Raw genomic sequence first — 140,672 nt, forward strand, 5'->3', positions numbered from 1 at the left:
CTGTGACAGTACGGAGAGCACCGAGTGAGAATCTCTATTGTGGCTTTTGCAATGCCAATCAATAGGGAGGGGGAAATCTCTATGCTGCTTTCTTGATGCTTGTCTCCAGCGGTGCAAAGCACAATGCAGTGCCACAGTACCTGATGCTCGGTTGAGAATCCAGCTTGCCTTATGTTTTGGCGTATCAGAGGCTGGAGAAATACTGAAGCGCATCATGTGTATTGCAAACTCAAGAGGGCAACTGGACACTCCCTATCCCACTGCTACAGCAGCAGGTCTGACAAGGCCTTGTCTGAAACCAGCTCAAGTGCATTCTCATGAATTCCTGCCAGAGCACACAGTTCCCTTGTGAAATCTGGGTGTTGGTAGTAAACACGTAAGAGCTGACCTGCCTGGTGATGGAAAAATGAAGATTCTTGCCTGGCTACAAGATTAAACCTGAGGTTGGACAAATGAAAACCATACATAGGAACCTCCTCTGATCAGCTGGAGAAATAGTAGGTGCTCCCTGAAAAATGGCCCTTGAGTCTGGACTTAAGAGGCTAGAGAGTGCTGGCAAGGGGCACCAACCCAGAGCTTTGAATAGAGCTCCTGCTGGCATCCAGCCAGGGTTTTGTGTAGGTAGCTATGGCAGTGAGTCCAAAGAGGAGCAGACAAACAGAGCACGTCAGAGCACGGGGTCAGGAATGCTGCTTCGGTCCTTGGTAGGTACTCCATGGTCCTGACCACACGATGAGCTGCCAACTTCCTTTACACAGTACCGCAAGAAGGAAGGAGAATCAGGACCTATTGCTTTGAACCCTGAGGCAGAATCATTCGTGTTATGTTCACGGCATGCACACAGAGGCATTAGATGAAAACATCCATGCTCTTGCTGGAAGGTTGCTGCATAACACGACTTTATTTCTTAAACTCCAGACCTTAACACACAAAAACCCAGAACACAGAAAAACAAAGCAGATTGCTCCCAGAGAGACACACCTCACTCCACCCTGCTTGTGCCTGGCTCTTTGCAGACTGGGACTGACTGTTGCTAGGACCATATCACATGCTTCCCTACAGAGCCCGCTAGCCGGCCAGCAGGACCAGGAAGGCCCCTGAGAATTTAAAGTGACAGTTTATAATTAACTCAGTTTTCAATGCACCACAATTCACACCAGTTGCTATCCTGCCAATGCCACCAACAGAGTCAAATCTCTAGCTCTTTGCAGCTGTGGAGCAAAAAGTGCTTACAAAGGAGGTCCGTGTCGTCATCCCCATTTTAGAGATGGAGAAACTCAGGTCATCAGCAGAGCTAGGAATTGAACTTGGGTCACCTGAGCCCCAATCCAGTGCGCTGTAAGTCTAAGTCCAGTGCAAACATACCACTGGAGTCCTGGAGAAGTTCTGGCAATGCGCCTTCGAGAAGGCATCCTAAGCCCTCCACTCCCTTTAGCCTCAGAAAGGGACCCCACAGAATCACCATCAGCGGCTGAAGGGCCATCAATGAAGCCTGCCCTCCACTTGCCCTATAGACTGCAGCACCCGCAGTTCCCACTCTTAGTGGATGTGGCACAGTCATTCAGCCTGTCTAACTTGCAAGGCAGCTGCGGCAGTGAGCGAGGTGCTTGACTGTACAGGTTTGCAGAAGCAGAAGCGGTGGGCCTGCTCAGAGCAAATGGAGAAGTGTGCGCGTGTGCGGGGAGGGCATATAACGGAACGTGTTTAATTCTGTGATTTGCAGCTGCAGGGAGGACCTGGGCCCCAGGGCCGGAAGACTTCAGTGTAGAAGATGTCGGGATGGAGCCCGGGCTCTGAAACCCAGCAAGGAGGGAGGGTCTCCCACCCAAGCGCAAACAGCTACACTGCTTTTTTTTAGCACCCGAGCATGAGCCCCAGTCAGTTGCTCCAGGCTCTAAGGATCTTTTCTTTGCACTGTAGATGTACCCTTAGAGGGATGGAGGTTTCTGACCCTGCAGTAGGGTGGGCGAAGCATCCCCCAGCGGCAGAGATGGATGTGTGCACATGTCAAATCATCCATACACAAAATAGCAACTAAAGAGTTAATGGGCGGGGCTTAGGAATGCGGGGAGTGAAAAGACGGAGTGTTAAAGGTGGGGGCATGGAGCCCTGACACGGGGGGGGGGGGGAGAGAGAGGCAGGGAGCATCTGCTCTTGCTCAAGGTCACACAGGGAGTCTGTGGCAGGCACTTTGCATCGCTGTGCCTCAGTTTCCCCATCTGTGCAATCACGATAACAGCACTGCCCTGCTCACAGGGGGGTTGTAAGGCTAATACATTAAAAACTGAAGTGCTCAGATACTGGGATGGTAAGGGACAGGTGAGAACCTAAGATAGAGAGGCATGACAGAGGTCAAACAAACCCTTCCCCAGAGAGGAAGGATGGCCCTGTGGTTAGCCCACCAGCCTAGGACTTGGCCAACCTAGGTCCCTGCTCTACCTTGGGCAAATGACAGGGGCCCAGATCCTCACAGATATTTCAATGCATGCAGTGTTGTTATAGCTGGAGTTAGGCATTTGGATACCTATGAAGATCAGGGCCTTATAGTCTCAGTTCCCCCATCTATAAGTGGGGTTCATAATAGCATTTCCCTGTTGCACAGGGTGGATGTGAGGTGCTCAGATGCAATGGTTGTGGGAGGAGCCCTGTAAGTACCTTAAATATAGCTGTGCTGTTCCCTGCCCCTTAGGGCTCCTTTTTCCAGCAAGCCCCGCTTCCCACAGTACAAGGGCCCCGCTTTTCAGAAGAGCTCAGTGCATGAGAAGCAGGCTGGGTGCCAAGATCTCACCAAAAGTGACCCTGCGGGCAGGGGGGTCTCACTGCAGGATCAGTGCCTAGAGTCGTCAGTTGAGCCTGTCTGTCTGCCCGCCCAATGTTGGGCGCTGTACAGAGAATGCTAATAAATAATACCAAGATGCATAATTACCTTCCACCAAATCCAGAGTAGATTAAGGGTCTGTCTACACTGCAAAACACAAACAAAAAACTCACAGCAGGAAGTCTCAGAGCCCAGGTCAACTGAGTCTGGGGTAGGGGCTAAAAATAGCAATGTAGACGTTCCTGCTGGGTCCGGGCAAGGGGGGGTGGCTCTCAGAGACTGGGCTCCAGCCCAAGTGGGAACGCCTCTGCTGCTGCTTTTAGCGCTGCAGTGTGAGCCCCACAAGACGCAAGCTCTGAGACTCGCTGCTCTGGGGGGTTTTCGAGTTTTTTATTGCAGTGTAGACGTACTGTGGGAGGCCACCCAGTGCTGGGCAGATCCTGGATGCACAGCACCGGCTGGGGGCTGCCGTGCCTAGGAATGCAGATACCCACCTTGATGCAGCTTCAGCCGGTACGAAATGAGGAATCCTATCCGCCTAGCAACCCCAGTCATTGTAAACAGTCCAGCCTGGTGCTCTGTTGTCTGCACTGGCTCCCCAGGGAAGATGGGGTGAATTAAAGGTCCCTGTTGGGATTTTCATAACCATGGCTACCCACCACGGCCCCCAGCACAATGACATTGTCCAGACCCAGAACAGAAGAGTGTCTGACAGCCACCCTCTCAGCCAACACACCAGGACCAAACCAGGATCTCCACAGCTAAACGTAGACACTGCTGAAGTATGAGCTAGAGAGCCAAGCCTCCAGCATGCAGTGTTGTAACAGGCTTATATCCTCTGGCTCGGCTGAGAGGGGGACCCATTACACTCACAGCCCAGTGCATTACACACGTGCAGAGAAGCAGAACAATCAGTGTCCTCAACTCGCACCCGGGACACTAACCACAGGGGGCGTGATGGGAAGTAGTGGAAACACATTGCACATAATCCCATCCTGCCCTACCGGGAAAGGTTCCTCCCCCCCCCTCAGCCTGACTCATGGGGGCTTTCCAGCAGTGACACCTGTTCCAGCAGGAACAAATGATTTAATTCCTTCTCTGGGTAAGCAGAATCCTACTTGGTCACAGACGTCACAGTCCCCGCCTCACCATTCCACAGATGGGGAAACTGAGGCAGAGGGCAGGAATGAGACTTCCTAAGGTTGCACAGTCAGTGCTGGGAATAGAAGTACTAGAGCCTGCTTTCCCCCAGCAGTGGGAGTAGAACTGAGGTCTTCCAAGTCACATTTCTTTGCTCTAACCAATAGACACCACTCTCCTCCCAGAGCTGGGAAAGAGAACACAGAAGTCCTGACTCCCAGCCTCCTGCTATAACGACTAGACCCCACTCCACAAGCTGTGGATAGAACCCAGCAGTCCTGACTCCTGGCCCCCCCGCTCAAACCACTAGTCCTCACTCCTCTCCCAGAGATGGGGATAGAACCCAGGACTCCTGATGCCCAGATCCCTGCTCTAACCACTAGACCCTGCTTTCCTTTGCTGTCTCTCAAAGTGGCTATGCAAAGAGCCCGGGCCTGCCCAGCTTCCTCTCTCCCATTCCTGTCTGCATCGTTGGGGTAACCTCTTGCAGGGGTGGGGGACAGAGGGTGCCGGGGACGAGGGCAAGGGGGAGGACAAGCAGGGCTCAGAACCCCTGACCTCAAGGTGCTGTTGCAGCAAAACAGAAGCCTAGAATGCCAGGGCTTGTAGTCGCTGCCAGGCTGCTGAAATTTAGAGGACCCCCCACCCAAACTGCACCCCAGTGGCTCCTTTCTCCACGCCTGGGCACAAAGCCCCTGCAGTTGGCAAGTCAGACCCGAAGGAGACCCCCGCACTGGCTCTCCTGGGGTGGCAGGGAACGGATGGACCACGTTGCCAGGATCAGCGGGTGTGACTCAGCCGCAAGGAGCAGACATTGAGTAAGTGGGGCCAGGGTTTTGCACACTCACTGCTCTGGCCCGAATCACGTTCCACCAAGCATTTCCTCTTCAAGGCCTCTGCAGAAGTTGCGACATTCCCGCTCCCCTCACCCCTCCATGGCCCCGATCCGGCACTGAGCTCAGAGCAAGCGGAGCCTGCGCCCCGTCTGGCTGCAGTTCTGCTGTCGCTGAAGTCACTGGGCAAACCTCCCAGGGTGGTCAAGTGACAGCAGGCTCAGGTCATCCACTGAGTCTCCTGGCGCCTGGTTCAGGAAATCATCCCTATCCAGGCCAGCGCTCACAGGACTTAAACACATGCTGCAAGTTAGACACAGAGAATCAGAGAAATGTCTGGCTAGAAGAGACCTCGAGAGGTCGTCTAGTCCAGCCCTCTGCGCTGAGGCAGGGCCAAGTCAGCCTAGACCATCCCTAACAACTATTTGTCGAGCCTGTTCTTAAAAACCTCCTGTGTGTGACGGGGCTTCCACAACCTCCCTCAGTAGCCAGTTCCAGAGCTTAACCATCCTTATAGTTAGACCATTTTCCCTAATATCGAACCTAAATCTCCCTGGCTGCAGATAAAGCCCATTACTCCTTCTCCTTCCTTCAGTAAACATGGAGAACAATTGATCAGCATCCTCTGGATAACAGCTCTTAACATATTTGAGACTGTTATCAGGGCACCCCCAGCCTTCTCTTCTCTAGAATAAACATGCCCAGTTCTTTCAGCCTTTCCTTACATGCTGCCCCAGATAAGAACAGTGGTTAAAAATATTCCAGCGATTCTGGAGCTTCAGCCTCACAGAAAGTCAGTGGGATTTGGGCTCCTAAATTACTTAAGAACATTTGAAAGTTTGAATCCCTTCCCTGCATGTCTGCCCCAGAGCATCTGTCTGCAAACTCCTCCTGGCTCCCTTTGCAAAAAAAAAATAAAAATAAAAAATAAAAATGGTAACATCCATAAGCCAGTCGGAGAGCACTTCAATCTCCCAGGACATTCTGTAACTGACTTGAAAGTTGCCATACTTCAACAAAAAAACTTCAAAAACAGACTTCAGCATGAAACTGCAGAGCTGGAACTCATATGCAAACTTGACACAATCAGATTGGGTCTGAATAGGGACTTGGAATGGTTCTCTCCTTACAAGAAGTAATTGTCACTGGTCACACATTCTCATCAACGGTTGTGAATAGACCTCATCTACCCTAACTGAATGGACTTTGTTAGCACTTGCCCTCCCCATTGTTGTTTCTTACCCTTGGGGAGATTATATATATATATATATATATACACACACACACACACACACACACACACTTCCTATCTGTGATTGCTACTTCATGCATCGGACGACGTGGGTTACAGCCCATGAAAGCTTATGCCCACAGAAATTTGTTAGTCTTTAAAAGTGCTACAGGACTCTTGTTGTTTTTGAATAGCAAACAAATTTGTAACTGAGTGAAATCATGAAGAGGTTTCTGCTAGCTACTTGTAGTACAACAAGGAAGCAATTGCAATAAACAATTATCACACCATTAAGTAGGAGTAACAACTAATTAACAATCAGCATTAGCACATGCCTTGATAACATTTTATCCCCAAAAGCCCAGCAAGTACAACTGGTTTTAGTACATAGAAAAAAAACATTGCACCACTCAGACGGGTGTATATAGGATTTATAATAATTGTTACAGCACCACAGGAAGAAGGTATCATTAGCCACATTGTACAGATGGGGAAACTGAAGCACAGAGCAGGGAAGTGACTTGCCTTAGGTCACCACCAAGCCAGTGGCAGAGCTGGGAAGAGAAGAGAATGAAATTTATTTATTCATTTGACACCTGGACTTCCCTCTAAACTGAGCTCTTAGAAGTTGGTGCTGCTCTGGGTCCTGCCCATCTGAATCCAGGCCCCTGAGTCTTTTCCAAAACTCATCCCAGTTTGGCTCATCTCACCTGCAGCAAAGAGCACAAAAGCCAAGCCCTGCACGCCCAGAGTGGGTAGGGTTTTACAGTCTGAGCTTTTGGCTTTGTTGGCATTAGACCTCAAGGGCCCATATAAGACTTCATAGGGCCCTGAAAAAGCCCAGCTGGGGAGACTTGTAATTACCAGACCCACAGTGCTGCTGAGTCACTGCCTAGCAAATGTGTGTAATGCAAACATCTCTTTGTTTACTCTGCTGCCATCTGCTGCACCTTGGCAATATGAAGCAGAAAGGGGATCATCCTCATTATTATTATTGATAATAAGAATACTAATTTGGAGCAGTAGCAGGGATCTGTTTAGCATTCCTGGGGAAAATGACATACTCATAGAGAAGGATTATGTATTGAGTGCCTCACACAACACACCCTCTCCCCTGCACATCAGGCAGAGAAGTGCGGTTTGCTAATAGGTTGATTAAAAGCTAATGAATGCAGACGGCTTTGAAAGTGAAAAACAGTGCAAGTGCTGAGAAATTTTAGAGCTAAAGTAACGGGCATCATGGTCTGCTGGGAAATGGAGTTCTTATAAATAAGGATCCATTAAATAGTGTAATGGGCTGGAGAGTGTGTGAGAGAGAGATTGAAGGAGAGCAAGAGAGCTGCCCTCTACTGGATGGCATCAAAATGGCTCAGTTGTGTGTCATATGCCCTACAACACTAAACACTAATGGAGATTCTCCTTTAGCTCAAGTGGTAGGATCCTGGGCTCAGGTTTTGGGAGAAGGATCCCTATTCCCCCTCTCGCTATAAAGCTCCCTGGGGCTAGCCCAGCTACAGATCCTATGTAAACAGATTTTCTTATCATCATAACGATGATACTTTGCATTTCTCTCACACCACCCATTGGAAGATCTCAAAGCATTTCACAGGCACTAATGAATTAGACCCCTTGGCAGCTCTAAAGTTTGAGCGTGCAAGTATCTAGTCTCTGAACTCCAGGAGGGAGTGTGGCCTTGTATTGCACCAAGAAATTCAGTCCATAAAGTCAGGCCAGATAGGGAGTGCCCAGGGTGTGGTACAGCAGCTTCTCTGCCACCCCAGCTGGCTTTGCCAGGCAGTTAGTCCCTTGGCCCTCCCGTACCAGGAGCCCGACCACACCCACAGCCTGAGAGATCCTGCAGCAGCATCTGTCTCTAAAGCCGCTTAGCCTCTGTCCAGCCCACAGAATCTCTGCATCAGAGGCCATTTGACTAGCAAGAGGATCTGGCTCATTGGCCCGTGGAGTTTATTCCACCCTTGGGGATGGATCCTGCCCGCTGGAAGCTCCCACTGACTTTGATGGGAGATCTGGATCTGCGCAGAGCACAGGGTAAGGTCCTGGCAACCAGGTGCCCCCCCCCACCCCATTCCTGCATTACAGTGGGATGCAGTGACTGTTTCTTTCATGCAACCTGCTGTTAGTCTGCGGAACTCACTGCCACAGGATAGCATTGAGGCGAAGAGCTCAGATGGACTCCAAAGAGGATCGGACATGGATGTGGATAATGAAAACCTCCAGGGGGAGGAGTGAAAGGTTCTGGAAAGGCTGTGAACCCCCCACCCCTCCTTTGGGGCATAAACTAGCCTCTAACTCCTGGGGTCAGCAGGGGACTTGCACCTTGTTCGGAAGCATCGAGTATTGGCTCCTGTGGAAGACGGGATTCTAGGCTAGCCCAATCTAGACTGGAGAGTCCTGTGTTTCACAGTGATCCCCACACTGCCCACCTCCTCCGCTGCCGGGATCCCTCCCAACCTGTGCTGCCCCTATGCAACACTCCAGCAGTCTCTCTGCACCAGCCCAGCTGCAGCGTTGCTCCCCTCCCGGTTACCGGGGCCGCTAAGCCAGCAGCCAAGGCTTCCTGCCCCTTCATCATCCCCAGAGGGGGCAGGCAGGCTCACCTGGACCTGAGCAGCTGCAACTCAGCCCTTCTCCAGGAGGGGGCAGCATTTCTCAGGAGGCGGGGACAGGGCCTGTGGGGAAGGAGACAGGAGCAGAGGGGGGAGGAGATGCAGGGGTGGGAAAGGGCTGAGGTGGGGGGGATAAGTGAGGAGGCAGGCCAGGGAAGTGGGGGCGGTGGGGCTTTCTGTGGGGCTGCAGCAGGCAGGCTGGGAAGCAGGGTCTGTTCAGTGGTGGGGTGGGAGGCTGGGGAGGGAGAGCAGATGCCAGCGGAAGAGTTGAGGAGAGACTTGATAGCAACAAATACGGCCTGGAACAAAAGAGCTGGGGGGGCACTGTCGTCTCTGGGGGAGTCAGATGCCACGGGGATGGACGGCACATCCCGGCCGTAGCTAGACGGAATGGTGTGTCCAGGGATAGATCACGTTCCTCACCCCGATGCAGAGATGAACCCAAAGCCAGGATTTAGCCCCTCTAACTTTTGGGGGGCTTCCAAGTCCCCAACCCCTCCCTTCCCAGATCCCCCACCCCCCCAGACTTTGCTCTCTGCCCTACAGCAGCGACTGCCCCGCCGCGCTCTGGACATCAGCCAAAAGAATCGGGCGTCAGGCGCTGGCAGGTACGCAAGCCTTCGGCGCGTCATGCAAGAGTGGCTCTGGGCCAATCTGATCCGCCCTGGGCTGCCCTCGGTGTTTTTGTGACTTATTTCCCCTCTCTCCTCTGGGGCAGGAATTGTTTGATCTTGTTGAACAAGGAAGGAATTTCTGCTAGGAACGCAGCCGCCTGGCAGCGAGAAGCCCTGCTGAGTCACCCAGGACCTAAGAGCTCCTTCCTGGGAGGTCAGAAACAAGGCCCAGATTCCTTCCTGCTGCTTTGAGATTTCCTTCGCCCACAGGGGATGCCGCAGAGATGCCAAGAGTCTGGTTTGGTTGCCACACTCCCCAGCAGCAGCTGATCCGCTTTAAAAGGCAGCGGCTAGTCTGTTGGACTGTAGGCGGGGAATAATGAGAAGCGAATTCAGCCTGGCAGCTGGGGAAATGCCATCCCCGTGTGACAGGTGGGAAACTGAGGCGCAGGGTCGTCAAGGGCCTCACCCAGGGAGCCTGTGGCAGAACTGGGAATCAAAAACCCCTGTTCCCCCAGCCCCATCACAAGGCCAGCATCTCTTCCCATGTATTTGGTGCCTGCCTATTTCATGAGTGGGGTGGTGGGCGGGGCCCACTGGGCCAAAAGGCCCCACCCCCCCTCAGGTGAGGGACCCAGCTGGCAACAACTGAGCATGGGGGACAAAAAATAAAGAGAGGGAAGGAGGTGCAGGTAATAGGGTCAAACTGAGGGACCCAGGAGGGGCCACCGAGCAGAGAAGCCCAGGCAGTGGCTGCTGCCGTGAGAAGGAGTCTGTGGACGCCACCCAGAGGAGCTGTGCATGGACAAGTGCCCGGAAAAAGCCTCCCGGACACAGAGATCTCCCCCTCCCCGTCCAACTTTCTCCTGCTGGCTTCCTGGGCAGGGGAGGAGGCCACAGGAGACTGAAATCCCCTCCCGAGCCACAGAACAAGCCTGGGGATGGCCGGGGCAAGTTTTCCTCATCCCACCTGACCCATTGCATGCAGGCCACCCGACCGCTGCCTGCTGGGGTATTTGCAGTGGGCACCCGAGAGCCGAGCAGCTCTGTCTCTCACGCCCCGGAGTGGGAAGTGCTGGTCCTAGGACGCTCTGAGTCAGGCTGGCTGGCTGAATGCACCCCCAGATGCAGCTCCAGACAGCTGAGAGCCACCCCTGCGTTTCCGGCCCGGCACAGGCAGGTGTGTGCAACAACTGCACTGAGCTTTTTATCTGCTGGACACCTGGAGGGAGCCAGCCGACACCAGCTGTGGCTTGGGAAGAGGCAGCGGCAGCTGCTGCCCAAAAGGAGGAGGGAGGGCTGCAGGATCAGCGGGGGATGGAGGCACCGGGCTCTGAGTTTGTGGGGCTAAACTACCACGGTCCCATGGAGCCCTGAATTCCATGCTCAGTGCTGCCTCCTTCTGGCACCGTGCACTGCTGCAGCTGCCCCAGCTCTACCAGCCTCCAGTGGCAGGAGTACATCACTGGGGCACTGGCTGGGCTTAGCCCCGAGGACCGTACGATCCATGCTCCTCTGCCCAGCTTCCCACACTAACCTACCAGCCACCCCCTCACCCTGCCATGCACTGTGTATGCGGAGGGGGAGGTGGTTCTGCCTTTGTAACCTTCAAGGTACAGATGCCTTTTCCAGGATGGCAGGCTGGGAATTGCTGTATTAATCAGCTAGCCCCCCCCCCAAATTCCAGGCTCCACCCACAATCGTCGAACAGCTAGACAGTTTAGCCAAGAAGGCGTTAAGGGTGTCGACGCGGATGCTGCCATCATTAGACTCCAGAGTTAACGCCCTCTCATTGATGTGAATGTGGGTCGTTTGCACACGCATTATTGGGTTAAATGCAGTCTGGTGACAGGTGGCTGAAGTCAGCGTGGGTGGGACTCTGCTGGGCCACCCACAATCCACTTCCTCATTGCACTGGGGCGGAAACACCCACCACAGGGCGCTCAGCGTAGTGCAGAGAGTGTGGCATGCACGTGGGGCAGATGGGGGAGGGGAACGCCCATGATTGCCCCACTTTCCCCATGCCATACGGCTGCCTTTCAGCGCTCAGAGTGCCTTGCATGTCCTGTGTCTGTCTTGTTGTGCCGCCATGGTGCCCACTAGAGAACGGTTGTTCCTGGGCCATGGCACCTGCGCACATTCAAACGGGCTCTATTTCCTTTTAAAAAAAGGACCTGCAGACGGACAAGGCCTTCAGACAAATGCATTTGGATGTCCGTGTAGTCATCACTGCAGTATCTGAGGCCCTTCACAATCACAATCTTTAATACCGTTGGGTGCTGGCAAGGCCTCTGGTGAAGATCTCATTACGCTAGGGGCTGTACAGACAAAGACCAGGTTGCCCCACTCAGGGCCGTTATGAGGGTGGAGCAAGCAGGGCAGATGCCCAGGGTACAAAGCCGTGGGGGCAGAAAAATGGGGTGGCATGGGGGGGCCCATAGGATCACAGGCCCCTCCCTCCTTGATTTCTGCCTTCCATTTAGCACAGAGGTTGTCAGAGTGGCTCTGTTGCGGTGAGCGGCCAGCATCTCAGGGTGCACCCCACGGCAGCTGGGCTCCGCGGACAGGTGCCAGCCCCAGAGGGTGTCACCAGCCAGCACCAGGCTCCTTTTGGAGGAGAGGCAAGAGTGTGTCAGGGATGCAGTTTGGAGCTCTGCCACCTGCTCTGCCTGGGGAATGTCCGGCCACGCAGAGGCGCCCTGGTTCCCACAGTGTGGAGAACCAGAGACCCGAGCAGGGTGGCTCCCACCGGCTTCCGATCTGACACCTGGCAGGAGGCCCCAGTTTTCAAGGGTGGGGCGCGCCCTGGGTGCTAAAAGCTGGGAGCTTCTCCCAACGGCGTAGTTAGTGCATCTCACTCGTTGGCCACCTCCCCAGAGTTGGTAGCTGTGTCGGCAGGAGAAGCTAAGCAGAGAAACCACCCCCCGGCTCCGGAGCGACATACTGGACAAGTTTTTCTTCATTCTTCTCATCAGCAGCTGCATGGCCGGGGGGGGGGGGGGGGACGACACGGACGACACACGACACGACACACCGGCTGTCCCCGCGGGAACTGGCCATGGACGTCCCATCTGGCTGGGGACTGCTGCATACAATGCAGCCGGTGTCCCGAAGAATCCGGCTGCTGGGAGGATGGGCAGGCTGCATGCGGGGCTGTCATGGCTGTATCTGGGGGGGGGGTTAGAGGGCCGACCACATCACAGAGCTGTCTCTCGGGCCTTCTGCCCTGCAGGGGAAGCGCGAGCGGTACGCCGGGATCATTGGCTACGCCCTGATACAGCGATATGCCGCGGTGAGCCAGGGCAGGAGTGGGGATGGGCCTGGGTGGGGGAGGGTGGTTGAAATCCTATCGCTGGACTGATGGCCGGGTGGGGAGTTCCCTGCCTCTCATGGGATCCCCCTGGATCCTGCTCAGTTACCCAGCGAGATGCACTGGGGAAGGGTTGCTTTGAGACCCCCTTCACGCACCCCACCCTTCCATCCACTCCCAGCCCCTGGTGGTAGTAGGTCCATTGCAGCCTCCTGAGGCCAAGGAGCCCTCCAGTGGCAGCAGGCAGTACTGCACCTTGCTGTACACCGGCCCCATGCCCTGATTGGTGGCCAAAGGGTGGCTGCCCCGGCCCATTTCACGTTGCACCCGCTCGTCCCCGTGCTGCTAGACCATGTGCCCCGGGCGTGTCTCAGGGCCGAGCCTCATGCAGCTTTGCTCAGAGGGGCCTGGTTATGGCTCTGGAATAGATGCCCCCGCTCCCACCTTGCTGCCTCCCATCCCCCCAGCACACAGAGGGGTTCAGTCCAGGCTAATGGGGACGCCCCCCGTGGGAGCCCCTTCTCGCCACACCCGCAGCCCGTCCCCGCTCTCCTTGTCTTCCAGGCTCCCGCAGACTCTGGCCGCAGGAGCGAGGGGGCCGAGGAGAGGACGTGGATAAGCATCTTCACCCAGCGAAGCCCCGAGCGTCTCAGCAGAGGCACGGCCTGGCTCAGGCCCTGCTGCAGGGAGCCCCTGGCGTCGCTCACAGCTGGGGGACGTGGGGCACTTTGCTCTCGCTGTTTGTCCGTGCGGCCCAACCCACGGCTGCCCCGGAAAAAATGTCTGGAGGTGCCCCGGCCCCAGCATAGACACGGTCACTCCGGCAGCGCTGTTCCCCAGCGTCGCTGGTTTCTCTCGGCAGGCCCAGAATAAGCCCCACCGGTAAAAGCGCAGTCCTGCTGGGCTGTGCCGTGTCCGCCCCAGGAGCGCTTTGCTGGTAGGACGCATTGGGAGACACCCCCAAAACCATCGCACCGGCCAGAGCCCTAGGGAAAGAAACTTTTTATTTCCAAACGTCTAAGGCAGTGTTACAAAGAACAGAGAGTAGAAAAGAGACAGTAAAACTCACCGAGCCCTCCTCAGCCCAAGACCTACTGCTGGCCACGGCTAGCTAACACCTGGTAGCCACCCCTAGCCTATCCCTTTTGCTCCTTCAGACATTCTCTAGACATGCCCCTTCCCAGTACCCAAGGGTGAGGAGGGGCATGTTTAGAGGAAGCAGGATTGGGCGTAACCAGCAAAGGGCAGGAAAAAGTGAGGCTCCTTGTGGGACATCAGGGATGTCCAGCAGAACCCCTGGCAGATGGGGCGCCTCCAGCGCAGGCAGCCACCCAGCACTGCAGGACTCGAACCTGAGACCCGACGGGGTGCAGACAAGGGATTTGCTGCAGGGAATGTCTCAGGGATCTGCAAGGGGGGGTAGGGGTTCTGTTCTGATGGGGGGCAGGGACTGGAGGCCCTAGGGTCTCTGACAAGAGAAGGCACCCCCTCCCCCCATCCTGGGATCCTCCCGCATCCACCGGACCTAAGGCGGGAGCTGCGGCAGCAAGCCTCCCACTCAAGTATCCACTTCCCCTGCAGGTGCTGGGCTCGCTGCCTCCCCTGGGGGCAGGTCTGGAAACGTCCCCCCGCCCCCGGCAGGCACCCAGGAGCCGGGTAACCGCGCTCCCCCCTTCTGGAGCCACAAGTCCTGCTGGCTGTTACTATCTCAGCAGTCCCGCGGCGTTCAGTGTCGTGCAAGGAAGAGAAGGGCTCCACGGATGGGCCCGTGCAATAACCTGCCTGTTTTCCAGGGGGCCTGGTTTAAACCGCGCTGCCGGGGCAAGGGCCCTGCCAGGGGGAGAGAGCTAAGGGAAAGCTTCAGCACAGCAGGGAACTTACACCCAGACCGTCCCCCTCTTCCTCGGCTCTGGGCGCTTCGACAGACGAGGAGTTCAGGTGCAGCTATTTCAAGACCCCCTGCAGATGTGCCTCCCGCAGCCTGGAGCACAGCCCGGGGCTGGGCAGAGAGTTCTGACCCCCCTGCCCCGGCTCCACTCGTCCCCCATCCACCGCTGGCTCTGCCTCTGTGTTAATTAGGGCCGACCGCCTTGCCCGCTGAACTTCCAGTGGCCCCGTGGAGTGCAGGGTCAGGCCCGCCCGAGGGGCGACTAAATGGGATTGGCTCCCACCCCTGCCACTCGGGGGCAGCATTGGGGGGGAAGAGGAGAAGGTGCCTGGCTCGGCCCGATTCTGTGCTCGCCCTGCGATGAGAATCAAAACAAGGAGGCAGCAGCTCATTGACGAGCACCCAGGGGACCTTCTGCATCGGCCCAGCTGTGTTGAGGCCTTCCAAGGCATTCCTCGCAGCTCACGCGGGACAGGGATACCTGGGGCTCTGACTAACCCCCCCAGCTTTGTAAGTGCCCTTCCCCAAAGGGTCCTGCTTTCCAGGTCTCCTCCCCAGCACTGGCTGCATCTCCTTAATTGCACTGGATTCACCGGGCATCTGCCTGGCCCGCTTGGCAGGTTACCTACGCCTGAGGGAGGCTGGCAGCTGCTATTTCGTGCCTGTTAAATAACAACCCTCTGTTTGCACGGCCTCTTCCCTCTGCGGATCCCCAGGCAGCTGAGGAAGGAGTGGGTGAGCCTGTACAGTCACCCCCTCCCCACCACGCCGATTTATCAGATGGAGAAATGGAGGCAGAGCAAGTCAGTGTCAGAGCTGGGAATGGAACCCAGGAGTCCTGGCTCCCAGCCCCCACCGGCTCCAAGCACTAGACCCCACTCCCCTCCCGGAGCTGGGAATGGAACCCAGGAGTCCTGGCTCTGATCACTGACCTCTCTGCCTCCAACACAGAGATTTTTGAAGGGAGGAAGCTCAGAGGGTGCCCGGCCTCTACCCCAGCGTGGGCGAGATCAGCCGTGAGCTGGGCTCCAGCGTGAGCCGGGCTCCGGAGAACACTCAGCATGCTGGGTGAGAGCTCAGAGGCATGAGGTACAGCTGAGGGCGTCAGGGGCGAGCAGGAACCTGCAGCCAACGCCCAGCCCCGCTAGACCCCGTCCCTGAAGGCCCGGCCCAGCCCCCATGCGCTGCAATGCACGGATCAGGAACCCGGGTAACGCCAGCAGCATGGCATGAAGTTTCACCCCCGCAGCGCGGGAGCCAGGATGGAGTTCGTCTGCGAAGTGGGTCCCGTGCTGGGGCGGGGGGCGGGAAACGGAGGCAAGACGAGGTCCAGAGGGGCAACGTGCTTCAGCCCCGCGAGAGGCTGTCGTCTGGGAGTCTTAACAGTGATGCGGAAGGACCGTGGTGGGGCGAGGGGGTCCCAAAGCAGCAGGCAGGGGGCGAGCGGCTCTAGAGAAGGGTGCAGTCTGACTCCTGCTTCTGTCTCTGCCTGCGTTCCCCGGCTGGGCGCCCGGCCGGCTGAGCTCTCCCCTGAAACCAAAGAGAAGAAATAGCCGCCTCCTTCAGCCCAGGATCTCAGGGCGCTTTTCAGGCCAGCCTCCTTCCCCGCCCCCCCCCTCTCCCCCCCAATATCCTCCCACAAGAGGGGGGCGATGGAAGCAAAGAGGAGGGAAGCGACGTGACACATGGCCTTGGACAAGTCAGTGGCGCAGCCAGGGATGGAACCCAGGCGTCCTGGCGCCAGCCCCCTGCTCTAATCATTGGGCGACGCTCCTCCCAGGGCGAGGGATCCGAGTCAATGGGTCCCAGTTCCCAGGCCTGCTCTCCCGCCCCCTCCATCGGCTCGGGAACAGAACCCAGGCGCCCGGCCTCGCTTCCACGCTCAAGCCGTTGTCCTGAGAGATGCGGCTGCGGAGAATACAGACGCTCTGCAGTGAGACTCCCCCCCTCCCCGAGGTCCCCGATCCACCCCGCGGGAGGCCACAGGAGGATGAGCCTCCCCAGGGCAACCGTGTCCGATCGGTGCCTTATGCCAACGCACAGGGAAGACAGGCCTGACCAGCAAGGGGGACGGTCGGGCTGAGCTGGGCGTCTCCTGGGTGGGAGGGTGAAGGGCGGTGGGGGCTGGAATGGACCCGCCCCGCCCCGGTTCAAGTCTCTCTCACCCTTGGAGGGTACCGTGCCACAGCACCCCCTGCTGGCTGGGCTAGCAGCAACGCTGATGGGTTCCCCAGGATCCCTGACCGCAGGAAGAAAGGTCCTTCCAGCAGAGGGGGATGGGGGGGAAGCCAGGGCCCATTACCTGCGTGGGAGGGGCTGCTGGCTGCTGCTGCTGGTATTCCTCCTGCTGCAGCTGGCGCGCGAGCTCCAGGTCACTCAGGGCAGAGGGGCCCTGCTGCTGCTGCTGCAAAGACAGGGCTATCATGTAGTCCTGGGGGCGAAGGAGGAGACGTGGTCAGTGCTGGGGCTCCCCGGGAGTGAGAGGGAGGGAAGAGGAGGAGATCCAAAGCCCTACACAAATGGTGCACATACAGGATCACTCGCCCAGCACTGGCAGGCAGCCACCTCTGGAGAGCAATGCAGCAGCTGCGCAAAGAGGGCTCACTCGCCCAGCACTAGCAGGCAGCCACCTCTGGGGAGAAACACGGCAGCCATTTAGCAACAGGGCTACAAAACACTTGAGGGCAGGAACTAGGGACAAGTCGCTGAAGAGGTAGGTAGGTCGGTCTCAATTCACTGAGCAGGGATTATCAGGGTGGGGAGAGGGCTGGGTCACCTGTCCGCAATGACCCTCCCCCCCGTGGCGGTTCCATCACCCTCGCTCTATGGGGAGGAAATGGAAGCGCAGAGGGGTTAAGATCCACTCAGAGGATGCTGAGCTCCTACCCGCCGCATTGACCAACAGACCTACACCCTCCCCAGAGCCAAGGACAGCTCCCAGGAGCCCCGGCTCCCAGCCTCACCCTGCTTTAACCAGAGATAACATCGTCCTAAAGAGAAGGATCCTGCTACAGCAGACACCGGTTCCGAGAGGTGACACATTTCAGCCAGAAGAGCAGGGGCGCTACAATTTCCTTTCTCTAGGCCACACATCCTGCCTGGAGCTGGGAAGAGAACCCAGGAATCCCCTCTGCTGTAACCACTAGACCCCACTCCCCTCCAATAGCTGGAATGGAACCCCGGAGTCCTGGACCCCACACCCCACCCAGAGGCAGGAGCAGGAGCAGAACCCAAGAGTCAGTGGCGTGTCTAACCCCTCAGACACACGCCTGTAACCCAACCCCTCCCCACGCAGTCGGGCCTCCACCAGCTGTTGGTTTCCTACCTGGTCCACCTGCCTCTGCTCCTGGGGTGAGCTGCCGGCGGCCTCCTTCCCCAGGGTGGGGCTCAGGTGGAACTCTGCATCACAGAAACAGCTGTCCCCGTCCACGTTGTGCAGGCTCTCCCAGGTCACCTTCTCCTCCTGCAGGAAGCCCTGGTCCGTGACCAGCAGGTACAGGTGACCCTGTGGAGAGAGGATGAGTAAGAGCCAGTGTCCCCTTAAGAAGCCCCGGAGGGTGGGCGAAGCGGCAGCCTGTCATCCACTAGGGCAGAGAGATCACAGCCCTGGGAGGACACAATCCAGGGGTCATGATCACGGCACATCAAGCGGGACACACAAGCCTCCACGAAAGGCAAGAAAGGGTTAATGGGCGAGTGAAAGCCCAAACTGAAACACTGGGGAAACTGAGGCATAGCTCCTGCAAACGCCACACCTGGCCATAAAGGGGAGGGGGGAAAAAAAAAAAAAAAAAAAAAAAAAAAAAACACAACTCGTCACCCCAAAAGTTTCGCCCAGCTCTGCTTGTGAGCTCAGCGTCTCCACATCCAGAGGTGGATTCTGGGATCCCCCCGGAGGAATGCTGGGATCTTTCCAACGGCGAAGAGGAGGCACTGTGGCAGTTACGGCAGGTTGATTTCTCCTGCCGCAGCCCCCGCAGGTACCTGGGAGGTCTCCCAGAAGGCTGCATGAAACTCACGGCCGGGAATTCCTACCCAGCAGGCAGCGCTGCCGACGCAATCGGGGCGGAGATCGGGGCAGGTTTACTGGACGGGTGGATGCACTCATGCGTATTAGCAAAGCAGAGTCCTGCCAGGCAAGCCTCCTTCCTGCCAGCCCCAACCCACGCTGCCTCACTTTCCCTTTGCCTCCCCCCACAGGCTCTCTCCCCCAAGCCCGGGGAACCTTCCTCAGCCACCGAGCCCCCCGTGCAGCTGCGTGCGGCACAGGTGCGGGTGGAAGGGGGCGGGCGGGCCTGACCTGGTGCTTGATCATGGTGCTGAAGTGGTTGTTTCTGAAGAAGACGCTCAGCTCCTCCTCTTTGACAGCAGCTGTCAGCTCGCACAGGCCGTGGTAGGTCAGCTGGGAGGCCGTGGACTCCAGGAACTGCTCCGCGATCAGGCCTGGTACAGAGAAACGAGGCGTCAGCCAGGAGGGGGGCGGTGTTACGCTGGTGCCCAGCATGGATGCCCCGGTAATGGGTGCGAAATCGGTTCAGCTTGCGCCTGTGAATTTACCGGTAGGGGCTAAACCAATTGGCCAAACCAGGTTCAAGTCGAAGGAAGCGCGTCCCCCTGAGGGTTTGCACGGTGGCGGGGAAAGCGGTGCAGTTTGGTGAGCCGGTCCTTACTCTGAAGGACTCGCAGTTTAAACACTTCAGAGAGACACAGAGTGGGAGGAAAGTGACTTGCTGAACATCAGAGCAGGGAACAGAACCCAGGTCTCCCGGGTCCCAATCCGGCGCTCTACCCACTTGACCACGCTGCCTAGAGAGAGCAAACTGCAGCTTCCCCGAGCAGCAGTAGAAAAGTGCCTGGGAGTTGGGAGGGAATATCTAAGAAGTGGGGGGCGCAGGCGCTTTGCTGAGCAGGGGATTAGCTGTCTCTGCGCCCGTGGGGGAGCCAGTGTGGGCCTAAAGCCACCAGGAAACAGCTCTGATGCCTTGTCCCGGTGAAACCCCCTGGGCGCAGCCCGTTTGTCGGGCACTGGGAAGGGCAAACGTAGGCACCAAGCGGTAAAGACTTCAGGGTGGCTTCTCCTGAGCTTCTCCCTCCTGACGACACTGAGGGGGGCTGATGGAAACAGAGGGGGGGCCGTTAACTGCAGCACCCCCATGCTCAGCACAACCAGGCCCCTTAAAGGGCCGGACGCACATCCTCGGATTGCTTGGGGAACCCCAGCTTTCCACTGCCCGACACCTGCGAACAAGCCTGTGCCCTGGCTAATCCGCACCCTGGCGCTGACGCATGTAGGGGTCCCCTGAGGACTGCCCTAACCTGTGCCAGGGGCAGCACAGGCTCCCGTAGCCCCGGATTGGGGGGGGGGGGGAATTGTACCTCCCACCATCTCTGCACCAATACAGGGGTGAATCTGGCCCGGAGGTCTCAGATCTGCAGGGGGATAAATTAGGCACCTAACGAGGGGCGAGTGCCCTCCGGTCATCAGCAGGCGGTGCTCAGCGCCTTGCAGGATGGGGAGGGGGCCTATCTGAAAGGCAAGTTAGCTCGTTGGTTCCTCCTCCGTGGACAATTTTAGATGCCAGGGGAGCTGGAGGCACCCGGGAGGTCCCCGCTCTGCAGAGACTGGGGGCGCGGAGTGGAGCTCTCTGGGGGACGGGGCGTTACCTTCGGTAACCAGGTTGGGGTCGCTGGAGTGCTTGCAGGTGATGATCTTCTCCACCAGCTGGTTGTAGCTCAGTTTGCCCGTGGCCTGGGCCACTTCCGGGCTCTGGAGGAGAAAGGAGGGGGTGAGGGAACGGAGACGGCCCAAGGAGGGCTCCAGGGAGGTATTTTAAGCCGGGCCAGAAGGGAAAGTGTAGGCCTGACAGGTTGCTACCCTGTGGCCCCTTTGCACTGGCGAGGCTGGTGAACAGAGAGTTTAATGCGGGTGCGACGTGCCCCTCTGCCCCACAAGGGGACGCTCCCTTCAAGTGGAGGCGCCCCTACGCCAGCCTTGCCCTGACTCCAGGCACAGGGCGGGTTCTGGCGCAGTCCTGCCCTCTGGCTGGCCACCGCCTTGCAGAGCCCCACAGGGGGCCAAAGAAGCAGAGGTGCCAGTTAGGCCATAGGGGTGTCTGCTGCCCCTGCACAGGGGCGGGGCAGGCTGCCTGCGCTCTGTGAACCTGCCCTGGGGTCTGCATTGGTCTTTCAGCTGCACCTTTGGTTTTAAGTTGCAAATAAAAAGAGACAGGAGACTGGGGTCCCTGGTTATTCCCAGATCTGGCAGAGCGGACCACCAGCGGCTTGCCCCCACCAGTCCTGGAAAAAGTCACCCCGCCCCTCAGCAGAGTTTACAGCTGTCCTTGTCCCTGCTCATAGAATTATCATAACGCCATCTAGCTCTGTCCTACGGCTTTCATCAGCAGATCTCAAAGTGCTTTGCAATGGGGAAACTGAGGCACAGAGAGGGGAAGTGACTTGTTCAAGGTCATCCAGGGCAGTGGTAGAGCAGGGGATGGAACTCAGCCCTACAAGTACCAGTCAAGTGCTCTATCCACTAGGTCACACTGCCTCCCACTCCCTGCTCCAACCCCCTACGTTCACCAACACACCGACTCTAGCTTGTATCCAGTCTACGCACAGGGTGGAGTTTACAGCTCACAGGACTAGCAACATGGCTCACCTGGGGGTCCACCAGCCAGCCGTGGTAGAGCGGGATGTTCAGCAGGTCAAAGACAATGCACTCTGGGGTATACTCGAAGTCCGAGACGCCCGTGAACCGCACGTTCACGTCGAGCCCCGTGGACAGTTTGGGCAGGACCATCATAGCATCGTTGACGTTCTGGAGCCGGGAAAGAGAAAGCACAGCACCATGAGTAGACAGGAGACAGAGGAGTTGTGGCAAGGAAAGGGCTGGGAGGCCCATGAGATTATACCAGCTGTAACCAGGGCTGCATTTCCTCCTGGCCTAGGCGGAAGATCTTGAGGCTAAAATCCCGGCCTGACATCAACCATTCGGAAGTGGTAAGCTGGGATTTCTGCTTTCCTACTATCCCTGCCAGGTTGGTCTGTTTCCTCCTGTTGTCACATGGCTCATAAGCACTTCAGAGCAGGGACAGTCTCTTTGTTATTTGTCTGTGCAGCACCTGACACAATGGGGCTCTGATCTTTGGTTAGTGTTGCTAGACACCACCACAATAATGCCTGGGAGCCAGGACTCTTGGGTTCTCTTTCCGGCCCTGGCCACTTCACCAATTTGTGCCCTCCCAGCGCAGGGACTGTCTCTTGCTAGGCGTGCACAGCGCTCAGTACAACGGGGTCCCAATCCTGAATTGGGCACTGTTGTAGCAGAAATGCTTCCTAGTGTGGGAGCTGTGAGACTCAGTCTTGAGGACTCAGGACTTGTCTATACAGAGAAATTGACCGGAGGAGCCTTTCCAGAATCGCTGTGTGTGTGGGCAGAATAAGAATCACTCTACTCCAGCATAAATTAGAGCACTTCCAAAGCGGAGTCATTATTCTGGAATAAAGTCACTTTTATTCTGGAATTGAGTATTCACGGGGAGAGCTACTCCAGATCAGCCTATTCTGCACTAGTTATGCTGCTCAGTTTCCCTGTGTAGTCAAGGCATTAGCACTCACAAAGTGCTTTGAGAACACAGGAATTGCCAGCCTGGGTCAGACTTGAGCCCATCTAGCCAGTATCTCAGCTCCCACAACAGCCAGCTCTAGATGCCTTAGAGCAGGGGTGGGGAATGTCCGGTCCGGGGGCCGTATACGGCCCGCAAAATGATTTGGTCCGGCCCTCAAAATCATTTGGTCTGGACCTGGCAGAGGGGGGGAATTCGGCGGCGACGCGGTTTCACAGCGGTGGCGGGGTTCCGTGGGGGGGAGCAGTGCCTGCCGCCGAAATCCTGCCGCCGTTTGCCCCTTTTCGGCGGCGGGGGGACTTCGGCGGCAGGCACTGTCCCCCACCCCCCAAGGAACCCCGCCGCGAAACCGCGCCGCCGCCGAATTCTCCCCCGCCGCCAGGGCCACCATCAGGCCCTTGACATAAAAAAGGTTCCCCACCCCTGCCTTAGAGGAAGGTGCAAGGACTGAGCAGTAAGCAGTCTCCCAGGAACATTTAATCCGAACTCCTACCAGAGATGGATTTAAACCCTGAAACATGAAGTTCTGTCTCCTTTCCGGTGCCCCTTTAGTCAGATTGACTGTTCTAATTCTGGCTATTCTTATTATCCATATGGACACCCAGCCCCTCTCTGAGTCAGGCTATATTCTTGGCTTTACAGGCATCCAGCAGCATTGAGTTCCACAGGTTAATCACTCCTCTCTCCTTTTATCATCTTCGAGAATTTACCACCTTTCAATCTCATTGACTGTCCCCTTGTTCTTATATGATGAGAAAGAACAGAAACGCCTGCTCGACATTCTCGGTCCCATTCCTTATTGCATGTGCTTTTATCACATCTCCTCCTATTTGCCTCCTTTCTCCGGTAAAACAACCCCAATCTTTTCAATCTCTCTTCATCGGAGAGCCTTTTCAGGCCTCCAGTCATACCCGCTGTCCCTGTCTGAATCCCGCTCTAGTTCTGCCCCATCCTTTAGTCCACAGGGTAACCAATGCCGCACACAGTAACCGGAGTAACCCGGCGGTAGTAACCAGAGGAGGCTGCACCATTGATCGAAATCAAGACAAGATGCTCATGTGGAACTTAGGACAGGGTCTGAAAGGGGCCTTCTGGGTTGTTAAGTCGAGTCCATGCTCACACAGACAACCCTGCCGCATCAGCCCGTTCAGAAATTGATTAAGCTCCATCTTCAGACTCGTGAGGCCGTTTTCCCCTCTGCTGCTACTACCGGGTCCAGAACCTCCCTCCTCTGATGGCTAGAAACTTGCTTTTAAATTTCCAGCCTCAACTGACTCCTGGCTAGTTTAACCCCCATTTTTTCTTGGGCCAATGCTGTCCATTAGTTTCAACGGGTCCTCTCCAGCCCTAGTAGAAAGTTCTGGAGAGGCAGATGTCATCCTGTGGACACAGGGCGAGGGAAGACAGAGCAGCACGCTGCTCTGAAATTGCAGTCTGTTGTCTGTTCGCTAAACTAGTTTGCTACTTACTTAAGCATATAGGCACTTATCTGGCCTTCATCAGCAACAAATCTGAGCGTGACATTTTTTTTTATCTCTACAACCCACATGGGACGTATTAGCCAAGTAATTTTGATTTTATTTTATATAGACACACATGTTGGGGTTTTTGTTTGTTTTAAATAGATGGAGAAATGGAGGTCCCGGATAGATTAAGTGACTTGCCCAAGGCCATTAAGCTGGGCAATGGCAGAACAAGTCCCTGTCCAATGCTCTATCCACTAGGCCACTCTTGCTACCTATACTGCTCCCAGATTTGCAGGTTCCTTTCGCAGCATGCGAGGTCTCTCTCCCTCGCAATGGGGCTGCGTCAGAGAGAAGCGATCCATTTCAGGACGACAGGAGGGGCCTTTTAAAACATGGTGCAGTGTGGTGCCCTGCCAACCCGGACCTCCTTCAACACTCCGCAGAATGGGGGGGCGGATCCGGACAGTCTCACCTGCTGGAAGTTGAGCTGCAGCCCTTCTGACTTCTCTTGGGGTTTGATGGATAAGATGCAGTCGCCTTTGAGACAAGAAAACACCCAGTCACTATTACTGATTGATGGTGCTTATCTAGTCCCCCAACACCGTAATATCAGGGACTTCAAATATTTTTATCCTCACAGTCCTCCAACCCCTGGTGAGTCAGGGCAGGGCTATTATCCCCATTGTACATATGGGGAAACTGAGGCACAGAGCGGCTAAGTGACTTGACCAAGGTCACACAGGAAATCTGTGGCACAGCCAGGAACTGAACATGGGTTTCCTAACACCCAGCCCACTGCCCTCAACACTGAACTATCCTTTCTGCCTCTAGGACCGAGGCAGGGGCTTGGCCTGTCCCTGGGGGTGGGCTGGAACTAGATTATGGTCAAGATGGCAAGACGACTCCTGTGCAGGCCCAGTGGAAAAGCCCCTTTGGTGGCTCCCAGTCTAGCCCTGCAGCATGGTCCTGATGGGATCTGAGGATGAAGACTGGGATGCGGGGGAACGAGACGGAAGAGAGAAGCACTAAATGCAGCCCATTTCCCCATCTGCGTTTGGGGCAGGGGAGAAAAGAACCCACACAAACAGGCAGGAGATTGCAGCAAGGGTCCAGTCCTGCCTTCGTCATGTACCTAGAATTCCTAGAGAAGCTGATGGGAATTTTGAGCGCACCAGAAACACAGGATAGACTCAGAGACTCTAAGGTCAGAAGGGACAATATGATCATCTAGTCTGACCTCCTGCACGACACAGGCCACAGAACCTCACCCGCCCAGTCCTGTGATAAACCTCTAACCTATGACTGAGTTATTGAAGTCCTCAAATCATGGCTTAAAGACTTTAAGGTACAGAGAATCCACCAGCAAGTGACCCCCAGAGCCTTTGCCCATTTGCCCTGGGGGAAAATTCCTTCCTGACCCCAAATATGGCGATTAGTGAAACCCTGAGCATGTGGGCAAGACTCACCAGCCAGACACCCGGAAAGAATTCCCTGTAATAACTCAGAACCCCCCATCTAACATCCCGTCACAGGCCATTGGCATATCTACCACCAGTAGTCAAAAATCAGTCAATTGCCAAACTAGGCTGTCCCATCACACCATCCCCTCCATAAATATATCAAGCTCAGGTTTGAAGCCAGCTAGGCATTTTGCCCCCACGGCTCCCTTGGAAGCTATTCCAGAACTTCACTCCGACGATTAGAAACCTGCGTCTAATTTCAAGTCTAAACTTCCTAATGGCCAGTTTATATCCATGAGTTCTTGTGCCCACATTGGCGCTGAACTTAAATAACTCCTCTCCCTCCCTGCTATTTATCCCTCTGACGTATTTATAGAGAGCAATCGTATCTTCCCTCAACCTTCTTTTGGTTGGGCTAAACAAGCCAAGCAATTTGAGTCTCATAAGGCAGGTTTTCCATTCCACGGATCATCCTAGTAGCTCTTCTCTGCACCTGTTCCAGTTTGAATTCATCTTTCTTAAATATGGGGAACCAGAACTGCACACAGTATTCCAGATGGGGTCTCACCAGCGCCTTGTATAACGGTACTGACACCTCCCTATCTCTGCTGGAAATACCTCATCTGATGCATCCTAGGACCGCATTAGCTTTTTTCACGGCCACATCACATTTGTGGCTCATAGTCATCCTGTGAGCAACTGATATGCCCAGGTCCTTCTCCTCCTCTGTCACAGAGGTGGGATAGGGGTTCCCAGAAGTAAGGTGCTCTCCTGAATTCACCACTTACCGAGATGCGCCATCAACTCGTCCGACGTGATCACTTCCTTCTGGGGGGACAGCTTCACCTGCAGGCAGAGGGGGTTTGGGGAAGTCAGTGAAGGACCCTCTCCCCCAGCACATTTTGACCCACAAGGCCTGAATCGGGGTATGGGGATAATCGATACCCTTAACATCCTTACGTGGTGGGTGCATGTCAGATTTACCATGCCACGTGAGATGGTCCATCTAACTCAGTAGCCCAGCTTCAGCCATACTGGGGTCAGACACTTGGTCCATCTAGTCAGCCTCCTGCCATACTGGTTCAGACCATTAGCCCTCTTAACCCAGTATCCCATGTAGGGTAACCCACACCACCACTCACCAATGCTTGGTGTTTCATAGGACAGCAATAAAACAACCACCCCACAATAAGATGGCACTTACAGGACTTTTCATCCATCAAGTACTAAACACTTTACTATACTGCATCAGTCTCATTATCCCCATTTTACAGATGGGGAAATTGAGGCACATAGCAGGGAAGTGACTTGCCCAAGGTCACTCGGCACATCAGTGGCAGGTTTGGGAATAGAACCCAGGTCTCCCGAGTCTCAGGCCCTGATCCATTGGGCCATTCTACCCCTCAATAACACACCTGGGAGGCAGAAAAATCCTTCCTGACCCCTACAGTAGCCAGCAGGTGCCTTGAAGCATGAGACTTGACTACACCTATTCTTACTGTCAGTCACATCCCAGGATACCCACCACCGGCTCCAAAGCCCACAGAAACCAATGGGAGTCTTTCCTGACCGAGGTGAGAAGAGCCCTGACAATGGGAGTTTAGAACGCAGCAACGCTTTGCAGGACAGTTCTGTGGCAAGAGCAACTCGATAATGTGGAGCCTGGCAAGCGTTTCCCAGCATGCACTGCGAGGGACCACGTCCTCCCAGGGTTCGCTGAAGGGAGTGGATAACAGCAGGTGTCTAGATCCACCCAGGAGGTCCCCAGTGTCTTAGACACTTAGCTGGTCCCCCTCCCATCATCACCATATCTGAGCACCTTACAGCCTGGAATGTATTTATCCTCAAGCACCCCTGTAGGGCCGGGCAGGCTAGTATCCCCATTGTACAGCTGGGGAAACTGAAACAGAGAGACGCTAAGTGACTGGCCCAAGGTCACACAGAGTCTGTGGCAGAGCAGGGACTTGAACCTGAGTCTCCCCAGTCCTAGGTTAGTGCCCTAACTACTGGGCCATCCAGCCTCTCAGTACAAGTAGCCTCTTCCATGCCACTAGATCATGGCCTCTTAGATGAACTACATGAGACCTCTAGGCCCTTACCGCCCCCTCCTCGCACCCGGCGCCCCTGCTCTGAATAGCAGCATTGGGACCCCCCGGCTCCGACCTACCTTCCACTGCAGGAACAGGATGTTCATGATGGCCAGAAGCGGGCAGGGCCCGTTCTCGCTCTGGGTGATGATGGGGGTCCTCTCCCCTTTCCAGCTGATCCACTTCACGCAGTAGAAGTCGGGCTCGGGCTCGCTAGCTGGGGGCTGGGCCTTGGCGGCATCAGATGCCTGCGCTGCGGCACCCGGTTGAGGGCTGGAGATGGGGGTGTCTGGCGGGGAGGCAACTCCTCCCGTTGGGATGCCCGCCCTCAGGGGAGGCTGCTTCTCTTTGGTATCCACCCCTCCTTCTGGCTCCCCGCGCTCCAGCCACTCTGCTTCATCACTGGGCCCTGCCCTCAGGGACAGATCCTTCCTTGGGGCGTCCTCGTGCTCCCGGCCTGCAGCCTGCTGGCAGCTGGGGCTGCCCGGCCCAGAAGAAACCTCCTCGCTTTGCGTTACCCCAATCCTCTCTGGCTCCTGCCCATTCAGGGTGCAGCCTTGCCCTGCCGCAGCCTGGATTCCACCCTCCCTGCCAACAGAGTCCGCCTCTACACCCCGAGGGGCCTGGCAGATTTCAGGCCTGGTGACTTCCGTGTTTACATCCTCCCCTTTCAGATCCGCAGGATCCACCTGCTTGGGCCGGGGCTCCATCTGGTCCAGGCAAAATCCCTTCCGCAGCACCCCTCGGAGTCCTCAGTCCATTCACCGGGGCCGGGAGCGGATTGCACAGGCTGGTCCCTCTCTGGCAATCCCGGTTCACTTTCTGCCGCCGTCGGACTCCGTCACGTATTTCGCTCCTGTCCTCGACTCTACAAATTCTCAGGGAAGCCAATTCCACTGAACGCAAGTGGAGGGGAGCGGGGTGGTGAGAACAACCACCACCTGCTTCTGGAAACAAAATCCCCACGTCACAAAAACACGTCGAGTCTGTCCAGTAATAATCACGGACTATGTTCCTTTCGAGAATATAAAACTAACGTGTTTTAAACAAAAACCCATCGTATTCATTTATCAGGCTCAGAACTCATTCCTTTTCCTGCCTATAAACTTACATCCCCCTCCCTGCCCATGATATTGGTTCAAGTTAAAAACAAATTCTAAAAAAAATAATAAATAGGTCCTTCTGAAATGATCTAATTCTTGTTCCAGAAGCTATTTAGTGCTTGGTCAGTCCTGGGTATTTAAATAAATCTTTGTGAGGCACTTTGAGGTTTCTAGGAAAGTTGGTTTTTATAAAGGTCTTCTCCCCACAAAAAAAAAACTGGTTCCAAAGTGATGCCTGGCCTGACATTTATCCATCAATTTCCTCCAGGCAAATTAATCCCAATCTGCCTCCCTTTCCTCTTTTAAATTAAAATCACTCAGCATTGATGAAATGCAATATTCCACCTGCCCTGTGTGTGTTTGGACGCTGACTAATTATAGTTCAAGAGCACCGGTACAAAAAGGAGTGTCTGTGTTATTAGCTTCTCAACCCTTTTCAGAGCGTAGAAAAGTAACAATAAACTAGAAACAAGGGGAGAGATTTAACTAAAACAAAACCAAACTGGAACAAACCTTGCAAAACAGGTCTGATGTAATTATAGAAAATGGACAGACCCCTCCCCGCAACCTATGGAACAAAGATTTTCCTATAAAGAGTATTTTAAAGTCATAAAATAAAAAAGCAAAGCCAGGGGGGTTGTTTGGCTAATTCTCTCCTTATCAGTGGTTTGGAATCTCTTTATTCCTCGCAAGTCTTTACCCAAAGTCCTTTTCTCTCCAGCCTTGAGGTTATGTCAACAGAGCAGAAGGTTGCAGTTTTCTTATCTTGTTTGGACCTGATCTGCGGATCTTTCCACCTATTTTGCTGACTTGTCTTTCCAGTTTTTCTTCTGTAGCTGCCCCTTTCGTGATTTAGCTGGGCTGGGGTATCGGCAGTATTGGAGTTGTCAGCTGGAGCTTGTCTGGTCTTTTCAGCAGTGAGACTCCCCCTGTTCACTGAATAACCACACAGAAGAGAAGAGAAATAATGAGCCAATAATTCCATTATGAGATGGCCAATAATTATTACAGTTCAGCTCATTTGCAACTGGGCATGCGCACAGCTAATGATATCCGCTTTGTCTGGCACAGAAATAGAGGCCAGGACTTCCCAGCAACTAACGTTTTTGGATGCCCAACCTCAGACGCCTTAAGGAGCCAGGTTTATCAGGCAGAGCTGAGAACCTGCTCCCTAGGTCCTTGAAAAAAAAAAAAGTGTCTAAAGTTGGCTCTCAAGAAACAAGGCAACCAGCATCGGTCCCCTTTTGAAAATCTTGGCTGTAGTTCCATTTCCAAGTCTTTTTCCCACGCTGATCCCTAGAGCACGGAGGCCCTTCCCCATCCCAAACCAACTGCTTCAATTCATTCAAATCCACCTGCCGTGGCATGTACAAATTCATCACAGGCAGAGTGGCATCATGGACAGAGCATGGCCTGAGACTTGGGAGTCCCAGGTTTTATTCCCGGCTCTGCCACTGGCCTGCTGGGTGACCTTAGGCAAGTCACTTCTGTGTTCCGTACCTCAGTTTCCCCATTTGCAAAATGAAGATAATGAGATTGATCTCCTTTGAGATCTGCTAATGAGAAGCACTAGGGATGATGATGATGGTGATGATTACATGCCTCATCTGAATAGCCAAGAGACCGTATTATCATAACCCTTATTCTTCTTTACCCACACCCCCCAAACTGTATAGCTCGCACTCTTCACATCAAGCCTGAAATCAAATGAACTGTAAACCCTCCAATGCAGGGTCAGTGGGTTGGATTCTGAAAGCCGCCTTGGGAAGGTAGATGCCCAATTCCTATTAATTTTGCATGGGAATTGGGTGTCTATACTGGGAGACCTTTCAAAATCCTACTCGGGGCCTTTCTGTTTGTTATTGAAGTTGCTTGGCTCACTTGAAACAGGGGGTAAAAAAAAACCAAAAAAAAAAAAAACCCAACCAACCAAACACCACTCCCATAGCAACAAAAAATACCCACCCAGCCAGAAAACACAGCGTTTAGTACAACTTGTGTGTGGGGACAGGCCCTATCTCATACCTGTACAGTTAAAGCGGTAAAACCCCTCTAGCGTGGATGCAGATCTATCAGTGGATGCAGTTCTAGCCATTCATTGATTCTAAGGCAAGTTGGGACCCACTGTGATCACCTGTAGTCTGTGTGGACACAGCTGTTTTGCTCAGGGTAGGGGCTGGAAAAGAGCAGTTTTGCCAGTATACGTAGGCCAGATCTACACTGCAAACTTACATCAGTATAGCTACATCACTCAGGGGTGTGAAAAATCCATACCTCTGCATGATGCTGTCATACTGACCTGACCTGCGGTGGAGAAAGTGTTGTGTCGGTGGGAGAGCTTCTCCCGTTGACACAGCTACCGCCTCTCACGGAAGTGGATTAACGACGCCGATGGGAGAAGCTCTCCCGTGAGTGAAGTAGCATCTTCACTGAATTGTTGGTGTCACAAATTTAAGTCCTTAACAATTCCTTCTCGGCTCTACCCACTACCTGATGGCATGCACAGCACTAAAGGCGTGGCAGTCAGCTGTTGATGGCTCGACCAGTGACTCATAAAGAACTACAACCAACACTCGGAACTGCAACAGGCCTGAAAACTTGCCTCTGTCAGTCTGGTATGCAGATCTGATTCACAGGAGCAGAGCAGAAAAAGCGACCGTGTAATATTTGCCCCTTTCCAACTACAACTTTCAAAAGACAGGCAAGTAATTTAGGCCCTGATCCAGGAAAGCACTTAATCATATGCTTAACTTTCAGCATGTCTGTAGTACCACTGAAGTCAATTGGAACTGTTCCGGTGCTTAAAAGTTAAGCACATGCTTAAGTGCCTTGCTGGATCCGGACCAGAGAAATTTAAAAGCACCCTTAAAAGCTGCCAGGATACATTCAAGCTTCCTCTGTTCACATGCTGGCTACATATGGGATTCCAGGGAGAAAGGAGATGGGCAAAGAGTTGCCAAGCACCTCAGCGCCAGTGTTTTGGAAGCCAGAGTACCCTGCCTGCATCAGTAAAAAATGCAACTGTGAATCAGTGCTGTCTTGCCATCAATTCACTGCCAGCTCCTTTAATGCCAAAGCACGAGCGGTGATGGAGTCTGTTGTGATAGATAACAGAGAGACAGGATCCAGGCCCCCAGCTTTCATGACAGAAGCATCCTGCTTCCACCTTATTCTCTGCAGTCTGATGTCTGAAAACAGGCTTCCAAAGCCACCTGCAGTTTAGGCACCATCTGACCCCTCCTTGGCAACCTCTCTGCTGAGATGAAGGATTGAATGGGTCACGGACATGAGCTTCCCCTTTGGCCACCCCCCACCCCCAATCAGGTTGAGGCACGCTGGCAGTGGGGCAAGGGGAGAGGAGGGGGACACATGCCTTGCCAGCGATAGTCTCTGATCTCAAGTCCCCTCTATCATGCCAGCAGGAAATGCTCTGGCTTTAAAAGTATATATTTGAAGCCTCTTCCCGAGGAAGTAAGATCAGAACATTTGGGGGGTTTTTTTTAAATACAGATTTGGGATTTTTTCTATTCACTTCCCGGCCTTTGAGAACGCTGCCTGTTATTGGTCTCATTCTTTCCTTTGTGCTCCCCTGTCTGACTGTAGCCTTCTGTTCTCACAATTACATTAGAAGCTCTTTGGGATGGGGACTCTCTTTTTGTTCTGTGTTTGCAGAGCACCGAACTCAGCGGGCTTCTAGTTTCTGACTATAATACAAGTAATAACTGAGCTTTTAAGTTTCATGTTTTCCATCTTTTCTCCACAATCACCAGGGCTAGAGACATTTAAAAAAAAAAAAAAAGTTGAGATTCTCACATCACCACTTGTCTCCAGGAGTCAGGGATTTAAGAAATACATCAAATACCACAAGACTTGCAACAACGACAACAAAAAAATCAGAAGAGTTGGCAATGTCTGTGTTGCAGAATGCCACATTCCTTCCCAGTGCCACTCCCCTTAGCTGTCGAAACAGCCATTGCATCACAGCCAACAAAAACAACTCATCAGTAGTGAAACCCTGAGAAAAACACTTTTCACCTGATTTCCTCCCCACCATTAGTTCACTAGATTGTGTCATTTGCTTCTTTCCATGCTCAGTCTTAAATGGCCATGCCTATGGAGTCTAGTGGGGAGAGCAGGACTTCTGGGTTCTATCCCCCTCTCTGCCATTAACTCGCCATAGCCCGCTGGGTAAACCATGCCCTGCTCTTTATGCCTCCGTTTCCCCATCTGTAAAATGGGGATAACAGCACATACACATGGGGTGGGGAGACAAGCTTGAATGAAAGACGCTTTAAATGCAAACCACATTCAGTTAGAAGCTTTGTGATGGGTAAAAAGCGTTGTTTACCCTGTACAGCCCAGCCAGCAATTTGCTCTGGAAGCCCTCAGACAAGGACACAGATCAGAATCAAAGCTGGTGAAACCATGGGGCTAGATGGAACCACGGCACTGCACAGAAATCAGAGTTGCACCCATTTGCACTGGCAGGAAATTTGGCCCCAGGAAAGAAAGGTTTAAGTTGGCTAGGCCTGGGTGGGAAGAGAAGTTTTTGTGCACACATGGGAACCTGGCTTCATCCATCTAGGCCTCAGTACCTACATGCCACGGGGATGGGTGCTCTACAAATAGCTACAAAAAGGAAGGGCTGACCTTTTTCCTGCTGTGTTGTGTAGGATCATCTTAGGGGACCGCGTCACGGGGACTGCAAAGCAACGAAGAGAGCTGGCTCGCCATTCTCCGTGAGAGATGGGGTTAGGAGAGCAGCTTTTAAACAGGCGCACTAGGGTGATTCCCGGTACCCACCCGCTTCCCAGAACACGATCAGCGTCTGACTGCAAATCACAGGTTTACGAGCTTAGCCGGGAGTGACCCAGTTTCTTAACTGGGGTCCTGTTGTCCAGGCTCTCGGCAGCCTCCACGCTTGTGTGGCTCTCCCGGGCACACCCAGCATAGACTCAAGGCCACGGGTTGCTCTCCCTGAGCCCTCCCCTTCTCCGGGATTGCACGCTCCAGCGCAGCAAAATAAAAGGAACATCTAGGAAGGAGATGGCCTGCGTCAGGCCAGAACCAGAGAGCAACCAGGGTCCCAGCAAACTTTCCACACTCAATTACTTGCCTTGTGAATTCAGGCAGCCACGGCCAGGAGGTTCGAAGCAGCCTGGGCAAAACTTTCCCTCTGCTTTGGATAACTCTTCCAAGCCAAGTCACAAGCCTCTGGATCCACCCCTCCTTGCGGCTTACCACATAGCAATCTTTGTGTCAAGGCTGGCAAAACCCTGGCACAAAGGGACGCTCCCAAACTTGTCCAATAATCATCAAAACACCAGACCCCAAGTGGCTGGCTGGGCATTTTTTCCATAATCATCCTGAGTTCCCTTTGCAAACAGCCAGCAAACCCCGGAGATGGGTTCCGAGCAGCAAAGCAAGCGGCAAGATGTGTCCCGGGACTCTCACATCCATATGGCTGCCCCCTGCAGACATCAAAAGCGAAGCTTTTTGCACCCTCCAGACCATGCAGACAGACACTGCTTGCTGTGGGGATTAGAGAAGCGGTCTGCAGCAGGTTTAGATCTCTACAGGAGATTATTGGCTCTTAAAAACAACCCCCACCACTCAACCCCAAAATGTCTTATAACGGTACACCAGCCAAACTCAAGCCACCCCTACCCCAAAGGCGGCCAGCAAATAAGCTGTCGCCTTGGACAGCCACCCCCCCCCCCTAATTTTTACCTGATTGGGAGAGGAGGGGGGAGGTTTCTCTGCAGATTTCTCTCCGAAGATTCAAGGCAAGGGGTCGACTTTTCTCACCCTCCTCTTGTTGTCAGCACGGCTCTGCTCTTCCTCCTCTGGGTGCTAATGTAAATGCAACTAATCCGGATTCTACTACTGGGCTGAAACCCTGTCTCTTTCCCCCACCCCCTCACTCACACACGCACATAGATGCATACAAACCCTTCTGCCTGCATGGGGGGGCCCAAAACACCCCCACGCCCCTGGAACTCCCTGGTGCTACTCTGCAGCCTTCTCTGGGAACTTTTGTATCTTTTATTTTTTTTTCTTCTCTGGGTGAATTGCTCAAAGACAGGACTCCAGGCAGCTCTGGGGAAAGAAAAACTGCTGGGTTTCTTTGCTTGGCTTTTATGTTTTCAGAAGAGACATCTGCTGGGGTGGAGGATTCACAGCAGCGAAGAAGGAACCTTTTCCCCTCTCCCTCTCAGCAATACACAGCAAGAGCTGGCTGGAGAAAGAAAGGCAGGGCAAACAGCACCAACGAAATTAGCCTTAATTGGTATGTGCAGGAGCTGTCTCGCTCATCATAGGATAAGAGTCTGTCAGGCCAGCCGGAGCAAAGCAGATTTAGCAAATCATGGTTGAAAATGTGACCTAGACAACAGATGGCAAATAAAAAGAACCTCGCTTTAAAAATCAAAACAAGCAAACAAAAAAGCCCACACAATATTTCAGCCCGTCTCAGCTGATGTTTTGCAGCCTGATTCATCTTCAGGGGAAACTCTCTCGTAATACAGGCAAACGGGCGTGCAATGCTTTTCAAATGTAGGATAGCAGCTATGGGGCTTATAGCAGAAATGATCAGCTAATAATTCCAGGAGTCCAGAGCTCCCTTCAACCCCACCGCACCCCCACAATCTGCCTAGCCCTGCAACGACACTGATTAGCAGGGTGCACACTCTGTAGTTTGCATAGGCTGAGCTCATTGCACACACCTCAGGGGTTTCTCGCATCCTCCTCCATTTCCCCCCTCCCCTCCAGCTCCCTGGGTACCACCCTCGTGACTCGTATGTACCCAGGGTGGCCCAGTGAAAATGCCAAGGGCAGGGCAGGCTGCATAAGGGGAGAGCAGATTCTCCCAAACTGGGAGCTAACACTGAAGTTCGATTCACCTGCCAGTCACAAACAGTGCTCCTGATACCCCACACTGATTATCAAGAAGCTACAACAATACACAGCCCCCTTGATTGTATTTCAGTCTTTGGCCCCCATTTAGCAACTAGGTCCAGTAAAGTGAGGAGTTATTGGAAAACCTCTATTCACTTTACCAAAATGTTCTCGTGATCCCCAAAATACCACGCTGACGGCCAATCCTTTAATAACCGAAACTGAAGGTTTATTACAAAGGAAAAGAAACAAACAAGATGAGAGACGTTACATGGTCAAATCAATCAGATACACACACACGACTTCAAAGTCCGTACATCTCAAGTTCTTAGCAGAATTGTGGAGTTTGCAGGCTTGTGCAGTTCCTCTGGAATACATCCAGTACCTGGACGGGTCTCAATCCTTTGTTTCACAGCTTCAGCTGATAGTTGATCCAGAGGTAGGAAGCAGGAATGAAGACAAAATGGAGATAGTGCAGCTGCCTTTTCTGTCCCTTTGCCATGTGGCTTGTCCCAAACACAACCACACAACACATGCCATGGAAAAGCCTCAGAGTCCCCTGTCCATAAGCATGTTCCTTCATGTCTTGATGACTTCAAAATGCCCCGGGTTTTTTCACTGGATTCCTTGCATCTGACGAAGTGGGTTTCTGCCCGCGAAAGCTTATGCCCAAATAAATTTGTTAGTCTTCAAGTTGCCACAGGACTCCCGCTGTTTTGCTAAAAACAGACTAACACGGCTACCCCTCTGGAACGTGTACCTCTGAGCTCCCTTGACGGGCCATTAAGCAGGCTTAGCGCTGCTGCCACCCTCTCTGGGTGTGTCACCCAGAAACACCACACAAGGTTGAAATACAAATATACTAGACATATTTGGAACCCATAATACAAAACTGATACACACATATAAATGTACTTATCGGTCTCAGTGAATCATGACTTTTCCCTCCATACCTTGCATGGCATATCCTATGTGATATTTATTGCAATTGTGTAATATTGGTATCGGTAATATTATGAATGGTCATTCATATTCCACACAGCGTCACACCCCTCTATTCCAGGGACTCCTGCAAATCACATCCCCCCATTCTTGGGGCTCTTCTGTGTCCCCCGTTCCCCTCTCCCCATGCCCTTGTCCCCTTCTCTCCCATCCCATGGTCCCCCATTGTCCTCCCCATCCCAGGGACTCTGTAAGTCACTCCTACATCCTCCCAGGTGAAATAAAAAGCCCTCTTGCCCATCTCCATAAGAAATGCTGCTAACTGGAAATTATAACTAGTACATCACAGCTCAGGGAGTTTATACCGGATGCTTCCCTCCAGCAGAGTCAATTCTACTCTCACCCAGGATAAATATCAACTGAAGACCTTTAAAAATCATCCTGACTGGCATAATGGACGGCACAGGGGTGTGCAGAGCCATTCATGTTTAGGTCACCGGTTCCAACCTAGCCCAGGTTATTAGTGGCCAAAAAACATCAGCTGTGTGAAATGAGCTGGCAGGGCCAAGCGTGTGCATTACACAACCCAGCATCACTCTTGTAACGCTCCCACCTCTCGAGACTTCATTGTGAGCCTCACAAGATCTGTGATATTTCCAGCTGCTGGAATCATGAGATTGCAAGAGATGTTTTAGCTTTCATTAAAAAGGAAACAAGAAGAGAAAAAGAAGAAGCAATTTTCTCATACAGATGGGTGAAGAGAAATGCTTAAAAACACTAAGTGACTGACCCCCAAAGTCTCAGGTCCCAGAAAGCAAATGAGAAGAACCCCGAAATGTGGCAGTGTTATAAAAAAAATCTCATCATTTTTAAGCCAATTGTGATTTAAAAAATATGAATTTTTACCCTTTAGACGTACTTTTTTCTCTTTAATCTGTTCTGCTGCACTTCTTTATGGAGAAGTAAAATGGGTTCACAGACGACACAGTCGGCCTAACCGCAATTTGTTGCAGGTTATTTTTGCCGTGTGATGACTTTTTTTTTTTAAATTAAAGTATTTATTGTAAAGGGAGTGTACGACGGAGACATGCACACATACCTCGGCTTCCCTATTTCTGAACTGCAGCTGTCAAAGAAATGCCATCTTCCACAAGCCAGCTGCTGCACTGGATCTGGGTGTCACATCTGAAGCTCAGCTAAAGGGAAGAGGAGTAATTCAGAAGATGCAACAAGAAGCCGGGATGCTGTGTCAACGTAGGAAAAAGAACCAGTCCAGAAATGAGTCCATCTTAAAGGTTATGTAAATAACACAACTTGGATGTTAGATAGCAGGGAATATTGTTTTCTGGCAGTGTTTTTCTGAGGTTTTGGGTCAAAGAAATGTAGCAGACAACAAATCAGGATTCAGGGCAAACAGAATTACACTTACAGGGTGTGCAAAGCTGTCGGGACGACGGGGACTAGTGTCCGACTGAGAAAAGCCGGACCCCCGTGGGTATTTCCCCAGAGCGGTCTGTGTCCCTGTCACTTGGCCTGAGTGATCTGCCTCACTCCTGTCAAACTGGACCAACACACACACTGACCACACGCAGACCACTACCCCCTTCCCTCTCCTACACACAGCCCCTGTACTCCAGCCCCTTCCTCGCAAATCCTACAACTACACACACTCACAACTGCTGCCCATCTGTATTTCCATACAGCCCTTCACCCCCCATATGCTTCCTCACACACACCTTCACCTACCTATACACACAGCACTTGAACACCCCTCCATACACAAACACAGCCTCACACGGCTGCCTGCAAACATTCTTGCTCCTACCTACAAACATACAACTACACACACACTCCCCAACACAATCCCCTACACTCACCCCAAACACTACACACTATCTACACACACTCTCCTGACACAATTCCCTATGTTCATAACTCTCCTACACACACTCCACCATCAGAACCCATACACACTCACTCCCAGCTACACATGCATCACAACCCCCTAAACTCACAGCTTTCCTACACACTAACTCACAACTACATACCTTCTCCTACATACAACCCTTCTACACACACTCCACCATCACAACCTTACACACAGACACGCTCGATCAGAGTTCCTGCACACTCATTTACAACTACACACACCCTCCCCTCCACACACACACAACCCCTGCAGTCACACCCTCTCTTTCTTTCTTTCTTTCTTTCTTTCTTTCTCTCTCTCTCTCTCTCTCTCTCACACACACAACCCCACAGTCACACCCTCCCACTCACTCTCTCTCTCTTTTTCCCCCCTACACACACACACACCACACCCACAGTCACACCCTCCCCACACACACACACACACACACACACACACACAACCCTGCAGTCACACCCTCCCCTACACACACACACACAAAACCCCACAGTCATACCCTCCCTCACACACACACACACACACACACACACAAAACCCCGCAGTCACACCCTCCCTCCCTCACACACACACACACACAAAACCCCGCAGTCACACCCTCCCTCCCTCACACACACACACACCCTCCCTCACACACACACACACACACACACACACACACACACACCCTCCCGTCCCCAGCTACCCACCCCGTGACACTCCCGCTCTCCTTCGCCGGGGCCGCCTCCATTTCCCGGCAGCCCCGTGCGCGGCTCGTACCGCGGCCGGGCCGGGCTCCCCAGCTCCCCCGGCGGGAGAACCGCGCGTCCGCCCGCCCGAGCCCGCAGCCGGGGGCCCGCCGCCGCCTCCTGCCCCCCGCCATGGAGAGCTTCGTGCGGAGCCGCCGGGCCGCCCTGCAGGTAGCGGGGTGCATGGGGGGAGATGGGGGCTGTAGGGGATGGGGGACTGGGGCTGGGGAGCAGATAGGGGCTATGGGGGGTTGGGGGGGAGAAAGGGGAAGCAGGAGGGGGACCCTGGGGGGCTGGAGGGAGAGGCAGTGGGGCTGGAGGGGTCCAGAGGGCATGGGGAGCTCCTGGGCTGAGGGGTGCATGGGGGGGGGGGGACCATAGAAAGAGCTTCATCGCTGGTTCCTACAAAGCTTCCCCTCCCCCAGCCTTGGTGCCCCCTGAACCTCTCCCTGCTGCTCCCCCCGAACCACACAGCCTGGTCCTGCCTCTCCTCCCCCACCCTGTGATGCTCCCCAGCCTGACATCCCGTCCGCAGCTCCCCCCACCCCATCCTTCCCACGGGCCCCTCTGCCTCCACAGTCCATCACTGCCCCCATGCTGCTCCTTTAGTTCATGGTCCCCTTTATCCCCCAGCCCCCATGCGCCCCACTCCTGCTCTCCCCTGGTTCCTCCCCCGTCCTTCCATGCCCGGTCCTCCTGCTTCCTCCATGCCCCTCCAATCCTTTACGCTCCCCCTCCACGCTGCCTCCGTGACCCTCCATCTCCCCTCATTCTGGCTGTGGGGCTTAGCCTGGGTCCTAGCTGAGGTGACGGGCAGCAACAGAAGAGCCTAGGTTGATGTAGCCCTTTTACACCTGCAGAATTAGGACAAAAGGCACCCGGGGATCGAAGTATTTTCCGTTTGGTGGCGGGGCTGAAGCCAGCACTTAGCCAAACGTATTGGTCCTGGAACTGACCTTAAACTGTGACCTTGGAAATCACAGCGCTCTGCTTACTCTCTTGCTTTTCCCTTGATCCTGTGGCTTTTGCAAAATGACTTTAGCAGCTGATCTCTCCTGATCCAGGAGAACTAGAGACTGAGGCTGGCATCTTCAAAGGATCCTTACAGGGAAGTTAGACTCCCAAATCCCATTGACTTTCAATGAACGGTCAGTGCCAAACTCCTTTCAGTTTCTATGAGAATCCCAGCCTAAGACTTTCTGCTACTTGGGGGCATGAAGTTCTAGCACCGTCTGCTGTTTTGAGGACCCATAGAACCAGTGACAGCTAAAAACATGGTTGAATTTAAGTAGAGAGCTAAATGTAAGCAAGATGTGCTTTTAAACTGACTTACCAGAGATAATAAGAAATATATATATTTCATGTGATGCTGGACTTAAATTCTACCATCAGGCTGGCATTTTGTTTTGGTGCTAGTTCAGAACTGGATATTGCATACCCTGGACCCATGTAATTTCCTTTACCTGTGCGACCTGTTGACGGACGAATATTATGAAAACAGGTTCAAGTTGTGGAAACAAAGGGGTTGGTGTTTAATGTTCGTGTGTGTAGGCAGGAGGAGTGTCAGAACTGGATGCACAAACTGACCTGGGTTTTTTTCTTTTAGGGAGAAGCTGTTGCTTTCATTTCTTTAGCGTTTTCAGTTCTTCTGTGATGGGCAGCTTTGCATAATGCTAAAGTGAATGTGTTACCGTGTAGAAATAAGAAGTGCAGGAGATAGATGGTAAAGACCTATTAGAATTTAGCATTATGAGCCTTGTCTGTATTTTAGACTTCTCTCCAGGAATGAAATAGACGTTGGCTGTAACATTTAAAAGCTACATTTTAGAAATGAAGGCAATCCACTAATTAGTAAAACTCTAGCGTGTTAGTTTACATGTGATCTCTGCCCAGGCTATAAACCCGTGATGAGGGTGAAGTTGTGTGTCAGATCTGAGACTTTACTGCACTATGAGTCTAGAGACAATTCTCTTTGCAGTGGGCTAGGGCACCCCCACTAGGGTGACCAGCTCCAAGTGTGAAAAATCAGGATGGAAGGTGGGGGGTCGTAGGCTCCTATATAAGACAAAGCCCTGAATATCAGGACTGTCCCTATAAAATCAGGACATCTGCTCACCCTAACTCACCCCAACTTGTAACTGTCCAACAGCAGTGAAAGGCTGACAGCTATGTATAATTTGGGGGCATTTTGACATGAACAAAGCAGCGAAAGAATGGATTTGTGGTTAAGACACGTGACTGTGAATCAGGAAACATGGGTTCTGTTTCTGCTGCAGATGTCTCATATGACCTTGGACAAGTCACTTAACTCCAGTTTCCCCATCTGTACAACACATCCCTATTGCACAGGGCTGTGGGAGTGGAACATCTGATGTCATATATCTTATCTGAGTGCACCCTCCTTTAGGGATTAGTTCTGGCCTCAGGGCCCAGTTTGTCTTTTTGAGGCCTATTTCTTTCTTGCTCTGTTTCTGTGGAATAAGTTAATAAGGCTTTGTTATGCCATAAAACAGACATCACTTGCCAAAGAAGGCCCTCTGAAGTATTTGAAATGATGATACACTTGAGAAGCTCCGGCATTCTTCGAAGGCAGAATTGATGCTGGGAATGCCGTGATCAGCATGCACCTGTTGGATAGAGCGTATTGCAGGTGGGGAAACACAAATAGAAGATTGCCCACCTCTGACAATAAAGTGTGCTTCTTCCCATCTCCCCAAGTGAGCCAAAATTCAAGTGAAGGCAGCAGTTCTATGCAGGCAGGTTTGTGTGGGGCAAACAGTTTATAATTGCTGAGTGTTTCATTGCAATGAGTTTTGACATCTCCATGTTGTTTGTGGCCATGACACGCATCTGTGTTTGGACTGTAATTCTCATGCCATGAGCTCCTCTGTCTCTCCGCGCCTGGAAAATGTCATTCATCTTATTTGGCCAAGGGATAAAAAAAATAATAGAAGCCCCAAAACCTAAATAACACGATACGACACGTTTTTCGGAGGCACCGATCATAAATTCAAATGGATGCAATGGAGAATTAGGTCACCCAGCTAGCTACAGGCTGTGGTAATATCAGTGTGCTGGAGGAACAATGGAAGATATGAAAGGCAAAAGAGGCTTGGCCATTTTGATCTTGTTTACTATGCAATTTAAGTTACATTTCTCCTATAATAGGCTTAGATTTTCTAGCCAGAGCCGAGCGCTGTCATGTTTCTCTATATTGATACCTTGTTATGGTAAGGAAATTATAGATGAGTATTTTTGTGCAAGCAGTTCTTTGAGAAGAGACATGAGGTAGTCAGCAGTTGGCTGTATCTTTAATCTCTCTCTGCACAGAGGTAAAAATGTCAGCTGAGTTTAAAAAAAAAAATTGACTTGACATTTCCACATACAGTGGAACCTCCCTATTTCTCAGCTAATCCCTAAATTTGATAATTCTTTCTCAAATCCTGGGGGCCTCTCCTCACTTCTTGGGGAAAAAATTAATAGCAAAGCTAATGCAATGATGCTGTTACTAACACTTACTGTTATTATTTGTAGTATGGTAGCATGCAGAAGCTCCAGCTGATATCAGGGCCACATTGTGTCAGGTGCTGCACAGACACAGTCACCGAGATCAGGGGCTTGTCCTGCTGACTGCTGCATGTGCACAGAGTAACCGGGATCAGGGCCCTGTCATGCCAACCTCTGCACACACACAGAGTAAGAGACAGTCCTTGTCCTGAAGACCTTACAATCTAAATAGACAAAAGGTGGAAAGTGAGGAAGAATATTGTCCCCACTTTGCAGATGAGGAAACTGAGGCGCAGAGCAATTTAAGTGACTTTCTAATCTGTTGACTGGAACCCAGATCTCCTGAGTCCCATTCTAGTGCCAAAGCTGCAAGACCAAACTTCCTCCCTGCAGTTACTGGGCACTATCAAGAATTATCGCCAGGGATCATAGTTTTATGTGGTTAAAAAAAATCAAAATTCTCTGATTAAAGAAACGTAAACATTTGCCTTTTTCTGCGATTAGAATGAAATGCTTAATTTTAGTTTCCTTAGCCACAATACGTATAGGTATCAGCTGAACACAGTGTTTTACTGATATACTTTAGCACCCAATTTATCTGAGCCTCCATTTGCTGGCTCTCCGTATTAACCGAACCGACAACTGGAGCCCTGGGCAGCTGAGGCTCCGGCTGTCAGCCCCACCTGGGGTTGACTGCCCAAGCCCCCCATCATCTTAAAATAAGGGACAGAAAGCTCTTTGCCATTCTCCTAATTATCCAAATGTTTGATTATCCGACCTGGCCCCAGTCCGAATTAGAGCAGATAATCGGGCTTCTACTGTATGTTTTTATTTTTTCACAAAATTTAAAAATGAAAGATTCTCTGTAAAAATGCAGGTGCCACGTTTTTCTGTGGAAAACGGAGTTCTAGGATTCTTGGTTCTGGCCGTTTTGCCTAGCGTTTCTCACACAGTGAAATGGCTAGGTTAGTGACGTGACGTCTCACCCATTCCAGGAGCAACTCGTTTTCCCCCAGGTGGAGTGTGTGTTTTGAATGCTGATGTCACCACTAGGCCACGGACAGCGTGCGTTGCACATGTCGTTGGCCTCCAAGGGCGTTGCCTTCAGCAGATGCACAAAGGGACTCTTGAATTAATGCTAGAACTGCCTCCGCACGATCTGTCTGTGCTTCCATCCCAGGAGGTGCTGCCTGGGGTGACCCCAAAGCCCTGGTGTCGTTTGTGGGAGACCAGGGCCCCATAAGGCCTGGGCCTCCATAAGGTCAGGTAGGCATTCCTGTCCCATGCAGGTTCTGCTGAAGGACAGTCTCCCGACCTTTCCCTGTTGCTAGAGTCTTGAAGGCAGGTGACCTTCTATAAGCCTACCTCCCAGAGCTGCAGTGAGGATGGTGGGGGAGGCTTGGGATCCGGACTCCCAAAGCGTGTAGGACTCCACTTTTCCTTTCTCTCCCCACCCCCCCACTGCCTGGCAGCATTGCCCATGTTGCTCACCAGTGGGCCTGCTCCTCTGCTCTAGGTAGCAGAGAGGATCTAGCGGTGGGACTAAGGCCTTATCTAACACAAGGGTTTTTAGCCACTCGTGTTCACCTGCCTCGGGCCGGATTCTCAGTTGCTAGCAGTATAGGTTTAGGTATCGGGCATTTATTTTTCAGGGCAGCTAAAATGCCAAGGGTGGTCAAAAAGGAATATTTTTCCCCAATGCACAATTGATTTAATATATTCTGGGGTTATTTTTGCCTTCCTCCGAAGCATCAGCGATGGGCTTCAGCTGGAGACGCAACCCTGGATGGGCGAGTGCTCGGGCCAGTGCTCCGAGAATCCTCTTTCTTAGATGCCTGGCTGGCAGGTCTTGCTCACATATTCGGAGTCCAATTAATCCCCATATTCAGAGTGAGAAAGGAATTTTCCCCTCTGGCACCTCTCACTTAATCAATTCCCTGCCCTTGGTGGTACTTTGGTCTCTCCTGTTCTCTGCCTGTGGTGCACAGTTTCATCTCCTGACAGCTGAAATGTTTTGATCTAAATAAAGTCTATGGGCTTAATATTGGAGTGTCTGGTGAAATGTAATGGCCTGTGTATGCAGGAGGCAAGACTAGATGATCAAATGCTCCCTTCTGGACTTAAACTCTTTTAAACAAGTGAAATTGCTTGTGCATTTCTCTGTGATGTTAAATAGCCAGCATCTGTCCTTGGTTCTAAGTGCTCCATGATGCACGGATCCCCCCAGGAGCCCTCCTTCGCCTCATTGTTAACGGAAATCATCACCCAGCTGCTAGAACCGTATTTCCCGTCTTTATGATCTCCACTGGAGCCGTCTCGCTTACCAAAAGCAAATGGACCTGGCAGTGTGTCCCTGCAGGACTGCTTCAGACCAGGGCGGAAGGGACAAGTTCGAAACCAAGAGGCCTTCACAGAGAAAGCTCTGCCGGTTGCCCCATCTGTCTGGTCGGAGTGGGGCGGGTGTGCCCTTCCTCTGACTACATCCGTGGCTGTAGCACCTGGGGAGAAGGATGTTTGTGGGTGAATAGGTTGCTGGCCATTTACCAAACATACCACGCTGCTGGGTCAGTGGGGTATAGTGGTTTATACAGACTGTACACTGGGGTGAATGAGGCCCATACCATACATGTGCTACATTAATGTAAATCTTAGTTTACATCTGCACTAGGGATTGACCTCAGCATAACTACGCTGGTGGCTGAAAGCCGCACCATAGACAAAGTTTCAGCCGTGGGGCAGAACCTAAATGCTGACTTGGTGAAGAGAGACACTTGTTCTAGAGATCACACCGAACACATAGAGGGGTGTGTGGGGAGCAGGGACAAAAAGCTGCTTTCTGCCGGCCTGCCAGACTCTGCGGGAAGGATGAATGCAGAGTGGGTGTTCTTCCATAATAACTGTTTTTGTTTGGAGTTTCAAATAAACAAGCCTCTGTGTAGGGCTCGCTCAGGGCGGCCTGTTTGTGCTGAGAGCCTCGGTGATGTCGCCCGGCAGCTGTTTGTGTGCGGCTTTGCCTGCCACAAAATTAAGTCGGCTGCATAGATGCTGTGGTTGGTTGAGACTCACGTGCAGTCGTGCTACTGGTGGGCCTGCAAATTAACGCTGCCTGCGGGCTGGATGTGAGACGATGCGTGTTACCTTCGCAAGGTTAAAAAAAAAAAAAACCCCAACAAGAAAAGGTGACACTACAACCCTGAGTGGCAGTGTGATCCAACGGGACAGCACGGTGAACTGGGCCTCAGTAGTTCTGGATTCTGGTCCTAGCTTTGCCACTGAGCTGCAGTGTGATTTTAGGCAAGTCACGTCCCTGCTGTGTGCCTCAGTTTCCCCTCCCACCCTTTCTGTTTTGTCTACTTCCGGCTGTAAGCTCTTTGCAGCAGGAACTGTCTCAGGGTACAGTGCCCGAGACAGTGGGGCTCCAGTCTCCTTGGAGACCTCTGGAGGCACTGCTGTAAATTGCTCTGAATACCAGCTTGGCTTGGGATGGTGGGTCTGTGACCTCCCTTCATCAGACCTCTTCAGAAGATTCCGACCCTCTCCAGTCCCCTGCTGGGTATGTGCCGGGTATGTATAGCAATGGTACTGTTTCTGGGAATTGCCCCTTTACATCTCTGAGGATACACTGCGGGCAGACAAGAGCAGTGATTTCTCTCTAGTTGGGTGCAGACTTCTCAAGTAGGTTCCCTCCCACGCTGTGCTCTCGCTAAGGGCATGCCGCCACTTCAGGTGGAGGTGTGATTGCAACTCGGCTAGTCTCCCCGCACTTGCTTTAAGCTAGCTAGCAGACACAGCAGCACGGACCCACCTGCGAGCTAGTAATGCGACCCAGGCTCCCTGGTGTGCTTGTTCCAGTCCACACTAAAGTCTGTGTTGCTGTGAGTCTTCACTGTTAGTTTTAGCTGCGCTAGCTAGATTAAAGCAAGTGCAGGGAAGGTTACCCAAACTGCAGGCACGCCTCTGATTGCAGTGTAGACATAGCCTCGGTCTTTCCCTTTGTTCTCCCAGTCCAAAGTCAGTCATTCAGCCTGATGCTCATTGTGAATGGAGAAACTCTGGTTTAGTTCTGCAGATTGTTGGTCAAGGCTCAGTGAGTCTCCTGGGGTGCTGGGTTAGGATCTCCTCTGCAGTCATTCCCCCTCCCAATTTATTTTTGCTGCTGTATCCCCAAAGTTGTGATGATGTTGCCCTTCCACATCGGCTTCCCTTTCCCCTAATGTTTTGAACCCAAATGACGAACGCAGCGCCTGAGATAACAAGCCTCGTGTTCTGTTAGAATGAATGAATCAGTTCCTCATCAGCTGTCTCTGTCATCATTACAGGACTGCACCGTTGGCATTTTCTATTTACAGTTGCAGAGGTAGCTCCAAAGTGAGCTTTTCGTCTTTTCTTACACCGTTAGAAAAACGGTAACCTTGTATGGTGCACATATTAGGAATTCAGGAATTTGCCAGACTGAGTCCGACCCCCATCCCCATAGCATCTGAGCACCTCCTAGTCTAATGTACTTATTCTCAAAGCCCCTCTTTGAGACAGGGAAGGGCTATTATCCCCATTGCACAGAGGGGAAACTGAGGCACAGAGCGGTGACAGGGGAAATTTGCAAAAACACTCAAGTGATTTATTCACCGTCGATGAGATTTGGACTCTTTAGCGCCTGGGTCAGTTTTGAAAATGGGAGTTAGGCTCCTAAGTGACTTAGATGCTTTTGAAAAGGTTCCACTAAATGATTTGTGCAAGGAAGCCTGAGGCAGAGTAGGGAATTGAACCTAGATTTCCTGAGTCCTAAGGTTGCACTTTAACTACTGCACCATCTCTCATTAGCCAGCTCAGTATCCTGTCTCCCAAGGAGGCCTGTACCAGCTGCTTCAGAGGATGGTACAAGCCCCCCTTACAGTGGGCAGTTATGGAATAACGTGCTTGTAGAGGAATTTTCTTCCTGACACCTTCACTTAGTGGTTAGTGTATGCCCTGAAGCAGGAAGGTTTATTTCCCTTCCAATCTTTTCTTTAGTCCCACCTACAGTAACTTTGGAGGCCCTCATTACCCATATAAAACTCCAGTCTTGGTGAATCTGACTGAGCTGCTTGCTGAAATCATGTGGCAGTGAGTTCCACAGGCCGGATGCTCACTGTATAAAATTTAAACCATTTCCTTTCCACAGTCTTTAATTGGCTGTTTTTTGCTGAATAATGTCTGCTTGTTCTTATTTTCTGGGAAGATAATTAGGACTGTCTAAATTCTCTTCTCTCCCTCATCTGTTATTTTACATCTTTTGACATGTTCCCTCTCATCCATCTCTTCTTGAAACTAATCAGTCTCAGCATTTTCAATCTGGACATTCTCATAAGTCCCTCTCTATTCTGGCCATCTCCTTTTGGAGATGGGGGTTCAGAGTTGAACCCAGTATCCCAGGAAGAGACATGCCGTTGCTATAGCTATTATTGTTTGGATTGCAGTCGCAGCTGTCTTGTCCCATGATCTCAAATCGAGACACAACTGGTGTTATATGAGTGAGTCAGTGTTGACTAGGGTAAAGCAACTCTCCTAGGGACGTGGTGGTGCAGTTGTTGTGTCAAGGCAGGATGTCTTTGTAAAAGATACATGCTTGCTCAACCAGAAGGTCTGGGTTCGATGCAGAAGTTACTGAGTGAGGTTCTGTGGCCATTAGGATGTAGTAGGTCAGGTTAGATGATCATAATAGTCCCATAAAATCTGGGACTCTATGAATATGCTTCTTGTATTAGTTAGATGGAATGACCATTGTAATTGCCTCTCCTCCCTTCCCTTCCCCCACCCCCCCCCCAAAATCCATTCTGATTCCAAAAGGTGCCAGTGTGTCTCTTAAAATACTAATGGATCATACCCCCAATGGCTGATTTAATGTGTTTGGAGGAATGACTGGGACATCGCTGCCATTCCCAGCTAGCGCTAAGGTAAATTGGCTTTGAAAAGGCTGTCCACATCCCTCTCTGAGGCCTTTGAGTGCAAATTGCTTGTGCATTTCTCTGTGATGTTGTTTTTTCCCCTCCCTGGGGCCATATGCTGTTGTTTTGCACATTTGCCCGGTAACACACAGCTCTTAACTCTGCTCCATAAATGCATTATCCCAGCCTTGCTTATCTAAAGTGCTTGGCCAGCCAGCACTCAGGGCTTCCAACTGGGCCTGTTCTCTTGACGGTAACTGGGAAACCGATGCTGCCTCTTAGCACCTGTGAAGAATGGCAGATAGCTTTTAGGAAGCTGGTGCAAATCTGCCTTGCTTGCTCTCTGACAAGGGGGGTTTCTTTGCTGCTGCTGCATCCACTTGCTTTTGCAGGGACCAAAAGCTTAACTCATAAGCGGCCATGGAGACTTTACTACCCACGTGTAATATTGTGGCTAACTTTTCCTTGGCAAGTTTTAGCACTGTAGAGAAAGGGCCAGCGTAAAGCTTGGAGTGGGGGAACCAGCCATAAGGATCTCAGCCAGCTCTTCACCCCATGCACACTGAACCTCAAACGTCTTGGGCCTGATTCTCCATTTGTCCTGCACTTTGTGCAGTCCCGTACACCGTCATAAAATGCTTCCCGTTCAACATAGGTGCGCGGTTGTAAATGACTTCAGGGCAAACAAAGAATCATGCCCCTCCTTTATCCCTCTCCATTTTCCTTGCATCTGAACTTTCAGCTGAAACCAGAAAAGCCCGATTATCTTCCCACTTGCACTGGTCTAAACTGGGAATAACTCCATTGGATTCAGTGGAGTTGCACAGGAGTACAAGTGGTGTGAAAGGAGAATCTGGCCCAGAGCTTGTTTTTGCAGCTTTCTTTGCATGTGCCTTTCCCCCTGGTGTTTCAGAACCAACCATAGCAGCTGAAGTTTTGATTGCATCTCTGACCAGCTGGTTGGCAGCTAATTCACTAATTCACTGCTGTGTTAGGAGCACTCAGTGCTTGAGATCCAGCAGCCTGTGTCTTGTTATAGGTTGCCAGAAGCGTTCCTTTTTGCTCAGCGAACCGCAGATGTTTATCTCCCTTTCAAAACACCCGGCTACGGCAGAGCTTCCCTTTAGCAGCATACCATCCTCCTGTAAGGACGGAGCAAACCAATCGCCAGTGGTACTGACAGTGCCTTCCTCCCAAGGACCTCAGAGCCGCTTACGCACATCAGGTCCCACACCCTCTGTGCCATTGGGCAGAATTATATTATTAACCATATTTTACAGGCACAAAGTTTCAGAGCTCAGTCCCCTGGTCCGAACCTAAGAGCATACTCCCTCCCAGAGCTGGGAGTACAACCCAGGAGTCCTGGCTCCCTGTCCCCTGCTCTAGCCATTGAACCACACTGCTGCCAGGTGAAAAATATTCACTCAACTCCTTCTTGCTACCCTGTTCCTGAAGGGATTAGATTTCTTGTCAGTTTCACGCTGGGTTGGGCTGTTAACCCGGGGTGGACAGCCCGGGCTGCATCTATAAACACTGCCAGCCTGATTCTCCTGGGTACATCTGGGGAAGTCAGTGGGTAGGAGGAGTGAGAGGAGAATCTCTGCTGGGGCCATCGCTGTGTCTGGTCACTGTTATTTCTGCAGCATCTTGGCAGCAGGGAGTCCCAAAGCAGGGTTTGGAGGAGCCCCGGCTGGGTGCTAACCTGGTCACGCCCGTCTGCTCTTAGCTTCTCAAAACCACGACTGGCCACTTCCTTCTCTCTGCTCACCCCACTGACTCCTCCCTCGTCCCAGCAGAGCAGATGTTGCGCTCGGCATCTTCAGTTAATGCAGGGAAGAGAGTGGAGCAGGCTCTGGCTGTGCACCTGGGTCGGGCAGGTGCTCCGGGGTCCCAGGGGAGATCAGGTTCAAGACTGGCGTTGGATGCTCAGCAGATGAACTTGGGAGCCTGAGGTCCTTTAAGCCAGCAAAGGGTCTAGCTGAGCAAGCCTTCATGGGTCAGACAGGGAGGAGCCGGGCGTGAAGAACCTGCTGCGTCAGATCCCCGGGGCAGCACCGCAGCTCACGGCTCAGCCTGCGCGTGTTTTTCTTCTGTGGCAGCACGTGGGAGTGAGCCTTTTCCACACACGAGTGGCATTGGGCCCTGCTCTCCTAGGATTCAAACCTGCCTGTCTCTTGGCAGGAGCACGTCCAGCGCAGCCGGGAGGTCCACGTGGTGCTGGGAAACGAGGCCTGCGATCTGGACTCCATGGTGTCGGCGCTTGCCCTGGCTTATTACTTGGCGAAGGTGAGTGCTGCCCTGATGCTTGGCCCCGCTTTGGAGCGCTGCTTCTGCTGGCTGGCATTCACGGGGAGGGGGAGAAGGGGGTTCTGTGTGCAATGGGGAACAGGGGGAACTTGGGGTAGCGATCACATAGCACTGAGACCAACGCAGCCGAGAGCTGCTGTGTGATGCCTGGACCCCCCGTGCTGTGCTCTCCCTGGCCAAGGCTGCTGCTAATTGTCCCTGTGCGTCATGGCATTCTCCTGCAGACCTCTCCGGAGTCCAAGGCAGCGTTCGTCCCCGTGCTGAACATCCCCCGCTCGGACTTCCCCCTGCGCACAGAGAGCACCTTCCTCTTGCAGGAACAGCAGATCCCAGACAGCTGCCTGATCTTCCGGGATGAGATCGACCTGCATGTGCTGCACCGGGCTGGCCTCCTGTCCCTGACGCTGGTTGACCACCACGTCCTTCCGAGGCAAGTGGAGAGGCAGTGCGGGATACTTAAGAGATCCGGGTTCTAATCCTGGCTCCGCCACCGACCTGCCGGGTGACCTTGGGCAAGTCACTTCCCCGCTCTGTGACTTAGTTTCCCCATCTGTAAAATGAAGCTAATGACATCGAACTACCTTTGTAAAGTGCTTCGAGATCTCTGGATGGAACGTGTAATATGACAGCTAGGTGGGGGAAAGGGCAGGCTCCAGGCAGGATGGAGTAGGGAGTAAATGGGGCGTGAATGAAGACGTTGTTATTTGTATTGTGGTAGAATCATGGCCCAGGACCTGTTGTGCTCAGCGCTGTACAGACACAGAACAGAAGGACGGCTTCTGCCCCAACGAACTTGCAAGCAAAGTAGATTAAATTGCTTAGTCTCATAAACAGAGGACTGTCTTGTCCAGGGAGTGGACGACATTGCTGGATTATGCAAGGCCATCCCGTAGATCTTGTGGCGGGTAGAGAGACTGGGTCGGGATTCATTGCTGCTGGGCCTGCTCCCACAATGGGGGATGTCAGTGAGTGGGGAGGACACTCAGCACCTTGCAGAATGAGGCCCCTTGTTTGTTACTTGTCCCACACTGGCTGTGTGCTCAGGAGCTGTGCAGGGAATGCATAGGGTCCTTTGCTCCCAGGAGCTAACAGTCTAGGTGAGTGGTGCCCACAGGTGCCTCCGTGCAAAAAAGGCACAGAGAGCTTGTGCAGGACAGGCTGTTACCCGCCAGAGCGGGTCTGACGTCTAACAAGTTCATGAAACCTTCAGCCGCCTTGGGATGAGCTGGGAGATCTCTCCTGGCCGAATGGGCCTATAGACACCAGCTGTGGCTTCTCCACAGCTGCTGAGCATGCCTGGGTGCTCCGGGAGGGTTTTGTTAAAGGGGATGAGGTGTAAAATCTCTGAAATGAGCAGGCATGTTTCCCTGCATCCCTGAGAACCTGAATGCTCCTCGCCCTTCTACATGCATGCCTACCGTCCTTTCCTGGGCCCACATTTCCACCCCCCCTCTCTCTCCCCACTGCTCCATCCCCTCGCCCACATTCCATGTGTTGTCTCCCCTCCCCACGGCGACACCAGCCTCACCCAACTCTCCTCCGTCTTGCCAGACCAGCCTGGCCCTGTTCATGGGCTGACGACCCTCTCTCCTCCTTGCCGCACCACCTTCACCCCAGCTCCTTGGCGTGTGTCTTTCCCTATATGGGCGGTTTTGAGGAAATAAGGCCCTCCCCATTGCCCTTTATTGCGGGGGCGGGGGAGGAAAAGAGCCTGGGGCTGGAGGAATTTTCCAGCCCATCCCAAGGGCAATGCTGTAAATGCACTATAATGCCCGCCACATGCACAGGAACACCCTTGGGCGCACTGGGGGGAGGGGGGAGGGGCTGTATCCAAAAGTGGGGGGAATCCATTCCTGGGGTGACTCCATTGACCCTAAGTGCCTCATTCTGGGGCCGGGGTGGAGGGAAATGGCAGAGAGAAACGCCTGGGGAGGAAACGCGGCTGTTTCCCAGCCTGCACCCGGCTCTCTGGAGGGGGCGCGCTCACGGCGCCGGTGCCGCTCACTCCCCCTGTCTCGCCCACCCAGCGGAGACGCGGCCCTGGAGGAGGCCGTGATGGAGGTGATCGACCATCGGCCCCTGGAGAGGGCGCGGGACCCTCGGTGCAGAGTCACCTCGGAGCTGGTGGGCTCCTGCGCCACGCTGGTGACGGAGAGGATCGCGCAGGGGCCAGCGGAGCTGTTGGACAGACAGACAGCCGCACTGCTGTATGGTGAGGGCAATGCTAGCCAGCCGTGACTTCCGGGGAGGGGTGTAGGGTCCTGGGGGCGGAGACCCACACCCACAAATATCAGGCCCGTGCCCCAGGCTATATCCTGCTGGCTGTAAGACTGACACCTAATCAGCGTCATGGCTGCATCTGCACCGACCTAGGGGGCAGCAAACCATAGGGCTCTGCCTCTTCCACGGCCAGGCTATTGCGGCAGGGCTTTGCCTATGGGAGATATTGCAAAGCAGCTGTCTAGACCCAGAGGACCTAACTCCAGAGCTCGTGTCTCTGCTAATGTAAGATCGCAGCCGTTACAACAGCTGTGTATGGGCCTCTGGGCTCTCACGGCTCGGCTCCCAGCACACGGTGTTTCTGTGCCAACTGCTGCTTTCTTTGCTGTAAAGGTCCGATAGTGCTGGATTGTGTCAACATGACGCCAGAAGCTGGCAAAGTGACTCCCAAGGACGCCCGGTACGTTGCCCTCTTGGAATCCAAGTTCCCAGACCTCCCGGCGAGGAGCGTTGTGTTTGAGGCACTGCAGAAAGCCAAGTTCGATGTTTCAGGTACCTGCTTGTGGCGGGTGGATTGGGGCGCAAATGGGAATTTCGTAACGTATCACAGACGGGGAGGGCGGGGACTGCATGGCGCTCACGTCATTGGAGGCGCTAAATTAAACGAGTCTCCTAATTCATCCGAAAACAATCCAAGAATCCACCTGGCTGAATGATTGGGGTGAGTGAGTGTGAGTGAGGGAGAGCGCCTCTCTCCAAATGGGCATGAAAGCGTGGTTCTGCTCGGTAAAATGACCCCTTCTCTTTGCCCCGTCTACTCCCTGCACATATCCGGAACTGGAGCTGCCGGCATTGGTCACCAAAGTCAGTTCTTAACTTCACTCTCTGGGAGGGAGCCAGGGGCTATCCCCGTTACCCGGGCGGGGCCCATCTCTCTGGCTGGGGGAAGCTGTGTTCTGCAAAGCTAAGGCCAGTTGCAGGCTGAAATGCTGCCCTCGGTGTGCAAGACCCACCGAGAATCTTTGCTACTGGCCGTGATGTGTGAGCCCCCAGGCGTGTCCGCACTGTGGCTGGGAGTGAGCTCAGACAAACTCGTGTTAGCAGGGCTTGAAATAAAGTGCTAAAAATAGCAGCGTGGGCATCACGGCTCCAGTGGAGACTTGGGCTCCAGCCACCTGAGTTCAGACCCAGGGGGTCAAGCGGGCTTGACAAAGTGGGCTGCCGCTCCAGTTTCAATGTCCACACTGCTATTTCTAGCTTTGTCTCCCTGGGCTGGGGAGGCTCATTCCCATCCGCAGTGTAGATGTGCCCAGAGAAGCCAGCCTGACTCGCTGGGAGTCTCTGGTGCTGGCATCCAGAGAAAGCATCTCTTTGCTGCAAGCGGCTCAGTGCTGCTCAGACAACGAACGGGAAGCCCTTTATTCAGATCCCAGCTGTGCTTTAATCTCGTGACAGAGCAAATCGCGTCTGCTATCGCAACGTTGCTGAGCTGCCCTTCCCCCCCCCCACCCTTTCCATCTTAGCAAATGCCATCTGAGTCTTTTGGTGTGTCAAAACCCCCAAAGGTTCCTGGAAGTGGTCTGAACTCCCCCTGGGAACGGAATGTCCCTCTTCACTCCCACTTGCCCTCTCTTGTTTTTACAGGGCTCACTACGGAACAGATGCTGCGAAAGGACCTTAAAGCGCTCTCGAGTGATGGGCTCGTTCTTGCCATCAGTGCTGTGTACATGAAGCTGGAGGTAAGGATCAATATGACATGGGGAAACTGAGGCACGGGAAAGTGAAGTGACTTGTCCGGGACCACAGAGGGAGTCGGTGGCAGAGCTGGGAATAGAGCCTAGGAGTGAAAGCAGCTTTCACCCACTGCGTCTTTTTGAGCATTTTCCCAGTTTTAATGCGTTTAGCCTCCCAACCCGCCTCTGAGGCAGGGCAGTGCTGTTATCTCCATTGTACAGGTGGGGAAACTGAGTCACAGAGAGGCTGTGGGCCAGATTTTTTTAAGGTATTTAGGTGCCTAAATCCCTCTGAAAATCTGGCCCTCACTGACTTAGGAGCCCGAGTGTCATTTTCAAAAGGAATTTAGGAGCTAAGTCACATTGATTTAGCCGGCTGCGTCACATAGACCTTGTCAAAATTCTGGGCCTAGCTGACTGACCCATGCAGCCTCGGAGAATCTGCGGCAGAGCTGGGGAAGAAACCAGCCTCCCCATTGTCCGAATGTGCTGAAAGGCTAAATGCATTACAGCTGGCAAAGCGCTTGGGAGATCTGTGGGTCAGAGGACACAGCGTTAGCAGCAATATGGGAAGCAAACTTCCAGTGTAGAGAAGGCTTGGGGGAATACCCCCGAAATGGGGTTTTAGTAAAATTCGGGAGGGAGAGAATGCCTTTGACAGGAGGAGATACAGGCACCGGGGGTAAGAGGGAGGGTTCAGTGTTGAGTTGAGTCGAAGGGAGGTGCACATGGAAAAGTGTAATGACCATGTGGATTGGGGTAGATTGTGAGATCCTTGGGGGAAGGAGATTTGTCTTTTTTTTTAACCCTGCACATGGTGCAAAGGGCCAAATAACCCAATATCACGGTGATCCTGACGAACGGGACCCTGCGTCAGAGCTGCTGCTGCTATTTAACGTGCATGTTGCAGTAGCAGCTAGTGACCTTAAGCCGGTCTTGGTGGCTGGTTGTTATTCAGTAGCTCCCAGCCGAGATCTGGGCCCATCATGCTGGGCAGTGCACAGAGACGCAGTGGAGGGCTAACGCCTGCCCTGAAGACCTCTCAGACTCAGAGTAGACAAGACAGACACAGGGTAGGAGGAGAAAGTGAGGTGCTGATCAGTGAGTCAGTGGAGGAGCTGGGAATGGAACCCAGGTCTCTTAATAATAATAATAATTAATAATAATAATAAATAAGTCTCTCTAGCTCTTATCTAGAGCTGTTCATCAGTAATTCAGGATCATTAGCCGTGTTTTACAGATGGGGAAACTGAGGTACAGTAGGGGGACTTGCCCAAGGTCACCCAGCAGGCCAGTGGCTGAGCTCGGAATAATCCCCAGGTCTCCTGTGTGCCAGTCTGTCGCTCTATCCACTAGGCCACACTGCTGCCAGATAACCATCCCTTCCCCAATGAGCCCATGATCTAAACAGTTTAGACACAACAGGTACATGAGGCAAGTGGGTGGTGCTGGGGGTAGGGGAGGAGGATGGGGGAGTTAGACGGGCGGGAGCTGACAGCATTGCTCGCCAGCCTGTCCCGTCCCGTGCGTGTGCGCCCCGGGGTCTGACGCCGATCGCTGTCCTTGCCTAGGCCTTCCTTCAGCGGCCCGGCTTGCAGCAGGACCTGTGCGCCTTCTGCCAGCAGCACGGCTACGGCGGGTTGGTAGCCATGACGATCGCCTTCAACGAGCGGAACGAGCCATTCCGGCAGCTGGCGGTGTACAGCCCGCACGCGGCGGTGCGGACGGCGGTGAGCACAGGCAGGGCACGACCCTGGGCAGGCAGGCTGGCCAACCCAGGTGTAAACCAAACTGAGGGCACTGGGATTCCAGCACTAAATCCCCCGCGTGCGCCCTGATCCCGCACAGCACTGGAACTTGTCTTAGTGTCGTCCCATGAAGTGCTTTGCTGGCTCAGCCCCTGTCTGACTTGCTGTCATGGGGATCCGTAGTTCTAGTCTGGCCATCGTTGGACCCCGGTGACCTCTTTCCCCCAAAGCTGCCCCCTCCCTGCCACCCCCACCTTGGGAGCATGGGGAGGAACTGGACCTAAATTTGTTGCTTCTGCAAAAAGACCAGAGCAGAAGCCTCTGCTGCCAATAGGGGCAGAAGGTTGAAGGGGGTTTGGGAACCAAAATCTTGGGATTCAAGGGTTTGGTTTGTCCAGCGGAATAAAACAAGGGAGCTGCCTGTAGGAAGAGGCCCCACTGGGTATCAGACTCGGGGGCCCCTGGACTTGTGAATTCCCCGATCACCCCTATTCTCCCTGTAATAAGGCATGGTGGGCTGTAGCTTCCCTTAAAGGGGCCAGCACACACTTCCCCCCCTCCAATAAAGTCTTGGTGACCCATTCAGCTCCTGCCCAGCTGAGATGCTTCTACATGGAGTTCAGATGCAGGACCGCTTTGGCTTTGTTCGCGGCTGGCACTATAGAAATCCCACAGAGCGGGCTGGTGTTTCCAGCACGCCGCGTTTCCCAGAGGTTCTTCCCTTGACTAGGCCAGCCCCTCGCTCCTGGCCACAGTGGCGGGTGCAAAAGGATTGACAGGGTGACGGTGTTTCTCTACTTTCCCCCATGGGTAACCCCCTGTCCCCCCACCCTCCTGCAACCTCGGCCCCCGGCTCAGCAGAGTGCTGGAGCCCCGGTGGAGTCAGCACATTACGAAATGCGTGCCCAAGGGCTTTGCTGAATTGGGGCCCAGGTGCATGCGCTGCTCCGGCACCTCGCCCGGCTGTCGTCCGCCCTGGAAACCTGCTTGTCCGCCTGACGTGCTGCGCTCCTGGCCCAGCCGCTCTGCACCCAGTCGGAAGCAAAACCGCCTCAGAGCCCTGTTCCTCTCTCCCCACCTCGTGGGTGTTTCTCGGTCCCTGCGAATCCCCCAACGCCTCGAAGCTCAGCACTCCTCTTCCCTTGTTCGTGCTGCGGTTGCTCCCATAGCTGGAGGGGCAGCTGCTGAGCTGTGCAACGTGCATTCTCTGTAAGCAGCAGCCCATGTGCCTGCAGAGTTTGCTTCAGTGCTTCCCAGAGACCAGCGAGGAGAACATGCCAGGGGGGAAAGGGGAGGGGGCATGTTTACTCCACTCCATCGCCAGCTGTGCAGCAACGCTTCCCCCCCTCAGATCCCCCCCTCGTCACTCATTAACCATGGTCAAAGGTTTAAAGCCGTGGGAGGGATCCCGGGCTAATGGCCCAGGTGGGTCAGAGATCACGGCAGCAGCAGAGGGACCTAGCGAAAACGGGGGAGCCTTGGAGATGGGAGGTAAGAGGCTGCTTTTTCCGTCCCCACAACCATTTCGGCTCCAAAGGAAAACACCCTCCGTGTGCTCCTCCCCAGGTGTGCAACCTTAGCGTCTCCCGCACCGGGCGCTTGGCCTGCTGAGTGGGAATCTCGAGGCTGGGTTGGGAGGAGACAAGCTGAAAGGCTGGGTTTTAAAGATCGACAGTCTCGCCTCTCCCCCATTTACCCTGCCAGACTGTCTCCACTGTCTTTACTTGTTCCTTAATGCTACGCGCTGAACTCGGCTGCCCTTATTGTGAATCTCACTTAACCCTGCAGGGATCAGGGTGTCTGAGCTCGCGTCGAACCTTCCTTCCTAGGCCGGGGAAGGACACTTACATTTTCTCGTTTGTCTGGCGTCTCGGGCACTGGAGACTTTGAGTCTGATGTCTAATAAGAGTAGCTCTAATAAGAGTAGCTGTATTGGAAGCAAGGAACCAGATCCCAGCCTGGTGTAAAGCAGTGTCGTTCTCTTGGGATCTGGCCTGCTGCCCGGCTGTCTGTGCAGACTGAGCAACCTCAGGACTGGATCCAAGCCTGAATCTTGAGGAGAGCACGACCCTGGGTTACGAAGGGCCTGGCTGGGCGTGCTGAGTGCAGAGACCCCAGCTCTGGCCTTTGCTCACACCTCCGTGCCCAAGGAATGACCCGGCATCGCAGACGTGCTGCAGCCGCAATTGGAAAGCTTAAATCAGTGGAGCTGCACCAGTTTACGCCAGCTGGGGATCTGGCCCTGAGTGTATTTGAATAACCTGGCTCCTAACCAGAGCCGGCTGCTCACCCCCTTGTGTTTCTGTCCCCACTAGGTGTGCGGCGCTCTGGAGCGCGCTAACGACCCCTCTCTGGATCTCTCCCCTCTGGGGAGCCTCTACCCCAACATCTGTGCCTACCACCAAGGCAACACGGTCGCGTCCCGGAAGAAAGTCCTCCCGATCCTTAAAAACTTCCTAAGGGAAGGGAGTGTAGCGGCTGGCGCCATGCATCCTGCGGACAAGGATCTCCACTGCACGATGAGACCGGAGATAAAAGACCTCGCCGCCGCTTGCAGCGAAAGCGACGAGAACTTGGAGGACTTGGAGGTGGCTGGAGAAGCAGGGGCCCCGGAGTACGAGCCAAGGTGCAGGAGAGACCCTGCCAGGTGCCAAAAACATGGGGATGCCCTGCTGGAGGATGACGCCCTGTTGCCTCCCACCCCTATGAACAGCCTGGTCGATGAATGCCCTCTGGACGGGGGGTTGCCCAAGCTGTCGGCGGAGATGATCTTCGAGAAGTTCAGCCACATCACGGTGGTCCGTCCGTCCGTCAGCGGCAGTCCCGAGAAGAAGTGACGCCGGGGCGCTGCCCGCTGGGGTTTCAGGGAAGCGATTGCAATCCTGGCGCTCTGAGATTAGACCCACGCCCTCTTTCCTGTGTGTGGATGAAACACTTCCACCTGGCTCGCCGGGATGTGTGGACCCTGTCGCTCTGCCGTAAAAGCCAGGTTCAGGCGCTTTTGTCAGGGACACTTAGAAACCCACGTCCAAGCGGCTCCTTCACCGACAGGGGATTCGATAGGAAAGCCAAACCAAAATGCCAGCAAGTGGGGCCCCCAGCGCAAAGTGCAACTGCACTTTAAAGGCACCCCCAGGTTTGATCCTGGCTAGACTGTGACAGCTCAGTTCCTGGGGGCTGCTGCCCGTAAGCACCGTCTCCATCTCTGTTACAGTGGTTTCTTTAAACCCTGCCCTGGCGCAGCTGCCTCTTGCACTGCCGTGCCGTCGGTCATGAGCTGCGGTGCTGTTATGTGGAAGAATGCCCATGTCCCAGCAGCCCCTGAGTCCCGTTGCACAAAGACAATGTGTCATGTCCCCTTTCTGTGTGCACAGGCTTACCCTGCCTGTCCCTGTCGATGGTCTGGCATCGTGGGAGGGGAGATCTCAGCCCCGCTCCTGGAACCCGGCGTGGATTTTGCAGCTGCGGTTCCATCCAGCCTGTCCCTCGGAGGAACAGCAATAAAGGAGAAGGATGCTCTCTCCCTTCTCCTCTCCCCCAGCCCTCGTGACCATCTAGTCGGCCTGTGAGCTGTTGGATCTGCCATGTACCAGCATGACTGAGCAGCACTGTGTTAAAGGAGAACTCTTCCTTCCTGCCTTCACTGTTATCTGTCGAATTGTCCAGTCCCTTTGAAACCCCTGGCCGGGTAGCTTTGGAAACTGACCCCCGAGGCAGTGAATTGCAGCTGGCTGCGGCTCCAGGGGTTGTGTGAAGAAGTTTCTATTGATTGGTTCTTAAAGCTCAGCCCTGAAAAGTCACCATGAAAGGGCGCTGGTCCCAGGACCAGGGTTGCTTAATTCAGTGACAAACTGCTTTGGGGTCCTGTTAGCCTGGTGGGGCCAATCTGGCTCTGTGGGGAGGGGGCCAGGGTCTATTCCTCCTTCTGCATCCTCTATGGAATGGTTACTGGTTTCCAGTTAGAGGTTTTATGGGGCTTTTTACATTTTTGGTCCCCCCTCTCCCCGGGGGTGGATGCACAAGAAGGAAGAACCCTGGCTTGGCTCTCGGAGTCTCCGCTGCGTTTGCAGGGCTCACAATGAGGAAAAATCTCATCGGCGCTCGTCAATTAGGCCCATTTGCTTCCGAGTCAGTGAGAGGGAACAATCGCGAAGTCCTGGATGCCGTCTTTACAGTCCTGCTGGAGAACAGAGCTACGCGTGTCTTGGCACGGTATGACCTGCGGGTGGGGAAACGAACGGTCCAACATGCTCCAATGTGTCTGTTCCTTCTCCCCACGGGACTGGCAGGCTGTCTTTATGTTCCACAGCTTGGATCGTTTTTACTGTCTTGTTTAATGCTCTTTTGATTGGTAAAGCCAGCTACGTTATAGCTACTGCTCACCTTTCTGGGGGCATATTCAGTCCCTAGACACGCACCTTGCATTGTGCACCTTGGAAAGTAGCCATTAATCTTGTGCGGATAGTTGAAGGTGATGAACTATATACTTTTCCGGTGGAGACTGTTCCTTAAACTATCGAAGGTGCCACGCTATCAGCTGGCCCTCAACTCGGCCTTTTTTGGTGCGGGCTTGATTCCGGGCGCAGTTTCGTGTCCACGATTCCGTGGGCTGGCAATTCGGATTGCTTGAGGTCTTGACTACATGGGAAACCTGCGCCAGCTTCAGTTAAATCAGTTTTTAAACGGACACCGTTGATCAGGGCCAACCTCTGTGTAGGCTCTGATTTCAGCTGGAGGAAGGACGTATTTCACTTTAATCTAAATTTGTTTCCAATTGACTTAAATTAAGCAGAATCAGCCGCTCAGAACTGCAGTCAGTTTCCACACAGGGCTTAGAGCCGTATATTGGTTTAGATCCACACCTTAGATTTATACCAGTGCGAATGTCCCGTGTAACCAAGGCCGTTAATGATTTATGCCTGGCACCCAGCAGCTTCCATTGTTCTCAGCTTCCCCATTGTCCTCAAGGAGGTGGGCGGGGAAGACGAGTTTTTTAATTAATCTGGTTGCAAAGGAACATAGGGCCCCATTTTATTTAGGCACCTACATAGGAACTGAGCCCTTCTCAAACCTGGGCCCGGGGCCCTGACTCTGTCTACAAATCGGGAGTTCAAGCAGCTTAAATGACCTCAGTTGCAGGTTGGTACAATTGGGCTTGCAAAAACCAGAAAATCTGGCCTCAATCTCTTCCAGGTTCTGTTCCTTGGAAAAGGCCCTTTTCCACCACCCACCCCAGGGGTCTTTTTGTTGTCAAGGAGGGACTGGGATCCTGGGGCGGTGGTTCTGGCGTTCTCCAGAATTGTCATTCTGGGCTCTCGCGTAATAACTGTGATGGCCTGTAACTCCTAGAAATGCTCAGGTACTGACACTGCAGGTTAGCGAGTAACCGCGTGTGTCCCCAAGCCAGGTCCACTCTGGAGCAATTGCATGAAAAGGAAAAACTCCCTGATCCCATAGTCTGACCCCTCTGTAACCCCATTATCTGTGGTGGCTGTGAATAAGCCTCCGGTGCTAAAACCCCAGACGTTCTTCGGTGCATCCTGAATCCCCCTCCTCCCTTTCTGCTTGTCAATCTACCTTCTAACCATGGTACGTCTCTGCCACCTCCACCCTAGAGAGACCCCCACTTGTGGTGGAACCCTGAGCCTCCTACACTACTGTCTGTCTGTATGTCCCACAGCCCGAGGCTCTGACAGGGTGGGTCTGGGAGCTGCACTGACCGATTATGTCAATACTGGGAAATGAATGCTGTATCTTAATCCCCCAGGATTTTATAGCCGTAATGCTGTCTGTCTGTCTGTCCGCTAGAGCAACATGCATTCTTATTTATGGAGAGGTTCAGGCTCAGAAGCTGTCAATCCTGCACCGTGCACCAGAAACCAGACAGAACCAGGTATGCATGGCGTGATCTCCCTCTTTATTTATGTGGGTTATGGTGGCATGTAGGAGACCCAGCCAAGGACCAAGACCCATGGTGCTAGGTGCTGTGCAAACACAGGACAGACAGTCTGTGCCCTAAAGGGCTGGGAGGATTTAACAAAAGCTTTAGTGTCTACCAGGTACAGTCAGATACTGGAGTTGGGGTGACATGACTTAGCTCTCTTTGCAACACCCCTTTGGGTGAGTTGTGGTCATTATACCTGCTGTTCAGCTGGGGGAACTGAGGCACAGCAGGGGACGTGTCCTGCCATCAGCGAGTTGGTGTCCACTGGGATATGATTCAGGGGCTCCCAGCTCAGGCTACCCCACACGATAATCAAAGGAACCAGGATGTGTTTGCGACCTTTAAGACAAACAAATTCTGATTTGGGGTGAAGGTGGAGGAAGGGAGATAGTGAACTTGTGGGAGCAGGGTAGGAAAACTGTCGGTTCTATCAGAGCTGGGGTGTGAAATTCACCCCTGCACAGGGCTAGGGGAGCAGCACAAAGCTTAATGCATCACTTAAGCCAGCAAAATTGTCCTTCATGCCCTGATTCAGGAAAGCATCCCTGTTCGGGAAGGGTGCTTACAGCTAAGTACATGCTTAAGTGCTTCCTGAATTGGGGTTGTATAGGTCTTGTGCTAGCTTGGGAGGAGGGCGTGTCAGTTTCCCCCTGGATGCAGGCTCCTGTGAAGCTGGGTATCAGTAGAAGCAATATACAGTATCTAATAAAGCCAAAATAAGATGAGAAGCAGCATTATTTAAATGGAGGGGACTGAGGTACCCGTTAATGACAGGCGCACTGAAGAGAATGCAGTTTGAGTTTTCTTGCACTGGAGCATTGTATAAATCCTCTTTTGGCAAGAGAACCAGTCAGAACCTCAGAGTCGTCACACTTGGTTCGTAAGCCTTTCTGTTCCAAGCCCGTCGGGCCGCTGTTCTCAGCTGGCACTGCTCTCCGATGGTAAAGTGTTTTCAGGCTTTTTGTTTCCTTCATGACTTGGGATGGTAATTTCCCTTCCAACACTTTTGGGGTGTTTGTATTTTTATCTAGGCTACAGGTCTGTTAAAGATAGGCTACCTTGATTAATTTCAGAATGGTATGAAACAAAGAGAAATATGACGTAACCAAAGTTTTTTGTGTTTTGTAATTCTGATGATCTTGCATTTTAAGGATTAAATTTGTGTGCTTTCCTGAGCTGTGGTGTCATCTTTGTGTGTGTCTACTTTAACACACACACACTCTCCCCCTACTCATGGTGGTGTATATTTTAAAACACACTCATCCACACCCTATTCATGGTAATTGTTGTGTAGATCGCAATCAAACACAAAAGATTGAATAACCCTTTTGTGACAAATTCTGCTCTTGCTTGGATCCAAATGGATTGACAACCTCCACGGGTGAATCGTTGGCAGAGATTGGACCAGGATTTCTGGATCTAAAAGCGTCAGCCTCTCCAGCTTGAGCTTGGCAATGGCAGATTCATCAGGCGCCGTGTTCTCTAGCCACTAGAGAGGGCTAACGAGCCACACTGCTATCCTCACAGCCCTTTCACATATTCCATGGGTATGTCTGAAGATCGGTCTACCTCAGTGATGAGACTGAAGGGCAGGGACAGAGGGTGTAATTCCTCCCCTCCCCCATGCAGATGAGGGGCGCGATTGGTGTATAGAGCAGCCCCCCAGTCTCTGCACAGCGGAGCAAATCCCTCAATGAGGCCTGATTCGCTATTGCCTTGGAACCCGTGCCACGTGGGGCGTGAAACACCACTGCGTCACTGTTGCGCTCACTTTGCACTGATGTAAAAGACAGCGCAGTTACAACCACGGCGTGAACACAAAGCTGTTGGATGAAAACATACATTCTCTGGCTGGAAGATCAGAATGACACAATTGTATTTCTTAGCATGCGGAACGATAATACATAAGAACCCCAAAACAGAGAGAGGCAAAACAGGCTGCTCCATAAAACAGAGGCATCGCTCACCCCACCTTGCTCTAGGCTGGCACTCTGTGGAGTCTGACCACTGCTGTTCCATCCAGTCTTCACAGGCTTCCCTACGGAGCCCCCCTACTTTGCAAGCAGAACCAGAATCCCCCACCCCCCCCCAAATTTAAAGTGACAGCGTACACTTTTAAACTGGTTCAAGACATCACAAGCACAAGGGGCAGGGCAGTGGCGAATGGAACCACCACGTTCATTCCCATAAACACGAAGGCTGCAGTTTTCACAGGGGCCTACACTGGTTAAACACCCCCATCCCTTTGAAATTTCAAAGGCTGCTTTGGAAATCTCAGCCTAACCACTCCATTCCTCCTGCCAGAGCCAGGTTAAAGGGCCCTTGTAAAGAGAAAAGTAAACTGGGTCACACCCATATGTTTGCTGCCTTGTTTTGTCTTAAGGTCTGAAAGGCTTTTAAAATCGGCCCTGCTTGGTCTTATACTTTTAGAAATATCAGGCGTGTCAAGTCCTCTTTCGGCTGGAGGGGCTTTGCAAACTAAATGCGGAGCAGTCTTCCAGAGGCTGGGAGGATCTTTAACAAAGAGAGCATTCTTCCCAACTGTTTGCCAAGCATTTGAGTTAAAGGAGTGGTTTGTTTTGGGTTTTTTTTTATAAAGGGTGCTTAAAGTTAAGCATCTGCTCAAGTGCTTGACTAAGACTCAAACAGACTGCATTTTTTTTCTTGTCATTTCACTGTTTAAGCATATTTATAAATCAGGCTTTGCCTTGACTTGCTTTTTTCAGTCCAATGTGTAACTGAAGCTCCTGTATTTACCTAATAGTTCCTGGCAGCGTCCCGTTGTAAGGAGGAAAATAAATGTTGGACTTTGCAGGTTGAATGGTAAAACACAATAGCTGAGAGGCTAAGCAGGGTTCTCTCTCCCATACCTTTACCGGTCACGCACTTTGATGGCTTATTTTTGAAAGGGTGTTGGGGGCGAGAACAGAAAAATCCTTATGGGCCTGTGCCAGAACTAGTGGGGAAATTGGAAAGATTGTGCCATGAGAAATAACGAAACTGGATTGAGATGGGGAGTGGCTTTTAGCCAGACTCTTTCAAACTTTCTTGTTGTTAATGCCAATTTAACTCAAAGGCGGGGGGGGGGGGGGGGAGGGATTGGGGGGGGAGCTTTCTTTGTTAAAGACACAACAATCTGCCACTGCCCTTAAAGGCTGAAAAACACTCTCAATCCACATCACTGCCCTCTGCAAAAGCAGGGATGGCCAGTTTTGAAAGTGTTACGGTTCTTTTTAAAAAAAAAAAAAAAATCTCTCTGCTTTGATGAATCAATTCACCTACAGGAGCCCGAGGGCTGAAGGTTCATAAGCGGAAAACCCCCGTCTTCTCAGCATTCCTCAGTGAGCATCAGTTCATTCCCCCGTGGCAGAGGGAAGCATGCCATCATCAGAACACGCTCTTGGTGGCTGTTCTGAGGGCAGACGCAGACATAGCTGATGTATGCGTGGGGCCAATCATCTCACACCTGGGCTGGAAAAGTCTCAAGTGTGCCTTATATGTAAACGGAAGAAGGCGTGTTCCTGTGCATGCATGTGTTCAGAGATCGTAAGGCCAGAGGGGCCCGTTATCTAACAGATCCAAAAGAGGCCGGAGAATTTCACCCTATTACCCTGTAAGAGTTTTGTTTATATGAAAGGTCTGCTGGGAGAGAGGAACTGCAGAATAATTGTGATGAATCTGGGGTAAATTCACCCCTGAATTCTGGAACCCCTCAGCTGTATGGTGGAAACAGCGTTCCTTATACTGATTTAGATTAGCTAGCGATGGAAGGCCCAAACCGAGAACAGGGCCCCACGGTGCTGGCTGTTTCACAGACACACACTGAGAGAGAGTCTCTGCCCCAAAGAGTTCCCACTTTAAAACAGCCAAAGACAGGCTTCCAGTTGTCATTTTACAGATGGGGAAACAGGCCCGGAGTGATGGTGTGATGTGGCAAAGGTCACACAGGGGAGTCGGTGGCAGAGCTGGGAACTGCTTGCAGAGTTCCTAATCCCATGGCTCAAGCTCATGGCAGTTCTACAGCTTCTCAGCTGGGCAGCCTGGGGAGCAGCACGGACGGACAAGGGGGTTCCTTGACTAGCCCAAAGGTGAGTTTGTTCTGCTTTCTCTTCCTTTCCCTTTTCAGTTTGGCATGGCCCCTTACGGACAGCCAGAGGCAGGGACGCTGTGCGATCCCTAGTCAGGGCGAAGACCTGACTTTCTCAGGAAAGCATGTGGCTGAGGCTGAGGCTGGCGCGGCTGTGGCAGGTCCTTGGAGCGGGGGAAGTCGGGTGGGCCGTGTCTCTGCACTAACCCACGTGCCGAGTGTGGATCCTGGCAGCTGCCCTCAGTGTTTTGCAGCGACTCAGGAGCCTCGGAGTCAGGGGAAAAGCTGAGCCAGGCCTGGAAGCCCTGGGAGAGTTTGTGGGAGTCATTCATGGCCCTCGTCGTTCTGCAAAGCACGCACACACAGGAAAGCGGGGGTGGGGAGTTTAATTCCAGCTGTCTGGGGCTCAAATTCCTGCTGGGGCCTCGCATTTCCCCATCCTTGGATTCCTGCCTCACAATTGCCCCTTCCCCAAGCCCTTCCAATGGGAGAGGCTGGGAGCCAGAGACTGCACAAGATCCTTGATTGCAGGAACAATTTTTTTGCTCTCTCTTTGTACAGCGCCTAGCACATCTAAACACAACTGCAATACAGAGGCTGCCTTTGACTTTGGATCCCTCAGTGCTGCCTTCTGAATTGGCTGGAGGGGGTGAATTGTGACTAATGCATGGCACCCCTTGTCCTTTTGCCCTTATCTTGCTTCCGCTCCCCCACAAAGGGCTGAATGAGCTGCAGCATGCTCAGAATTAGCCAGTCAGGGGAATGAGGCCACCAGGAATCTTGCTGGGATCAGAGGGTGGCCTTGTTCTCTGTTGGAGGAGGGAAACTGAGTCACAGAGACTTGCCTAAGGTCATTGAGTGAGTCAGCAGCAGAGCCAGGAATAGGACGCAGGAGTCCCTCTGTCTCAGATAACTAGCCCCTGCTGCCTGTCGGGGGTGGGGGGAGGGCTTCTTCTCAGGTCCCTAGGATAGGGCAGCTTGTCTGCTCCCGCTGCACCTGCAGTCCAGTGCCAGGACAGGGTATGCTGCTGCAGAGTTACCTACAGCTGCAGACCCCAGTCTGAATTTGGTGGGCCAGTTGGGATCCAGGGTTTTGCTTGAAGCTGACGCTTTCCTTGGAGGATGTTTCATTACGATGAAGCCCAGGGGGGCCATCTGCCTGGGCCTGCCTTCCTCGGCCCAGACACAGCAATAGACAAACTGGGGATAACAGGAAGCAATAACCCCCCCTCCCCCCCACATACACACACACACTTCTGCCACTCCAGGGCTTTGTCTACAGGGATGGATCAATGGGCGCTAGGACCCAGTGGATTTTCACCAGGTGGAGTCAGGTCTTAAGTGCAGACAAACCAGTTTGGGATGAGCACCTGGGCTGTACTGATGTTAAGAGATCTGCAGAAGGGGAAGGCCAGGGGGGAATCCACTGGAAATTTGGCTCCCAAAGAAAGGGGGAGAACCTAACTTCAGCGTTTTCTGAGGGCTGGAGCAATGGGCTCCTATGTGGACTATGATGAGAAACTCCAGCCTCAAAAGTGAGTACCTTTGATCAGGCCAGATTCTGACCTCAATTAATCCAGACCAGCGCTTCTCAACCAGGGGTACGCAGAGGTTTTCCAGGGGGGACGCCAACTCATCTAGATATTTGCCTAGTTTTACAACAGGCTACCTAAGAAGCACCAGCGAACTCAGTATAAACTAAAGTTTTGATATCGATAATGACTTGTTTATACGGCTCTATGTCCTATACACTGAAATGTAAGTACAATAGTTATAAAATAAATCAACTGGAATATAATTATCTGGGACAAATGAGAAAGGCAGCAATTTTTCAGTAATAGTGCGCTGTGACGCTTGAATTTTTATGTCTGATTTTGTGAGGAAGTAGTTTTTAAGAGAGGTGAAACTTGGGGTCTGCAAGACAAATCAGACTCCTGAAAAAGGCACAGTAGTCTGGAAAGGTTGAGAGCCACTGATCCAGAGCAGCTCCAGTGTAAACGAGATCAGGAGTTTGAATCTAGTTTAGGAGATTCAGGTTCTCAGTTCTGCATTGGCCGGGCTAATGAGATGGGCAACCTCAGGATTCTCTCCAGCTGGTGTGTGAATCCAGTAATTCCTATGGGTGTGGAGTCTAAACACTGTGAAATCAGCAAACACTGTTTGGGGTTGTTAGGGGAGGCAGCTGGAGCGTCACGCGTGTTGTCTTTGATTGACTGTATCATACCGTGCCTGGCGTTTCAGACAGGCCGATAAATCCAGCTCAAAAAGCGGATGGTTTCTGAAAGCAGGGCCTCATCTTGTAGATGCTGCCATGCAGAGGACCAGACTTTTAATTGCGTGGGCCCCACAATTGGCATCAGACTTTCTGAAGATCTCAGCACTAACTTATTTATGTGCCCGCATGGGAGTTGAGCTGACATTCGAGCCCACAGTGCAATGCAGGGCAATGCCACAGTCAGCTACTCCCCTAGTCTTTGCAGAATCAGGCTCAGAGACTGTTATGTAAACCCTTCAAGACAAGCTCTGCCTCAGTCTGTTCTTACAGTAGCAAGCAGGGATTCCCCATTGTGCTGGGTGCTGTACATACATCATTGGAAGACATGGTCTCTGCCCCAAGGTGCTTACAATCTAGCAGCATACAACGAGCCAAGGGAGAAGGATACACCGATTCACAATACACACATCACAGCCTAGATGTTCAAAAGCGACTAATGATTTTTGGCTGCCACGATTTTGGGGAACCCAAAATCACTAGTTGTTGAAAACTGAGACCCATGTGTCCTTGGTTTCAATTCGACCCTTACTTAGACAGTCTCTTTGTTAGCACAGCAGCTCGTGCAATGACATTCTGGTCCATGACCGAGGCTCCTAGGCATTACCACTCTATAAATAATAACAATAATTCCCTGACTTTTATTAGCTGGCTAATTATTCTAGACCTCACAGCAGAAGTGGGTCTTGAGGAAGGATTTGATGGTGGAGAGGGTAGGCAGGCCAGTTGGTAAGACTGGGATGGTGCTTTGTGATGGGGGAAGGCAGCATGGAAGATGGTATCAGGACTGCTAGAGAGTGAAATGGTGTTTTGAAACACTGTCAATTTCCAGTTTGGGTTCAGATCCTGAGCCGATGTCAAAGAGCATGGCACCAGTGAAAGGACAATGGTTTACACAGTTGTAAATAATATTATTTATTATTTGTGTTGCGCTCGTACTGATCGTAGGCCAAGAGCCCAGTGCGCTAGGCGCTGTACAAACAGTACAACCAGACAGTCCCTGCTCCAATGAGCTTTATAACACGTGTGGATTTTGCTGAACGCTTCTTATACACCCCACTCAAAGGTCACAAGCTCTGATCTTTGCTGCTTAAGGGTTTTTAACCCCATTAAATGTTTCCTTTGCCCTCCCGCTGGCTAGTTTGGCTTGTCAAGTTAGACTGGAAACTCTTCAGGGCAGGGACGGTTTCTCATTGTTTTGGGAAAGGTCTCTGACCTGCGCTATGCAAACGTCAGGTTAGATTATCACAGCGGTCCCTTCTGGGCTTAGAATCGATGGATTCAGATCAGCAGGGCATTCTGGAGTTGGAGAGGGCTCGGTGACGGCTCCCACGAATGGTGAAAATAGTTCAGAGCCCATGTTAACATTCAGAAGGGAGGTGGGACAAAATCACTGGAGAATTATCCAGAGACTCACTCCAGCCTGACAGGCTGCTGGGAGACTTGTTTGTTTTTCTTTGAAGGAGGGTGGGGCAGAAAAACAGCATTGCACACCAAACTCCTTGCTGTTGAAAAGAAGAGGGTGGATGTCTCATAGTTTCAGAGTCTCTTTTCTCTGAGGGCAGGGTGGGACTTTAAGCTCTGCTCACAATTCCACGTGCCACCCAAAATCCCATTCTTCCCCCTTAAAATGAGCAGCAATGAAATAGCAAATGTTTACGCCCATCATTAGGCTTCAGAGTCAACACACACTCAGCAGTTAAGCGCTTCACCGAGGCTATAATGTGCCCTGTTGGAACTGCAGCTTTGCCAAGTGGGAGGTGACTTCATGGTAACTGGATTTTAAGCTAGAATGTCGGAAATGGAGATACTTTCTCCTCTTAATCCCCACCCCCTGCTCCTGAAGCGGGCATGCAGTGACACCCAAACCCGGCTTTCTAAACTCCCCTGCTTGCTGGATGTGAGTTTCCTTAGAGACACAGACTGGCTGGTGCTGTGCCGGCTCTCTGGGCTTGTGTAAACAGGACCAGCCCTGCATTAGATTGCAGGGCTTGCTAGGGTGGCACTGGGTTGATTTTCCTTGGGCGTGCCAGTGAGTGCAGCCAGGTACACGGCTGATGTCAGACGGCTCCAGGAAGGGAAAGCTGCTGGCTCTGAGCAGCCGCTCCAATGCGCCTTGTTTTCCTTCCCTGCTACGGGCCGTGGGCATCCGGACGTGTCTGTCACTGAGCAGGGTTGCGAGGTAATTGCCGGCTGTCACAAGAGGCTGGGGGGCAGCTGCGGGATCCTGCACGCGCCAGCCACGGTGATTCTAGCCCGGCGCTAGCTGGAAATGGACGGTCCAAGCGGTGGAGCTGTGATCACCGAGTATGTTTCAACACAGGGCTTCTGCCTCGGGGCAGGCTCAGGGGAAGGGGACCTGGGTCGGGCACGGCCTGGACTCGGCCAGCCGGGCTGTCAGGGAAAGGGTGGGTGGGTGCCTCTTGCGGGCATCTTGGCTCCTCCCCAGCTGCAGTGGGAGTGTAAATGGGGCTGTGGGGTGGATGGGAGATGGGGACGGTGCAGGCCTGGTGGTCTGGCGTCCAGGAGAACTCGGCACCCTCTGGGGTTCGGGGAGTTGGGATCCGAATCCGAACCTGGGTCCCAGTCTCGGAGCTTGAGGCCATCTCCCAGGCAGTGGAAGAGCCGAGCCGAGCTCTGCGGGGGCACGCGCTGACGAGCTGGTGCCAACTCTGCCCCCCCGATTCCACCTTGCTGCTGGGACCTGCCCATGGTAGCGACAGGGGGAGGGGAGGGGGTTAGATGACGGGGAGTGGGGGGGCTGGGCCATGGGGAGTGGATGGGGAGGCAGGACCTGAGTGACAGGAAATAGGGGTCAGGCAGTGGGGTTCGGTGGGAGGTGGGGGCAGGTGAGGAAGGGAAAGGGGGGAGACGGAGACATGGGAAGGGAGGCCGGGTGGAGAGGTGGGGGTCAGGTGACAGGGTGTGGGGTGGGAGGTGGGGCCGGGGTGCCCAGGTGGGTGGATGGGGAGGGGGAGGTGGCTGCCGGACAATCTCTCTTGTGGCGAGGTCCCCGCTCTGGAAGAGTTGGAGGAACGGGGGGGGGGGGGGGACGACTCTCTTGGGGGGCACGGGATGGGACGACTGGCTGAGGGATCGTGTTGGCCTGCCCTGAGAGGGGGATCTGCGTCCAGTTGGGTGGGGGGCCTGGTGGCGCCGGGTTTGGTGCTGGTCCCTCTGGGCAGGAGGTTGCATGCGGGGCCAGCCCCAGGAATCCCAGGGCTCTGGGGAAAGACCCACAGCCTGGGGAAGGTCTCCCGGCACAGACCGAGCTGCGGGGACCTCAAGGGGTGACACAGGAGCCCCTTCCCTCCTGGGGCTCTGTGCCCAGGCTGCCAACAAGGGGGCCCCAGCGTTAGCGCCAGCTGGGGTGGAGACATCTGGGACACAGGTGTCAGGCTGAGGCTCATCAAACTCATTCCACGTGGGGGATGGTAATGACGCCTGGGTCCTAGGAGCCTGGCAGGGTCTGACCTAGGGACCCTCCCCCCTTAGGATAGAGCCGCCCTGGGGGTTCGTCCCTGTTAGATGCAAGGCGGGTCCTGCTGCCAGGCGAGACCCAGCACGCCTGGGATCTGAACGGAACAGAGCCCCAGTCTGGATTTCCCCCCGGGCTGTGACACGCCCCACACCCAGTGGGAGAGGCTGACACTCTCCTGGGAGAGACTGTAGCAATCATCATCTTAATCCCTGGGCTGATGTCAACTCAAGGGAGCCGGGCGAGGAGCTCTCTGGTGCGGGGGGGAGGGGATCTGCTGCTGTAAGGGGGGCTGTCCACCGAGCCCCGTATTTGTGCCCCGTACACACAGCTCAGGGTGTGCAGGGAGCAGATCTGGAGAAAGAGGGGCAGGATCCAGGAGGCAGCTTGTTCAATGATATTTTGGGGGGAGGGGGGGGCTAGAGGAGCAGAAATGCAAGCACTGTCCAGGCTTTTAGCTCCCCGGTCTGTCTGTCTGTCTGCATCCAGCTGCTGTCTCTTGTCTTACACTTGCCAGCTCTTTGAGGCAGGGCCTGTCTCTTTGTTCTGCGTTTGTACAGCACCTAGCGCAATGGGTTCCTGGCCTGCGACTGGGCTGCCAGGCATTACCGCAATGCACCTAATAACAATCTAGCGTTTCAGCCACGCACACTGACCCTCGGCGTGGAGCACTCGCCTAGCGGCAGGCTAGTAAAGCTCTTGGCCCTACAACTCTGCCTGTCTGTTGCATCGCTCATTGCCAAACGTGGCAGGATATGATTTTTATTTGATCATTTCGACCGCTCGTGTCGCTGTGTATTTGTCAGCCTTTAAAATGTTTCTTTAAAAAAATCAATTTAGATTTTTCTCAGTTGTGCCAAATGGTGGGTTTTAAAAATTGTTTTCTATTTGTATTGGTTTAAAATGGCATAGCTGTATGATGAGGGAACTCATACAGGAATGGGAAGCAGTCAGCCAGTAATTATTGAGTATCCATAGATGTTTGCGATTCAAAAAGCTAAAGCTTTATCACTGTTAAAACACAACATTGCACGTCAAAATATACCAAGGAAATATCCTTAAAACAAGCGCTAAGTTCTTCACGGGCATTCTCCTTACCTTGCCTAGCTGTAAATGTAGATGATTATCCATGGAAAGATATTTGCGTCGGTTTGTGTGTATGGTGAAATCGACATTTACCCACATTTACCAATAAAAATCGACACTTTTCAAGCCTGCTCATTGCTAATCAACGTGTCAGTGGGTTTCTTTTGCCCCTCACTCACATTTCTCACTGGTATTCCCTTGCAGAAGCATTGCCAGCCTGAAGCGTTCAAAAATCACAGGTCGGGCCCTCCAAAATCAGGAGCTTGGCTTATAAATCATGAGATTTAATTTAAAAAAAACCCCAATCAATGTCAGGTTCTTTGTCTTTGTGGTCTGATTTCTGCACCTCTAGAGTCGCACCTGGGTCGTGGTTTCAAGCTTTTGTCTGCAGTCACATGTGCTTGAAACCCGTGTCGTTTGTAAACGAAAGCTGAGCGTCTCCCCTCATCATGGGATTCCAGGAGCTGGGCTTTAATAATCCCCTGCGATATTGTGAGACTTGCAGTGAAGTCACGGGAGCTGGAGATGCTGCCGCAGGCTCTTTCAAACCTTGAGCTGGGGCCTTCGCAGAGGTGTGTGTGTGGAGGGAAAGGCTGCAGCTCCGTGCACGTAGCAATGGTGCAGGTCCCCGGAGGCTACACAGATCCCTTCGTGCAGGTGGTCTCAGTTGAAAGGTGTCACAAGTTGTTTGCCCTGGGAGAGCTGGTTTCCTTGTCTGCAGCCTCTCCTCCCCCTCCCCGGCCCCCATTTCACAGGGGTCCCAGGCTGCACAGGTCCTGGGAGCTGCTGGTTTCTCTGCTCCGCTCCCCCTTCATTGGATCCTGGAGACGGTTGAACTGGCTCCGGCGTCCCCTGCTTACGTGTCCTCGCCTCTCCACCACCCGATCGGATAATGCAGAACCCAGGCCGCTAGCGTGGGCAGACCGCAGGGGGTGCCAGCATCAGTGTCCCTGGAAAAGCCGAGCGCAATGGGCTTTTTAAACCCCAGCTTCCCCACGGCCCGTCAAAGGGAAGGTTGCAGGGGGAGTTGCAAAGGATCCAACAATTGACCTGGTCCAGCAGGACGCTGGCCATCCCTTGGCCAAAGAGGGCTGGAGGGGGCTTCCTCCGCCCCTACCCCAGCCTGGATACAGCCCTGCTTTATTGCGGGAGGCGGGTGGCCAGAGATGGTATGCAGGGATGGTGCTAGCAGTGGCCTCAACATTCAGGCCAAGGTCCGTGCTCTCCCGCTCACCTCCAGCTGGAGCAGCATGGACTAGCCCGAACCTGGAGCCCACGCTCTCCTCTGTTGCCATTGCAGGGACCAGAAGGATCTGGAGAAGCAGGACTTGGCCGAGAAGGGGGAAGGAGCAGCGTCCATCCAGGACATGGAGCTGAAGGAGGAGTGGCAGGACGAGGAGTTCCCAGGGTGAGAGATGCGGGGGGGGGGGGGGCGGACCGGTGGTTGTGCTGCAGAGCCGCGCCGGGAGCCTCACGGCATCTCCTGTTGCCCCATCCTGTTGGCTGGGAGCAATGGGAGATGACACAGATGGCTCCTGCCCCACTTACATCACTGCCCCTCCGGGACCAAGAGGGCTGGCGCCACCGCAGTGAATTTGAGCTGCACTGTCGGGGGGTGAGGGGATGTCCTTGGTGATCAGTGGGTCAGCTGGCGGGGGAGGGGGGAAGGGGTGTAGCTAATGGGCGAGAGCCCACCCCCTTCCAGTCCATGTCTTTCAAGAAGCAGCATGATGAGTAGAGGCAGCATGGACCAGCTGATCGCCCCCTTGCCTAGTGGTCTCAGGACTCCTGGGTTCTGTGGCTGGCTCAGGGCAAGCAGTGCACTAATCCAGTAGTTAGAATGCGGGACGTCTGTGCCCAGCTCTGCCAGTGACCTTGGGAAAGTTGCTTCCCGACTCTGTGCCTCAGTTTCCCCATCTGCAGAATGGAGTGAATGCCCCAGCCTCATCGATGAACGAAGAGAGCTGTGTGCGATTATTCCTCCCAGCCAGGCTGAGGGCTGGGGACAAAATAAGTAGCAAACAGTTGGCCATAAAGAGGAAGCAAAGTCTATTTTTAACACACACCCCCCCCCCCCTCCCGGCTGCCCCAGATGGAAAGCTCCCGGCACAGACACTTGGAGCAGAGCAGAGCCGAGCAGTGTCTGCTTCTGGATCCATCGTGCAAAACATCTGCCGCAGCACCGCTGCAGGAGCTGTATTCCCACTCCTTCCGATGGGCAGCTGTTGCCAGTGGGCGTGAGCAGAACCATGCACAGCTGTGCCCTCTGAGCTCTGCTGTTTATCCAGCGGGTAGGGTCAGGGGAGGAAGGAGGGAAGGGAGGAGAGGACAGAAAAGGATCTGCATTGTAAATGGCGAGAGGCGGGGTCTGAGAGCCAGGACGATCCCTTCTGGGGACCTGGGTTCAAGTCCTTGCGTGAAATGAGTTGGCTGGTCTCAGCCCAGGGGTTTGGGATTGGTCCATGCAACACGCAAACCTCTACGTTGTGCGGCTGGCTGTTCCGGTTCATCCTCGACCGCAGCACCGTAAGAGCCGTGTGTGTGAGGAGCCAAGGCCTGGGCTAGTGAGACGGGGGGGGCTGCGGGTTGGGATCAAGGTGCATCAGCAGAACTGGGCATGGGCAGCCGGGGTACAGCAGGGCAGGGCTGCAGCAGCAGAGCCTCCTGTGTGTGACGCTTGCCGAGCAGCGGACTGCATTGTAAGTCGCTCTGGAGCTAGGTACGGGCCATTATTCCCATTGAACAGGTGGGGAAACTGAGGCATGGTGAGATGAAGAAACGTGCGCTTGATCACACAGTCCCCACCCCGGCCCTAGCCCCTAGGTCCTACTCTTCTTCCAGAACCAGGAATGGAACCCATGAGCCTTGACTCCCAGCCTCCCCCCGCTCTAACCATTAGATCACTCTCCCTTCCCAGAGCGGGGGATAGAACCCAGGAACTCCTAGCCCCCCCTGACCCCTGCCCGCGAGCCACAGGCACATGCTGCCTCCTCAGTAGCGGTTCAGAGCTGGGAGGGACGCTCTAGCCGTCTCATCCTCCCCTGTCTTCCAGGCCTCTCCCGGAGGAGGTCTCTGAGGAGGACCTCGAAGACTCCGGCGGGGAGCCCACCCCAGGTAAAGCCGTGTCCGGGGGTGGGGGGCGCTCGGCCGGCTGGAGGGTTAGAGCCCAGCATCAAGAACACCCGCAGGGAAGGCTCTGAGTGTGAACGCGCTGGGGGCGGGGGCTGCAGAGCAGGGGCCTTAGTGGGGAGGCTACGTCCCCCCATCCCAATTCCCCCAAACACCCCCAGGGCACAGCTGGCTGGGTGGGAAGGTTTCTCTGGACCTTGCGTTTCCTTTCCCTGCCCTCGGTCTTTTCTGTTTCACTTTGCTCTCGTTTTGGCTTTATCCTCCCTTCTCCCCTTCCTTTCTTCCCCTCGCCCCCCTCCAGCGCTCGCCCCCAATACCCTGGAGCTGTGCGGGAAGCGGCACATGAAGAAGCGGCTGCCGGCGCCGGATTTCAGCCTGTCGTTGAACCGGGCCGAGGGCTCGGTGCTGTCGGGCGACTTCGCGGAGCGCACGCCGGACGGCAGCCTGGACATCAACGTGGACGAGCTGGAGACGCCATCCGAGAGTGAGCTGCTGGATGGGCCGGACGGCAGCCAGGACTTCGAGTGGGAAGGTGGGGCTGGAGAGAGGCCAGGCCGGGGCTGGGCTGAGCTTTGGGGCAGGGGTGGGTGGAAGCAGGCCTGGCTGGGGCTCGTAGTGGGGAGGGGGGCGTTGGTTGGGGTCTTAGACAAAGCTGAGGTGGTGCGTTGGGGTCAGCGAGGGGGCTGGAGGAGTGGGTCAGGACAAGCGAGTGGAAATGGGGGCAGGCTGGGGGGGGCTGGGACTGGCTGGAGATTTTGGGAAGGTTTCAGGGAAGTTGAAGTTCGAGCGGTGGGGCTCTTAGGTCAGGTGACCCTATGGCCCGTTTTAGCTGGGACGCTCCCTTTTTTAAGCCCAGTCCCGGCCGCCTTGACTTCTTTTGGCAAAAGTGGGCAAGTTTGATCGGTTGGCGAGAGCAAACGGGACAAATGGTGTGAGGGGTTGGTGGATGGGGTGAGGGGTTGGGTTGAGGGGTTGGTTGGGTGGGGTGAGGGGTTGGTGGATGGGGTGAAGGGCTGGGTTGAGAGGTGGTTGGGTGGGGTGAGGGGCTGGTGGGGTTGATTGGTTGTGTTTTGGGGTGGAGGAAGGCACGAAGGTTCCAGAGGAGCTGGGCGTGGGGGGAAGGTTTGGGAGGGGACTGGGGTCACTTGGGGCTAGTGATTCTCCATTCCCTGGCCCGTTTCTCCCCTCTCCTGGGTACCCCGGCTCCCCATGCACTGCAGAACACAAGGCAGGGCCCAGGCGCTCTCTGATTATTGGTAAAGCAACAAAAAGAGCCCAGGAGCCTTTCCTAATCCCCGCACCCCTGCCCTCCCCAGATGACCTGCCCAGGGCCCGGCGCGTGGACAGCAGCCTGCTGGAGGAGAAGCTCAGCGAGGGGCGCGTGGTGGACGTGGAGGACAAGGACGGACGGAAGTGGAGGATCTTCCTGACGGACGAGCGGGAGCAGAAAGTGGATCTGAGCGTTGTGGAGCCCTACAAGAGGGTCATCTCCCATGGGGGTAACAGCAGAGCTCGGCGCCCTGGGATCTAGCGCTTAGACTGGGAGGCAGCAGGTCTCCTGGGTTCTATTCCTGGCTCTTGGAGGGAGTCGTGTCTAGTGGGTGGGGCTGGGGGTCAGGACTCCCAGGTTCTATTCCCGGCTCTGGGCGGGGTGTGGGGTCCCTGAGTTATGATTTACATGGTGCCTGTCAGTACCCCAGGCACTTTACAGGGCGTAACAAGCGCACCCAATCGGAGGAGGAGCCTGTCCCAAGAAATCCACGACCACAGCCCTCTGGGACCCCGGCGTCCGAGCCTGCTGTATTAAACCCAGTTCTGCCCCGCCTGTGGCCCCCAGACGCCGTTCACAATGGCAGCCCGGTCCGGGCCAGGTCGGGGGTCAAGCGAAGCAGCCAAACCGACCTCACACCTGGGGCTCCCCCATGGAGGAGGATAGCTGTGTCGAGGTGTAAGGGGGAGAGGTAGGCTCTTGTGCCAGCTGTACCCACTCCCTCTGCTCTGCCACTCCAGGGTACTACGGGGAAGGCCTCAACGCCATCATCGTCTTTGCCTCCTGCTACCTACCCCACAGCAGCGTCCCTGAGTATCAGTATGTCATGGAGCACCTGTTCAGGTGAGCGCGCTGCCTCCTGCTGGCTAGAGAACGAGCTGCACGGGTAAGGGCCTGGGAGCCGGGGGTGGGCGGTACATCTGTGTCTGGTACATTCCCAGGCCGGGCTGCGTTCCCCCACCCGTCCCAATCCCTCTGAGGCTCAGCACAGCGCAGAAAGGCCGGGAGGCCAGGGTCAGATCGCATTACGCTCAGGCCGCCCTACCCACATAAAGGGCCTCAAAAGCGGGTGGAAACAGCTCCCGGAAAATCCCGTCTGAGCGCCCAGCTTCTGAACTGACTTTCATTCCCAGACCCTCAATTAGGACTGTCCATTGCGCTGGTCAGGACAGAGAAGCCACTGGCACAGGAAGGGTTAAATGCGACGGCACTGGGTGCTCTGTGAATGCCTAACATCGAATATGGGATAGTAGTTAGTGCCGGCTCCTGGGGTCTGTGGCCAGCTCTGGGCTGTGGTTAGTGGAGGTGACTGGGCTTCAGGACCCCTGGATTTTAGTCTCTGCTCTGGGAGGGAAGTGATGTCTAGTGGTTAGCAGAGGGAGGGTGGGAGTTAGGACTCCTGGGTTCTGAGCCCAGCTCTGGGTGGGGAGTGGGGTCCATTGGGCAGTGAAAGTGACAGGGGTCAGGACTCCTGGGTTTATTCCCGACTCATTGTGTCACCTTGGGCTAGTCACAGCCCTTCTCTGTGCCTCAGTTTCCCCATCTGTGCACTAGGGGTGGGGGATAAGGCAATTTACCTCACTGCCAGGGGGTGGGGTGATGTGAAGCTGAATCCATGACTTTGTGCCTAGAGGGGGGCTGGTTCCAGCCTGCCACGCTGGACCTTCTTTCTTCTCTCCCGGCAGGTATATCATCGGGACCCTGGAGCTGATGGTGGCGGAAAACTACATCCTGGTGTGTCTGAATGGTGCCACAGCCCGGAGCCAGGTCCCGTCCTTTGGCTGGATAAAGCAATGCTACCAGACCATCGACAGGCGGTTAGAGACAGCAGGAGTTCTAATTCCCAACCCTCCCAATCACTAGACCCCACTCCCCTCCCAGGGTGAGGAATAGAACCCAGGAGTCCTGCCCCCACCACAGCTGGGAACAGATCCCCCAACTCCTAAATACCTTCTCTCCCGGAGTGGGGAATAGAACCCAGGAGTCCTGACACCCAGTCACCTGCACTCACCAACAGACTCACTGTCCCACGCCCCTTCCGGGGCTGCTTGGTTACCCAGGAGGAGGACTTCAGGCTGGCTGGGTCCCTGTTCAGGTCAGCAGTGGCTCTGCCTGGCTGCAGTTCTAATCCCATCCCACCTCCCAATCCAAGCCAGAATCTGTGCTGTGAGGCCCCAGCAACAGGAAAACAGCTGCTTCCTACCTGGCTCGCATGGCGCGAAGGTGGGGGAAGCTGACACTCTGAGACAGGCTGAGCAATAAATAAACCCCCCAGCCTGGGTGAGGATGGAAACTGCAGCTTCCCTCGGAGGGGGTGGAATTAGGGACTGCGCTGGGCTGTGATAAGTATAACAGGGGGGAGGGTCTCTAACGAGGCTGCTGGACGGAAGCAGACCTTATGGCGCTCTGGTGCACCAGCTCCCAGCTTCTGGACTTTGGAAGCACAGGATTTATTCTAGAATAAAGTGATTTTTATTCCAGAATAGAGTGTCCATATGGGGAGCTACTTTGGTCAGTTTCCCCATGTAGACAAGCCCTTAGCAACCTTTAAAAGAAAAAGCTCCAGGACGTCAGAGGCCCTGCCTTGGACCTGTCTCCCATCCAGAAACCCCCTCCTGGCCCCCAATAGACAGAAGTTGGCTCTTGCCATGAAGCACGGTGGTTTACAGCTCTCCCAAACTGCTGGTTTTTTAAGGGTAGGATTGTCAAGGGCGCTCCCCTCCCATTTAACTATAGCAGGATTTGAACCCTGGACTCCCCCAAGCCTCCTTCAACACCGGCCTCTGCACCGAGGGCTGTAACAAGAGTCTCCTCAGACCAACATCCAACCCTATTTTCAATCCTGCTGAACTCTTGGCTTCAGTGAGATCTTGTGGCAGTGAGTTCCACCGGCTAATCTGTACCTCGTGTCCTGTGCATTGTTTCAGGCTCCGGAAGAACCTGAAGGCCATGATTATCGTCCACCCCACCTGGTATGTCAAGGCGCTGATGGCCGTTATCCGCCCCTTCCTCAGGTAGTGTGAGCTGGACTCTTCACTTGGCCTGTGGGAGGCGACCAAGTGCGTGCGTGCGTGCGTGTACGTTTGCGCGAGGGGGTGGACGGCCACCCAGCCTGCAGTATCACCCCCCCCTGCAGCTCACGCCCAGGAGCCCAGCGGGCTGCACGTTGTTAGCGTCAGACCATCCTGAGCCAGCCTCTACAAGTCTGACTGCTACCCTTAGGGGGCAGTGGGATCAGCCCCACCGCCTGGTGCGACCCCGTGCCCTGCAGGACCAGACAGCGTTAACCCCTTGCTGGCTGGAGAGGCTAGAACCCTCCTCCTCCTCCACAGTCTGTTCCATGCTGAGAGCTTTTCACACCTTCAGCAACATTTCCTCGCTGGGCCTGGGCCTCCTCGCGGCTGCTGGCCATGCAGGCCAGGCCTTTGCGTGCCAGAGAGATGAGCTGTTAGCTAGACGGGCGCGTGGGGCAAGGCAAAATGGAGCAAGATTCCAGCCCAGATTTTTCAGATGCACTCGGCCAGCATCTCGTATGCATCCAGACACCACGGTGACGGGCGCAGCGTAAGATTTTCGCCCAGGATTCTTTGGATGCCCTTCCCCAGCATTCCCTAGGTGCCCAGATACTGTGGCGACAGGAGCAGTGTAAAAGACCTGGATTTCGCCTGCCAGCTGCCGCTTGTCTGTAATTAGCCAAGACACCATCGTCTCCCTGTGCTTGTAAGGCACGACGACACCCGCTCCCCTTTACTCCAGGAACTCAGGCTTCTGCCTAGGAAGCAGCTAAGCTAAGCCCTTAAACCAGACTAGCCCCCCCAAGAGAAGGTGGGCCGGCTGCAGGCACAAGCCAGCCAGACGCCTGCTGTTCAGCAGAGGACGGCGTTGTTCACGTTACAGGTGCTAGTTTGTATTACACTCCATCCTGCTGTTCTCTGGCTGGACTGTATCTTGCATGCAGGGCTAACAGCTGGGAGTCAGTGACAGGCCCCTGACCAGCCGCTGGGGATGGATAAGTGCACCAACCTGCTGACACAGCTGCAGAACTTAGGCCAATGATTTAGTGATTCAGGGGCCCAATTTGAGACATCCAAAAGAAGCCTGATTTTTTTTCAGAAAGCGCCAAGCCCCAGCAGAGCTGCCATCTCTCGCCATCTGTGATGTTTATCTTAAAGCCCCAGCTCCCAGAGTCAGGGGATTATGGGAGACTCTTGGCTTGCATTTGAGAAAAGAAAGGTCTTCCCTGCCCTTGTGGCTGTAGAGAAAAGCTTGGAGTGTGACCCAGTGCATAGTAAAGGCTCAAAGACCAGACAACATATAAAAAAGAACTTTTTTTTTTTTTTCTTTTTAAATCTCATGACTTTTAAGCCAATCTCATGATTTCTCTGAGGCCTAACTTGTGACTATTGAGCACCTGGTGTTGGCAACACTAGCCCAACCCCCTGAAACTCAGGCCCCTTGCAGGTGTGTCAAGCTGGGGCCCCCGAAAACAGACACCTCAAATTACAAGTCAGTTTCAAAAGTCCTGACCTTCACCTAGTTGTGTGTGTGTGTGTTTGTGAATGTGTGCTATTTGCACCAAGTGTGGATGAAACACAAGAACCCATGTGCCTTCCTGCACAGAGCATTTTCAGTCAATGTAAAGCTAATTTGATTTGGTCTGGCATGGACTGCAGCTGGGTCTGGCTGTGATGGCTTTCAAAGGCGAGGCTAATTCACGGATCCACATGCCCTTCTCAAAGGTCCTTTCAGGCTTTTGCTGCTGTCTCCTCACTCCCTCCCTCTGGAAGCTTTACTGAATCCATTGTGGTAGCCGTGCTACAAGTGGGTATTTAATGCGCATTGTGGCATTTCCTCAGAAGCCCTAGCTATGACGCACCATTGCACAGAGGATCCTTCCCTTTTAGTGTGTGAAATGATGTCTGTGCCACACAAAAGTGCCGACTGGCTCCTGAGGGTTGGGGATGAGATAAGAAAGCCAGATTCTTGCCTGGTGTAAACTGGCAGAGCTCCATTTGCACCGCACCAGAGTGCCTTTTGCCGGCAGATTGCTGGCTCAAGTCCAGCCTGGGATCGACCGGCTGTTTGTTGGCCTGCACGCAATCACCTGTTAGGACTCAACGCTTGGACTATCCTAACTGGCACTAATGTGTCAACCATGGCAGCGGAGAGGCCAGAGATGCAACGGGCCATGGGGACTCCATAAAACAGCTGCAGTGTAGCTCCCCATAAACCGGCTGAGGTTTCCCCAGCATGCCTGGGGCTGTGCAAATGGGGAATCTCATGTTTCAGGGCTTCAGCTGGTGGCTGACAGGGGTCAGGAAGGAATTTTGGCCAGCAGTATTCTGGGCTTGGAGTGTTTTACCGCCTTCCTCTGAAGCAGCAGAGGTTGGCCGCAGCTGGAGATGCGACACTGGCTGGGTGCTGTGCATAGGTGGGTGGGATGTTAACCCCATGGTGCAATGTCAATCTGGCGCCCTGCGAGACGCCTGGATGGGAGAACAACCCCTCAACTAACCTGAATAACCTGCCCTCTTCTCTCTCCTCTCCCAGCTCCAAGTTCGGCAGGAAAGTGCAGTTCATGGACAGCCTGTGGGAGCTGTCGCAACAGATTCCTCTTGAGCAAGTGCACGTCCCTGACTGCATCCGCCAGTGAGTTGAGCTTCCTTCCCTTCTCGCATCGAGGGCTGGCACCTCTTGGCTGGGGCGGGGGTGCAGCAGGTTCGACTGGACTGGGATGGGGGTTCTGGAGTCACTCATCTCCACGGCACAGGGGGGTTTATTCCCAGGACAGGGAACTAACTGGAAGCCTTTGGAATTCTCCATCCCTTGACTCATCTTTTTTTATTCCTGCCCACCCAAATTTTTGCCTGCCGGGCAGGGGGAGCTATAGGTCAGTGTCATTGCCCCTTTATGCAGAGAAGGGAAGAGAATTAGGAATGGAACCCAGGCGTCCTGGCTCCCAGTGCTACACTGGGAGAGGGTTTGCACGGGTGTAACTGTACCAGCGACATAGCTGCCTCAGTTCAGACCACTCACATGGATGCACGCACCAGCGACTTGCACTTAGTGCACGGCACCCCAGTGCGAAACAACATTGGTGCAGATGAGGCCAGAGTTTGCAAAGCAAAATCTTCCCTGTTCCCTTTTTGAGCCAATCTCTCATCTCGGGTACGGGTCCGATTGCGTGTTGCATGCCCAAGGGACGTGACAAGGGGTGAGCAAAGGCAGCTTTACACCTCCATTGCCCCTGCTTTATTCTGCACCGGTGCAGGAGCCGGAACACCCCTGGGTATAACGTAGAGTGCCCTGGCCCATCCCAGCCGCCTATAGGTTGCATCGCCACCCCTGGCCCACGGGCTGGAGCTGGGGACAATCTCTGGGCCAGTGGATATATCAGTGCCTTTGGGTCCCCTCTTCTCCCCCATAGACTGGATCACAGCTGGAACGGCTCCAGAGACCCGAAGCGGTGATGTCAGCAGGAGGCTGCACAGCAGACACCAGCGCCAGTAGGAGGCGGTAGCGCGGCACCGTTCTGTAACTTTGTTACCTCTTCCCGCCAGCGTTCCTGCGCAGGAAAAACCAAAAAGACCGTGTTTGGGAAAGGCGCTTGCTGCCAGGGCTTTGTAAATAGGTCCAGCTTAAATGGATGCATTGGTTTAAACACTGGGGGTGGTGGTTAACGTCAGGCCAGCTTAAATGGAGAGGACTTTGCTTATACTGGATTTTATGTAAGGGCTGTTACAGTTAGAAACGTGACCGTATGAAAACATGAGTAGTTGGGCTCCGTACGGGGTTTATCTGGCCTGTTATGCAGGAGGTTAGAGTAGATGATCCAAGGGTCCCTTCAGACCTTGGAATCCCTCAGAGGCCGGGCTCCGGCCTGAACAAGTCCCACGAGCCTGAATCAGCTGACCTGGGTTTTCATCGCCGTGTAGACGTACCCTCTAGATCTAACACCAGAATGGCTGTTGGTCTCACTCAGACTGATCCCGGTTGGCTTTATTAATGGAAACAAGTCTTTCTGCCTGCACAGTTGATACAGCAACAGGAGAGGGAGCCAGAGTCCATTTCTCCTTAGCCCCCTGCTGGTCAAGGGAGCAGGCGTTGCTATTAGCTCCCCAGCGCTGGAAGAAGGAGCTGGATTCCTGTCTGCCTCCTGCATCGCTGGTGGAATTGGCACTTCGATTCCAGCTGCAGAATTTTGTTCCTGAGAGGCAGATAACGTCCAGGTCCTGGCAGTTGGAAAAGCGACACTCCGACTTGTACGCTGACCTGCTCCAGGTTAGCCGGGTAGGAAGAGGGGAGAACAGGGACCCGCCAGGGAAAGTAGCACAGCAGTGTTAACTTTGTTATAATTCCTGGCACCTTTCAAGGGAAGTGTGTCTCCATTTGTAAATGGTACCGAAGTGCCCAGGACACAGGGAGGGAGATGGGGGGGCTGGAAATACCTTTCCCAGGGTCAAAAGACTTCACTCTGCATCCTGCCACAGCTCCCCCTAGGCAGTGACAGGAAGCTGCAAGCTGAGGAGTGGGACAAGGACAAATGTATTTCATGGGGAGACTTTTTCTCCCAAGCATTTATTGTGAGGAGTCTGATGCAGGAAACTAGCCAGCTCACCCAACACCTAGCCCTTTTATAAACACATTTAGCTTTCCCAGGCTATGCTTCCTTGCTGTTTGTCGCTCTGTCCACTGCCCAGGTGTGCATCCTTAGTCCTTGATTAGTGCAGGATCTCTCAGGTGCGAGTCCTCAGCCCTGAAAATCACGCACAGCTGTGAGGAAGCTGCAGTTAACCCTGTGTTGTTAAGCAACAAATTTCCTGCCACATTACAAATAAAACCCCAGGCTGTTAAAGTTCCAGGAAGCTTTAAGAGCTAAGAGGGAGGTTTTCCAAGGCACAGCTGGCAATTAGCTCTCCAGGACCCACTGACTTTCAATGAGTGCCCGACAGCTCTGTGTGCCTTTGGCGTGTCTCTCCTAAAGTCACTTTTCACCCGTTGGCTGTTCCCTTTTTTCTGCCTTTCACTTCAGTTCAGGCAGAGAGTCTGTGCTGCGCAGTTTCACTTTTTGATTGATGCTGCTGTATTTGGGTTCCCCGTTCTGCAAGGGATCAAATTTTCGCAAGCACCTAAGGGACTTAGAAGCATTTTCAAACGCCTTAGGGCCACAGCCTCAAAGGTGCTTGGGTGCCTAACTCCCACGCATGTCTTTGGGAATTAGGAACCTAACTATGTCTGAGACTCTGGGCCTTAGGAGCCTGAACTCACTGAAAGTCAGTGGGACTTGGACTCCTGTCACTAAGATGTTTTTGAAAGTTTTACTCCAAGTCCCATTTTCAAAAGCGACTTAGTGCTACATGCCTAAAGCCAAGATTTTCAAAAGAGGCTAGTGATTTGGGGGGCCCGATTTGAGGGGCCTGACTTTTCAAGGGCAGGTGCTCAGCACTTATGACACCCAGGGGCTTTTAAAGTGTCCCAAGTTGTTGTCCCTCCTCCCTCCACCCCATGCAACACCCAAAATCACCAGTCACGTTTCAAAACCCCAGCCTAAGTCAAAGGTAAAGTCAATGAGATTGAGGCTCCTGAGTGCCTTACTCTCTTTTGAAAATGGGATTTGAGGGTCAGATTTTGAAAGGTTCTTAGGAGCAGAAAGAGGTGCTAAGGGAATGTTCAAAGGTGCCTAATTCCCATAGGTGTGGAGTTAAGACATCTAGGTGCTTTTGGACCTCCCACTAGGTGACTCTCTGCACATTTAGGCACCTAAATACTTTTCAAAATGTGACCCTAGGCTCCTAAATTATTTAGGGACTTTTGAAAATGTTACCTTTGATCTAAACCCCAGCTGCGTCCTTTGATGTTAGTATAGCAGCTGCTTGAACTATGACAGACTGGAAGTTCTTTGGGGCAGAGACTGTCTATTTGTTCTCTTTGTACAGCACCTAGCGCCACTGGGTCCTGGGCCACGACTGTGGCTGCCAGGCGCAACCACAATACACATCGTAACATTGGCATCAGGGCTGACATGAGGGGAGAAAAAGGGGGACAACTGTACCAGGGCTCCAAGTCCAGAGGGACCCCCAAAATGTCTGTAACTGAGGTGAAATGCAGGGGGATATAGCCAAAGTGAACATGGTGGGCTGCGGCCCCGAATATCTCTCAACGGGCCTGACTGGAACCACAAGGGGGTCTCAGAGCCCAGCCTCCAGTCCGGGCCTAAACATCTGCACTGCAGTTTCTAGCCCAGTCAGCTGGTCTGGGCCAGCTATGACCATACCTCGGGTCTTCTATTGCAATGCAGCCATACCGATTGTCTGGGATGAGCAGGAGGGGGTTTGCTGAGAGCAGCAGATGGCACTTCCTTACCCTGAGAGCATGGCTACCAATTCCCCCCAGGCCTGTCCTTCCCAGAGGATAGCAGAACAGCACAGTGCCTGTCACACTGCTGGGCAGCCCCCATCGCACCGCAATAACTATTTGAAAAGGCTGTTGCACAAGCTGATGCTTGCACTTTTTGCACATTCGCACGCTGATGTGTTTTAGCACTGACGCTACGAGCTCTGTATTTACTGTCCAAAGTTTGGATGTTTACAAAAATGCAATAAAGTGACTGAACACACGTCTGGCTCCTTGATCGGTAGCCAGGCGGTGTTTTAAAGTTCTGGGCCACGGGCAAAAATGATCAGCACGTGGAACCCCACCCCTGGGGATCAGTGTCTGGGAAGAAAGCAGCCGACGTATGAGCCTGGCCTGGCCACCGTCTACCTATTTTGAACTCTGTGGTTCTCAGACAACAGCTGTTTGCTAACTCCTTAAAAATCAAAACCGTGCAGCACCCAAGCGTCCGGCTCCCTTGCTCAGATCACACAGCGAGGCAGCGGCAGAACTGGATTGAAACCCAGACATCTTTGTGGCATCACTACAGCAACTGTTGACAACAGCACTTGTTGCAAGAGATGAACTGTGTTCATTAGCGTTTGCAGGACCCAGGCCTTAGACACCAGGCCTGCAATGAGTTCTGTGCAGAGGAGCAGTCAATGTGAATCTTTCCATGCAGAGGTCATTGCTGGACTGGTACCTTAGGCTTTGTATAGAAACAGAAGTTGCAGTGCTATAACCATCCCGGAAGAAGGCTTGTCTATGCTACACACGCTTTGCTGGCATAGCTCTGCCGGTATAGCTATGCTGGCCAAGCCCCTATGGAGGCTGCAGGATAAGCTGACAGACGGAGGGAGCTCTGCTGCCATCGCTTCCCAGCTACAACTGTCACCCAAAGCACGCTTCTATCAGCATCGTTGCGTCTACACAGGGGAATCTGCCAGCACAGTCACATCAGCTGCAGTAGATGTGTGAGTGTTCTTCACGCTGCCAGCCTACACAGCTATGCCAGCCAAACTTCGTAGTGTAGAAACGGACACTAGGGTGATGGAAGAATTCTCTTGCCCTCGCGCTGCCTGCACCGGGGGTTAGGTCGGCTTAATGAAACCACGCAGGGGTGTGGATTTTTCACACCCTGAGCGACATAGCTGGGGCAACTTAACTTGGAGTGTAGACTGGTCTCATTCCTGCATGGAAGAGGAATAAACTATCCCAGCATAAGGCAGCTCTTTACCAGCACAATTGTGTCCAGACTAGGGGAAATATTGGTGTGATATCAGTAAAAAATGACACCCCTAACTGACATAGTGACACCAGCATAAAAACCCTGGGTATGCCAGGTCTTAGATTGCAAGCTACTAGGGACAGAGACCTGCATCTTATTGCACTCTGTACATATTAAATTATACTAATTTCTCAGAGATAAGACAGCTTTCCCCTCCATTTTGGGATTTCACGGCCTGTCTATTTCTATTTGCTTCCTGCCTCCTCTCCCAGTCTGCCTCCTGCTCCCCCCGTACCCTGCTCTTCCTGCTTTGTCCTCAGGCTCTCTTTACAGGGTCACTGCTGTTCCTCATGCTGTTTTTTGAAAAAACCCACTAAGTCCTGGCTTCCACTTCAAAGTTTTCCCAGCATAGCTGTCAGGAGCGTGGAAAAAAACTCACCTGCCAACTGACATAGCACTGCCGGCAAAAAACCCTAGTGTAAACGCAGCTAGACCAAAGTCCTTTTCCCTGTAGGGTTTATGCCAGTCAAGAAACTGCTATAAAGCATACCAGCAAAAGTATAAGCTGCATCATCACTAGGAGGGTTTGTTGGACAGCGATACCCATAAACCCTTTCTAGCATTGGCAAAGCCTCAAAGAGAGTGTGGCTCTTTTAACACAGACAGAGTGCACTGGGTGCTTGACTTGTGCTGGTTTCTGTTTGACTGTACGGTGGCACGCACGGGGTTTTGTCCATCTTTGCAGAGCATCGCAAATGCTAAGCATACGTGGCAAGTTTGCTAGGTGAAAGCAGTCTGGATCTGAAATACTCCTGAGCCCAGTCCTCCTTTGTACAACAACATGGTGCTGCAAAATGGCTTAAGTTGGAGGTAGAAAAGAAGGGGGAGGTAGGGGTACGCACTCAGCAGTAAGGCACTGAGCATGGTCCTCTGGAGGCGGGTCTCCTGGAGCAGCAAAATGTGGACCCATGGGGAACTAGTTCCTGAGGGCTCGGCAGTGGCCATGGGCAAATGCTGCCTGTAGCTATGTGGCCTCAGCAGGAACTGAGCTCCACTTCTGTCACCTGCTAAGAGCACAGCTGCCTTTTGTGCTGTTTGGTTAGGAAGGGCTACATTAGTGCAAAAGGGAACAAAGCCAACACCCCCTTCTCCTCCAGGACACCTGGGACAGTGACTTCCCTGCCTCCACCAGGGCCCCCTGCAAATCTGAATCCTCTCCCCTGCACCCCCCTGAAAAAGCCACAACGCCCCTCCCCTCCCGGGCCCTCTGAAAATCCACAATTTTCCAGCCCACCCCCACCAACCTCCAGATGCTCTCCCCCGATCCCCGGTCCTGCGCCAGGCACCAAGCCAACCTTGCAGGCTGGAGCAATGCATGCATGCATGCATACCACCCCCACGCCACCTGAAGTGCTGCCCCCCACAAAAATGCAACCAGCCCCCCCCAGCCCCCGGGGCCGAGCAAAGCAGCACATGCCTCCTCCTCCACCGAGGTGCTGCTGGGCTTGGCAGGCACCATACAGCCCCCGCCCCCCCTCCAAAAGTCATGTAAACCCCCCCCCCCTCCACTTTGCACCTGAGGAGGTGGGGGGCGGGGTCTGTCGGCACAGGGTGTTGTGTGGGCGGCACGGGGACAGGCGCTTGCGATGCTGATGCACGCACGAGCCGGTGCAAAGTAGGCGCGTGCCTCCTCCCAGGGGCAGGCTCGCGCTCCTCCCCCCGCCCCCGGCCAACGACCCCCCCCCCACTCCACCCCTCCCCCCATTCGAACGACGCTCAGGACGGAGCGCCCCCCCCCAGCAACAGCTTGTGGGAGTCTCGGACCCCGCCCCTTCCCGCGAGCGACTTTGACCCCCCCCCCAGGGGTCTCCCTGCACCGCCCCCCAGCAACCAGAGCCCCCCAAGAGACTGCCCTCCCGGGGTCTGGGGGTCTCCCCAGCGTCCCCAGCAACCAGAGAGACTCTGCTCCCCCCAATCCCCTCAGTGGCCTGGGGGGTCTCCCCTGCTCCACCCTGCAACCTGAGCCCCCCCCAAGAGACTCTGCCCCCCTCCCCTGTATCCCCCAACAACCTGAGCCCCCCCCCCAGACTCTGGGGGCGTCTCCCCTGCACCCCCCACCGACCTGAACCCTCCTGACTGATATTCTGTCCCCGTAACCCCTCCCAGGGGTCTGGGGGGGTCCCCCAGCCTCCCCAGCTGCCTGAGCCCCCAGAGGGAGTCCCTGCCTCCTCCCTCCCCCCAACCCTCCTAGGAGCCTGGGGGTTGCCCCATCCCTGCTAGTTACTCCATTCCTCCGTGCGGCTTCTGCCCCCATAGGAGCCTGTGGAAAGGGGGGGTTCAGCCCCCCCATGATGATGGGGCCACTCCCTGGCACCCTGGCCCTGCTCCTGGCTCTGCAGGTGGCCCTGGCCCTGGATGTAGGCCCGGGGGGGCGCGACCAGCCCACCAACCAGCCCCAAGAAGCCACCGCCCACTCGTCCTCTGCCATGATCAATGCCATGGCAGCCCCTACCGCCCTGGCTACGCTCACTGCCGCCTTGGCTCGGGCCACCACGCCCGAGGCTGGTGGGCACATCCTGCAGGCCTCGAGCCAGCAAGTGGTCACCGCGGGCAACGACGGAGGGCAGGATGTCACCACAGGCAACGGTGTAGCGTATGAGGTCATCACAACTGGCAGCAATGGAGGGCAGGAGGTCACCGTGGGCACGGATATCCCGGGCAACACCACGGGCGCTGGAGGCGTGATCGCCGTGGGAGACGCCCGCTACCAGTGGCTGGCATGGAGCAAGTGGTATTGCAACTGTGAGACGGGCAGCATGTCCCGGGTGCGGGACGTCACCTACACGGAGCCCGGCCTGCAGCTGGACCCAGACGACTACAACACCCTGCGCTTCCAGCGCGTGGCCTGCAGCTACAACCACTGCAAATGCAGCCACCAGCACCGCGAGTGCAACCACACCAAGGTGACCTGCGATGCCCCCAACCACTACCTGTGCGCCATCAGGGACGTCCGACGGGCCCGCTACCTCCAGGCACGGCGCTTCTGGATACAGGTCCGTGTGGAGCTCAAGGGGCTGTGGAATAGTATCCGAAAGGCCGTCTACCAGGTCAAGGAGGTGAGGACAGGCTGGTGCTGCCACATGCCCATAGGATGGGTATGGAATGGAGGGCTGTGGATAAGGTGTCCTGGATGCATGGTCAAGCTAGCACAGGCAGGATATCCAGGCAGCATGTGGTGGGCATTTGGAACCATACAGCTTTTGAGTCCAGGGATGCATGGGCTGGGACTATGGGTATCAGGATATACATCTTACAAGGCATTTTATGGGCACTAAAGGAAGCATCTTTTAATCACGCTACCAAGATATTTTCAACCCTGGCTCTCCCCATCTGGTCTTCGCTGAATCTTTCAGATTTTAAGGTAAATGCAATTGGTTCCCAACCTCTATGGCTAACTCGTAGGCTGCTGTGCTCTAAATATCACCTTTTTTTTAAATATCATTTTTACAAACCTGAAGGGTCACCAGTCTATCAACCCATTAAAAAATGTATTGACATCTACACCATGAAGGACTACAAATCACTACATATTTAAAGTAACATTTTGCTGCTCCTGTGCTCATTTTTACATTCACTATTTTACATCTACAAATTATTCACAGTGTGTCACACACTCACAAAGCACTAGCATAGCTGAGTGACTGTCACTACACACTGAAGCACCATGGCCTGGCAGCTAAGTGGGTGGCCTGCTAAGTGCAGGCCAAACCGGACGGCACTGATTTTTAGAGTCCAGTCCCTCCCCAAGCATGGTGGGTCATTTCCCCCACCCACTGCAGCCAGTCGGAAGTTCAGCGAGGAGGCTGCCTCCTTGCTGAGCTCCCATCCCCCTGGCTGCAGCAGGGAAACCACCCGTGTCCTGTGCACACCCACTGGGAGCAGTGGCTCCCTTCTGCAGCCAGGGGGATGAAGAATCAGTGCTCCCCTCCCTCTGGCTCCAGCAGGGACCCCAGCACCTAGGGACCCAGGCAGAACACTTTGCTCTCTGCTGGAGAGTGATGCTCTCCCGTCCCCTTGGCTGTAGCAAGGAGCCTGCACTGGTCTTAGAGCCCCGTGGCAAAGTGCTCCGTCTGAGTCCTTGGGTGGCGGCCCCCTTCTGCAGCCAGTGGGAGGGGAGCGGCAGGCCACATTGAAAGACCCTGTGGGCCACTTTTGGTCCCCGGGCCACAGGTTGTGAACCACTGCTCTAGGGGCTGATCCGCTAAAGGGAGATCGACATGCTACTCTCCCCAGTGTGTTACCTAAGCACTTCGAGGCATGAGATGCCTGTGTACCGTGCAGCCATGAGTACATTGGTGAGCTGAACGAATGAGACATAATTACTGTGACGCATTTAAAATAAAGGGAAAAAGACAGTTGGCAACAAGCGTTTGTACCAGGTCCAATGGTGAATTCAACCAGAAGGATCACCAGGTATTAGCCTGCTTTGCTAATGACTGTCAGTGCGTTCTGTGCATGCAGTTGGTGGACTCAGTATTCTTTGACCTGTTAATAGTAATGGGCCTGATAGAAGGCGGTTAATTAGTTTTCACCTCAGTGGGTGTTTGCAGGAGTGAAGGCCCAGTAAAAGCAATCCAGCCTTATTGTTTCTATTTCACTACTTTTTGCACCTCTGATTGTTGAAGCTACTTATAATGGGCATGGTTGAATTTCTACAAGTGGCATTTCTGAGATGCTGCAGGCCTGACCCTGGAAACACTGTGCATTTGTTTAACAGGACCACCAGCATGAGTGTTTGCTGGATCAGGGCCTAAATATTTGTTTTTAAATTTACGAACATGGCCATTGCATTATCTCTGACCAATGTCTTTTTATTAAAACCCATCGAAATGGTTGATTCTGGTGGTCATGTAGTTCTGTGTTCCACCCCTGGACTGTTGCAGGCATGCAAACCTGAAGCTGTTTAAGGTGTTTAGACACTAATAAGTGTTACTGTGTAAAGTGAAAGAGGCACCACAGGGTGTGGATCTGAACACACAGTTGGAGCTTGATTTACCTTTATACTGCAGCCCTGCTGGCAGCGTAGAGGTCTTAACGATAGGGTGACCAGATGTCCCAATTTTATAGGGACAGTCCTGATATTCAAGGCTTTGTCTTATATTACCCCCCACCCTGTCCTGATTTTTCACACTTGCTATCTGGTCATCCTTCTTAAAGTGGTGGCATTTATAACCGCTTTAAAGGCATGTGCACTGCTAAAGGGGTTCACAGGGACCTTAATCGAATGATACTCAAGCATTTCTGTATTTTTTATATACACATGCATCTGTGGTGGGCAGAAATGATTTTTAGATGTGAATTAAATAGTGGTGTACCAGGGGATGTTGTGAAGGCCAAAGGTATAACTGGGTTCAAAAAAGAATGAGATAAGTTCATGGAGGATAAAGCAATGGCTATTAGCCAAGATGGTCAGGATGCAACCCCATGCTGCAGGTGTCTCTAAACATCCAACTGCCAGAAGCTGGCACCCAATGACAAGGGGGCGGATCACTTGAAATTGCCCTGGTATGTTCATTTCCTCTGAAGCATCTGGCACCAGCCACTGTCAAAAGACAGGAGGATACTGGGCTACATGGACCAGTGGTCTGATCCAGCATGGCCCTTCGTATGTTCTTATCTTCTTATGACAGTAAAACATACATAGTTTTGTGCATGAACAAACTAAGTTAATGCTGTTTAATTTATTTTCTTTAGGAGAACAAAGAGAACAGCTGAAGATGAACTATTCAAAGTGAAGCAGCTGCAGTCTCTGTTATCAGCAGTTGGCAGTAGCATCGACCACATTAGTGATGCCAATGAAGTTTATAGTAAATGCTCTTTACAAATCAGTATCTACTCTGGTGCTTTATTGGGAACGTCCATTGTTTCTAAAGGTGAGTGTCATTTCAGCCCGTTCTTTCTGAGGCATGCTTGAACCAGAGAAGCCATGATGGCCTGGAAGGACAGAGGTTGGCAGTGCTCTATAGCCACTATACCCCAGTTGCTTCACTCACCCACCACCAGAAAAGACAGATAGGGCAGTACGTACTATATTACTGGGAGCCGTAGCTATGCTAGAACAGAGGCAAAGGTGGGTCTTTCCCCTACCTTTGAAATAGGCCGTTGTTAAGGATCAAAAGTTTGCAGCAGGTAGATCTGAAAAAGGCCTTTTAGACCATCTAGTCTGTTTCCCTGTCTGAACGCAATCAAGTTTGCCTATAGTGAACAGAACAGCTATTAAATAGTCTGATCTCAGCTTTTATAGCTTTAAAAAGAAACGGGTTGTTACTTAAACACATTGAAGTTACTGCCAGTTGCACCAACACAACAAAAAACACCAATGGAAGTTTTATTGTAAGGTTGCTTGTGAGTTTTTGGTTTTGACTTGAAGTACAGGACACTAGGTCAAATTTTGGAGCCCCCACCCCCACCATGAACATTGTCACTTTAAGTTGCAAGCATGCCAGTCTCATGGCTGTTGGAAAAGCATTAACAGCCCAGACCTATTTTCCACAAAAGTAGTAAGAAAGCACAGTTGAGAACAGTGCAGGATTTAAATGTTTGTAATAGCACCTCTTAAAAGATCCAGGGCCTGATTCTGACCCCGCCTTGATTTTACTCCAGCTTTCAGCTGGTATAAGCAAGAGTTTAGGGGACTGCATGCAGTCAGGTGAGGAAAAGATCAGCCCCAGTAATTCAAAGCCAACAGTATTAGACTTTTCAAGGCATATTTATTTTTAAAAATTGCATGCAACTGTGGGCTGCTTGATAAATCAGATCTTTCAGAAATCCAGCAGCAGAAGTGGATGTGAGTATGATAAAGAGGGAAATGGCTATTGCCATGAAGAGAACAAAATGGTTTGAAGACCTAGATGTTATTTTATGGGCACTTATGAGGGTAGGTGCGGAATCAGATTAATAAATGTTTGATGCAACTGCTTTAGGTAGAAAGTCAAGGGAATCAGCAATGTGCTGCTCCATTTATCATCTAAAGAAACCCCATTCTGTATTAGAAATAAACTGCACATTTTTAACGATGTGGGTAATTCACCATTGGAACAACTCACCTAGGAATGGTTGGGTTGCTATTCAACAGCAGGGCATTGAGCCTTTTTGCTGATAGCAATTCTGGTTTTATATTGTTAGCGGGCTCCCCTACAAAACTAATCACATGAAATGAACATGGGGCAGGTCTTCAAGATCATTATATTTGCTCTGGTCTAGAGGGCAACCTTATCTTGCGGCCTTCCTTTTACAGCTGTTATTCCTGCTACAAAGCCTATGCTGGTAAAAAAAAGCATAGTCCTTGATTTAATTTAGATTTACCGGACAAAATTAGGTTTTGAGTCAATCTGTGTTGGGTCACAGGTAGGGGAAGCTGAGATGATGAATCGTTCCTGAATGAGAATGTCTCCTTTTTCCATACACCTGCATATCTTATGTTCTGTATAAATATTTCACAGTAGCAACTGAAGATTATGGAACAGAGTTAGAGTTTATTTGTAAAGGGAAAAAAAACAGAGGGACATTCCAACCTTCCACTTCACAAAACATGATAGTCTCTATTTCACATAAGCAGTCAGACAAAATCTTTGACTTTTATTTTTATTTTCAAACACACGCTTTGTAGGAAAAGCTAAGGTGTGTAAAAGAGGAAGAAGAATATTTCTGTACAACTGTTCCACAGACACACCCTCACCCCCATAAAACCGTTTCACACAGCAGAATATAATTGTAAATTCTCTACAACAGTCTCTCAGTACAGCAGAGATCGTGATAAATACATTTCAATGTATTTGTATTTAATTGTAAGAGGGATCCACCGAATAGCTAGCACTACGGCTTCCCTGTGCTAAATTTCTTTAGCACAGTGATACCATTTTATATGCAGTGCGATTCTTGCTTTAAAAATATATATTTCTAGGTACTAACCTCAGAATAGCCCAGCTATTCCATAAGAGTGATTATTTTCAACAGACCAGCTGTGAAATCCATAGTTTGTGCAGGAGCTAGAAATTTTACATCAACTTACTTATTTAAAAATCAAGTTATTGGAAAACTAAGCCAGATCCTTAAGATAAATCCTGTGGTTTTTTTCCCCCCTCTTTGCCAACAGTTGATATTTTCCAAATGTATGATGACTGAGTGAGTTCATTCAGCAAAGCGTTTGAGCAAATTCCCTCCTTCTTACCCATTCTGCCATTATTTTGTTTGTGGCTTTAAAAAAAAAAAAAAAAAAAAAAAAAAAAAAAGGCCCAGATCCTCCATTCCTTGCAAATCCCAAACTTCCACAGGAATTTGGGGCACCCAAGTGAGGGAGGACCCAGTTCTTCAAAAGTTAAGTGTGCATTCAGGAAGTAAAACTGAAATGGCCTTCACCAGAACTGTTCCAGCAAAGGAAGAATTTGGCAGAGCAGAGAAAGCCATCAGGCTGCTGCAGCATTGGTTGAGATTATTGGTTTTCAGGGTTATTTTATCCTTAGGGATTCTGGTCTCTGCCTAAGACTGTTCCAGATCTCTCTCTTGCATTTGATTTGCCCAATTGCTTCCGCTCAATGGGAGACTCTTGAAAATAAATAAATGCACACGCGTAAAGGAATCCTTGCTACGTCCTACTAATTTGTGAAGAAATATCCTCATCATTCTCTATCGTCCTGCATCCTGTGCAGTTATTTATGCCAGTGCAAAGCATGTAAGTTACTGTCATTCTGTTTGGCAACATTTGCAGTGGCGTAATTGAGCATGCAAGGTGCAGGACAACAGAGAATCAGGGCCCTCCTATGTATGCCTCTTGTGGCTTTAGGCTTTTAACACTAGAGCTTGTTCCCAGTGGCAAAACTCCCATTGACTTCAGATCAATGGGACCTAAGGATCAGGGCCTTAAAATGAACATCACATTTGGCCTTAGGGTCCTCCATTAAGCTGCGAGTGTTTTTCATCACTTGACACCAGTAAGAGCAGGGTGTTTGTTAACCTCAATGGGAAGTTGGACTCAATTAAGGGCTGCAGAATTTTGGTCCTTACTTTTGTTTCTCAGCGCAAACAGACATGCATAGCATGGTAAGAAAGGATCTTGCACTGATACCAGGGACAGGAGAGGGTGGTAGGGAGGGAATGATTTGCATTTAATGGTGACTTGTCAGGTCAAATTGGGATCCAAAACTTTATAAAACCTAACAACGATATCCATCTATAGCTGGAAAATAAAATAAAAAATGGAAACAATTAAAAACAAACACCACACAAACGTTATAGCCCCCTGCAGTATTGGGGTTGTAGAACATTGCAGGGTTGCAGTGATGGTGAACATAAAACTGAAACAGACTAGAAACCAAAGGGGGGAAATGGTCTATTTTCACTGTCAAAGTTGAGAGAAAATGTACAAAGTAATCAAAACTGCATAAATAGTGAAAAGTGAACTTGACCTTTAATTTCTTTTTCCAGTTACAATCATCTAATGAGTTAATAATACAGAAATTCATTTTGTGATGTTTTAAAATAGGCTATAAACCTGATGGTAACTTTTTAAAAAGCTACAGGGCCACATTTGAATTTGATCAGTGGGATAAACCTGGAGCAACTCTTCTGGCATCAGATGCCAGATTTGCACCTGTGTGATTGAGATCAGGTTGCAACGGGCAGTTAAAATCATCTTCTGAGAGCTTGCAAAAAAACAGATGTGCATTTTGCAGCAAACAGAATTGTGTGTTTCCTACACTGGTGGGTGAAATGTCACAAATTCAAAGCCAGGTTCTGCTCTCATTTAAACTAGTCCAGTGTTGCCATCAATGTTAGTCTGGATTTACACTGAGTTAGATGGAGGCACTCTGCATTTACACTAGTCTAAGAATGGAGAGCTTGTCCCCGTGACTGAAACCCAGCATTAATAATGCCCCTTCACTTTGTAGGAACGCTAGCAGGCAAATGAGATGCTTTTGCAACAGGCCTTCAGAGCCACAGCTAAACAATAGTTTTATGCAAATTTCTAGCTTTCCAATATACAAACAGGACTAAAAAAAAAAAAAAGAGAGAATGGCAGAATCTTAACTGTACATCAAACAGACTCCAATTCAGGGCACACCAAACCATTTAACTCCCAATCTCAATATGCGCTCATAGAAAGGCTGGCAGCGTCCCCATTTTGACAAACTGTTCCATGTCAACAAATGCATTTGGCAGTTCTAAAGATACACTCCCTCAGGCCAGCACACGTTTTAGTTTCAGGTTCTGGAAAAACCAAATCAGCATCTGCAGTTCATTTATAAAATGCCAAGGAAAGCAAAGCGCTACAGGAGCAAATTAGTGGAAAAGCACAGACTTGTTTTCTGCAGAAGAATTGATTTATCTCCATGGGTCAGCTTTCGTAGCTTCATCCAGAATATCTCTTGCTTGCAATGCAAATCAGGCCTAGGACCTTCCATAAGCTGGCAAAAAGAATCCAGCATATGAAGCAAAAACAGAACACAATACAGTTTCCTTCTCACCTTTGACCAGCGTGTGCATGTATATAACTAAGCAATGATACACAAAGGGGTGCGGTTGCAGTTTACTAACCCACAAGCACGTTGGGAAGATACAAAATGAAACATTAAGTGCCTCTGTCAGCGCCTACAGTTCCCGGCACAGATTATTTTTCCTAATTTTGGGGTGAATTTAATGCTGATAGAAAGGCATCATCTTGAGACCTTTGGAGGCCAACATCTTCTCTCCCGCTAGGGCAGCAGCAGGGCAAGTTTCCCACAACACAGAGCCCAGCTAGTGTCTTTCACTCTGCTCCAGAGGGGAATCCAGTTGCCGGAATGCATCCAAACCTTGGCCTTCCTTAGATACTGCCAGCAACCGTAATGGCCGCTTGTGGCACGGGGCAGAGACTCACCCAACAGCTGTCAGCTGGCTAACAATAGCTTTCCGTGGCTACTGATATGGGCTGAATTTGCCGGAGCAGCCTAGAATTTAAGAAGCTCCATATCCCACTACCAGGTCCCCCAAGCTGTCCCCGACCCTTTACAAAACAAAGCTGTGTAAAGGTGAGGCTAGCAAGCTCCTGGGTGCTTGGATATTCCTCAGTAATCATGCTCTCAATCCAAGCCACTTGGTAAACTGCATTTATGTTTATATTATGTACCCATTGCAGCAGCTCTTGTCCACTGTAGCCATTACTGACTGACACCCTCATTGCCTGGAATCCTGAAGCACAGCTGTCATGTCCATTAGCTGCACATCTGATCAGGCCCCAGTGATTCGTTTGCTCTTCCAAGATTTAACCCTTCACCTTATGGCAGCCGTCCTGCTTTGGATAGCTATGGACCAAATTCTCTACCGGCTTCCACCCTGGGCAGCTCCCAGGGGCCAGCTCCTGCTCTCACATGTACTGTCATAATTCAAGAGAGTCAGTGCACTGAGCTCAACGGGAGTTACTTCAGTGAAGAGGCGAATTAGGCCCATTACCTATAAGCCGAGGGTAATGGAAAGCAGCGCCCTCCCCCCCCGATTAAAAACAAATCAGCGACCTGCTCTTCTGGGGAATGTACCAGAGAACTGGTTTCAAAGGTGGATGTAGGTAAGAGATCCAGAGATGAACACTTTGAAGAGACATTGCATTCCCAGAGCATATTTCATTTAGAGCAAGTTGCAGTCAAAGCACCCTTATTCCCTAGGGCTGTGGATATGTTGGAATTGTCACAGCGTCTGCCTTATCCCTTACTCCCCGCACCTTTCATTGAAAGCTTTATGGTCACATATTAAAAGGCCTGATCCAAAGCTCCTTGAAGCCAATGGTATTCTTTCTATCAAGGGGCTTTGAGCTGGGCCCTAAGAGAACAACTATGACTGTATCCCCAGTGACTTTGGATGGAACCAGGTCCTGCTGGCAGGGCATCACTTCAGAGGAAACAAATTGCAGGAACAAATTCATGAAGACCAACATTCCCTCCTGGAGGATGCATCCACTAGAAAGAGGTAGTAACTGACACAAGATGCTTCAGATGTGTTTGTGGGGTGATGCTGAATCATCGCTTGGCGATTCATCTGTAGGAATTTGTCTCTGGAGCCATTGTCTATTTCCGCAGTAATAGGACAGTATTGCAGAGATATAGCTGAGGACTCTTCTAAATTAGCTTTTTATCTTTAAAAAAAACCCAAAAAACAAAACCCCCACACGTATGTTTTTGTGCCACACTGGCATCTCTAACAGAAACATGGAAGATGATCCCCTTTCAATCATGACTATGGTTTAGATGTACCACCTCTTACAGAACTGGTCTAGTCACAGAAAACTCTTTCACACACTGCACGAGATAGGTCTTAAAGCCGCAGGCCAAAGTTGTTCAAAAGTGACTTGGGATTTTGCAGACCCAATTTGAGACTTATGGGGGGCTGTTTTTCAGAGCTGTTCCCCGCTTTCTGAAAAATCAAGCCACGTTAAGCTGTCTTCAGCCTGAGGCACTGAAGATCACTCTTCAGTTCTGAAGATCTTGGCTATTAACATGCCCTTCTAAGTATGCTCAGGCAGCTGTTGACTGCTGTGTTGTGAATTTCGTTGTGCACCTGAAGAAGTATCGAGACCATGGGGTAAATCCATTCTTCCTAATAGACCTATTACATGGCACGAACAGCTCTTTGCAGACGCTTATCCTCACATCATCTGTGAGGAAGGCACAGAGTTATGAGCTGGGGAAACTGAGGCAGGGACGCCACCATTTTGAAAATAGTCTACTAATTTTGGGTGCCCAGCTTGCGACACCAAGAGCTTGATTTTCAGCAGGGCTGAGCACCCAAACTCCAGAAGCTAGGCACCTATGAAAAAAAAAACAAAACAAAAAAAACCAGACCCCCAGGTGCCTCAAATTGGGCACCCAAAATTAGTGGAGGCCTTTTAAAATGTAGGCTTAAGGCCTTGACTCATTAAAGCACTTAAAACCAATCTGCAAGAGGAATGTGTGTCAGAGACAGGACTAGCACTCAAGAGTTCCACTCTCTAACAACTAGACCCTACATCACCCATGAATCTTTCCATCTTAAAGCTCAGCCAACTAAGTTGCGTGGAGCTACAGACATGAATATTTTCTGGGGCTATTAAAGACCAGTTTAAGCCTAACACATCGGTGTTAAGGGAGTGTTTTGCTCTGACAGCGATCCAGATCATCAGCCCCTGGATTGGATCATATTCCAGGGAAGAAATCATATAGCTTGAAGACCAACGTACATTTTAATAACATCCTTTCCCCTCCCAGGGAAGGTGGGGTCAAGCGGTGCTCTGAGGGTTTCCTGGGCTGATCTTTCCATTCTTCACTGCAGCATTGAGCCTGACGAATAGACTGGCACTTGGCTGTTATTTTTGTGCTTATTGTCACAAATCGAGTTAGAGGGCTGTGAAAACAGCAGCAGCAGCAAAACACAAGCTGCTGGGATTCACATGGGGAGGGGAAGGAGCTATTAGGAGAGGAGGTTTCAGTATTAAAAAAAAAAAAAGAAAAAACTCAGATTGCACTTTCAGTGAAACTTATTAGATGCTGAGGAAACATGTAAAAAAAAATTCAAAGTTTGGGATCTGTTTGCATAAGTTATCGAGTGAATAAAGCGCTAGATATTTGTATTTCCACCTGTCTGGCAAACAGGTAATTCAAGTGTGGGCTGCTGACGTAGCCTGGAACCTGCAAAGTGAAACAGATTTAAGCGAGAGTTAAAACTTGCCCTGCATGGCAGAGAAGAAGAGTGAATTACCAGAAGTGGATGAATTTCATCCCCATGCAAAAAGGTCAGCACAAAGGCTTATGCACCCATTAAACCAATATTGCCCAGAGTCAGAGCTGCCCCTGGGAGTGGGTGAAGGCACAAAGGACTAGCCAAGGGCCTGGACTGACAGAGACTTATCAGTTACAGTGCCAGCTTTCATTTTTAAAGACGTACATGTGTAGCACTTATGCTTGAGAAGCAAACCTTCAAAATGTGACCAGAGCATCTGTCTGCCTGAGTCTGCAGAAAGCTGGAAGTGATCAGTCAGACCTGTGAGCTGCCTTATTTGTCTACATTGGTGCTAATTCAGATGCCAAGGATGATCCTCCAGATGGGAACATAGTTCACTATTTCACTGCTCAAAGCATATCAGAAAGGAGAGGGAGTGTGGGACATGCCAGAGACTAGACTGGGGGAGGGGAGGCACAGATATCTCCATTAAGATGTATCTGCCTTAAATGTCTCCTCAGGGTGGGGTGCAGCTGGGGAGGGGTGTATGATTGTTTCCAAAGGGGAGGGATTTCAGCTTCCAAAGGTTTGGGAATCACTGACTGGAACAGTGCCTGGGCCTTGTCCTGATTTTCAGCAGGGGGTCCCCTATGCAAAAGGAACTCAGGAGGTGGCAAATATTTTTTCTTCTTTCATTTTCCCCACAGCTTTATATTATGATCTAAGCTCTCTGTTCATCTGGAGATCGGATTGCTGGGGTAATCACACAAAATGATCAGGCGGGGATGGGGGAGGATTATATTTTTAAAGCCAAGATTTTCAGACGTGCCTCGCCCCACCTGAGACACGACGAAAGTGCCTGTTTTAATTTTTAGACAGGGAGAGGCTCCTACCCGCAGATTCTGAACAGCCACACCCCTTTCTGGGTAGGTCTGCACTGCATACTTAGATGAGGCTCTCACTCACGCTTGAGCCGAAGCTGCCCTCTGCCTCCGCCATCCACACACATCTTAGCACTCCACACACAAGCCATCCACACACAAGCACTCAGGACCCAGGTCCTAGGACCCTGCCAGGGAGGTGGATTAGAACCAGAGTCCCGTTGGGACTCGGGTACAAGCCCTGTCATTTTGCAGAGTCAGAAGGTCTGAGTAGCACAGCATGGACACGTTAGCATGGCTGCGAGACCTGGGTCCAGCAGTTGCAAGCCCAGGTTTATAGTGCAGTGTGGACGCTCAATCACGGGGGCTCAGAAGCGCTGAGTCCACAAGCCTGGGTCCCGCAGACCTGGGCTAACTGTGTGGTGTAGACAGAGCCTTAGAGTCCCTCTCAGCACTTCGGGAAGTCTCAACCTACAGGTTTCTAAGGCTGGGATTTCAGTGAGATTCAGGCCTCAAACCCCAGCCCTAATGTGAAACCTATCAGATCTCAGGTGTGTGATGCCTACTAGCCATAAACGAAGCAGGGGTCAGGCCAGCAGCTGACTGATTTTACTTCTGGACCTAAGCAGATTCATTGATTGAGACAGTACGTTCTGTGCAGTCAAACAGAAGGGGAAATTTCCTCTTCCGAAATTCACCAAGATAGCAAGGTACTTACACTCAATGTTGCCAGAGCTACAAAGCTCTAGAGCTACTCCATTGTCTCTCCCGTCCGCCTTTGGATCTCATCTCTTGAACAGCGCCTGTCTGCAGAGAAAGCATGCATAAAAACGGTCATTTAAAATGGTGCCTCTGGGGTATTTTTGTGCAAAGGGGCACAACACATGTGTTAGTGACGGCCTGGCTAAGAGCTGTTAACCAAGCTGTACTGTGCTGGCTCCAGTTAGAAAAACGGCACAGAACTCAACCAGCATCTACTGAGAATGTGCTTTCTGTCACCTGACAACGCGGCCATGGAGTGGTTTGAGCAGAGTTCTGCAAGTCAGAAGAGCTGAATTCCTCCCTCCCAGGCTGTAGCGTGGCACATGGGCTAGTTGGGAGGAAGGAGCTTAGCCTCAGACTTACAGCTCCTGGGTTTTGCACCCAGCTCTTTGAGGGAAGTGTTGTTCAGTGGTTAGAGTTCTAACCTCAGCTCTGCCACTGAGCTGCTGTGAGATCTCAACTAAGTGATTTTCCCCTGGCAGTAAGATGGGGGATAGATAGTGCCACCTTACCTGACAAGGTGGCAGATGGGCAGCACCAGAAAGCTTGCTTCTAAGCCCTTCGTGGTGCAGAGAAGCATACAGGGAAAAACCTGCATCCCTTCTCCCACTGGGAGTTCCCCTCTGGGCAAGCATGCAAAGGGCACAGAGGAGCCTTAGTCATGGAGATCGGGGATGGTGGGGTATCTTTAGCAGAGGCATGTGAGGCCATTGCTGGCTTTCTGCCAAGGGGTTCTCTGGCTCTGTGGGAACTCAGATAATTCCCTCTCCAGTTCCCATCCTTCCCTACATGCTAGACTGCTTCTCCGCTTGGCTGAGTTTGTCATTTCCCCTCCGTCACTGCATCAAACAGCCCCTGGATCCGGCAGCCACTCGAACGCATGGCTCACCACAAGCGCTGAGGCTGTCTGCTTGGTCAGAGGGAGGGTCTTTGCTACTGAGCTGTGGTGGAGAAGGGAACATGTGTTTCCTCCTCCTCCTCTCCCCTCAAAACTCAGGCAGCTGCTCTTGAAGCTGCCATTGATCACCTCCGCTCAGCTAGCTGAGATGCTGCTTAGGTTTTATGCCGCTGGATCTTAGAGAATTAAGTGCTGAAAAAGGAGATTCTGTTCAACTTCTTGAAGATATTATGAGTATCACAAGCTCTGCAATATCTGCCTGCTGGTTTTGTTTCTTCCACTGAAAGGGAGCCATCTAAGCACCATGGACCCTGGGGTCATGGTCATAGACCCCCAAAGAGATTTTTAGCAGGCTAACCAACTTTGTTGAGTATTAACATTTCTTCACATTTCAGGGTAATCAATGGCCACAGCAGACAAGACCAGGAGTCAGGCCCACCTGCTCGGACCACAAGATGTGGCTCCCTCCCAGCCATGGGAATGGAACCCATCTAGTGGTCAGAGCAGTTGGGCCTGGGAATGGAACCCAGGAGTCCTGACGCCCACCTCTACAAGTGTGCGCACTTGGCAAGTCACTTCCTCTCCATGGCCCATCTGTAAAGCAGGGAGAACAAGACAGACCTTCCCTCACAGCGGAGAGGAGGAGTTTGGAGGTGGTCATTCATTCCGGTTTGTAAAGCGCATTAAGATCCGCAAATAGGGCAGCACCACGTGAAGATAAATTACGAGCATCGATCGATGGCTTTGCACTGAAATTAGTTCCAGGACAAAAAAAGCCCAAACCCTGGTTCCTATAGAAGGAAGCACCAGTATGGAGAGAATTGTCACTTGCACGAGGCCCTAGGATCTTTACGGTGCCAGCTGCACCCCCGAGTTCACAGCCATCGTTTACCACCCTTTTTCAGCACGTTATGTGTCTGCATGCCTGGCCCTGGCAGGCTAGAACCCAAGGAGAATTACTCATGGACTTGTGCTTTCTCTGTCTATGCGTCCTGGCCCCACCCTCCAAGTTAAGCAGGTTTAATGAACTGGGCAGGAGCAACCCGGCAAAGTACAACTTGTCCTCAGGCTGACCTGACACTCACAAGTGGAAAAAGGAGTTACATAACAGCTGCTCCCACCCGGCCAGCTGCTGAGCCCCTTCCCGTCTCATGGGAGGCAAGGGCACTCCGAGCCGTAGGGGAGGTGCTGGGCACCTGGCAGGATCAGACCCCAGAAGAGCTCAAGCTAAGAGAATGTAAGGCAGCCAGACAGCTTTCTAAAAACCCGGGCAGAGCATGTGCCAATCTGCCAAGTTAACTTTGACCACATTTGTGTTTGCAGTACCTCTCCCCATCGCTGCAAAACAAGATTACGCTGGCTCCAGCTGAGACATGGTGGGTTAGTTGCCTCTGCACGGCCCCAGCATGGCTGTAATTGTGGCCTCTCTTGCTGGTGGACCCTAGTCGATCACTTTCTCCAAGTGAAGCCCTTTGATCATGAAACAAACATGCCACCTTAACCCGCAATCTTAGGGCTGGTTCATTACACTCAGGATCTCCAAACCACTTCCTACAACTCCAAAAAAGGGCCGCACACCTGAGAATAAAAATCAGGCCCTCTTATCTTCTGCCCGGTGCAGCTCCCTTTGCACAGCCCATACCAAAACACCTCCCAACCGTCGGCATCAGCCTTTCCAGCATCTTGCAGGAGCAGCCACTAACTGACTTGGACTTGTACCATTGCAGCCTGGGGTGAGAAGCCTCAAGTTCACTTCCCGTAGAACAGCAGCCAGCCCATCAGAGAAGACCAATAAGGGGCTGTATGAAATCAGAGGACACCTTCTTTAACATGGTCTTTCATGGACCCGCTCAGAGGAGGAAAGTCAGGAATGGAGATAGCCGAATAAGGGAGAGTTCCTGAAGAGGCTGCAGAAAGTGGCTAGATGTTTGGCCATAAAAATCTATGATGTGGCAAGGGAGAAATGGAATTAATTCAGGGCGGTCCTATAGCCTGCACCATGCGGCAGGTCGGACTAGATGATCACTGTGGTCCCTTCTGGCCTTGGAATCCAGGAATCTGTGAATGGTGCTGACGTCAGTCGCTGGTGGAAGGAGCCACTTGGGGACCTCTGTCATGGGCTTCCTTTCCTTGCTCAGGTAGGACTGGCAGGTTTGTTTTACACCTGTAAGTCAACAGAAGCTCAGTGATGAGCTGGAGTTGGCGCCTGGCAGTACCTCGTTAAAGTTCTCAGCAGATGGAAGGAAATTCCAGGACAATTTTCCTGCTCCCCCATTGAAGCATCTCTGCTAGCGTCTTCTGAAGAGCAAATGTTATGCCCGTGGAATGCACCAGCTTGCACCAAAGGGCAGAGATTTCCCCCCCCCCCCCTCTCATATTAGAGGAGGATCCCCTAGATTTCCTATAGGGTCTTCCCTTCACTGAGCCCAGCTTTGACCCCATTCCCATCTCAAACCACGCTGCACTCTGCTATCCATGTACTCAGCACGCTGATCAAGGGGAAAACCTAGGAGGTTTCCAGAGAAAAGCACTTCATACCGGTTTGTCGGCTCAGCCCTGGGGCTCTCTTCCTTGGCTGTGGTTCCCAGGAAGTGGTTTTGTTTAAGTGAGAAAACAAAAAGGAGAAGAGTCAGTGGCAGCGGCGCATAGAGAACCCAGGAGTCCAGAATTCCAGTCCACACCCTGAACGGACTCAAGAACATGGACCACTAGACTCAGAGCCGCAAAAGGAGTAGTCAGCCATTCAGAGAAAGTCGCTTGAGCCCATTTTGTGCTCCAAGTGCATTTAGAGGAGATTAAAAGAAAGGAAGAAAAACAACCAACCTACAGCTGACCCATCAGATTACCTCTGTTGTGAAACGCCGTAGCCCAGAGTCTGCCAAATTAAACACTGTGCTGCTGGGACTTGCATGTCACAGTCAAGAGCAATTGCACCAAGGCTGTGAGCAACTTCCTCTGTCAGCTGCAGGAAGGACGGCCAACCTGTCACAAGAAATACCTCCTGTGTCACTAACATCCTTTCAGAGTGTGACACTCTCCTCCTCCAGGCAACTTGGTGGCAAAATGTTTACAACTGGGGGGGAGGGGAAGAGATGCCCTCTCCTCCTCCTCCTCTATAAGTCATGGCTTGAAAATACACAGCCAGCAAAGTAACAGCCATGACAACTGATGGCAGGAATCAGCGCGGCATGGACAGCTGTCACAGGGAACCACTCCTCCACCCCTCCGGCAGACGGCGCCCAGTCTTAGGGAGCATCACACTGGCAGCCTGGATGCTGAAGCCTATTTGTCCACCAAACGAGGGACACGGCCTTGACGGCTCCCCCCTCCGCCACCTTGCCTCAGTCCTGACCTATGAGGTTCAGACTTTGGGGTCCATCCAGTCCTTGACCTATCCTACCATCCGCATTAGTGACGCCAGGTTTTGTGATATGGATGCTTGCACTCTAAGGCCTGACCTCAGAGCTATCAGCTCCATCCACACTGGAGCTACCAGTCAACCGCCTGCAGCCAGTCGCCATCATCCAGGACTGGCTTTGAACCAGTGACCCAGAAGGTACCCCTCATTTCCTTGAGCCACCCACTACAGAAGGGGGACACCTATGAAGTCACCCAGGTAAAGCTCTAGTGGCTGGTTCTTGTGTGTGAGAATCGGTCTTCCTGACTGACGCAAATTATACTTCATGCACCAGAGCGGCATCCAAGCTAAGTGCCGCTGCTTACGTATGTGCAAGCTTCTGCCCTAGCGAAGGTAGGGAGCAATGTTCCCTGATGCGGTGCTGTGGCGTTTGATAAATCCAGGCCTCGGGACGCAGCTGGATTGGAGTAAGCACTTTAGAAGAGAGCACTGGGCACTTGGGCCTTACAGCTGGGGCACGAGGAGTAAAGATCTCTCCTGCTGCAATAACGCAGACCAGAACACTGCAAGAGGCACGGCCACGCGGGCAGTGAGAATGCCAGACCAGGAGGAACAGACTCAAGAGATCAGCAAGGGTATTTAGTCTCATCAGTTTGGGAGTCGTCTAGCTGCCATTAAGAAGTTGCCTTGTTCCCAGTGTGATACTGCAGTGGCTGCAATCAGCTGGGGAGCTCCAGTTTAAATGGGATGGGGCTGGTAGAATGGTGCCCTCCGTAAAGGATCTTAGACCTTGGAACTTTCTCTCCCTTTTGGTCCAATGGAGGATCCTGCAGGCAGATGGAGAAGCCGTGCAGGGTGCCTTAGATATCAGGAGCGTCTTAGGCTTCCCCTGCCGGTAGCTGGGTAAATGAGGTGGGTTCAGGAGGAGGATATAAATGTGTGGCAGGTCAGGAGCCACCTAGAGGGTCCAGCTGGAGCTTTGTATCACATACAGCTCTACACGGGCACCCCCTGCCCCCAAACCCACCCACCTACACACACAAATAAATGGACTCATTAGATTGGACCAAGTGCAAAATCCTGATCGAATGGCAGAACTCCCCCCGATCCCAGTGGGACCAGGGCTTAGCCCTAAACCAGCAACTCAGAAGCTTGGGGGTAGATGTTTCCTAGTCTGAAAAGCAGCCCTACAGCCAGTGCTCTTCATCTGCAAATCTCCCTGGGTCCCACTTCTTCCTGCCGCTCGGCTCAGGCTGTTCAGTCTCCTGGCCCAAATTCCCTCAGTCACCCTCCAGTCCCTCACCCTCCCAGTAACATTTACTCGAGACCAGATCTGCCTGCAATCCCCAAGGCCCTCTCCCATGGAAACCTCAACCCCGCAGGCTTTAAGAAATCGGGGCTAGATCAGAGTCCCTCCCTATGAAAGTGCACAGTCTGTTGGGCTTGGAACAATCGCCCAGGCCTCCAAATGCAGCGGCTGAGTCAGACAGACTCTGGTAGGTGTGATGGATCTAGCGGAAGGCAGGCAGCAGCAAGTCTGCATGTGTTGGGTCACAAGGAGGCATTTCCATGCCCTTAACAGTGTCGTTAATGTTACATCTGTAACTAGGCCCGTAAAAAATCCATTTGGCGCAGTGTCTGTTTAATCAGTGGGTGTGTAGGCAGAGTTCATGAAGTGCGAAGTTCACACACAACCCTCTAGAGGGGACCAAGAGCAGCGTCTGGTGACAGAAAGCCTCCTAACAGCAGATACCAAGAGGTTTTAGGGCTTGTCTACATGGGGACATCCAAATTAGCTAAAGGTGCGAATTTGAAATGGATTACTTAAACCGCATTAAATACCCTCAGGACACTGTTATTCAGAACTAAAGTGGCCTTAATTCAATTTAGTGTAAATTCCCTTTGGAAGTGAATTTAGCTAAACCGAATTAAGGCCATTTTAATTCTCAATGACAATGTTCACACAGAATTAAAATGGCCTTAATTTGGTTTCTGAACAAAGGTGTTCACACAAGGGTTTAAATGTAGTTTAATTAATCCACTTCTAATTCACAGTTAATTCAGATTAATTTTCTTGCATGTCCCTGTGTAGACAAGTCCTCGGTTTCCTCCCTGCAGTTGCAGTCAAGTATTATCGTTCTACAGACTCTCCTCTGCCCCAAATTAAAAAGTAAATGATACGGTACCATGGGAAGGCCCTCGTTAGCTGCCATATCACCTGATCCGATGTGTGTCAAGTGTACAAAATTCATCGGCTCCCCTATCATAGTGCGGTCAATTCGCCTCCTCTTCTTTTTCTGCAGGGAGGACAAAAATAAAAACGGCTTAACAGACAGACACATTTAACACACACTTAACAGACACATTAGTTATCTGCTGGCAAGAAATATGCGACATTGACAGGAATTTACAACATGGACTGGGCCTACTGGGCTTCGTGGCAAGGGCAGATAGTGAGTTAAATAATACACGTTTTGCCCTTTTGCATGGTTTTTAGGTGCTCTCAAAGTGCTTTATACAGGAGGGAGCATTTCATCGTGCCCAAGTTACACACAGGGAAACTGAGGCACAGAAAGGAGCAGGGACTTGGCCAAGTTTGCAGAGGGAGTTGGTGGCAGCCCCAGGACTAGAACAAACCAGCACTGATTCTGTGCTGTGTCTCTTGAGAAGAAAAGGGGGCTCTGTGCTGCCTGAATTCTGACTGTCCTGGGTGCTGTCGGCCCCTGTGGTACGTTAGAGCTCTGCCCTGCACTGCCATAATCTTCCAGAGCACACCAGCACTACAGGGTCCTGCCACTCAGGTCAGGGGACAACGAAGATCCACGTACCCTGCCCTGTGCTGCTCCTGCTCTGGGGAAATTCTCCCCAGGCCCCTAGCCACCTCTTCAGTCCCTTTGCACTGCTGGAGTGGCATTCAGGGACCAAAGTGGAGCCCAGAATCAGTCACCTGTGGGTCAGATTCTGCTGTCAGGTTCACCGCTAAAGTCAGAATAACTCCACCGAAGTGCGTGGAGTGAGCGTGGAATCTAGCCCAGCGCCCATGAAGTGGAAGGAGATTGTTGGGGGGGGATGGAGGCGTCTGTGTGACAGATTCGTGTCAAGCGCCCTCCTGCCTCTGGAGCTTGAGTCATTAAGAGACCCAGAAAGCAGGAACTGAGCCAGCCCACATGAGATTGTCTGCCGAGCGTATGGGGAAGGAGTGCATCAGATGGGAAGGACCCCCAGTGACAGGGGATTCTCAGTAATCCCATGAAATCAATCGCCTGCCTGATCCTCATGGCTGAATCTTGCTCCATAGAAGATAATCCATTGCGGCCAAGGGCCCTGCTGATGTTCCCTGGCCAGAATGTTCCTTCCTGACCCCAGACCTGGTGCCGAGTAGAATGAGTGTAATGAGGCAGCAGATCCCAGAGATCCCACCCCTATGCCATCCCCAAGTTACAGCTTCACGCCCACCGGCCAGGTGCATTCCAAAGGGCTTTGCTCTTGGCTACTGCCAAAGACAGGCCAGCTAGACCATGGGTCTGATCTGGCTTGGGTACTTCCTACAGACTGTGGGCAAACACAAAGAGGGAGACACAGTCCATCCCAGCTGCAGAGGCAGAGGCAGAACCCCTCTGAGAAGAAATCGAAGGATTTTAAGTTCCCCTAGGGCAGTGTTTCTCAACAACCAGTCCATGGACCGGCACTGGTCCCTGAGATCTCCCTGACACAGTATAGGAAGCCTGAGATCTCCCTGCCACCATATCGGAAGCCGGTCCCTGGTATCAAAAAGGTTGAGAAACACTGCCCTAGGGCAGGAGCTAAGGCAGCAGCAGTGAACAAACCTTCCTGCCCTACCACTAGCACAACAGCGGTCACTGGAGCTGAACTTCTCAATCCACAACGGGGGGGGGAGGGTTTGAGATTACGTCTCTTGTGGAACAAAGGGCGTGCGTGTGGGGTGGTGATGGGGAATTACCCCCACCACTCAAATAAAGCAAGAAAACTTAACTGCCCTGGAGAGGGAGGGGGACTTCCAAGCACTAGACACCACAGCGATGGGTGAGAGACAGATCTAACCACGGCTTGTGAACATGACGTGGCCACATCTACACTAACAGCTAACTGCGTTCAGCTACCAACGGGGCCTGCGATCCCCGCGCTGGAGCGTCTGCGGCCTTCGCTTTTCTGCCTCTGTCAGGCAGCAAATGGTGGCTTCACCTCCCCCCAGCCCCGGGTAAGTTTCGACAGGATGTCTGGCCACAAACACCCGCTAGCTGCCGAGCCCGGCGCTTTGAAGCCGAGAAGTCAGGCTGTAACTGTGAGGAAATATTTCAAAATACACCCTCATTTCAACAGGAAGCAGGAGGATGGATGCAGAGCGCAGAAGGACTGCAACAGCACTGGGATACCCAGGTTGGAAGCAGCCTGTTCCCGATCTAGCCCTTTGGCCAGGCTCCACTAGGTCCAGCCCAGCGTATCCAAAGTGCCTAACATAGGGACAGATCCTGCACCAGGAAGGCAGGGGGGGGAGCACTGGGTCAGGCTGCCCTTATTAATCCACATTGCAGTAGCCCCTAGGCCAGGGTACGTCTACACTGCAGCCACGGGGGCTATTCCCAGCCCGGGTAGACAGACTCACGCTAGCTCAGACTAGCTGCCCAAACTCACACCCGGGGGGTCCAGAAGGTGTGGACGTCAGTGGCTCACCTGTGCCCAATGTCCACATTGCTATTTTTAAGCGCACTAGCCCAAGCCGAGCCAAGCGCATCTGCCCATCAGAGCTGGGAATCACCACCTCCTAGCTGCAGTGCAGATGCCCCAGGATTCCCAGTCATCGACCAGGACTCCATGGTGCTAGGTGCTGTACGAATGCAGAACAAAGACGGTCCCTGCCCAAATGAGCTTACAATCCAAGCAAAAGAAAGTCCCTTTGGGCCTGATCCAATACCCACCTGAGTTCAGGGGAGCCTTCCCACGAATTCCAACAGGCAGGCACTATTAACGGTTAGGAAAGCTGTAAGCAAAATCTAGGCCCACCAATCCACTGAGAGAGAAGAATCCTTTCTGTTTGGCCCTGGCTCCGACTGTAACCCTTCTGGGAGCACTGGGACAGGGGGACTGCATTATTTCTGTTGTACACAAGAGAGAGCGGCCTCTTCCATTCCTCATCCCCAGCTTTTGGTTTAGCTCTTCCCTGACTTGAAGTCAGGTGCCCAGACTCAGTTCAGGAGCGTTTTTTCTTTAAAAGCCAGTTTAGGGGGAAAAGGGAGATGTCAGTCTGCACAGCAGCTGGGAGAGCACATGCACACACAGTTGCTGTACTCTGCTGTACTGGAGCTAGCCTGCTAAAAATAGCAGCGTGGTCATAGCAACTTGAGCTTGCTGCCTATGTTCGTTCCCACAGGATCAGGCATGATTGCACTCAGTCAGCTAGCCTGAGCCATTGCATAGCCATGCTGTTATTTTTAGCACGCTAGCTCATGTCTGTCTACCGGTGCCGGGATGCACACTCCCAGCTGCTGTGTGTGTGCACGTGAGAGAGAGAGAGAGAGAGAGAGAGAGACACACACACACGCACGCACGCACGCACAGATGGCTCTGTGTTGCTGAGCTCTGCACAATGCTTTCTTTAAATGCAGCATTTCGATAATCTGTGGAACTCATTGCTGCAGGATACTGTAAGTTTCAACAAAGGAATAGGCATTTATATGAAGAAGAATAGAATGTGCACTGGTCAGGATATCAACGATGGGGGCTACCCCATTCTCCTGATTTAGGGTATAAACCCAACCAATTATTTTCATGGTATTGGCGTTGCTTGCATTATGGACATTTCACATCATCCTTTGAAACATTTGACATCAGCTATGGTCAGAGGGACCAGACTGGATGGGCTGTTCTGCTCTGGTCATGGGCTGGCTCCTCAGCTGGCATAAACTGCAGAAATGTTTCCAACCGAATGGGACTGCCATCAGAAAACGCTTAGTCAACAAAATCCAAGTATTTTGCGGGAATGCACTGATTTGGTTGAAAATTGATGGGAAGTTATTGAAAAGGTTTCATTTCAACTTGAACGTTACATATAAATTGTAATGTAGAATAAAGAAGTCAGAGCAGAGAACGTGTCAATAAGGTTGTTTTGATGTTCCTGAAACGGCACCTTCAAAATTTCATTTTGAAACAGTTTGAAATTTGGACTTTTTGTTCTCATTCGGGACAAAAGGAAGTTTTGAATTCTAGACTTTCCCATTTCCTGACCAGCGCCAATAAATAGGCTTTCCTCCACTGACTTCAAAGGCACTATGCTATGATGGGATGTGCAGCCCACATTAGCCACAAACAAGGGGCCTGAGAGGCCAGTTAAGTCACCTGGCATCACCTGAGAAAAAAAGGCTAAGGTTAACTGAGAGAGAAGCCCAGCAGGGGAAGGGATGGGCCAGTATAAAGCTAAGAAGCTGGGAGCAGAAATGGGCTGATAGTACAAAGTGGGTACAGTGGGGATAAAAGGACGAACGTGTGGATTGATTAAGAGAATTTCTGAGTAAACAGACCCTGCAGGTTTGGGAAAGTTATGTCCAAGATCTATAATTTTAACAATGGTACGCCCCAGGGAACATCATCAGCCCAACGTTATTTAATATTGCGATAGATCTTCAAAAAACAAATAAGAGCTGGGATGGGTGTCACTATTTTCAGAGGGCTGGGCTGTATCAGGAGCAGAACGCTGAGGTGGCCGAAAAGAGACTACGAAGGGGAAATTCATGGGGTTTCCAGTTCTCCATTGCTTTGGAAAGATCATACAGACTGTGCTAAAGATAAAAGGCAAAGGAAGGATCAACCTGCTTAAAAGGAATGCTGGGACTAACTTGGGAGTGGATAAGAAAACACTACTGAGGATATACAGATAACTGATCTGATTAAGGCTCAACTATGGCTACAAGCTTGGTCAGCATCAAAAGCAGGACTTGATAAATTAGATTTAATACAAGCACAGACACGACAAGTTGTGTGTGGCGCATTTTTTACAAACACCCATGGGGTGCTGCGGGTAGCCGTTCGTGAAACGCCAGTTCCACTACGAAGGAAAGCTACCGGACCTAACTTTCTGGGCCAAAGTTAATGGGAATTGCAGCGATGAAACATACCAAACAAGTTTATGAGGATTGTTGGGAGTTCAATAGATGAACTAAAGCGCTCGCTTTAGAGCTCCACGTGCCATTCAACTTAAAATGTGGCTGCAGGAGTTGAAAGACAAGGAAAAGCTAAATGAAGTTAAAATTTCTAGTCATGAGAAAACTAGCTATGGATGGAAAGTCACATGTCCAAATGTGGATTTAGATTTATGTTATAAACTTAAGGGTAAGTAGGAGACAACAGGTATTAAAAATGAAGTGTATCAGCATATAGACAAAAAGTGGAATAGTTTTTGTCAAATACATACAGATGAATCCAAAAAAGAAAAACCCAGGAAGAATAGAAACAGCATATTGTATACCAAAAATAAGGAATTCATGCATCTAAAAGAATACTGGATTTTGTAGTTGTCACGACAGCCAACCTAGGAGCAACAATGCTTGCATTAAACTGGATCTGTGATGACTGCCACTGCTGGCTGTACATTTTTTCTGAGTCAATATCAAGACTTACGGCAATTAAGAAAGGAAAAAAAAAAGTGTCTCTGGATGTAGAGATCATTTAATCAATGAAATTATATTTCTAATAACAGAGTTTGTACAGATGGGGACACATGCAGCATTAGCTTGGATCCCAACACGTATCCAGATAACGGAATGAAATGGCAGACAAAGCAGCTAAAAGCATTGTAAGAAATGGAAGGATTGATTTAGAAAAAACCCTTGAGTAAACAGTGTTGGAGCAGCGTCAGTCCCAGGATATTAGAAAGACAAGGCGGGTGAGGTCATGTCTTTTACTGGACCAACTTCTGTTGGTGAGAGAGACACGCTTTCGAGCAAGACCGAGCTCACCAACAGAAGTTGCTCCAAAAAAAAAAATATGACCTCACCCACCTTGTCTCTTGAGCAGACAGGAACTCAAAAGCCTTGTCCAGCAAAGTTTTAAAAAGAGGAATGCAAAAAAATTGGATCAATGCAAAAACAAAAGGAAAAAGATTTTTTTGAATTGTGCCCTAGAGTTGAGAATAACAACGTACTTTAGGGCCCGGATGGGAAAAACAAAGCGATTTTGTGTAGACTATTAACTGGCCCCTGTGGCTTGAATGAAAATCTTTTTCGAATCAATAAACACCAAGATGGATTATGTGCACACTGTAATGGCAGAAGAAACAATTGATCACCTGGATATGTAAGGGCTTTGATAAAGAAAAGGAGAAGCTTTGTAGAATTTAAACGGCATAAAGTAACAAATGTTACATTAGGTTATTTAGTGAAAATATTGGAGAAATGGGTTAGGGTTAGAACAATGTTGTTACATTACCTGAAAGGCATGGGGCAGAAGGAGAGAATATAAACCGTTAGGTATTAAACAATTGAGTTGATGGCAACTGTAGACTATCCAGTCAAGACTGGTTTGCCAGGAAAGGAGAGGAAGACAAGAAACCCAGAAGGAAGGAGAAGATAGGGAGGCTTGGTTGGAAGAAGCCCAGGGAAACAGCAAAAGGACTGGGGACTGAGCCCTGGATTGCTGGTTCGTAGGGTCCCTGGACTGGAACCTGCTGTAGGGGTGGCCTAAATGGTGAGCTGGCCAGAAGGCCAAGCAACAGACAGGGATTTACATCAGCCCCTCTCTTAGTGTTTGGGAGATGGATGGCGCAGAGGAACAGGGATAATGCGACTGGGAGAGGAGGATGAACCTCAGGATGAAAAGAATCTCATCGACTCAAACCTAAACTCCTCCTGGGAAGGGTTAACGCCGATACTCTGAGCAGCCAGAGCCCCAGAAGGAACCAGCTTGCAAGTTTCTGTTCGCATTTCAGGGCAGAAAATTATTTTTAGATTTCTGTGAGAACGGTCTGTGTGCGTCCCTGCCTGTCAGTCTCTGGGTGGGCACAGATGCCTGGCAGCAGAACAGGAAGGAGGGTGGCGCAGCAGCAAAGAGCCACGCACAATAAGTGAACGGTCAGACCTTGGTTCAACCTTCATCTGCAACCTGGGAGGGGTCCAGTTGTCGCGTGCCCCACATACCTGCAGAGGAGGGAACGCGCCTAGCAGCGACTGAGCGCTGTGCCTGTCCCAGGCCGGGCACGCCAAGGGTTAAGCACATTCCATGCATTTCCGCCCAGGGAAAGAAAGACCCAAACAAGCTAATGAATTAATGAAGGCTTTGGGAGTTGGCAGCGAACACGGGTGGATTCCTGTCTCTGCGCTCTGCTCCATGGGTAGGGAGCGTGGCTCTTATCGCCCAGGGGCCTTTGGTGCCAGGACCAATGCAGCTTCACAGACTGGTACTCAGCAGGCACCGCTCGCCCGCACTGGTTCCCAGCTGATGGGGCTGCATGCCTGTGTGTTGATCTATGCTGGAGAAACAGCCAGAGACGGAGCAAAGCAGGCCGGATGGAAGGCAGACGATGGCAAAGAGCGTCGTCTATTGAGCAGAGCACAGGATTGGGCATCAGAACTCCTGGGTTCATTTCCCAGCTCTGCCACGGCCTCACCACCGGGCTCTGAGCAAGTTCCGCTATTTCCTTTCCCTTGCTGGAGCTTTTTATGACCTGGCTCCAGCCAACCCCCTAGAACTCGACACCCTGCTCCCTTCCTCCACTGGTCTCTCGGTCCCTCAGGACAGCCTTGCTTCTGTTGGTGCAGCTCCCTCTCTCTCTCTACCCCCCTCTTTAATCCTGGGACCAGTAACTCTTGGGGGAACCTGGCAAAGTCTCTCCTGGGATCTTTTGCTGCATTAACCCTCACTGGCTTCCTCCCTCCAGGACTCAGCTTTGCTCCTGATACCTGCTCCTCAGCCAGAGGCTGGGCTGGCTGGGATAAGAGCAGGGGGGAGCTGAATCCCAACAAGCTGCTCCTCTGGACAATGACTGAGTGCAGAAAAGCGGAACCAGGAAAGAAGGAACACTGGCCCCCTGAACAAACTCTGCCAGGGCTGGGAGCAAGGCAGCCCTGGGCACGCATGCGGTGGTAATTTACTGGGCAGAGTTAGACATTCTGGCTGGATTTTACTGCATGGTTCTAGTCTGAAGAGTGACTCACAAAAAGACTCCCTCATACTCAAAATTGTCCTGCCCCATGCATGTGTATTCAGAGTCCTGGCCACTTTGCCCTGCAGACCCAGCGCCCAGCTCTGGAAGGGTGAGCTAGGTTCTGTTCCAGTTCACGCGCAGCACTGGGCTAGGACACACCCACTGCAAAAGCTTTAAGCGCCGGCGATGCACAAGCTAGCGCAAGATCCAGCTCGTTCTCCCAGAACCGAGGCAGGCAGCGATTTAAAACAGCGCGTTACTTCTGCCCTGAGCCGATCTGAACTGGCATCATACAGAGCAAACAAACGGGGCTTCCCAATGCCTTGTTAGGGAAGCTGCTTCTCCAAACTGAGCCACTCTTTACAAACGGGGCGGCCAGCAATGATTTTTGTAGCTTTGCTGCCTAAAATAAGAAGCAATCAAGTCTCATGCTTCAGGGCTGATTATAGTTGGGGCCAGGAAGGAATATCTCCCCCTTCTGCAGAACTGCCCAACTGGCCAAGTGTAACAGGAGCATGCATCTCCCTTGCCTCTTTGTGCAGAAGCAGCAGGTTTCAGCGTTAGATGGCTCAATGGTCTGATCCAGAATGCAGGAGACAGGTGACATGGGTTTGGAACGGCTCTGGAATCAATGGATACGGTGCCTTGACCTGATTGTTAGGCTGTTATTGTATGCATATATTGGTTTAATTCAACCGGGGGGGGTAGAGAAGGAAACCAAGCAGGAAGGCAAAGAATAGCTCAAGATAGCCACCACTCAGCAAACTCTGACGAGTTGTTAAGAGACAATGGCAGATCTGTTAGCTTGATGATTTTATCTCCGGCACCAGCCAAAAACTGTTTTTGACCAGAAGGCCCAAAGTCCAGGAAGGCACGAGGGACGCTCTCAAAGTGAGGCTGCATCTACACTTCAGTGCTAGAGTGGTGCCACTGCAGCATTTTCAGTGTAAACACTAACTACTCCAACAAGAGGGGTTCTCCCATCTGTTGTTAATCCACCTCCCTGAGAGGTTGTAGCTAGGTTGACAGACGAATTCTTCCATCAGCCTAGCACTGTCCACACTGGGGGTTTGGTCAGCTTAACTATGTCGCTTGGGGTGTAGATTTTAGCTGAGGCGAGGTAACTTTTCACTGTAGACCAGCCCTTAGACAGAGGCTCCTGCTGTGGGTGACTGAAAAAGCTCGGCCTGCCTCGTTTACCATCGGGGATGCCTGTAGGCTAAAGACGTGCCTATAGCTCTTCCACAATGCTGTTTTCTCTTATGCTTTTTTCCCTACTGCTAAAAACAACCCCCCACTTTGGTGTTCAGGAGGCGGTTTGGTCCCAGACTTCCGAAGGGAAGCACCCCAGCTGTCCGCGCTCGGTAAGCACTGTTGATGCACAGGATGTTGCAGACTAGGGCCTGGTCTAAGACCTTGTTTACACGGGACACTCAGGAAAATTAATCTGAATTAAAAGATTTACACTTACGAGCACCATAGCTACGCCAACTTAACCCCTGGGGTAGATGCGGCTAGGTGGACGGAAAAATTATTCCGCGTCTCGATTGTGGATTTGCTACAGGGACAGAAGAACCCCTTCAGTCACTGCAGTAAGTCTCCACGCTATAGCTGCAGCTGTGCTCCCAGAGCATTTCTAGCCTAGACAAAGCCTGAGCGTCCCCATGTAGACAAGGGCGAAGGGGGGAGAATTGCAGAATGCCAGCCCAGGAGAGGTCTGGCACCGGGGAGGGGGGGTTTGCACTCAGCGATGCAGCTAGCCCTGTAACCGTGACAACAGGGTGGATTGACTGATGTTCTCCTCCATGGGCTGGCAGATTAAGTGGAACAATGAACTGATCTGGTAGGGCAGGAGTCAAGATGCTGGCCTAGATGAAGTAATGGTCTGCAGGAGTCAGAGTAGCAGGCTATAGGGAGTATCCCCTACAGCAAACCCCATGTGCCCATATTGCATGGTGTCCCCCACTCCCCCCCCCATGCTGACAGCGTCAAAGACGACAAGTTTACGTGGAAGCTACTTACCGGCTGTGGTTTCTCTACTACGCAGCAGCCCAGCTTGTGCCAAAAGTCACTCATATTTGCAGAGGCTTCCAGTTTTTTTCCCCCCTTCTGGTTGCTCCACTCCCAGACGTGGTCAAGGCTCACCTGCCCCTGGCTTCACTCCCACTTTAACTGGGAGGCCTTCACACACGCAAAAATATTTTGGTTGCCAAAAAAAAAAAAAAAAGCCGAGATGGCAGCACGGGCCAGCTCTGAGTCATTCCATGCAGCAGGTGCAGTTGGTCTCCCCTAGGCAATCCCAAGGGAAGCGGGGAAAGGTCACTCTCCTTTCAGCAATCAGGGCGGTGATTCACCGTTGGAGTCCCCCAGCTCAAAGCCTGCACTGGGCACACCTACCAAGGAAGGAGAGATCTGGTTAGACTTATCAGGATGCATCGGAGCGTGGGCAGTCCGAGGGGCACAAATCCACTCCAGCTACATCCCACCCTGCATGCATCCTACAGAGCCATGTTTGGGGTACCACGATCTCAAGAGGGCTAGGTTACAGCATCTCCTCCATCCAGGGAGCCGTGGCAGAGAAAAGAACGTCTCATTAGTCAGCCAGAGCAGACGTGAGCTGGAAATACTGCTGTGCACGGAGGACTTCCGCCGTCTCAGAGGAAGACAAAAGGACCCAGAGTTACTAGACGGTGCGTCACGTGGCTTCCTCTTACCAGCCAAGGTAGCCTTCCTGCAGCACACTTTCCCAAGTCCAGAGGTCATGCTGTTGGTCAGTTAAACAATATATCTGAGTTAACAGATCTCATGCTTCAGGGCACAAGCTGCAGTGGTCAGAAAGGAAGCCTCTTAATCCATGGGGGAGCATTGCATAATTTTTTGGCTTCTGGAATTTCAGCAGGGATTGGTCACAGCAGGAGGCAGGATACCAGACTAGACAGATCCACGCTGGTATCTGGCTCTGGCAAATGCTATGCGCTGAGCAGAGGAGTGGGGGGAGGGGGGGATGTCAGGAGTCCTGGATTCTGTTTCCCCATCACTGGGAGAAGTGTGGCATAGTGGGAAAGGAGGATGCCTGAAAGCCTGGATTCCTGGACTCTGTTCCCAGTTCTGCCACTGACTCACTGCGTGACTTTGGGATGAGTCATGTTCCCTGATCCACGCCTCAGTTTCCCCATCTGTAAAATGGGTGTAACACTCACTTTTCTAGCACTTTGAGTTCCATGCACACACACACACGTCACCCTAGAAATGCAGCATTACTAGTCACTGAACTTTTTGCTCGTTTCTTTTACAGTCGGGGATCATTTCACTGTATTTTCTAAAAGACATGCTCTAGTTTAAATAGGAATTAATTCAGGGAAGTCCTGTGGTCTGAGCTATGCAGGAGGTCAGAGCAGACTTGGAGCACAGTGGTCCCTTTTGGCCTTAGAATCTATTAATATTTTCTACCCAGCAGCCAGATCCTCAACAACCAGCCGACATCACCCAATGCTGCACGGCTCCGCTTCTTTCAGCTCGAGCGTCCTCCGGTTTGCCTTAAAGGAGGTACTAGGTTCTGCTTTTCTGAGGCTCTGGGTGGAGTTGCAGCACCCTCCAGACACAACCGTAACCACTTCCTGGGCGTCAGCTGCAACCCAAAGCTCTAAACAAAGAGTCAGTAAATTCCCTTGAACTTTCTCTTTGCTCCCAGTTTGTTCTATTTTAAAACGTCCTAGAACATGCCCAAAGGATTAGAAAGATCTGCAGAGACGTCAGCAGGAAGCTGCGCCAGGAGGGGCCATGCTGATCTGGAATAGGGTGCCCTGCTCTTTCCTGGGGTCAGGGCCGGGTGGAATCAGGGAAGGGACCCCAGTTAAAGCTGCAGCCTGGAAGTTTTTGATTGTCTAGAGGGCACAGTCTGGGATCTCCCAAGACCTTGGATTTGAGATAGGCCCAGCTACCACCAGGGTGACGTTTCCTTCTGTCTCAGAGCTCTGTGTTTCCTGCTGTCTCAGAGTTCTGTCTAGCAGGGAAGGACGGTTGGGGACCGGCCCTTTTGAGTGGCAGTGGCTGAAGCAACAGCCCCGCTCCTCTGTTCTAATACACTGACCCTTTGTTCCTGTCCTCGTGTCTGAGCTTGGGCTGCAATGAGCAACGCTGACTTAGCGAGGGTTGCTGCTTCCCGTCCCTAGGGCTCAGGACAGACTCAGCCCTGTCCCTGTTCAGATCCAGGGGGAGAGTCGGTCTCCACGCCTCACTGACTGCCAGGGCAGTGAAATTGGACTTTCGTCTCTAACAGTGCGCAGCATGGTGGCATCTGGACGCTCAATTTGTTGCAAGCAAGCCAAGCCCAGGAGAGTTCTGTGCTCACGGCCGTAGCAACCTGGAGTGACCTTGGCCCAGCCACCCGTGTGGTGATTGGGGGGAAAGCCTGTGCCTTTCCCAGCAGGAGGGGTCAGCGACAACCAGCTGCAGCGCAGGTGAGGGGAACAGGTGAGGGGAAAGAGACAACAGCAGTTCCGACAACAGCAGTTCCAAGCTCCCCGGCACGGAGTTTTTCAGGGCAGGGCTTCTGGGGGCAGCCAGCGTCACTGCTGCATCTTTGGTTCTCAAGCAGGCGTCACAGTGAGGCAGGTAGGAAGCGATCCAGATTAGGACGTTGGCCAGCATCCTCATGCTTTCAGCAATGGTCCACAAACCAAAATGCTCATGCTGCACCTGGCCAGTTGAGGAGGCCCATATGATGCTACACAGGTGGCTCAGGACTTAAGATCTCTGCGTCCTCTCTGTCATGGCTACATAAAATACCTTACAGTTTATTGCTTGTGGGTAAAACCTCACACCCCCAAATCCCATCTCTCTGAGTGTGAGCAGTACAGGTCCCAGGCCACTAAGGGTAGGGATCTGCCCCCCCTACACACTATCCCCTCCCCACACACAACTTGTTTTCATCAAAGTTTTCCACAGAAGTGTTTGAATTTTGGCTGAAAAACAAAATATTTCAATTCTGAAATGCTGCAGCAGTGCCTCATGGGAGTTGTAGTTCAGTTAGCTCGTGCTCCCATTCATCTCTATAGGCCAGACTCCCTGTACGACTACATCTGCCATCACCATAATGCATCATGGGCGATGTAGTCCAGGTGGGAACCCCAGCCCATCAATGAAAATGGGGACATAAGGAAACCCAGCTGCAGCTGGCTGTGGAAGTGGATTGCTTCCTCTGCCCTGAAATGGAGGGGGTGTGGGACTTATTAATCTTTAACAAAGATATTTTCATAGGCCCACAGGGTTAGAAGGGACCACAATGGTTGTCTAGTCTAACCCCCTGCCAAGATGCAGTATTTGTTGTGTCTATCCCATCCAAGACAGATGGCTATCCAACCTCCTTTAGAAAACCTCTGGTGAAGGAGCTTCCATGACTCCCTAGCAGTTTGTTCCATTGTCTACTGTTCTTACAGTTCGGAAGTTTCTCCTGAGATTTAATCTAAATCTGCTGTGCTGTAGTTTTAACCCATCGCCTCTTGACCTGCCCTCTGTGGCGAGAGAGAACAATTTTTCTCCATCTTTTTTATGGCAGCTTTTCAAGTATTTGAAAATCGCTATCACCCCCTCTCCCCCTTAATCTGCTCTTTTCCAAAGTAAACATACCCAGTTTTTTTCAACCTTTGCTCCTATGGCTTGCATTCCATCCCTTTGATCAGCTGTGTCGCTTGCCTTGGGATCCTTTCCAGTTTCTCTACATCAATGACCAAAATTGGACACAGTACTCCAGCTAAGGCCTAGCCAGGGCCAAGCAGAGCTGTACTATCACCTCCCGTGACTTGCATGCTATGCCTCTGTTAATGCAACTCAAAACTGCATTTGCTTTTTTTTTTTTTTTTGCGCAACAGCATCACATTTGTTGACTCATGTTGATGATGTGATCTACCGCTACCCAGATCCTTCTGAGCAATGCTGCTGCCAAGCCAGCTACCCCCCATTCTGTGTTTGTGCCTTTGGTTTCTCTTCCCTACGTGTGACACCTTACATTTACCTTGGTTGCATTTCATTTTGTCATCTATAGTCCAGTTCTCCAATTTATCAAGATCTCTTTGAATTTTATCTGTATCCTCCAAAGTGTTTGCAACCCCTACAGCTTTGTATCATCTGCAAATGTGATCAGCCTGCTCTCTATTCCTACATCCAGGTCATTAATAAAGATGTTAAACACCAGACCCAGAACAGAGCCCTGTGGAACCCCACTTGGGACCTCCTTCCAGTCTGACATTGTTCCATTAATAGTCACTCTTTGTTTGCAGTTGTTTAACCAATAATGGATCCACTTAATAGTCGTTCCACTAAGTCTGCATTTTCCAGCTTACTTATGAGACTGTCATGTGGGACTGTGACAAAACCCTTACCAAAGTTCAGCTGTATTATGTCCACTGCATTCTCCCTATCCACCAAAACAGTTGCCTCATCAAAGAAGGAAATCAAGCTGATTTGGCAGGATTTGGTCTTGGTCAATCCATGCTGACTGCTACTGATCACCCCTTCAGCTTCCACATATTTGCAAATGGGATGTTTTAACATGTTGTTCTAGGAGCGTCCCTATCTGGTCGTGGAGTATTTGAGTTATGCATTTTTAACAATTAGAGGGAGTTTTACAAACATGGATTTAAAAAAATCCTTCTGCTCTCATTTAATCAGGTTTCCGTTCTCTCTCTGATGTCATAAACCTTCCAATTCACCAGGCACAGCCTAGACAAGTCACTGAAGGAACCAAGACCACTCCGCCCGCGCCCCCCCCCCAGTTGCAGGTCACCTTTAAATTCATTAAGCAAATACACAAACTGCCTGACAGAGCAGCTCCCCATCTTAATAAAGTTATTCTTGTGCAAGGACACATTCTCAAGAGGCCTTTTTTTGTGTGCTCTTTTCTTCACCAGTAAGACAAGCGCTAATTCCCCCTAGAGAAAGAGATCGGGGAGAGAGATAAGGCCTTTAGCTTTGAAAACACTGTCCGTTCAGATAACAGGAAGCTGCTTTCACTGAAGCGGAACGGGGCTGCATTTTATTTTCTCTCTCATCAACAAACCTTGCCCATGAGGTCCGCTCTGCAGGGGACGGTTTTACAGGCAGTCATCTCTCCTTATCATCCCTTTGGCTTGTTAACCTTGTGTATCAGTCAATGGACTTCTGGTGTGTCCTAAAAACCACCCCTCCGACCCACCCCACTGCAGTCCCTAGGGCATCAAACTTCCTGCTACAGAACCCAAACCGGGGCTGGCAATTTCCCAACCGTGTCAGAGATCTGGCTGGCTGAATCATTCCAACCTGACCATGCTACACCTGATCCTGCAGCGTTATTTACATCACAGTAGCTTCAACAGACTCCAAGCGAGATCAAAGCCCCGTTGTGCTAGGTGCTGTACAAACATGTGCTGCAAAGACCGCTCTTGCCCAGGGAGCTTACATCCCACAGAAGGAGACACACAAGGACAGGTGGACGCGGCAAACTCTGCTCCTCCCCGTCTGGGAGCAGAGAGACGGTTCTGATGAGCGGCAGGCTGAACACAGCCGCTAGCCATTGCGACATTTGTTTGCAGGCCTCACAGCAGAGGAGGGATTTGCAGGAGAACCCACCGGTGGAACTTTGCTGAGCCTCTCCCATGCAGAGCGGGTGGCGTGAGAGACCGCGGGAAGGCGCGAGAAAATTCGGCACGTGGGCAGGCGGGACTGGTGTTGCTGGCAGAGTGGAGGCGGGAATTGCTGCCTCGCTAGCATCTGAGAGAGGGGAGAGGTCAGGCGAGGACAGGCCACGGAGGGCCTTATAAAAGCAGAGGTCGGGTTCTGAGCCTCCGACTCGTTCGACTTGGGGCTGCGTGCACCGCGCACCTGGCAGGGGTTCGGCCCGTCTCAGGATCAGGCCCCCAGTCAGCCGTTCTCGTAGAGTCACTCGCTCTCCAGGCACAGCTGGGAAGACTGAAGGGGAGGCTCCTGCACCCAGACCTTGGGCTTCTCTAGCTCCCAGCCCGTGCTAGCTACGACCAGCGCATAGGGTCTGACCCAAATCCTGCCCTGAGCGGCACATGGGTGGGACCGCCTCCAGGATGGCTGGGTGTTGTTCCCACAGGCCCGTAGGGGTGCACGGGACTTGATGGAGTTGCCTTGTTGGACACTGCCATGCAGGTGACAGAGATGAGACACCAGAAGGGTGGAGCCGGGGCCTGGTGACAAAACAAGACACTCAGCTGCCAGAGAGGAGCTTGCGGTCAGGGAAGTGACTCAGCAGAGACGATGCCGCGTCAATGGTGGATTCTCTGTAACTTGGTCTTTAAACCATGGATTTGAGGACTTCATGTCTACGCGTTTATGAGCCTATGACGACAGCCTGGGCTTCTAGATTTATGCTTCCTTGGCGACTCAACATCCACCCCGCCACCTCTCTAGCGCCTCCTGGCTCCACAATCTCACAGGACTTTGCAGATAGCAATGCACTGAGCCTCTCAACAAGCCGGGGGCAGGTGTTCTCTCCCTCATCCCATTTACAGACTGAGTAGAGGGCGGGGGAGCAACTGGTCCAAGATCAGAGGGGAAATCAGTGACAAAACAAATGTCCTTATCTTGAAGGTCTAAAGACTTTTTTCGGGGGGAGGTGGAGGGGAGAAGGGAGGGAAAATGGGGGATGTTACGTTTGCCACACTATGATTTCTGCAAGGAGCTGGAATCATAGCCATGCTCCTTCCGCCTCCTACATCACCCCCACCGCTAACGATGCTGCTGCTGGAGGTTAGCGGAGGGTTCTTTAGATGACGCACAAGTCGGAATAGATTACAGCTCACTCCTCCACAGCTATCAGGGAGTAACAGGAATTGAAAGGGGTTTGCATCAGTAAGGGAAGCAGGTACAGCTCAGAGACACGGGGGAAGCAGAGAGCCAGAGGTAAGAAGCGGCTGGGTACGAACAGCTCTCTTCCTGACCCTGCTCCCTTTGGAGTCAGGGGAAATTTTGCTGTGGGATTTCAAGTGGAGCAAAGTCTAGCCCTGCAGAACACATCATCCTTCCTTTTGCGTAGGTGATTCTCCTCCCATGCACATCTCCCACTGTCCTCCGGCACCGAGTGCAGCCTCCAGCCATGTTGAAGAGCATGGCTCTGCTTCGTGGGCGGATTCTTTTGCAGCGTGTACACGCACGCACAGCCAAATGGACTGGAATGTGCTTTTCCAGACACCTCGTAACATTCGTGCGGGGACGCCTGATTTACACCATTGTAAATCTCACCCAGGGAGAGAACAGGACATCGCACTAGGGATCTGTCCAGGGCAAAAGGGACGGGGAAGAGGATCCACCCACACAAAGACCAAAACAAATCCAAGTATCACAGCCAAACGGGCCTATAAATAGCTGGTCTCTTCCCAGTAGGGCTTAGAGGTTAAAGTTTTCCTCTTAAATTCTAAAAGGTGAAGGGAGGGGGATAGATCTATATTTTCAGCTGGGCTCTGGGTGCTGACTCAAAGCCCAAAAAACAAATAAGCAGGGGGCAGTTCAGCAGGCCAGACAGCCAGAGGGGGGAAAAAAAAAGGTTTTTTTTCATGTGGTTACTGGCTGGAACCCAACCACTCCAATCCATAACTCTGGGGGATGTGCGGTAAAGGGGGTTTCCATGGCCAAATGTATCTGGGAAAGATTTTCTGGATCACCCAGGTCAGTGCAGGACGGTTTCCGCAGGCATGGGCTCCACTTCTCTTCTACCAGTGCGACGCCATTGCCGGCGATGCAATTGCCCCTGGTTTACGGCACTCTGAGGAGAGGATCAGTCCCTGTTTCTGCAGCACTAACCCATCCTGGTTCAAGTGGTCTCCCACTCCTCCAAGTTACCAACTGGGATTTTGGAACCACCAGAGGAGGACAGCCCTCCTCAGCAAATGCATCCGAAGCCTTGGGTAAGATTTTGAGGTCTAGCACAACACCCAAGTCCCGCTCAAACCTGGATTGCAGGCGCTGGTGTCTGTAGCATGGCAATGGCCAAATGGATAAGGGCCTAAGCTAGGAGCCTGGAAATCCGCGTTCTATTCCTGTCTCTGTGCCTCAGTTTCCCCCATCCGTAAAATGGAGAGAACAACGCTTGAGAGCTGCAGATACTATTATGTGGGTGAATCTGAAGGAACTTGAACCCTTAGGGCCTCCCAGCAATTCTGGGTCAGGCTTTGCCCGCACACAGAAGGTGCAGTGCTTTAACTGTACCAGTGTAATTAAAGGAGTACCTCACTCCCCCCAGTGTGGATGCAGTTAGACCTCTAGAAGTGTACTTATTCCCATATGGCCTAGTCCCCTTAGCCTGAGACTCAGCAGGCCTTCTTCTGCCATTGGCCTGCTGGGTGACCGTGGGCAAATGACTTCCCTGTGCCTCAGTTTCCCCACATGTAAAATGGGAAAGGGACAAGGATACCGACTTGCTTTGAAAAGCGCTTTGCGATCCAGAGGCCCGTCTACAGTAAGAACTCACATAGACAGAGCTACATCTAATAACTTTGTCGTCCTAACACCCAGTGTAGAAAGTGCTAGGTCACCCCAGAGTTCTTCCGTCAATCTAGCTACTGCCTCTCAGGGACCCCTCCCATCGGTGTAGGTAGCATCTACACAGAAGTGCTACAGCGCAGCAGCTGTGCTGCTATGGCAGGAAGCATAGACATCACCTAGCTCTTATGTCGCTACTTTTCCATCCTAGGCTGTGTTCTTATTTATACCAATATCACTGGGGCTACCCTAGAGATTGTAGCAGGATATTTATATTGATAAAACAAATCACATGCCAGCACAGCTCTAGTGGGAAGCACTGTCTGTAACCCAGGCCTTAATCATTCAAAAGGAAAAAACCATTTCCCAGCAGTAGGTGAATGAGTGAGAGCGATTCGCTGCGTCACACCAGCCCTGGCCGCACGCAGGTCCAGAGGGGGGTTGTTTTGATTACACGTTGGAAAACAGGAAAGGTCACTTCCTCTGCCCGGGCGCAGAAGACTTGAAAGGGAGCCTTCGGCGTGTTTGCCGGTGAGGCTGGGGCTGTGTGCTTCCTGACTTGGGGGGGAGGCCGGGGGGGTGGGGGAGCAGAGTCACCCCTCCTTTAGATTTGCCGCAGGCCCCTCCTGAGTGTCTGCTCCAGCCAAAGCATCAGAGAAAAACCAGCCGTAGATTTCAGCGGCCTTCTGGAGCCAGAGCTCCAATTGTGCCCAGAGCAGCACAGAGGGGGGCAAAGAGGAACACCAGCCGGCTGTGTTGAAAAGACGGCGTTGTCGAGCTCAAATCTCCCCCAGCCCGACATGATCAAAACTTTACATTCACTCCAAAACGCCCCAGGAAAACAAGGCCCCTTTATGCCACCAGAGTGGCAGAAAGTGGGCAGAAACCACTCCCCGAGAAGCGCCTGGCACAGACAGGGTGGAGCTGGCATAAGGGCTTTGTGCCAGCCCTGCTCCCAGCCCTTGGCACAGAGGGGCAGATGAAGGGCGTTTGGCTGGAATTCGCTGCACTGCAGCTATTCACAGGGGCCGAGAACTTGGCCTGGCCCTAATTCAGTTACACCGAGGGCTGGGAAGGGCCCGGCAGAGCCGCAGAATGGGCTGAGGGATGGGGTGCTTTTAACTGCAGGCTCCCCAAGCCTGGTCCCCTAAAGCTGCCCTGCTATTGCACACACACACTGACGACGTTGCTGCTGCAGGGCCTGCTTCCTGCAGAAAGCTGGGTTCCTTCACCATTGTGAAACCTTCTTAGCGTTTCTATGGTGCCATTCATCCAGCAAGCTAAACGCACTGTGCCGCCGTTCATTAACCCTCACCGCCTGCTTCCCTGAGGTAGGTTGAGCTCAAATCGGCTCTCTTGGACAGATGGGGAAACTGAGGCACGGGGCAGTGAAGTGACTTGCTGAGGGTGCAGAGTTATTCAGCGGCAGAGCCAGGAATAAGCTCTGGCATCCTGACAACACCCGCCATCTCCCCAGCACTTCACAGATACGACAGCACCCCTCCTTCCCTGGTGGCCTGGTCCCATTTCTCGTTCGCAGGTAACCACCAACACGTTCCGCGCAACTGAAAGCGTGCACGAGAGCCGAGGAATTGGGAGCGTTTCCGCCCCTGGCATTGTGAACTAGTCGCTGCGAGCAAGGCTGGGTGGGCACAGGGCGGACAAGGCCTTGTGATTCTGAAACGGTCACTTGAATTCTTCCTCCCCTCGCGGGCAGGGAAGAGAGCGCGGGAGCCGAGGGCATATTTGCACGAGACCCCAGAGTCCGCGTGAGAGGACAGCACAACGCGGGCAGCTTTGTGCTGAGCCACCATGCCGCGACCGGGGCAATATCAAGCCGCCGACCCGAAGCACGTGCATACAATGACGGATGGTGCCTGCTATTGGCTGGAGGCTCAACGGCTTAGAGCCAGTCTACTAGTGCTACCCAACGGAGCGCCTCTCGCCTCCTTGCTGGGGAGTACGAAGTCCATCGTGGCCATGGCTACAGTGTGCGCACACACACACACAGACGTACATGGCCCCGTGCATGGCATAGCAGAGCCCTACCATGGGCCGGGAGAGGAGACGCCTGCCCTTGTCGGTTAGTTTCCCCGCATAAAGATCAGCAGCTGAAAAGAACTTCTCTCTCTTGGATTTTCCACGCACGGGGGGAGCAGGAGGGGAATTTGAAGTGTGGAAGGAAACTGGGCTTCCCATAAGAGCCAGCTAGCGCAGTGTGGGCAGGAGAAACTTGTGTCATGAGATCCCAGCCACAGACAATAGACAGGGAAAGTTTGTGGAGGGGTTTTTTACACCAGACTTCCCCCTTCACCTGCATTCAGGGGCAGGTTTTCAACGGCTCCTGCGCTGCCACTGGAGGCCAGGTTTCCCGGCTAGCCCTAGATCAGCTGTGCCGCGAATCCAGCTCCTGAAGGGCACTTAAATGCCAGCCACGCACGTGCTCCAGGTCAGGTGGAGAGCGGCTAGGCTCAGCACCCAACCCCTGGCTGGTTGCTCGTCCCTGTAGCCCCTTCCTCCCCAGGCTCTGCCGGCAACATGCAAGAGACTCCAGCTGCTTGGAGGAAGTGCTTTAAAACCGTGCTTCTCAACCTTCCTAGACTACTGGACCCCTTTCAGGAGTCTGATTTGCCTCGCAGACCCCTAAGGTTCACCTCACTTAAAAACGACTTGCTCACAAAATCAGCCATAAAAAGACAAGTGCCACAGCGCACTCTTCTTGAGAAATCGCTTCCTTTCTCATTTGTGCCGTAGGATTATAAAATAAATCAGTGGGACTATAAATACTGTGCTTGCATTTCAGTGTACAGCATATCGAGCAGTAGAAGCAAAGCATTGCATGAGATTTTAGCTTGTACTGCCTTTGCTAGTGCTTTTCATGTAGCCTGTTGCAAATATCTAGATGAGTTGATGTACCCCCTGGAAGACCTCTGTGTACCGGCAGGGGTACACGAACCCCTGGTTGAGAACACGGCTTTAAAAAACAGCTGCTGGGGGGAGGAGGGGAGGTAGCGGGCGGCAGGAGGGATTGTGCGTCTCTAAGCGCCTTCCTGCCAGCGAGGAAGCGGTGGCAGGACCAAAAAGGCTCTGGTTGCGATGGCACAAGGAATAGGAGCAGCAATGCCAGCAGAGGGGAGGCTGGGCCAGACAGGGCGATCCCGCAATATCTTTGGGGACCATTGTGTTAAGTGCACAACAGGACAATGATACTGGCCTACTTCCCAGAGAGGTTGCGAGGGCCTGATTCACCTTTTGCCGAGAGCTGAGAGATCCTGCTGAGGGAGAAGGCTATGGAGAGGCCTGGCTGAGAAGAGGAGGAGGGCTTGGGACAGAACCGAAGAAAATAAGTGAAACCTGAAGCTAGGCAAGAGCAGCTCCTTCTCCAGACAAACAGAGGTGGCATTTTTAAGACCGCGTGAGCGGGAAAATTAAACCTGTGACTTTAGCCCGTGTGACTAGCCGAGGGCAACGCTGGCTGCTTGTTCCCAGAACTCATGGGCGCCCAGCTGCCCTGCAGAGTAATTATTAGGACTCCCCATGTTGGTCTGACGCAAAACGCACAAATTGGTGTTTATCGTCTGGCTTGCGCAGGGCAGGAAAAGTGACTCAGCAGAAAAATGACGCTGGGGGGGGAGGGAGCCGGGGGTTTATTTCCCGGAGTCAGTCTGCTAAGCTCGCAGGTCACAGCGATTTTTCCACGCCAGCCACTCTGGCCATCACCCAGCATCCGAACACCCAGCCAGCTCTGCCTACACATGCACACGCTGCACCCGCAGACAGCAGCGGGCGTAGCCACTCCCGTGCAGACAACAGGGTGAGTGCTAGTGTAGACAGGGCTACACCAGCTTGAAGCAATCTGGCTCCACGTGGGGATTTTTTTTACACTCCCGATTCCCACTCAGGAGATGCTACTTGCCGTGTTTACCACAACAGCACTTAGCCTTGTCCTGTGTAGAACTGGGAAAAGTTTTCCAGTTGAAACTTTTTTTTTTTTTTTGGGGGGGGGGGGGGGGGGCCGCGTGTGGGGAAGGTTTGGCTCAACTAAAACATTTGGCAAATGGGCATTTGATTCACCAAACTCTTTTGGTTCAAAAACACCCCCCCCCCCCCCAAATGTTGCATTTCTGAACAATTTTTCCTTTCAAATTTTACCTCAATTTTATTTTAAAAAAGGCTTAAAAACCTTGAACATAATCTGAAATGTTTTGTTCACCGCAAAACTTTGGGGGGAGGGGGGGTGTCGGCAGCAAAGTGGGAAAAACAACCCCTTATCTATAGAATCTACGGCCAGAACGGCGCCCGCTGATCGTCTCAACCCACCTCCTGTAGAACACAAGCCCCCCAAAATCACGCCTGGCTGCGCTAGGGCAGATCTTTCAGAACAAAGATTTTCTTCACTCTGGTTCTGCGCCTGGGGAGACGCTGGAGCCCCGTCTACACCGCACCACCGGCCCTTTGCTAAAACCCTGATGGAGCTGCAGCCAGCAAGGAGTTGATGGGCCCCGTTTTTGCCAGAATTGGCAAAGCAAAAGGGTTTTGTCGCCAAAGGCTTGCCCCGCTCCCAGACGAGCTGACGCTCAGACATGGCAATGATGGGCACAGGCCAAGGAACTAGGTTAGCTAGACACAAATGGACTGGGCTGCCGGAGAATCGGTCACCTCTAGAGAAGCTCCGAGAGGATTTAGGGGGATCCTGTGTGGCCGGGGAACGCATTAGCAGATTCCTTCGGACGGATCCCTGTGCTCAGAGAGAACCCCTGCCCGCCCTCACCAAGGCCAGCGTCACGCAGCTGGCCGGGTGCCCTGGTGCAACCCAGGACAGGAGGCGGCAGGACACCAGGCTGCTCCGACCTGCAGCTCCCAACACGGCACAAAGACTCGTTTCATCGTCATGCCCAACTGTGCTTCCCCATTTGGCGCAACAGAACCAGGAGCTCTGGGGGTGCCCCGCTGATAAAGAGGGCAGTGTAGACGTGGGCAGCCCCTCCCCCAGCAGAGGTGGTCAGCCCAACACTGTCCGTCACCCAAGTGGGGGTGGGGGCATCGTCAGCTCGCTCCCAACTTCTGTCTGGTTGTAGGGACGATACCCAGGAGTCAGCGGGATGCGGCTCGAAGGGCCGCGCCGGAGGGCGAAGGAGGTGGGCAAGCGGGGAAACTCGCGTTGCTCCTGTCAGCAATCTCGTTAACCTGCCGTCTCGTTAACCTACGCTCCGCACAGGCCATGACGGGAGCGGTCCTGACCGTGGCCTAGACTGGGCCAGTCAAGCTCAGGGTCGGAGCCGTGGGAAGGGACACCCCCACTCTCTGCCCCGAGGCTGGCGACGCTGCTGGGGCACGAGGGAAGGCCTTCGACACGCTCCGAGGGCTGGGAGAGACGAGGCAAAGCAAGGGGGCTTCTGGGGTGTAAGAGAGAAGGGGTCCCACCAGACCAGGCCAATCCTCAGAGCTACTTGTTTGGCGAGGGATGTTTGGGTGAAATACGGACACGCGTAGACACGGACATCTGTCGTACGTCCTTCTCGACTCCCTCTTACTGGAGCATCTGGGCACCTCCCCATCCTCACTGCATTTATCCTCACAACCCCGTGAGGCAGGGCAGGGCTATTTTCCTTTGTCTACAGATGGGAAACTGAGGCACGGAGAGGCAAAGTGACACAAGGAATCTGTGGCAGAGTGGGGATCCTGGTCTCCCAAGTCCCACGGCTAGTGCCCTGAGCACGGGGCGACGCAGCCTCTCCGAAGAGCCATTGTCCGCATGGCCAGGTCAACATAGACGCCCACACGTGCACGAAGCATGCCTGGTTTGCACGTGCACCGGAACGTTCGCGGAAAACTGTGCACGTGGACACGCGTGTGCAAACACAAGCATCCACGTGCACGGACAGCCCTGGGCTGCAACGCACACATGCACGTAGACGCAACACACGCATACACATGAGATGCGCGGGCATGAGCTGCATCACGCGGGGAACCGCACACTCGCTTCAGACTCGGGAACAAACAGCCTCTTCTCACCCATTCGAACGGCACCATGAGCCAATAAGAGAGGCCCCATCAATTCACAGCTTGACGAGCATCCGGACCCAGAGGCCGGGTGAGAACATGTCCAAACAGCTCTTAAAAGTTTATCAGGCCCTCGCACAGATCCTTGGACCGGCTGGGGCCCTATCAAAGGGAGGCACACGGCTGTTTATAGGCGCGGAAGTGCCAGGCGCTCAAGGAATCCGGGGGCCAGAGGGTTTATCTGGGAGTCGGGCCCTGTGCCAAGGCCTGAAACAAGTCGTGTTCTGGCATCGCGGGGCTCTGAAAGGGAGGCGGGGAGTGTGGGGGGGGTGAGAGACCAGAGAAGTACCAGCTGGGCCTGCCGCCACCTCTGCCACTGCAGACCCAGCTCGGGGTAGCCTGCTGCCCGGGCCAGAGAGGCTGCGGATGGAGCCGGGATCCATAGCGCTCTGTCGTGGAGAGATGGAGGTTGGTTTCCATCCAGCCCAACCAGGCACACAGATCCCCCACCCTGTAACCCTGACAGTCCAACAGCTGCATGCCTGGACAGACGCCGTTTGCCAGGAGCCTGTTTCCCTGGGGGGCACCCACAGAGCTAAACTTCCTGCTGGGCACCCTAGGGGGGAATGTGGGAGACAAGCCTAGCGTGGGAAAGGGGCTTCTGTGTAAGTGAGGTGCAGTCAGCCAAGGTACTTCTAATGCAGCCATCACCGTGGTATCATAGTGCGAGGATTAGTGAGCTGGAGGTGTGGGAGATAGCCACGACAGCGAAAAGCTGTGTCTACACTGGGGCATTAATTCAGATTAAGGCAGGAGCGAATTCAAAGTGGAATAGCTACTCTGGAATAACTGTATGGGTGGACGCTTTTATTCCAGACTAAGAGCCTCTTGTACTGAATTGGGTCTAGTCTACACAGTAACGCTCAGGAAAACTAATCTGAATTAACTAAAAGACGTGAATTTGGAGAGTGGCTTCGTTAAACTGCATCAAACCTGTGTGGATACAGCCGCCTGAATTCGAATAAATGGAAGCTGTCGATGGAAGCGGGGGAGGTGTGTGTGTGCAGATGGGAGCTGGGGGGGCGGGGTGCCTAGCTGGAAGTTGGGGGGGAGAGAGGCAGGCACAAGTGTATGTCTGTTAATCTCTTTCCCAGGCAGACCCGCACGAACCCAGCCAGCTTCACTTCACCCTGCAGAGAAAACCGCCCCCTACACACGCCCTTTTCTTTTCCCTGTCAGTTGTTGCGGGCGGCCGGCGGGCCCCAACCTGCCCCAGCGCAGGCTGGGCCCCCTGGCGATGGCTGCTGTGCAGGAACGCGCCTCGGGCCGGGCCTGATCGGAATTGCCCGTCCTGCCCCGACCTGCTCGGGTCTGACGAATCCTCCAACCGGAGCAGGGAGGAATCCGCCACTCGCCACAGCAGGGAGGTCCCTGCCAGGGCCCGTCTCTCTGGGCCTCTGGTGCGATGGAGGGGGAGCGGGGACAGGAAAATCACTCCATCCTGCTGCCAACCCCAGCTCAGTCATGGTGGAGGCTCTGAGTTCAGGGGGCATCCCATGCATCTCTGCACCAGGCCTCGGGGAAGAGCTGAGTGGCTGAATCCACAGAGCCGACCCCCCCCCCCTATTAGTATTACAGTAGCACAGCGGTCCCCATCATGCCGGGTGCTGCCCTGACATAGTGAGAGAGAGTCCCTGCCCCAAAGAGCTCACAGGATGAATAGACACAGGGCAGGAGGGGAAACTGAGGCACAGAGAGGGGATGGGAGTTGCCTAAGACAGTTCTGGTCCCACTTCTGCTATCATCTCTGGCTGCCCCCCACCCCCATCACCTTAGTACTGAGCACCTTGGTCTGGAATATATTTATTCTCACCCTCCCTGTAAGGCAAGGCACCTGCATTGCACAGCTGGGGAAACCGAGGCACAGAGCGACTAAGTGACATGCCTCAGGTCATGTAGGGAGTCTGTGGCAGACTCCCTGGGCCATCCTGCCTCTCTGACCCTTCTCTTGTGTCCCAATCCAGTGCTCTAGCCATGAGACAACACTGCCACGGTAGCGGAGCGGCAGCCTGCATGAGGCAGGCTCCCTCCGAAAGACGGGCAGGGCACGGCCGCAGGGACTTGCCCGAACATGACTCACGGCCCCTCGGTGGAAGATTCGCACTTGCTCTTCCCTCCCCCCGCCCTCCCCCACCCCCTCCCCTTCTCCAACCCAGCCCTTGGGGAAGGTCAGATTGGCCAAAGTCACCCTGCAGATGCCCGGGGAGCTCTGTATTTGGTCCCACCGCTTGCTGTAAACCCCACGCCGACAGCTCTGGAACGGGAGCCTTCACGGCCCTCTAGCCAACTGACCCCCACCTGCCCCGGACTCCAGCCCCTTTTCCAAGCTCAGAGCACCCGGCCCCACCCCCATCGGCCCCCAGACAGAGGAGACCCTGGCACGGTGCAGCAGAGGCGCCCTGGCTGAGCTCCATTTGCTTGACGGAGCCCCGTGGGCGGCGGGAGGAGAAGAGCTGCTGACTCAGGTACCTTGAGCTTAGACTCATGGGGGCTCACTTCTCCTTTCACGCACCCGGGTGCAAAGCCGCTGGCGTCAGCGCAGGGTCGGCGACAGGAGATTGCTGCGCGTTGGAGGAGGATTGGGACCTACAGAGGCTAACTCGGGGCTCAGTTCTCTCTCTCCTGCTGGGGTGAGTCAGGAGTAACTCCACGGCCAGCGATGGCGTTAGGAGCCCTGCAGGGGAGAGGAGACAGAGGCCCTGGATCCAACCCTGAAGTTGCCCAGAGGATCGGGGCCTGCAGTGAGGGTCAGCTGCAGTGGAGCGTGTCTGAGTGGTGGCCAGGCTGCCCTCCCTTCCACGCACATCCCCATGCAGGGGGTCAGTCGCCCAGCCAGGGCCACTGGGATGCACGCGCCTCTATCGGCCGCTCAGGATTTCGCCCCAGTTCTCCGTGCACAAACTGGAAAGGGGAAAGACGCCCACCAGCGAGACAGACCACCCAGATGACTCAGCAGGTCCCGGAAGGCCACCACCCTGCCTCCCCTGCGTCCCGCTGCCAGCCCTGCCCCACGTACAGCAAGGAACATTGTGCTCCGCTCTGGGCCTTTGCTGACTTCACTCACTCCTGATTCACACCAGAGCAAGGCAGAGGAGAACCCAGCCCAGGGCCCAGGATTAAATGGCGCCTTCCTGCACCACGTATCTGCCTTGGGCCAAAGTCACAAGTGGAGGCAGCTCACGGAGACTCCAAAGAGCCCAGCAGCCTCCTCACATCAGGGCTAGATCTGCCTCATCTGCTCCGGTGAGGTCCCAGCCCATTAGCCCCACAAGAGGGCAATACAGCAGATCTAGCTGTGGAGGGGGAACGTGAGCTGGAGTCTGCTCTGCCTCTCGTGGTGTGACCACGCAGCCTCTGTCTACACTGCAATGCAAGCCCAGGGCTAGTAGAACCCAAGTTAGCAGGGCTTGAGCGTCTACACTCCTCTGTAACCCCAGGTTAGGAATTACTGAGCCCTGGATCCCAGCGTCTACACTGCATGACACGGGCCCATGGCCCACTGCCCACGTCGCACCAGCCAGCGTCTCTTCTAGGCAAGGAAAAGGGCCCATGTCATGCACTCGTTTCTGAGCCTTTCCCTCCAGCCCAGCGCCGCGGGAAGTGAAGTCTGATGCCAGCCAGGGGCCAGCCCAAGTCACTGACCCAGTACTCCTGGTGCTAGCCCGTTTTACCGCCAGGCAAACGGAGGACAGGAGAGGGTGTGGCACAGCTGGCATGGCCTCGACTTGCGCAACGCCCTGTGTTATTTAATTGCTGCCGTTGTCTAGCAACTGCGGGGCTGGTCAGAAATGACTAGCAGGAGACGGGAGGGCAGTGCCAAAGGGTGTGTCTGCACCGCGGCCTACGGTGCCAGGACGGCTGCGCCACTGTAGCCATGTGCCATGGACACATCTAGGGGCCTCCTAGACTAGCATCTCGGGGGGCCTTTGGTACCTATTCACTGGTGAAAAGCCCCTGGCCGTGAGATTCAAATGCACACCGGGCATGTTAGTTTCACACTGATTTAGGGCTTGTCTACACGTGGAATTATTCCTGATTCACTATTCCCGATTCACTGCCGGTGTGAATGCATTTATTCTGGAATAAGGGCTTGTCTACACAGGGACATTCAGGAAAGTGAATCCTAATTAACTGAAGGGGTGAATCTGAAGTGGAGGAGTTAAAAATTGCACTAAATCCCTGTGGGTAGGCTGCAATTCAGGATTAAAGTGACCTTAATGCCATTTCGTTTAATTCATTTTAGCTGTGAATTAAGATCAACTGAATTAAGGCCACTTTAATTTTGAACGAGGGTGTTCACACAGGGGGTTTAATGGGGTACAGGTAATCCTCTTTAAATTCACACCCCCACATTAATTTAATTTCCCCATGTAGACAATCCTTCAGTCCTAATTTTCCTCCCAGGTGGGCTAAGGCTGAGAATCTGGATTGAGTCACCCTCTTCAGCTCACCCTGCTGTAGCTCTGGTGGGTGCTGTAGAAATTCAGACCTGTTGTGCAGACTGGACCTGCAGCACGACCAGATCCACACTACAACCAGAACGCTGCATGGCACGAGACGCATGGCTGCTGCATCCCCGACACGGCTGTGTGTGTAGCACAGACTGGCCTCAGCATGGAGCTGGACAGACCTTGCAACAAAACTTTGATTTATAGCAGTCGCACCTAGAAACGCCAGCCCTGAGCAGGGCCCCATGGGGCTAGACACTGCAAATACACGCAGGGAGAGTCCCTGCCCCAAAGAGCTTACAGTCTACGTAGACCAGAGAGCCAGAGGATGGGAGGGGAAACTGAGGCACCAAGAGGGCAGGTGGCGAGGTCAGGCAGCAGATCAGAGTCAGGGACAGAACCCAGGACTCCTGAGACCCAAGCCTGGGCCCCAACCACTCCACCACACTGCCTCTGCAACACCAGCCTGAAGGTCAACAAACTCAGAATGTCAGGCCAAGGGGGAAGTCAGGTGAAGCAAAGCTGCAGAGCAGACTCTGCCCCCAGACCCACCAGTTCAGGAACTCCCAGCACTGGCAGCCCACCTGATCCCCGCTGCACAAAGAGCTCTGGGGACAATTTCTCCTGCTTTAGCGGCAGGCCATGGCTCGTTAGTCCTCTCCTCCCCCCATCTCATCTGAGACCAGCAATTCTTAGGCTTATTGTTCTCTGTAGATATTTATAGACTCCGTTCACCTCCTCCCCCATCCCACCCCAGCCTTCTCTTGCCTGGGCCATTATAAATTTAGTTCCCTGCCTTCACCACCGCAGCCTAGTGAAATCCCAAGCGTCTCCTCCCTCTGAAGCCTTGTACTAAGATCAGCTGGAGGGTAGGAGGGGAAAGCACATGTTCCATTCTCTTGCTGGTTTCACCCAGACACGCGGTTGTCTAGAATCAGATAAGGAGGGGGTGGACGAGGAGACGTGACAAAACAGACAATAATACTACAAGCTTCTGTAGCGCCTTCACCCTAGAGGCCTTGGAGCACTTCAAACCCACAGAGGAAGCGGGATTTGCACCTCCATTTTACAGAGGGGGAAACTGAGGCACCAATGGGCACAGCCCTAATCAGCAGCAGAACCCAGGAGTCCTGTGCCCTGGTCACTAGACCATGTTGATTTCCACCCCATCATGGCAGCGAGAGATTTGCCCCGTCCCACGCTGTCCCTGGGATAACGCCCAGCAGTAAGATCAAGCGTGGTTTACAACAGGGCCCCGCGCGCTGGGATGCTGGGGCTGCAGCTCTGGGAGGATAAAAAGCCAAAAAGGGGAACAGTTCTCCCACATCCCGCAGAATCACTCACACCCGTGCACAGCCATGGGGGGCACCTCCGCCCCGTTAGGCCTGGGGTACAGGCCTGCCCTTCGCCTCACGCCAGAGTCACTCCACTGTGCCGGATCGGCAGTCAGTGTGAACTGGGATCCCAGCCCCAGAGTCAATTCACACCAGCTGGGGGATCTGCCCCACTGACGCCAAGAGAGCAATGCCCGTTTGCACGGGTAACGGAGGCGAAGCAGACCCACAGTGGAAGTCCTGGAGGCTGAACTGATCAAGAAATCACCCGCCTGCAGCCCCCGGCCAGACCTGGTAGCCCAAAATTCCTTAGACCCAGGAAGTCACCATGGGCAGAGCCCTCTGCTCCGCTCCCAGAGGGGAACAAAAGCTGCTCCTGCCTATCCCTCTATTTCAGCCAGTCATGGAAACAGAACAAAAGTGAATAGAAAGGACACGCCCCCTCGCCCCCAAACAGAACACAGCCGCCCGGCAGCCGCCCGACCCGGGGTGACCCGCCTGTGCATGAGGCTAGAATCCAGACCCGGCGAGGCCCAGCACAAACGGCCGCTCTGTTCCCCCCGCCAGGGC

The 140,672-nt window shown here is 52.6% G+C and overlaps 4 protein-coding genes and 1 long non-coding RNA gene across 5 annotated transcripts in view; 2 read left to right on the forward strand and 3 right to left on the reverse strand.

The window, feature by feature from the left end:
• Window positions 1-14,375: 14,375 nt before the first annotated feature.
• MINDY1 (MINDY lysine 48 deubiquitinase 1) lies at window positions 14,376-34,440 on the reverse strand. The gene is made up of 10 exons (XM_067569726.1): window positions 33,936-34,440; window positions 27,183-29,141; window positions 25,804-25,861; window positions 24,028-24,092; window positions 21,123-21,281; window positions 20,126-20,228; window positions 18,762-18,904; window positions 17,787-17,966; window positions 16,764-16,892; window positions 14,376-15,991 (listed from the first exon to the last, which is right to left on the reverse strand). Exons 2-10 carry the CDS (start codon window positions 27,810-27,812, stop codon window positions 15,911-15,913), a joined length of 1,548 nt encoding a protein of 515 aa, XP_067425827.1. The 5' UTR covers window positions 27,813-29,141; window positions 33,936-34,440; the 3' UTR covers window positions 14,376-15,910.
• An 890-nt stretch (window positions 34,441-35,330) lies between these two features.
• Window positions 35,331-38,193, reverse strand: LOC137167512 (uncharacterized). Its single transcript, XR_010924127.1, has 3 exons — window positions 37,474-38,193; window positions 37,144-37,240; window positions 35,331-35,764 (listed from the first exon to the last, which is right to left on the reverse strand). It is a non-coding gene; the product is annotated as an uncharacterized lncRNA (long non-coding RNA).
• A 536-nt stretch (window positions 38,194-38,729) lies between these two features.
• PRUNE1 (prune exopolyphosphatase 1) lies at window positions 38,730-63,257 on the forward strand. The gene is made up of 8 exons (XM_067569548.1): window positions 38,730-38,870; window positions 50,312-50,416; window positions 50,662-50,867; window positions 52,465-52,649; window positions 53,051-53,209; window positions 54,302-54,396; window positions 55,962-56,120; window positions 58,454-63,257. Exons 1-8 carry the CDS (start codon window positions 38,832-38,834, stop codon window positions 58,973-58,975), a joined length of 1,470 nt encoding a protein of 489 aa, XP_067425649.1. The 5' UTR covers window positions 38,730-38,831; the 3' UTR covers window positions 58,976-63,257.
• A 4,340-nt stretch (window positions 63,258-67,597) lies between these two features.
• On the forward strand, window positions 67,598-83,057 carry BNIPL (BCL2 interacting protein like). Its single transcript, XM_067569410.1, has 9 exons — window positions 67,598-67,704; window positions 74,306-74,413; window positions 76,058-76,119; window positions 76,436-76,666; window positions 77,451-77,633; window positions 78,145-78,247; window positions 79,090-79,221; window positions 80,332-80,418; window positions 82,955-83,057. Exons 1-9 carry the CDS (start codon window positions 67,661-67,663, stop codon window positions 83,055-83,057), a joined length of 1,053 nt encoding a protein of 350 aa, XP_067425511.1. The 5' UTR covers window positions 67,598-67,660.
• A 12,462-nt stretch (window positions 83,058-95,519) lies between these two features.
• Window positions 95,520-140,672, reverse strand: part of CDC42SE1 (CDC42 small effector 1) — a 50,560-nt gene continuing 5,407 nt past the window's right edge. Inside the window, exons 2-5 of the mRNA XM_067569386.1 lie at window positions 119,801-120,171; window positions 109,812-109,922; window positions 103,326-103,414; window positions 95,520-101,695 (exon numbers count right to left, since the gene is read on the reverse strand). Coding sequence (XP_067425487.1) covers window positions 103,343-103,414; window positions 109,812-109,922; window positions 119,801-119,854 — 237 coding nt within the window. The 5' untranslated portion in view covers window positions 119,855-120,171 and the 3' untranslated portion in view covers window positions 95,520-101,695; window positions 103,326-103,342. The remainder of the gene's footprint in view (window positions 101,696-103,325; window positions 103,415-109,811; window positions 109,923-119,800; window positions 120,172-140,672) is intronic.

The sequence above is a fragment of the Emydura macquarii genome, unplaced genomic scaffold, assembly GCF_026122565.2.
Source record: "Emydura macquarii macquarii isolate MOO-44397 ecotype Brisbane River unplaced genomic scaffold, CSIRO-AGI_Emac_v2 contig_2924, whole genome shotgun sequence".
Lineage (NCBI taxonomy): Eukaryota > Metazoa > Chordata > Testudines > Chelidae > Emydura > Emydura macquarii.

Excerpts from the sequence above, each read along its gene's own strand:
- PRUNE1 (XM_067569548.1), top strand. The coding sequence starts at position 38,832 with ATGGAGAGCTTCGTGCGGAGCCGCCGGGCCGCCCTGCAG. Across the intron at positions 50,417-50,661 it reads TGGCTTATTACTTGGCGAAG|ACCTCTCCGGAGTCCAAGGC; the intron begins GTGAGTGCTGCC and ends ATTCTCCTGCAG. Across the intron at positions 56,121-58,453 it reads ACGCGGCGGTGCGGACGGCG|GTGTGCGGCGCTCTGGAGCG; the intron begins GTGAGCACAGGC and ends TGTCCCCACTAG.
- BNIPL (XM_067569410.1), top strand. The coding sequence starts at position 67,661 with ATGGGCTCCTATGTGGACTATGATGAGAAACTCCAGCCTCAAAA. Across the intron at positions 67,705-74,305 it reads GAGAAACTCCAGCCTCAAAA|GGACCAGAAGGATCTGGAGA; the intron begins GTGAGTACCTTT and ends TTGCCATTGCAG. Across the intron at positions 77,634-78,144 it reads GAGGGTCATCTCCCATGGGG|GGTACTACGGGGAAGGCCTC; the intron begins GTAACAGCAGAG and ends CTGCCACTCCAG.
- MINDY1 (XM_067569726.1), bottom strand. The coding sequence starts at position 27,812 with ATGGAGCCCCGGCCCAAGCAGGTGGATCCTGCGGATCTGAAAGGGGAG. Across the intron at positions 17,967-18,761 it reads GCACCATGATCAAGCACCAG|GGTCACCTGTACCTGCTGGT; the intron begins GTCAGGCCCGCC and ends CTCTCTCCACAG. Across the intron at positions 15,992-16,763 it reads CAGCAGCCCCTCCCACGCAG|GGGAGAGCTCAGCCGGCCGG; the intron begins GTAATGGGCCCT and ends CTTTGGTTTCAG.